The sequence below is a fragment of the Paramisgurnus dabryanus genome, chromosome 7 (genome assembly GCF_030506205.2).
Source record: "Paramisgurnus dabryanus chromosome 7, PD_genome_1.1, whole genome shotgun sequence".
NCBI lineage: Eukaryota > Metazoa > Chordata > Actinopteri > Cypriniformes > Cobitidae > Paramisgurnus > Paramisgurnus dabryanus.
In genome coordinates this window covers 5,618,415-5,762,593 of record NC_133343.1, presented here as the reverse complement: position 1 = coordinate 5,762,593, position 144,179 = coordinate 5,618,415, and the positions used below count along the sequence as shown (strand labels likewise).

Here is a 144,179-nt window from a genome sequence, read left to right as displayed (position 1 = left end):
CTCGTCACCTTTTTGCAAATCTGACTTCATAAACGGGTTGAACTTGCACACAATGGGATTATTCTAGAAAGTCAAAGTATTCAGTAAAGTTCTGAATCAGATTTCTGAAGACATTTTTTTTTACTAAAGCTCTGGAAGGGGATGATAAGGATTTAACCAACAACATGTAAGCACTCATTTGCTGACAGCAGTGAATGGCATAAATTTTTTATGATATGGATTTTGACTAAAGGACATTTCACCTAATCACAAAAACAGTCAGCAACTGTCTTTCTATATATGTCGTTTCTATGCCATTTAATTTCCAAGATAAAAATGGGGAAAAAACATAAGTGCGATTTTCCTTACTTGTATGGAAATACATTGCCAGCAAATTAGTTTTTCATAACCACATGGAAAGGAAACAGCAATGCACAGAAATTTTGGCCACCAAAAATTTTCGTCCGAAAATGGCATTATTGTTTTTTTGTTAGCCTTTTAGTCTGACTGAAGCCATTATCACAGCGCTACATACATGACTGCAAATTTATTGTGTTACTTTCAAAAAAGATGTATTTAATATTATTCTAATTATCTATATATTGGCTGCGTACGAAATCTGCAAATTGCTGCCTTCGGAGGCAGCATTTGAAGGCATCCAACGTTTGGTTTATTTCCTGTCTTCTGAGATACCTTCATTGTCTTGTCCCACAATTCTATGCATGTTTGTACGAGGGGAATGTGATTGGTCGAGCCTGGTTGAGTTCGAAAAAATTTAATGGCTGCCAAGAAAGTGTCTGGAGTACAAATTTAGTGTAAATAAGGTTATTTTTTCAGTTTTATATTGCATTTCTAGCAAGAAATTAGTATTAGTAGGTTTTGAACATGTGATTGGTTATCACAAAGGCGCCCTCTGTGTATAGACGGTTTCAGCAGTAACAACATAAACAAGCAGCTTTCGTTGTCTTCACGTAACTTCCGGTAAACTCTGCTAAGAATAAATAACAACAAAGTCCTTTTAACTCTTTCACCGCCATTGACGAGATATCTCGTCAATTAAGAGAAAACGCTTCCCCGCCAATGACGAGATGTTCCGTCTTTCCGCAATACCGCTATTATCCACCAGGTGGCGCCCTTCCGCAATTTTTTAAACCCAGAAGTATTGCCCTCTGGGATCTCTATGAAAAGTCCGTCACAAAAATGGAATTATCTCTGCTTTTTGCTCAAAATGTGGTGTTTTTGCAGAAACCTACCCATATTCAAAAGCTGATTACAAAAGAACCACTGAAGGTAGCATGAAATTGTTTTTTTTGTTTGAAAGCAGAGGGTCTGTTCTTTCATTTGGTATATTGTATGTTTATATATTTAAAGAAGAACATTTTCTGGAAGGCATTACACTTTGGTGAAAATCATGAAAAAAACGCTGGCGCTGGCTGGCAACTTTTAAAAAAACGCTGGCAGTGAAAGAGTTAAAGTAGTTCATTTATATAATAAGCTAAATAAACAACACATAGATTACCTAGGAAACCAAAACATTTGTTATTTGCGACGAGGTATTTGTTTAAGAGTTCAGTTTAGCAACTAGTCAGACCAATAAACAATCAGAAACCGGAAGTAAAGTTCTGACCAGACACGCAATAACCGCACATGCGTCCGATGAAACCGTCTATATTTCAAACAGAATTCCTTTACGCTGCCTATGAAGGCTGTCCGAATGCGTTTCCCAGAGCTGCCTTTATGCCGCCGAAGTCATCTTCTGATGAGGCAGCACGGCAACAAGTCAGCTGCCTTAGTTTTCAGACACAACCATAGTCTTATCTTACTACAATTAAATAAAAACTTTTTAAAATATTTTTTTTAAGATATTTTTGGTTTTCGGCCAAGTGCATCCAAAATTTCTGTTCATTTTGGTGCATTACTAAAAGAAAAAAAAACATAAGAATGTGCATTAATACAAACTGAATAGTTCAATAGTATGGAGCACATACGCAAAAAGCAGGGACTTATGGGTTAAGCACAATCATCCTAGACCATTCATCATAGTAGGCAACTAGAAGTCTAACTTAAGACTAAGAAGTCTTAGCGGTATGAAAATTTTCTGTCAAAAGCATTTAGTGCTTTAAATGGTTGTAACAGTGGTACTTTAAAGATGATAAATGTAATAGTCAATTTTATTTCTATAACACCCTAGCCGTTTCTCAATATGCGTTCTTGTCTGTCCTTGTGTTCTTGTGGACTTGTGAAACGTCATCAGTCGCGGACCAAGTACTGTTCCAAATCAAAGTTCGCATCAAGCCCAAGTTCACATAAAATCCCCGGATGTGTTCTTGATCCGCCCATTTTATCGAGGATGCATCAGAGGAGACTTGTGTGAACTTATGACAGCAAAGTTTCCCAGGATGCTTTTCGCGTCAGGAGTTCGTTCTTCCGAGTCTGAACTTGCAAGTTCGAACTACGAAGAACACAAGTCCGAGTTTGGCGTACTTGGTATTGAGAAACGGCTCCTGTTTCACAATTCATATTCTTTCAAATCATGTTTTCAAAAAAGTTCTCTACAAATATACTTGGGGCAAGCACAAAAACCATTAACCACCACCTCTGACAAAGAATGTTTTAAATGCACGCATTGATCTCTGTAGCCTCCGCTTATTTTTATCAGACAGTGATGTATCTGAATTGAAGGTAATTATGTTTTGAGTATTAAGAGACTTCGGCCAACACTGGCCACAATGTCAAGACACACTGGCCCCAGGTCAGGCCTCATTTAGAGCCGGAGAGACAGAACAAGCCAAAGAATGGAGCATCAGCAAATTCGATCCACTACTTAACGTACTGCAGTCTCCAGCACACTCAGGATATCGGATTCAATAAGCTAAACAACTTCCTCTATGTTATGCAGAAAATCCATCAAACCCACATAAACAAGCTATAATACAATATGATTAAATGCGTATAAGAAATGTAGCTAAAATTAAATCTCATCGAAATTAATTCATTTGAATTATACCACTCACTATCCTCACTTTTCTATTATCTGTAAACATGTGGCCGCTACAAGCACACACACACACACACACACACACACACACACACACACACACACGCTGGGAGATCATCCAAATGTCTGGGTGGTGTCTCATTTCCCAAATCTGTAGCTGCAGAATGTAGCTAATAATGCAGATAAATAACGCTGTGGCATGTTAAACTGTTGTTACTGCAGTATCAGACAGCTATCAGACAGTAAAGTCCCTCCTTTAAACTTCAGGCATCTCTGCATCTGGCAGAACCAATAAGCACTAGATAAGATAAAACTTTACTAACCCGTCCCCAAAACTGCTGCTGTTACACTGCACTACACTTGAAACATAAGACCGTGGTACTTTATGACAATGTTACATTAAATGTAACTTATAATTAGACTTAAATTGTTACTTGTTTGGGTTTGTTGTCAGTGTTTTGTTTTATATACATATGGTTGTTACATATAAAGTTATAGCAATGAAAAGCTGCCTGTAAACACCCCGCTAGCTCGCTTTGAATTTAACTTGGTTAGACACATCATTATGCATCCTCATAGGACACAAAGGAAATTGCGGAGAAGATTCATCAAATTCTTAACAAGAAGTGAGGTTCGTTAGAATGACAAAACCAATTTACTTCTCACAGGCTTCAAAAAAATCCTTTATGCAGTCGTGTAATGAGACACACGGGTATCTGACTGAGTCCACCTATGAGAACAAAGGATGCCTGAAGATGAAATAGTGCTGAGTGCTTTCCTGTTCTGACAGCAGGAGGTCAGGGCGGTCTGGCATGGAGAGGATTTACAGCTGGGTTGATCTTCAGTCTGGGGTTTCCTCCACCTGGCCCCAGTTTGTTCACTAAAGCCTGGAGTATAGTCTGCTTTTTACATGTACGTGAACATACGCGCACGACAAATGCACATTAGAACATTACAAAACATTAGACGCATGCACAAAGCGACAACATGCAAAGCCTTTTTCCTGTGCTGCATACTACATTCTCCTGTACATACATGCGTGACCTAAGCAAACAAAGGAAACGCAGTTCTAAATCCAGCAGTGCACAGAACCTCGAGTATGCATAAAAATGGGACTATACTTCTACCTTAAGGGTGCACCCACATTATCCAAATCAAACCGTGCCCTGGCCGGCTTGCAGAGATCACAGCCCTACCTCCATGTATAGTTTAAAACTGACAATCAAATAATACACATTCACACTCTGCATGCCTTAATGTATGTATTAACAGGAAAAGGACGTTGGATGGATGAATGATGTCACAAGCAGCGATAGGAAACTGTTCATGGTCAAAAGGGCTCCAAAAACAATGTTTCAGATTAAAAGTTCAAATGTTTCAAGGACAGCAGTTCCCAAGGTCTTTGCTGAAGATTTGCTTAGTTAGCTCTGAAAATCTTGCTTTTTATGGAGAACACCCCGATGTTCATGAGCCTATCTGTATCCGAAGCAGCCAAGGATTGTGAAGAATGGCCTCTGCTATCAGCGCAGCTGCAGAAAGGGGAAGAATATAATCAAGTGACGAGAGGGCTCTTGACTTTTTACTGCATCCTTTGTTTAGGCTTTAAGAACTCTTCTATGACTAATAAAACCCTGATTATTGAGATGCCAGCATTAGCATACAGACATCATTCAAGCACATATAGAGCTCAGAAGATTAGATGGGAGTCAGGAAGAGACAGCAGGACTAATATGTACAATTTATAATTACAGATGTTAAAAGAGATAATTTAAAATATTTGAAAAGTCATTGGTCATTGTTTAAATGGAGTAGAACGTCTAATGAGTCACAACACACACAAGCAAAGCGAGAGAGCTGGCAATGTGATCAAGAACGTCTTTGTTGAGGTTTCACTGACTGACTGAGATTCTTGACTGCTGACCTGCCAATACTGAAGCTTTCTGGGAACGCAGGGCTCAAAATTAACTTTTTTATTTGATAGTACAAATACAGATAGTGGTCCTTTTTTAATTTAAAGTATTTTATGTTTATAAATTTAAAGAAAAACATTTTCTGGAAGGCATCAAACTTTTGTGAAAATCATAAAAAATGCTGCCGCCGGCTGGCAACTTTTTTTTGAAAAAGCTGGCGGGGAAAGAGTTAACTGTCCACTGTGTGGATTTATAGCAGCATCTAGTGGTGAGAATGTGAATTGCAAAAAACAGCTTAGTCCACAGCTCACCCCTCCCTTTCGAAACACATAGAGAAGCTACGGTAGCCACCACACGACAACCATGTCATCGTCTGAAAAAACGTAGTAACAAAACGCACTCTGTAGAGCAGTTTGTCTGTTTAATGCTGCATTTACACCAATCGCGGTAGAGGCGTGAAGCGCGAGTGATTTCAATGTTAAGTCAATGTGCAGACGCGTTGACGCGCGTCAGGAGGTCCCACGGCGCGGAAGAGGCGTTTGGCGCGGAGCGGAAGACGCGTTTCCGCCTCATTCGCGCGTGAAGCTTGCGCGAAAGGCGCGAATTGAGCGTGGTGCGCGGTACGCGCGAATGGTGCTTTTGTGCATTTTGCGGTTCAAGCGAATTTGCGGCTGACGGCCGAGTTGAAAAATTTGAACTTTGGCGGAATTTCGCGCCGCGTTAACCAATCAGGAGCCTGCCTGCTGCTGTGGTGGCAGCCCCGCCCGGAGTCACTCATTCAAGCAGTCACTCGAAGCTATATGACACAAGTTGTTATTTCTATAGAGGAGACAGGAATAAGGACCTCGCTTGGAAGAGTGTCAGTAAGGACTTTGGGCAACCTGGTAAGTTGTAACACACTTCACTTTTGAGTCACGTGACGTTTATCTACCCGCGCCGTTTATTTTCCCCCATAGTAAGGTTACCCAATACAAACTGGTAACTCTCTTGATAAATGCACAAGTAACATCAGTCATCTTGCAAACAGACACTCGCACAGCAGTTGCCCCTCCCCCACAAGAAGCGGATTTTGCTTCGGACGCGGGTTAAATGCTTGCTTTTTCCACGCGTCTACTCCGCTCTACACGCGCGAATGCATCCAAATTGTTCAAGCGGCAAACCACGCGCGGTAGACGCGATTTTGATGCCCAAAACGCGTTTGGTGTAAACTCAGCATAAGGCTACTGTAGAAATATGACGGCGCAAATTTCATGTTAGGGGACCCGCGGTGTATGTAGATAAAAACAGCTCATTCTAAGATAATAAGAACAATACAGTACATTTTGTAAGGTCTTTATACACCACTAATAATATATTTATGTTATATTTGCGCACTTAGGGTTTAGCATCAAAGCTCTTTAAATGTAGTCATTCAAAAACACAGCTTCACATATAAACTTGACAGCACAGTCTTCGTAGTGTCCATACTTACATCCTGACCATCATGAGATTTAATTCAAAGTTCTCCCTCCGCTGGCCCTCACTACCCTTCTACTGGATTAACCTACGACAGGGCACATTCCTGAAATACCAGACCACATCACTGCCAAACACCAGAGAGAAAAGGGTGGAGTTGGATGCAGAGGGAAAACTATACCATATATACCACTATACAGTTTGCCTCAGTAAAATGGGATGAATAAACATTCATTAAAGTTCATGTCTGCGTGCCAGAGCTAGTAAAAATAAACTGTAAGCTGCCAGACACACAATACAAAGAAAACCACTCTCTTCAGAACTTATTACCAACAACAAACAGGATTTATTGAAAAATATAATACAAGCACTAAGTTACATTTAAACTTACAAAAATGTGGCCCTGGACCACAAAATGAGTCTTAAGGGTAAATTTTTTAACAGAGATTTATACATCATCTGAATAAATAAGCTTTCCATTGGTTTATGGTTTGTTAGGAGAGGACAATATTTGGCCGAGAAACAACTATTTGAAAATATGGAATCTAAGGGTGCAAAAATCTAAATATTGAGAAAATGGCCTTTAAATTTGTCCAAATGTCCTCAGCAACACCTATTACTAATGATAAATACATTATTTGTATATTTTTTGTAGGACATTTTTAAAATAATATCTTAGTGGAAAATGATCTTTACGTAATATCCTAATGATTTTTGGCATTAAAAAAATTAATTAGTGATGCAGCGATGTATCGGCCGCCGATATTTATCGGCCGATTTTTGATGAATTTGAAACCATCGGCATATCGGCAATAGCACAAGAATGGTCGATACCGATTGTTTATTAATTAACTGCATAAAGAAATCCATTATATGTAAAAATGAGTTAATGTGGTTAATAAAATAAATGCTGAAAAGCAAAAACCACCTTTGAGGGTTGTCATGCTGTCTTATTATATTTGTTTTAGCTTAATTTGTGCCTCTCTTATTATGTTGGTCAGTTTAATGTTTATCAGATCCAGTCCATGTTCAGTAAAAATAATTAGCTAATAGACCAACTGTATAGTATTGTATACAAGTGTTTAATATCGGTATCGGCATCGGCCAGAAGTTGTCTGTTTAAATCGGTATCGGCCCAAAAAAATCCTATCGGTGCATACCTAAAATTAATCAATACTTTTGACCCATACAATGTATTCTTGGCTATTGCTACAAATTTACCCTGGCAAACTACTGGTTTTGTGGTCCAGAGTCACAATGTTATGCTATTTAGCAATACATGGTAGGAAATACATCCAAAAACACTAAAGTAGTGGTTCTCAAACTGGGGGCCATGAGATGGTGCCAGGGGCCCCCAGTTTTAAGACAATTTATAAAATACATTGATTTATCATAAATTCTGTTTAATTAAACCTAAAATAAGGATACTAACCAACACGACTACATTGTATAATTTAATATGTTTGTTTAATTCACATTTTAAAGTTTTAGAAAGTTTTCTATTATCAATTTTCTTTGGGGGGCCACAAAGGGATGCACCGTATAAAAGTGGGGCCGCATGCCGAAAAAGTTTGAGAACCACTCCACTAAAGACTACAGAACAGATACAAAAAGCAAATAAATTGACAGCTAAATATCTAAATCCATCTGACTTTAAAAGGACATTTTTAGAAGCTCATTGTTGGGTTTTGAAAAAAAACCTCCGTTTGAAATCAAACCTCTTTATAAAGGAAAACTATTTGGTTTACGATCAGAATGAACATTAAAAAGTACACATCCATCTTTCTTCCCTTTGGTTTCCCAACTCTGTTCCTGGAGGTACACCAACAGTACACATTTTGGATGTCTTCCGCATCCGACCCAATTATTTCCCATCTTGGAGTCCTAACTAATAAGCTAAAGAGTGGATTCAGGTGGGTTTGAATCAGAAGAGTTGCAATATGTGTAGTGCTGGTGTGCCTCCAGGAACAGGGTTGGGAAATACTGTTATAGATCACCATAAAAAGAAATAAAACCTTAAGAATTTTCCATGTATTAATAAAACATTTAATATTAAAAGGAGCGGTAAATTAAGGAATCAATTTGAACTTGGGTTTTTGTTATATATGAGGTCATCGTACTTGAACAAACATCCTGTAAGTTTCAGAATTGAAAACAACCTTGTTACTGAAATATCAAATGTTATTGACACCAAGCCCACCAAACGCCAAGTTACGGAAAGTACCTAGTTATGAAGTAGTAGTCGATTTTTTAACTTAACGTCTACTTCGGTAGCCCCGACCACTGGTTATGGAAGAACACAGTCACTGCCTAACCTTCCCTCAAAATCTGATATTAGGAATACAAGGTTGAAGTATATTTTTAAATTAAACGTTTTTAAAGTTCCAGCTCACGTGCGTAAAACGTTGAGCGAACAAGCTACAGGTTGACGCTGGATTTGAACAAAGACTGCGATTAAAAAGCAATGCTGTTCCATCAATATTGGAACTGGACAAAATGGCGCAGCAATCTTATGCGGGTAAAACACTTTGGTGCTACGTCACTATGGCTTTGTTAGAGATCGCCTGATATGTCCTGATTGATAAGGACTTACCATGCGGTCACACGCTGAAGCATTTTTGGTATTACGGTGTCTGTGGTCAAGCCAGCCGCAATTTAGATTCGGATGGGCACTTACCGTGTTGTTTATGGTAATTTTTAGGCATGTCGCGTTTTAAGATTTGTTGTGTGCTACTTCACACATACGCATTGTCATATATGCGTTTCATGTCTTGTGCATAGAACATCTTGCGACTCGAACATATATGGGTAAATCCCTCAAACTACCATTTTTCCACATTAGAAGTTTTCAAAACAATTGCCCACATGTAATGACAGAGGATTGAAAGCTAGTTTGCTACAAAAAACTGTTATCCAATCATAGCAGTGGCCATTTACTTTAAGGTCTTCAATGCGGCCCACCCATCAAAACAGAGCATTTCTCAAGCCAGCCCAAAACTTACTTATTGCTTTGGATGTTTTTGAATAAAAAAAACACGCAAACAACATAATTAGACCTCAGACAACAGTATAAAACAATAAAAACACCTTGCAATGAGCCCTGACAATCAAGTTGGTTAATTCAAAGAGGCAGTGAAATTTCTCAGTGACATAATACTTTGTGTAACCAAAATGAAATATGTTAACATGAAATCAAATGTGACTATAACTCGCGTATTATCACGTAATGGAAAAAGAATATCTTCATAATCTTTCATCAAAACGTAATTTGCTCCACCTCCGGCACTACTTTCCTTTCCTACATCAGCAAGCCATCTTATTATCAACTCCTACTTTCCACCCGCCTGTCATCATATAGAGGGCACTTCAAATTCCTCACCTCACCTTTTTGTTGTGCATGAACATGAGAACATCGACAGGAAAGGCTCAGTGTTGACCTCAGATACAGAATAGAGTAAAGATGTCAGGGGTGTTTACTTAGACCATATAAAGTAATACGGTGATACAGAAAAGGATCAGAAAAATACGTGTCAGAATATTGCGTATGCAAGTCAATAGATAACCGAATGAAGCAACATAGATGCCAAAGTAATCTGACCTGAGTGAATCATTTGTATGTACTGCAGTACAAAAGCACTAAGCAACTAGTGGGCAGCAACAAGCATTCGTAAAAAAACGACCCATCTGCTGCAACTGCTGTCCGCAGGAATTTAGCATGTAGCTGTCTGACGTGACGAGTCAGTCAGTCGCACTAAAAAATGACTCAGAAGAAACTAAATTAAACCAAGCATCATCATGCTTGGATCAAGTCCATCCATATCCAATTAAAAACCAGACAATATACAAAAGCTTGGACATCATTCAGTCAAAACTGCTAAGCTAAAAATAAGCTACATGTGGATTCATTTAAAGATTATTTACTCTTTGATATAAGTTGTAGGAAGTAAATGACAAACTGCATCACAGCATCAGCTGATGTTCAGCAAGCTATGAATATCTCATCTGCTTTGTCAAAGGCTTAGGTCACAGAGACATTATGGGATCTTGTAGCCATGCTGCGTAAGATGCCAGTTGTTCCCCTATCCCTGGAAAGAAGGGGTATTAAGCAGTGTGTGCAGCCGACCTCACAGTACCAAAAAAACAAACACCTCACTCATAAGGTCATTGATATCAGACGAAAAAAGATGTATCTGAAGGTACAAAGAACAACAACTGAGATAACTTCCAACTTCTATTAAAGATACATTTAATGAAAATCTGACTTTTTCCATGTTTAAGTGCTATAATTGGGTCCCCAGTGTTTCTTTCAACCTAGAAAATGTGAAAAAAACCACAGTAACTTAGTTTTTGTAAACCATTCTCTGCAAGCATGGGAAAAAATAAGTCATTAAAATTTGGCTCCCCTTTTGATGTCAGAAGGGGATAACACCGCCCCTTAATCTACACTATCCAACTACGTCACTGCTCATTTGCATTTTAAAGGACACACCCAAAACAGCAAATTTTTGCTCACACCTACAAAGTGGCCACATACGTACTCTGGGGAGACCAAAGATTTTTCTCAAAATGTCCCATTTAATATTTTTTTACACTTCTGGAGTTTATTCAAATTTTCAACGATTTAATTGGGGATCCTGACACAAACCTTTCATGTGAGCGGGCTTTGCATATGAGGTAATGAAAATGGCATTTATCTGTTTGAAACTTTGTTTCGAATAATCGTTAACAGTAATAGTGCATTAAGCCTTTACTGCAGTGGCATATAGCCCATGACATAAAAGTGTGCGTAAAAACGCAACCTACCTCACGTGAAATAAAATATTTTATTTTGTCTAAATAACATGCTAGTGGGATTGTAAAATGTAGTTGGTGTTTTGCTAAAAAAAATCATCAATTTAATCTCGTAATGAAAAATAATGACTAATAGACTCAGTAAACTCCGCCTCATATGGGCACTCTGCACAGTCGCATGAAAGTCCATGCATCCATGACAAAATAAAAGTTTCATTATGATCAAGTGTTATTTTTCACCTCGCTTTCCGAGTCGTTGATACACCGCTTGTTGTAATTATAGGCTATCCAAGAAGCACACGAACGGCACTTGTCCCATTGTCACCTCAGCGGCATTCTTTCAGCTAAGATGCTTATATTATGAAGATTTCAACCTTCCATTAGAAAACCCGCAACAGTGTTTAGCGTGTAGCGCCTCAGCCAGTCAATAATGATGATCAGTGAGTGATATATGTTGCGGGCGTTCGTGATAAACGTCATTTACAGTTTTAGTTTCTTGCCAGAATTTAAGATTACATTTTAATCTGTTCATTAAAAATGGCTTCTGGTCTCCTTCCTTGTGTATAGCAGCGTTGCTATGCTAATCTTGTAGGCTTCCCTGAAGAGGGTCTTTGCTTTCAGTATCCTAACCGTATTTCCATTTTTTGTATCGGAAGCTGATCGGACCCTATCAGATCCACTGCGGATGCCATTTCGTTGCTTTAGCAGCCAGCCTCATCTCGCATGATGTTAAAAAGCCCAGGTGTGTGTGTTTGACATCATTGTGATCATGGCTAGTTTAACTTCTACAGCTTGTTTTCACCGGCTGTATGCGTTTTATCAATTTAATTCTTATCGGCAATTAATCGAAGATCGATTAATTGTTAACATCCCTACTTGTAATAAGTGCCGCTTTGATATTTCCTTGCACTAGAGAGGTTGTTAGGAGTGCAGGGGTTCAAAACAAGTGAGTGAATTGTTCCCGCTCTGGGGCACGCAAGATTGCAGTCGTGACAGTGTTAACAGCTGGCCTTAAAGTAAATCAGCTTCTTTTTGTCCACCATGAAACGGTTAGCAAAACATTTAAGAGCTTGGAAAGCTTCTGTAAGAGTCTCTGGTCACGATTAGCTACATAAGATGAACATCTACACTGTATGTTTTCCTGCAAAGACCTGGACCATGTTCAAAACGTATAAAACCCTTTACTGCTTGCTTATTCCACTTCTATTGGTAACAGGTGGGTCAAAAACATCAATCTTTTCACATAATAAAGCTGTTCCAAAAGGTAGCATAATCTAAAATACTTTCTTCTGGCAAGTATACTTATGCAGTACACAGAAATGTACTATAGCACACTAGAACCTCATTCACAGAGAACGCTGATCCCGGTAAAGTCAATAAAATTGCCAGTGTGTTTTCTGTGTAAACGCAAACACGTCCCATCATATTTTATGGGATTGTTCCCATAAAGGAGACCTGAAAACATTACAGTAACATTTACCGAAAACTAGGGATGCACCGATACTGGTATCGGCCTCGATACCACATTTTCTAAAGTACTCGTACTCGTTAAAAGTCCCCCGATACCAGGGATCGATACCACAGTGTGAGAAATGTCTATGTTTGAGCGGCGTGTAAGGGGTTAATGTCTCGTGTTGTCCAAAGAGGCAGAGTTTACAACAAACTGGAAAACTAGTCCCTTGTTTTTTTGTTAAATTATATGACTAAAGCTGTTACCTGTAAATTTAAATCATGTTTTTTATTAAGTACTCGGTATCGGCAAGTACTGAAATGCAAGTACTCGTACTCGTATTCCAAAAAAGTGGTATCGGTGCATCCCTACCGAAAACGTCCTGTGTGAACAAAAGGCACTAACAATGCCGTTTAGGGCATGTTGTAGTGACGACACATCCGTTATCGCAACAAGAAGTTTTTTTCAGCATTTGGACACTTGGGATTTAAATGCAGATTAACAATCATGATGAGAAATGTCTGCAAACTGGAATGAAAAAGAGATCGGGCAGCTCTTCAACTATTCGCACTGAAGCTGAGATCATTCACCAGCATAACAGAACAGTGCGTCATGCACTTCTTTATGATCCTATCTTAAGCAAAAATGCACGCTTGTGGTTTCTAGAGAGAGAATCAGGAATAATAAGCAAACTTTAGATGCTGCGGAAAAAACTACCAAGTGCAGATCTTTCAATACGTCACGTGTCTTTATGGGATGTGCGTAAATGCACGAATTCCGAAAAATCATTGGCAGTGTGAATGAACCAAAATCAAACGATCCTCAGGCAAATCCCAGATGCATTTTCCATAATCTGTGTGTGAAAAGGTTTAGGTTTGGGAACAGATCCCTTAATTTGCTATTCTAATCAATGTATCAATCGTTTTGCCTTTTAAAGGGAAAACCGCAGAGCAATGACTCATGGAATTGAACTTAGGAATCACTTCATAAATATCTGTCATTCTGGAATATTATCTTGGCAAAGATATCAGGTTATAACAGGCACTAGGTTTAGTTTGGGAGGTTCCTACATATTCACTCAATGGAAAAAATCCTTTAACCAAATAATCCATTCAGCGAATAACTGATAAACTGGAGCTTCATTTTTGCATGATTGAAATTCAAATACGCTTCAACAGAGGGTAAACGCGGCTACGAGACTGCCATTTTAAATGCTATAATTGTATGTTTCAGACATAACTTTCCTTTCAGTGACTGAGTTTGGATTTCATCGCTTCCATATGCTTTGTGAGCACTGACATTCCTGAATTCCAATGGAGTGGGTCTCTGTGGCTTTACTGACGGAGCGATTTCAAAAAAATGTTTTTGTTGAAGTGCACCAACAATGTTCCCAAAGTTGTTATAATTAGCACTTGGAAACAGACTTCAGTCAACAGCCAGAAACTGATAAATGGCTAGTATCTGTCAGATTAATAAAAGACAGATGTGCATTAGTGTGTGGTTGTGCAAGCCTGTGTTATCTGGGAATGTTATAAAATTAACCTTAGCGTGTTATACCTAATTTAACATTTAAAACACATGTCAGACATGCTTATTAAAGAGTTTGCTTTGATTAAACAAGCTACCCCTCAGTAAATGTTAAACGAACTTGCATAAACTACCAGAAAAACATCTGGATGCACCTGACTGACGTGTATATCAGATAACCTTTTCAGTTAAAGGACAAGTTCGGTATTTTAGACTTAAAGCCCTGTTTTCAGATTGTTTATGGTGAAATAGAATGGTTTTGACTGAAATTTCGACATTTGCGGCTGCCCTGAGAATTTTCGCGTGTTTGTGTTTCAGCTCAGACCTCTACAATGGGTTTAATGGTGCACTGGAACAATCCTTCCTAAAATGCATTAAACTTTCGTTTACAAAGACATGAAACTCACCGAGTGGTCAGGGGTGTTCACTGATATGCCCACACAAAAATCGCTCCAAAAGACGCATTCCAACAGCTGTTTTATCGTAGTTTTTACCAACTCCATTGACTTGTATTAGATGTGCTGTGAGGTACGGTATTACTCCGCGCCGGGAACTTTGTTTCTATTCTTGCAATTGGCAATGGCGGATTAGCGCCACCACCTGGGCTGGAGTGTCTATTATTCAAGCTCTAAGCGGAAGAATGTACGGGTGTGAGGCGTTTGGAAAAATAGGTCCACAAGTTAACAACGAATGCTTAAACAGCTGTTGGAAAGCATCTTTTGCAGCGATTTTTGTGTGAGCATATTAGTGAACACCCCTGACCACTCGGTGAGTTTCACGTCTTTGTAAACGAAAGTTTAATGCATTTGAGGAAGGATTGTTCCAGTGCACCATTAAACCCATTGTAGAGGTGTGAGATGAAACACAAACACGCGAAAATTCTCAGGGCAGCCGCAAATGTCGAAATTTCAGTCAAAACCATTCTATTTCACCATAAACAATCTGAAAACAGGGCTTTAAGTCTAAAATACCGAACTTGTCCTTTAACTGAGAGCGCTCACTGTCTCTTCTGGTAAGAGAGTGAGGAGCTGTAGCTCATTTGCATTTAAAAGTACACACACGAAAACAGCACGTTTTTGCTCCCACCCAAATAGGGGCATTTTAGACATGCTATAATAAATGATTTGTGGGATGTTTTGAGCTGAAAAATCACAGACACTCTCTGGGCACACCCGATACTTATATTACATCTTGTAAAAATAGGCATAATAGGTGTCCTTTAAGAAACAGTGCTCTGCTTAAAAAGGACAGAATGGCTTCCAACGACAACTGTCCAACCACAAGTGTGCTTGGACAATAACTGGAATGGAGCCAACATCAAAGGAGACATCCCGGAAGCAAGTAAACAGCTTTATTCCGCTGCCGTAATCCCTGCAGATCTAAGGATGTCGGCACGTGCAACATTGTTGAGGGTGTTTCCTCCAGAGGCAGACACCAGGATCTGTGTGTCTCAGCCACACTTGAACCAGCACGTCACAGATTGAATTCCCCCCACCACCACAGCACAAAGGCGCCATTGTACCCCACAATGCAGGTCAGCCTCTCCTTCCCAGCCTGGGACGGCTCTGGTTCCCCAGCCTCTGACAGATCAGGACAACTGGCCTGTCCTTATTTCATGTGAGAGAGTCAGCTTTGCTAGAGAATGTAACATTAATGCCAAATGCTTGGCCACTCACTAACATACTTGCATCGCTTGTGATATCTGGGTTTAGATGATATGATCAACAACTACTAACCAAGTTCACTTATGAAAGATATCATAAAAAATGCATATCTATTAAATACATTTTCAGTCCATTTTAAAACGGGCATTTGTCTTAATGTAATTATATTATGCTTAATGCTATAATGTAATTTGTTTAAAAATACATTTTATAAGCTCAATAATCTTAATACAACTAAATAAAATTAAAAGAATGACAAAAATTTGAAATTACAAAAACTATATCACAAACGAATCCCCAAGCCATGTTACAGAAGCACCAGCAGAAACCAACTTACAAATACTAACTACATATATCCAATAGGGCTGGGTATCGATTCAGATTTTCCAGATCGATTCGATTTCGATTCACAAGCTACCAAATCGATTCGATTTCGATTCTCGATTCAATTTTCGATTCTGGTTCTCGGACCGGTTTTTATACTCTATTCAACTCAATGAATATAGATTTAATACAAAAACTATATTAATAAAAAGAACAGTGAACAGCAGGTTACAAGTAGGTAATTAATAAAATCGACGAAGCACCTGAAACCGCCATGTTAAGCACTGAATGAATGAATGCTCCTTGGTAACATGCGCTTGACAAAAAAGAGGGTGACATCTAGTGAAGAAGACTAGTAATTCGATTAATGTTAATCTTTCGTTCAATGTTTGCAGAAATAAATATGAAAGAAAAAAATCGATTCTGCTCTTTGAGAATCGATTCTGAATCGACCACGTTTTAAAAAACGATTAATCGAAAGATCGATTTTTTTGCCCAGCCCTAATATCCAACCTAACTAGCAGTAATGTTTGTCCTGAATTTGTTGATACCAATTGCATAAACTTGTTTAATTACCAAAAAATGCTAAATACAGTCAACGTCACATTGAGGATTTAAAGCTTGAGTTAATTCTGATGCAACCAATCATCTACATCCTAATCTGTGACACAGTTAAGTCCAATTTATAGTCGTGCGTAAGGTCTATGGCGTAGGTTATCCGTAGCCTCTGCGTTGCCTGACGTGCACCACCCCAAATTTTTTACAGCGCGTCAATTCTACGCAAACTGCAAGCTCTGTGATTGGTCCACTAAAACCCCACCCGTCAGGTAAAAACTGCGTCATAGGTATTTCCGCTTGCGACAGTGAGAACAAAGATGGACCAAGTTGAGGAGTGATTTAACTAAAACTGCAACATTAGTCGCTGTTTATTTACTTCCATCACTGCTGGTCATCTCAAAACATACACAACAAGTTGCTGTTTTATCCTTCTTTTGTGGGTTAAACTTGCCAAGCTGCTTCTTTATTGACGGTCGCGCTGCTACTGTGGTAACACGCGTGTATACTGCCTACCAGCGGTCTGCATGTGTATTTGCACAATGCGGTCGACGACTCGAAAGTATAAATGAAAACCACCCCGTAACCTGCTATAATGAGCCCTTTACCCACACACAAATATCCAACTGCCCCAGATTTACTAAGAGATGACTTTAAGGTTATGACATCATTGGAAAAGAGGTAAAAGAAGATATGCTTCTTCTTCTCACCTTTTAGATTTACCCATACAGAGTCTGTCGTTTCAAGAAGAAAACCATTAAGAAAACACACAGAGGAAGTGGTCTTAAAAAGCTCCATTTGTCTGGCATAAGGAGCAATGGGGGTTACTTTGTATGATCTCATGCTGTGAAAGACAGAGGCTTAGTATTCACCGCCAATGGGAAGAGAAAAAACAGACCATTATATTTTAAAGCCTCATTTACCAAAACTCACAGCAACTGTAGGTTCATTCCAAAATGACATAGATTCGAATATGATTGATCAAAATGACATTCTCCAACCACAGGCCATTATTCTGCAAAACCCTTGAAATCTTGCTAAGCAAAAACCTTATAGTCTATGCATCTATGCAAACGCATTTGGCATAAATTACGTCAACAGCAGTGCACGAGAGTCTATTTAAATATAAATACAATTTAAAAATGTCTTTCTATTCTTGTTTGAGCTTATTTGTTCATCCCAGATGTTGGGAAGAAGTAAATTTATCTTATGGGATGGAAAAGCAAACTGATAGATGCCCTTGGAAATAGTGATCATTCCATCTCTGCTACGACACAATGATACACAAAGTACAGCCAACTTATATTAAGTTGGCACAAACTGCTAAAAAGAAAGGTGAATGAAATGATGCATCAAAGTTGAAAAAAATCTCAGAAATATTTTCTTGAGATTCAATTACCCTTTCTATTTTTACTTTTTCCTCCTTCTTCCTGGAAATGCAAAATAATTTAGCCCCTGACTTTAGTGGAATGTTTTTTATACCCACGACAATCCAACAAATGTTACATATATATATATATATATATCGTCTTACCTTGAAGCATGCATCTGTAGGCCGATTCAGAAATGGCGTAGATATGAGGTGGCATTTCATGCCTTTTCTTGCCCCTGTACATCTCAATGATGTTCTCTGAGTATATGGGGAGGTTTTTGTAAGGGTTTATTACCACGCAGAAGAGCCCCGAGTATGTCTGCAGACAGAAAGAAGCACAAACAATGCGTTACATTAAATAAAATATTAGCAAAAGGAATTCAGCCAAGAATATCGTAACATCAGGGCAAAGCAGCAAGTAATGATAAAACAAGTGATGCATCAATCATGATTTTTCATTGCTGATTATTTTACAAGCAAATGGGCATATTCAGATTTCCGTTTATTTCTTTAAGCAACAGACAAGAAAGATTGAAAGAGTTCATAAACAAGATGTTTACTTGCTTGTTAACAGGATTAAATGGCCTTAAAACAACAAGAGACAACAACTGCATCTTAAAGGAACAGTATGTAAGAAATTTATATCAATTAATCATAAAATGGCCCTGATATGTCACTAGACATTAAGAAATCATTTTCATTTCAAATACTTATATCACTGACAACAGTGGTCCAGCCAGGATATTGTCATTTAAAAAGTGGAGTTGCAGCCCTCAACTGATGTTTATGTTGTCTTGTTGTGTATTGGCCACCAGTTGTGTGATTGCAGTACCAGTTTTAGCCACAAGTTTGTGATTGCAATACCAGTTTTGGCCACAATCCTACATACTGTTCCTTTAAGCACAATGATCAAATATGCAACATACTGGTGGCATCAGAAGATGCTTTTGTTTTAAATTTAATTCAGATGTACTGCATCCGCCATGCTGATACATCACGTGACTTTGTTGACATAGTTGTTTTCCCTTTGATACAAATCTGACTTTAAAAGTAGAATGTACATTTTCGTCATTAAAAATGTTCAACATCTAAAAGATGGCAAGGGAGTGCACATGGCACTTCACTGTCTCCGGCTGATGCATGGCTGCCCATGCAGGACAACGTGCTTATTGCTAATGATCCCAACATGGCCCAAACAAAATCAGCATCATCAGCCTCAGCTATTGATTATAATGATAAAATTGACATCTGCATCGTATGCAGAACATACTGTACAGAATAAAACAGCACAGGTCATTTATTTGAGCAATGCTGGCATGCTTAAACTGCCAACACAGCAGTCCCGCGGCGAGCATGCAGTACGACAGAGAGAAAATTCACAGAATCCTGTGATGAACTCTGTCCTTCAGGTTGTTTTACACAAACTACAACTTGTTTATTTAATTATGTTTGACCACTGCTGGGTGATCCAGACACTCGGTGAAGATAAACTTCAGGAGAGAGGTAATCCCCGTCTTCCGTAGAGTCTTTCTATTTGCAGAGGTTGTGTTTGTTTATAAAGCCCGGAGTGTAGTCAGTTTTTTTATTTAGTTTGCACAGACTTGCAAAGCAGAGTTTATTTGCCATAAACATGTACACAAACGTTCAACGCATGCGCATTGTGACAAATGCGGTGACAAAATTTGTGACTGAAACCTCCGGCACAAAAAAGGTATACTACACATGACAAACAACTAAAAAGACAAAATATTTTCTAAATATTTATTTTGATTTCACATTAGATTTCACAGATCCTTAAGGCTGCAACAACTAATCAATAAAATCTATAATGTATGGTCTTTAACGTCACATGCTCCCGCACCACTGCACAAACTTAAGGCTTAAAATATTAAAATCAAAAAGATTATTAGTAAAACACTGTAGTAGTATGTAGCTTGTGCACTTTTAAAATTCAATTCAATTCAATTCAATTTTATTTATATAGCGCTTTTCACAATTGGTGATTGTTTCAAAGCAGCTTTACATTAATAGAAGCAGTGGAAAGAACAGAAAAACGACAGATAGCACAACATAATACACGATAGCACAAGCAGCTAAAATCAACATTATAAGCGGGCGTATTGCTAATGTAACGTAAAGAAGAGGGTGATAAGTTAAGCCCAAGAAGGCTGCCTCCCCGGGTTGAAAAACCCCCTAGGAGAAAAAAAACCCCAGGCTTAGCCAGGGAAGTATAAAAAAAGTCCTAGGAGGGAAAAACCCTTGGGAGATATATTTATATATACATTGAACGATTAAGGAGATTAGGCGGAGGTTAAGCGGGTTCTGCCAGTGGTCGAAAAGTACACTTCAACACGTGATTACCCTAATTTAGGGCCTAATTTAGCTATAATAAGTGAACATTTTAAATTAGTGATTTAGGTTTTTATCCGATTAGTTGATTAATCGATCAGGAAAACAATGGGAAGTTGCAGCCCTACAGATCATATCATCCTTCGCTTCTTTTTTTCCTCAAACGTGCTTGTATTATGAGCGAGCAGCTCATCAAAACTACATTGCTTTAGCAAATTATTTTTATCGTAGACGGCACATTGATCACTTTGGCTCAATGGGTCAACAGCATTGCCATATTGACAAAGGCAAAACCTGTAACATACATAAATGAATGGGGGAGCTATGTTTTTTCTGGATAAAAGCACAATAACCAATTTCAATGATTTACGATTTTTCTAGCGATTATTTTAGTTAATCTATTGCAGATGGATTCATTATTTACAACACATTAAGAACTCAAATTAAGAAACGCATAAATGGTGTTGAATATACTTGGGCTGCTGGCCGATGTAAAGTCTGTGTGGGAAGCACTGAGCATGTATATTTGTCAGTGTGGAGGAGAAGTGGGGGTGTGCCGAGGACAAATCTGTCCAAATCCAACTCCCCACTAGACAAAACCATCCGGCCAAGAAGACTTGCGGTTGAAAAATGCTTTAGTTGCAACATCATTCTTTATGTCCGAGTATTAAGAACAACAGCTCATTTCAGCCATTCAAAACTGTAATCATAGTCAGATAAAGACTTTTAATGCATTAAATCATTTATGACCCTTTTTTGAAATCATCCTCAGTACTTAAATATGTTAGTGAAGGGAATGATTACAGCTTCAGGAATGGGTCAGATTCAACTACTCGTCCGACAACCTAGTAGTTTAATGAACTTACTTTGGAAAACTTTTTGGAAAATACTTTTGTCACATTGTTTTGAAGGGGATGAATTGAAAAGCAACTTCCAGAAACGGTTTAATATGTTGTCACAAGCTGCCTGTAAGCATGCTTACAGTAATGATACCTAGTAGAGAAGAAATAAGTCAACTGAGTTTTCTCCACATGGAGTCAATTTAGTGACTCCATTAAGAAACATCATGAAATGGTATAATTCACAAGTCAACCATTATCTCATCTGCACTGCATATTTTAGTTCACCTGTAAGGCTGTAATGAACTGGACAATGTTAAATCAACCCTAAAGCGAAAGTGCTGTAACTTGTCTGTCATCTCCTATCATGCTGTTGAGGAACAGAGGGCCGTGAGGAAGCATAAAGGAACGTGGGATCTCTGCGCCACTGCCCAATCTGCAGATATGAGCACACATACCACACCAGCTTGAGGTACAGTCACCATCTATGCACAAAGAAGCGAATATGTTCAGGGAAAATAAAGCTGTGCATCCATTTCAGTTCATATAAATAGGAATTCATAATTTACCCACTCCCATGCTTCCTTTCTTGATCTAAACACACATTAATCGTTTTATATTAATATGCCACCATGTTATATTCATATATGGTACCATACATCCAAATGACGCCAGTGGGTTAACAAATGTCTTCTGAAGAGAAACGATATGTTTGTGAGAGACAACGATTCACAATTTGAGCGTATTTAACATTCAATATGTCGTATATCCATGGCAACCTACAGATATGTGTGGTAAGTTCAAATATGGGTGCATGTTGGTAACGTTGCATCTCATTGGTTCTTGTGTGACTTGTGACAAAACTTGCCTATGACAACTACTCACAGTGAATTATTCATTTAATACAGGCTGTGTTTCTTATTAAACACAAACATTAGATGCTAACAGCTGGTATGCAGAGGGAACGCAGAATATGGGGGTGTTATCAACAGGCTGTCTGCATCTTGACATCCTGCAGATTTTGGAAGCCAGCTGTAGCTCCTGCTTTGCCAAAGACAAGGGCCCTGTTATAAAACTTCAGCTTTTACTAGGCCAAACGTGGACCTCCACAGCTAATTAACTGTAGTCTATAGGGAGGGTCCACAGCAACCACACAGAACAGAGGCCTAAAAAAATGGTCTCTATGAAGCGGGGAACAAGTCTTATAATCCAGTTTGACCACCATGTTGTACCCAACTAATGGCCCTACCCTCCTTACATTTATGCATTTAACAGACGCTTTAATCTAGGGATGGGCATGATTAATCAACGATCGATAATTGATCGTTAAGAATTTAGTCGATGACGTTAATTTGTTATTGATTAATCGAATACTTTTTTATCTAATGCAGGTTGCATTGCCTAGCGTAGCGTGTGTCTTGAAGCAATTCAATGAATTTCACTGTGTGGCAGCAATTCAATATTTTACCACCAGGGTGCAATATTCGACACCATACTCCGTTATCTGTGACCTTCCGTTTTGATTTCCAAAAAATAATCATGAAGAGGTCATGATTTTTTGGACCAAATGAGGTCTCTGTTTAAGAATGCGGCTCACAGCTGCAGGTTCCGCTGCTTTAGGGCACCGCATATTCAAGCGCATATGTTCCATTTGTCTAACTAAATGTAGTTTAACTGTTTGCCACAAGTTGATCTTGTAATAAAGGTCTCATGGAGGAAAACACGCTGTATTTTTGTATTCAACATTTTTCAATAATAAAAGTTAAATAATTATTTTTTATTATAAAAATATTAATGATTAATCGATAGTCGATCGTTAATTCTTCCAACAATCGACTAAAAAAATTTAATCGAATGCCCATCCCTACTTTAATCCAAAGCGATTTACAGTACATTACAAGGTATACATTTACTCAGAATCATGCGTGTTCCCTATGTTCTAACCCATGACCTTCTGCGGTGCTAACGCATTCCTCTACACCTGAGCTATACAGGAGCCTCTTACATCATATTGTAAAGTGCCTACTATGAAGGGCACTCAATCATGATCACTGTTGCAGGCTACATGAAAAAGCTTATGTAATAATGAAAATGGAAGTTAAACTAAAACAATATCTATTGTAAAGATATTTTGTAAAGGTGCTGAATGAGGGGAAATCAGGGTTTACCATAGAAAATTTGTTAGGGTTGGATGGGGGCGTGGCAATCAAAGGGGCGGGCGTGCGTGTTATGATGAAAATTAAAATATTTTTATTCAAAACACTCAAATAAAACTTTATTTTGAAGCAACTAGGACAGAAAACTATACTAGAACTACACATACAAGATTATTAATGAATTAAATGTTTTCACCTCTAACGGGAATAGCTGCGTGATCAAGTGAAACTAAAGGGTTAATAAACCACAAACTAAAGCAGATGTTGTAGAACGTCTGGCGAACCATGATAGATGGGGCAAAAATTGTAAAAATGGATTATTTCCCACTATTAATTACAATATCTTAAAGGAGTGTAACTACTGTAGCATGTAAATAATACACATAAATAACGTGAGCAAGAGCGCTTAACAATTATATCGAGTCAACAGGCAAGTGAAACCTAGCTAGCAGGTTGCTCAAACAACAAAATCACCTGCTAACTTACTTTAAATTTGCAAGAACTATAGACAAATACAATAACAGGCTTAAATAAACTCAACTCATAAGTCCAATTACAGTTCTCACGGACACGTGTTTTATCAACTGGCCATCCTCCAGACATGACGGACCATATTTTGGACCTCAATTCGGCAGTGTGGCGTGCGTGCACTCTCGCGTTCTGAAGCGCGATCGTGCTATTCTCCAAAATGTTTTATCAACTGGCTAGTTATCCGGTCCCGACCACGTCTTTCTCATTTCGGCCGTGTGGCGCGCGTGCCCGCTTGCGGTGTAAAGAGCGTCCACGCTATTCCCCGAGATGCACTTGACGGCCTTTTTTGTAGCAAATTTTTATATATTTTTTGAATGACCTAGTTAAGGCGGTAGGGTTTCCCAGCTTAGGCGAGCCGCCCGAAGTGAAAAGTGCTGCGGGAAACCCTGGAAATGTTTTAACAAAACCTCTTTAGGAGATACACTTGATGGGCAATGAGAAGACAATCGGCCCCTCTCATTGAGATCCCATAATAACCTTGTTTAACATTTACATACATTTATGCACTTGTCTTGGCAGATGCTTTTATCCAAAGAGACTTACAGTGCATTTAAGCTATGCATTTTTTAACAGTATGTGTGTTTCCTGGGAATCAAACCCACTACCTTTGTGTTGCTAACACAATGCCCTACAAATTGAGCTACAGAAACACTCTTTTCTGGAAAAAAGCATGCCTCACTCCCTCCTTCAACCATTAAAAGCCCCCTAGTTCCCATATCTTGGTAGGTGCTATAAACTGGGTCAAGATCACAACACATCTAGTGCTATTGAACCAGTAGGAATAATGACAGTGGTGTCAGTAAAGCTCATAAAAAAACAGCAAAAGCTTTAGAAAGATTAAATTGTCAACATTTGCACTTACATATATGAGCCCAGAGTAGTATCGATCCTTCAGGTTGTGTAACACAGAGGCTTCGTTCAGGCAGGTAAGCTCCGCCATATCCTCCACTTTGCTGAACTTGGGTGGGTTCATCTTCTGGATGTCGTCCTTGTTCACCATGGCCTTCTTGCCATTTTCTGCCAGCTCGACGACTACCTCCTCTCCCCGTTCTTCACGGATGCTGGCAGCCTCAAACCCATGGCGCTCAGAAGGCACCCACACCAGCTTCTTAGCCGTCCAGTCAGCCTGGGAAGCTGGGTTGTAGACCACGGCCCGGTCCACGAAGAGGTACCGCTCGGGGTCCTCCTGCCCGCTCCGCTGCGCCATCTCCGGCATGAGGAACTAAAAATAGGCCACCTGGAAAAGTTAATGATGGGACAGTAGAGATTTTGAGTAGATCTAATATGACAGCTTTGCCATAGGGATATAAAAGGTCAGACATTTACTAAAGAAACCACTACATCCCATTATAGAAAGAAACATTTTAAGTGCATTACCAATATACATTAATATGATAACACCAAAGTACTTGTCCTGTTTATAACAAAACTGTTTAACTTTGAGATCCTAAGGCATTATAAATCCAAAAACATATATTGCATTACAACCCATCACTGTTTTTCTATTAGGTACTGCATCCCGACAATACAGATAATCTAATACGACATATTGCTTATTGTTTTAACAGAAACAACCCTATAAAAGCAGTAGACAGATGGTCGTTTATCTATTCTGGCTTTCATCTGCACTACTAGTTTTTGTAACTCTCACAGAGACCTAAAAATAAGATAAGCGGGGCAAAAAAATGGGTCATGCCTGCAATTTCACAGACGACTGCCGTTAAATGGGGTGATGATGAATCTCGGGTATATTGAAGCTGGACTTCAGGGCCAGAACAGTCCTTCAAAAATTCATTCACTGATAATCTCCCTCACAGCCATCTTTCTTCACGACCTCGGAATCGCATTTGACGTAAAATTACCGATAAATGTAGTCAACTAGCGAAAACAACAACAACAACAAGACTAGGTGACCGTTAACTGAGGCACTAGTTGAAGTTAGCCGCCTAGCGCGTGCTCATTCCTCGCGCATGCAACCGGGAGTTGCACGCGCCTTCCCCTCACCATCATCATCTCCCGTTATACGGCCTGACGAGCCGTGTTAACATTTAATAAGTTAATAATAAGGCTACACACAGAGCCCAGTGGTAGCTAAAAGCAACAATTCAACCATACAAAAATGCATTTATCCGTTAAAAATTAACCGCAGTACCAAACCCGCTAACGTGGGCTAGCGCGCGTGCTCTCCCCGTTGCTTGAAAAGTATGCGAAAAATAATCCGTTATACGACAGCGGGAAAAATCAAGGGAACAAAATTAGAAGACATACGAACTTACCACGGGCTGTCAGCGATGAGACCTGCGTGCGCAAAGAGATGAATGAGTTGCTATCCAGCGGATCCAGTTCCTATAATCCAGTTATTTTGAAAGTCGGCCAAATATTCCCTTGTTTCGTCCCTGTGTACCGATGCCGCCGTCTGCAGCCCCGCTTCTCTGAACTCCTCAACCGAACTCAGCACCGCACTGTGTCTGTGCCCGCCCCTCAGCCACGCCCACCGCATCCCTTTTGGACCGGCGATTGGATTGTATCGGTCCTTGACCACGAGCTATTGGTTTGTTAGCATTACACCCCCTGACAAAAGTGATTGTTCATCCAAGCTTTCTTACAGCGTGAGCTGGACCCATAGAAATACATTGGTAGAAAAGCAAAAACATGAAATACGTTACAAAAGTGGGCGGGGCATGTCCTGAAATTTATTATAAACTTGATAAATATTACACTTTGAATTATTCGTCTGTTGAAATACATTTTTATCTTTACATTTATGCATTTTATCCAAAGCGACAATACATTCAATCTCTACTTTTTAGCAGTACGTTTATTTTTATAATGCATCAAACATTAAACAGACAGGCAAAGTAAATAGATAGAACACAAAATATACATGTAAAGTTTCACAAATAAAATAAGATAAGGGAAGAGAAAAAATAAATCAAATATTTGATTATATAATAAATCATCATAATATTTAAAAAAAATCTGTCACTTTTTTTGGGATTTGCTTGTTAGATATTTTTTGTTTATGAATAAAACATATCCAAACAAAATAAAAAATAACAATGTAATTCATTAGGATATTATTTGTGCCTTCATAATAAAAAATCTGTCTTTTAACTAAAAGGATTTGAAGGTATCAAGGTGCTTCCTTAAATGAAGATTTAAATGTTTCCAAAAGTTTTGAGTTTGTCACATTGGAAAAATAAATGGATCAGTGTTTCATCTTTATTCCCAGAAAATGAGCAAGAACTGTCAACAGTCATATATTTTGCCAAGGTATCATTCCCAGGATTTTATGTAAGATCTTAAAATGAACTTTTTTGGTCTGGGAATGCAGTACTTATGAGGTAACAGCCAGGCTTCATCCCAGTCTATAAATTCAATAAAGGATGCCCAATAAAATTTACATTTAGGAACGTTATGTGTTTTATTCTGAAGAATTTTGTATATGCTTATTATGACATTTTTTGGTAAATATGCTTATTCCATCTAAAATCAAATCAGGTTCTTTAGTGTTACTCTTTCTAAAACTTAGATGACATTTCACAATGGTAAGGGAAATTATGAACTGACATAAAATTTTCATAAGACACAAAATTGCCAGTTTTGGGAAAACATCTGATAACATGTTTTCACCAGCCTGCGAAATTTAGACAGTGCTACTTTTAATCAGTACATGAGTTTCTCTGGATCTAACCCATGCTAACGCAATGCACTACCAACTAAGCCAAATAAACGCCGTATTAACCATATATATAATAAAATATAACAATAATAAAACTATTCAATAAAAAAGGCAAGTTATTTGATATCTTAATATTTGATACTTCATTTAATCAGACATGAACTTGATGTAAACTCCTGAGGGGGAAAATCTAATATTTTCAGGATATATTTTGTGTCTGTTTGTTTGACCATGCTGTATTATGCTGTCTTTTTAGTATTTATCGATTTTATTATCCTTAACCATATGTTTTAAGGTAAGGTAAGTAAATATCTCCATGATACCATGGTTGGAATTTGATCATCTGACCGCACAGCGCCCTCTGTGGACAGCATCACGGTTAATATTTTATGGTTATGATGTATAAAAACTATTGCACTAAAGACAATAATTCTATTAAATTTACAGATTATTTACATCTTTCTTCATACCTGATTTATAGATTAATTACTAATGTTTAATATACAAATTTACAATGCATGACAAATATCGTAAAAATTGTAGAATAATTATTGACAACAATTATTGACAACAGTAAAGAAAAACTAAGTTGTTTTATTTTGATATATGTAAAATAATCCCACATTTTGGTTTATACTACAAAAACAAGACTTCTTTCTCTCCCACATAAATTGTTCGAAGTTGCAATCCAGGAATTACATAAAATTAGCAAAAATCTGTTCATCCCAATTACCAACATTCCATAGGATTTACTCATGCAACCTCAACTAAACCTAAAGAGCCTTTTCCTATCACATCTCCTGCAATACCTCAACTAAATGTATTGAAATTTCACTTGAAGCCTTTTCAAATTCACTTGAGCTGAATATTCCAGATCAGTTGCTTTATAAAAGTAAAATAAAAGTGATGGTGTTGGCCTTGGCGTAGCAAGTGGGAGTTATGGACCTCTTAGTTCAGTTTAAGCAGGTTAGTGAGTTATACCAGCTTAGTGTAAATCAGACCCATTAATCAAACTTTTATTAAGTCTGACTTTGTAATATTACTTCAGTTAATACATCTTGATATGTATTTTTAAAACCAATTAACCACAATTTCATTAAAAAGTCAGTGTGTAGGGAATGAGCTACAAACATAAGCTAATATTAAGTTGTCTTTAGATTTCATTTTGTTTGAGAAAAACCTGCATTGAATTGGCCTTCAGACTCTAAATGACTAAATCGCATGTAGTCTAATAAAGTTTCAAATTAAACTTTGTGCCAAACACAAGATTTCATGAAGTAAACAATACATTTTGTGAAAAACGCAACTCTACAAAAGAATTGCGAAGTCTTTTTAATTACATTTTGAAAAAGGCATTGCATTCCAGTTGTCAAATGTAAACCGAGTGCTTCAAAAGAGTAAATAGATTTATTATGAAAAGTACAAATTTGTTGCACTCAACCTGGGAGTCCAAATCTAAATGACACATTTCTCCACAACCGGAGGCGGCAGAAACACACACACACACAAGGTTTTAACAAGGACTCTCGAGGAAGAGCTTAAAACAATGGGGCAAGACTGAAATGTTGAGGTTTTTGCTCTTTCAGGGTGTCATGAGTGTTGTGTCGCCTCTTAGTTTGCTGCAACTTCATTTGCAACTGGTTGACCTGTAGCATTCTCTGCTGTTTTGGAGGCCTATAAAACACAATAAATCACAGAGGAAATAAATTACTGACTGATATAATGAAATAACATACAATTTGGGGATGCATCGGCCTATATTCTGTACTGGCAAATAAAAGCAATTTTCTACTATCCGACATCGGCCGGTTGTTTAAAAACAGCCGGTGATCAAGGCAGATTATATCTTGTAATAAATTGAAACAAGTAATAAAAAACAAATTAATTGCTTTCAGCAGATGTCTTTTCAAGTAATCAGATATCTTTATTGGCACAGAAATTTTGTAACAGTGCACCACTAATACATTGGTCCAGTACGTAGATTTTTAGCACCATCTAGCGTGAGACTGTGAATTGCAACCAATGGCTCAGTCCACAACTCACCCCTCCCTTTTTGAAACACATAGTGAAGCTACTAGGGATGGGAAAATTCCCTGTCTAGCACGGTGCATCGGATGCGGTCTAGCACGGTGCATCGGATGCGGTCTAGCACGGTGCATCGGATGCGGTCTAGCACGGTGCATCGGATGCGGTCTAGCACGGTGCATCGGATGCGGTCTAGCACGGTGCATCGGATGCGGTCTAGCACGGTGCATCGGATGCGGTCTAGCACGGTGCATCGGATGCGGTCTAGCACGGTGCATCGGATGCGGTCTAGCACGGTGCATCGGATGCGGTCTAGCACGGTGCATCGGATGCGGTCTAGCACGGTGCATCGGATGCGGTCTAGCACGGTGCATCGGATGCGGTCTAGCACGGTGCATCGGATGCGGTCTAGCACGGTGCATCGGATGCGGTCTAGCACGGTGCATCGGATGCGGTCTAGCACGGTGCATCGGATGCGGTCTAGCACGGTGCATCGGATGCGGTCTAGCACGGTGCATCGGATGCGGTCTAGCACGGTGCATCGGATGCGGTCTAGCACGGTGCATCGGATGCGGTCTAGCACGGTGCATCGGATGCGGTCTAGCACGGTGCATCGGATGCGGTCTAGCACGGTGCATCGGATGCGGTCTAGCACGGTGCATCGGATGCGATCTAGCACGGTGCATCGGATGCGATCTAGCACGGTGCATCGGATGCGATCTAGCACGGTGCATCGGATGCGATCTAGCACGGTGCATCGGATGCGATCTAGCCTGGTGCATCGGATGCGATCTAGCCTGGTGCATCGGATGCGATCTAGCCTGGTGCATCGGATGCGATTTAGCTTGGTGCATCGGATGCGATCTAGCTTGGTGCATCGGATGCGATCTAGCAACTGCATCGGATGCGATCTAGCAACTGCATCGGATGCGATCTAGCAACTGCAATCGGATGCGATCTAGCAACTGCAATCGGATACGATCTAGCATCTGCATTGCAATGCATCGTTCCTAACATACTACATTGGTAAAAAATAAGAGTTTTTTTGGTGATGATGCGGACAAAAATCCTTAATCTTGCAGCACGTTTTCTTAAAAAATGCAATGTAATATATTTATGGATATAAATATATTATTTGGATATTTATGCACTTTTATGCGATGAAATGCGAGAACTTGCAAAAACTGCAGGAACTTGCAAAAACTGTTTCCAGCTTTAAATGCTACATTTTTCAACTTTCTGCTAAGATTTGTGATATTTGCAATGAAATGCGGCGATTGTGAAATCATGCAAGCCCCGCATATTTTGTGCATGGAAATCTGAAATTTATGCTGTGAAAGTGCAGCGTATTTGAAAAAATGCGTCCCCCGCATAAATATGCGCACTTGTGCTAAACTTTTTATTTAGAAACTGACCAATATTTTAAGATTGTTTAAATGTGTTGTGCTTACAAAACTGACACAAAAACTGTTTTAAGTGTTCCTTATTAAATTGCATAGCATTATTTTTTTTTATTGCATCGGGCCGCACTGCATCGTAAAGGGGTGAATCGCATCTGTAGCTGCTTCATATGTATCTTTAATGTATCCTATCGTAGGCTATGCATAGAGATGCTTATCGCATCGGACTCAGTTATGGAGATGCACATCCCTAGCAGCTACGGTAAACATGATGGTACGAAATGGTGACTTCAATTTAGAGCCCCACGTTGTATATAGATAAAAGCGCCTCATTCTAAGGTAACAAATCTTTATAGACCATTGTTAATTTGGTTATGTATATTATATTGCCTTTTTGTCAAGAGAGATCATATTTTTTGTAAACTGTAAGCTTTAATCAATAACCTTTACCTTCTTTTTCTTCTTCTTCTGTGCTTTGCGACTTGCAGAACTTTGTATCAGAGACTGTAATAAAATCCACAAAGACCAAAACATCAGACTGCAGGAAAACATTTAAATGTTCAAATTATACAGAAGAGATGACGGTAACATACCTTGAGTTCGGGATCTTCTACATCATATTCGGACTTGTAGAGGTCGGCTTCAAATGGTCCACTGGTGATTCTCAGAGGCCCGTTGGCCATCAGCAGCACTGTGAACTTAAACTGAGCCACAAACTCGCCTAAAGAGAGAGAAAGATATAGAGGTGGTTTAGCAGGTATAGAAAATTTTAAAAAATAAAACAAAATGGGGGCATCGATAGAGAGACTTACCTTCTTTTTCATGTAGTACACTAAACGGCTGAAGTAGCTCGTGTTTGGCACACTCCACCACTCCCAATCGAGCTTTCGCTTCATCCTCAAACGCCCTGAAAGACAAGTTTCATTCACGTCAAGCTAAATCATTGAAATGTGAATAGTTCCTGAAATAACAAGTGGCCAAATTTTTTAAAATACAAAAGCCAGGTACCTAAGAGTGAAAGGCATGGCATCAAAGCGTCTCTCAACTTCACTGAAGAACATCCTAGAGGTCTTCATCTTTAGTCCATACTGCTTACTGGGGTCCCGTTTGTAGATGGTTGTTCTCTGCCCTCCATCTCTTGCCTGAAGAAGACATCACGTGCATATAAAATATTACAATACTAAACATTTAGTTAACTTATTAGGAGATATAGATATATACAGATTTAATGCAAACCCATGTTTTTACTTGGGCTACATTTACATGACAATTATGTAAAGAAAAGTTTTCCTTTGCGTTTTTTAATCATTTTAATTTTGAATTTTTGGTAAAAAGACACCTGCTTACATGGATGAATCAAAACCCTGTATTATGTGTGCCAGGTCCTCCAACTTCAAAACGTCCGATATTGTTGTTTAACCTTTCATTTATTTATTTTTAAAGAGCGCTTGACTTTGTCTTTGCATGTTCGACTTGTAGAGACACTGGATCTGTACTTTTTTCAACACCAATACGAAATGCGAGAAGTTGTGGACTTGCATTGCAGAGCCAGTGTAAGAAGAGCATGTGTTGTTAAAATGTTTATATATTTTTATTTTTAGAAAATGATTAATGGATTTGTTAGATAAGACTTTTATTTCTACGTAGGCTGCCATTGTCGTTTTGGTTACACATATGCATGTGACTAAATGAACACATGCGCATGATGTCACCATTATCACAGATTCAAATTTTCTTTGAAAACAAAGCGTTGTTTTAAAAAAGCAGCACTTTGTAAGTCGTCTTTAAAAGGTATGTGTTTAAAGAAACTCAAAAATGGAAAATAAGTTCACCAGTTTCACTTGAAAATGTCGCTGTGTAAACGTCCCCTAAAGCCGCATAAGATTGTGATTACCTTTCCTTCTCCTGTGCTGATCAGCACATCCACTGCATACACTTCATGAACCTCAAACTCTGCCTTTTCATGGTCCTTCCTGTTACGAGATGCAAACAAAAACCAGTAAACAAACTGATATAAACATTTATTATTATGCATCCTAAAGAGCACTTTGAACACAATTTAGTATAATTTGGACATTTTAACAATCTATACTTCGAATTGATTATAAAAGTTGTTTAATTCAACTTTTTCTTCAGACACAAGGGGACGGCATTTGGTAAGTGACACGTAACAAGTTGTTTTAAATTCACATACGAGTAATAATTAATAGTGATGCATATCTTAGCATGCACTACTTACCGGTATGCGCCTTATTCAGCCTGCCGCCACAATGATTCCAAAACGAGGCTGTGAGGGATGGACATTCAGAGCGTGCACTTTAAAGGGATAGTTCGGCCAAAAATGATATTAAACCCATGATTTACTCACCCCCAAGCCATTCGAGATGCATGTGTCCATCATTTTTCAGACGAACACAGTTTCAGTTATTTTAGAAATATCCTAAATATCTTTCTGTTGTTAAAATGTAAAGATACAGGGTCCACCTCCTTAAAGTCCAAAAAATGTGCATTCATCCTTCATAAAAGTAATCCAACCGGCTCCAGGGGATAAAGACCTTATCCATGTGGTTTTTTCATAGAAAAATCCATATTTAAAACTTTAGAAACAAAAAAAACTAACTACCAGTAATGCCATCTTAGTCACGTCCGCATTCAGATGAGAGTGTACGCAGTTTGCGGAGGGTTCTCTACTGCTGCGCTGTGCCTTCACATTTGTCATCCTTCACTAAGAAAAGTGCGTACACTACGCTAATACTCTCTCCTAAATGCGGATACTAAGATGGCGCCATGACCGGAAGTTTTTAATAGTGATGCACCGATGTATCGGCTGCCGATATTTATCGGCCGATTTTTGATGAATTTGAAACCATCGGCATATCGGCAATAGCACGAGAAAGGCCGATACCGATTGTTTATTAATTAAACGCATAAAGAAATCAATTATATGTAAAAAATGAGTTAATGTTGTTAATAAAATAAATGCTGAACACCCAAAAACCACCTTTGAAGGTTATATATAATTTTTATCCGAACTTTCCCCTTAAACCCATTGTTTAGTATCAGGATGCTGGTCTTCCAGCCATTAAAACACAGAGAATACATAATTTGACAAATTTCTACACTACATGACAAAGAACCTCAGAAAACATGAATTTTTTTAAAAATAAGAAGGGACACATGACCTAATTTGAGAGGAAAATAGCACATTATGTACATAATATCCGTTTTGTTGGCTAATCACCCATTTCTAATGTTGTAAGCATGCTTATTTTTCTTTGAAACACTAATATAGTATGGAAGGTATTTTTGGACTTTTTAAAATTAATTAATAAAAGAATTCATTAAATTATAAAAAAAATAATTAAATTATAAAATAAAATCGCAAAATAAAATAAAAAGGCAAGCTTGAAAAGGAATTTGTAAAAACAATTTTTAAAAGGCTTTTTATTCATGCCCAAGCAATAATAGGGACAAAATTAAAATGTAAAGTTCAGTTTTAATTTTATGTTCTGTTTTTCTTTTTCATTTTCGTGTTTCATTTTATTTTCAACTTGTATGCAAATTCAATGTTAATCAGTGGGTGGGGCTTACTTGCTTAAAAAAGGGGATTGGCTGAAGCAGTGTTGCCAACTCAGTGACTGTGTTGCTTGCCAACTTAGCGACCTTATTGCTACATCTAGCGACTTTTAGACCCATTTAACCAAACTTAGCGACTGTTTGAATGAATCTTAGCTTCACATCTGTACAGATAAGCTACTGTGTCGATTGTACTGGCCAACGAGTGCCGGGTGGCGCTGTCACGGTGAAATGTGCGTCTACCCTCTGTGCATGGAGCTGGGCAGGAATAAAAAGCCTTTTAAAAAATGTATTTACAGATTCCTTTTCAAGCTTGCCTTTTTATTTTAATATTGTCAGTCTTGACTCAAGATTATATTGAAAATGAAATGTCAAATCATCAAATTAATTTAATTTTTCAATTTGGCCGGAATGATGCTTCATCACGTTAAAAATGAAATAATTTAATATAATGTTTTAATTTTTATTTTAGCATTTCATTTTCAAATTTGGGACATATTTTTTATTTTATTTTTTATTTTATAATTTAATTAATTATTTTATAATTTAATTAATTATTTTATAAAATAGTCCTATAAAAGAGTACATATCTCCAATTTGTATAGATCACAAAAACCCAAGGCATGAATACATTAAAAACTTCCTTCTGTATGTTTTTTAAGCACAATGACTGGAATCAACAGAAGCAGGATTCATTTCTAACTAAATAGCATTAATACACAACTTTGGGGCTTCATATGTGGTTTTTCCTTTAACAATACCTGCACAACGAACTATCACGTAAATAGCTTGTTATCATGTCAATCACGTGTTATTAAGTCAATGTTCAAGTCTAAAAAAAAAAAAACATTATTGAGAAAATACATGGGAAAACCTATTATGATCTATACAAACTGGAGTTGTTGTATAAAATATTGTATAGGATATTGGTGTTTTAAAGAAAGGTAAATAAATCTCATATTAGGTCCCTTGTAAATTTAACAATTCATGGTTTCTGAGGTTCTTTGCCCTGTGGAAATTTGTAAAACGATGTATTTTCTGATGGTTGAATGAGCAGCATCCAGACAAAAAACAATAAGTTTAATGCGCAAGCTCTGGACGTCCATCCTTCACAGCCTCGATTTGGAATCAACATGGCGGCAGACTGAATAAGGCGTATTACAGTCTCACTCGTTTATTACAAATTGTATGTAGCTTCAAGATCAAAATGGAACCAAATCCATAGTAGTTAATTTTTTCTATAAATTTTTTTGGTCGGTCTTGTTCATACCGTTGTTGATCTGAAGGGTTCTGGATTATAGTCTTCTCTCCATCAATAACATGTTGTTTGAGCTGATGGGAAAGCATGCCTGTCAAAGAGGTGAACAAAAAGGTAAATAAAAAGTGGTACCACCAGACCCGGGGATCAGCTGAATGGATTCCAAAATTTTAAGAATCAAATGTTTAACTCTAGGGGAGCTGGAAAATGAGCATGTTTTCAAATAAAGTGGAACGTCCCTTTAATAATGTGATGATACCAAACTCTCTTCATGGATAAAGTTGGTGTTTTTAATAGTAATGAGACCATTCCATTGGAAAAAATAGCAATGACTCACCTTCAATAGGGGTGCACTTGAATGATTGGGCAATCTTGGCCCAGGCCTCGGTGACCTGTGTGTTCTACAAAGATAAACAGAACAAGAAGAGAAGATAAAAGACTTCACACAAGAAAAAAAACAACAATTACTGTGAATGTTAGCCATATGTTCACTGCAGCTGGGTGGGGGTCAAGCTTTTGTTCAAACTCTCGTCCAAGTTTACTACATATACTAACCTGGTTGCCAGGTTTTACAAGACGGAGAGCAGCCTCCGCGCACATGTGTGCTGCTTTGATGACATCAGCTTTCCTTCCTTTCACAGGCGCTTCCTAGAATGTTATAATACCACAACACATAAGATGAGACGATGAGAAGATGGTCAGACTTCATTCATTTCGAGATCCTCTATAAGAGGTAGTGACAACAACCAACAATATGGATTTACATTATTATATTCTATTAAACAAGAAACCATGAAGTGATGCGAGAGACACAACTGTGTAATACACATCAGTTGCTGAGGGAATAGTCATTCATACAGTTTAACCGTCATGAAACAAAATAGCAGCGATTGACCAATGAGAAAGAAGCATTCCAGGCTGCCATATAATAACTTAATAGATAAATGATCTCTTTGAGGTAGGGATGCACCGATACTGGTTTTGGGTATCGGCCTCAATACCACATTTTCTAGAGTACTCGTTAAAAGTCCCCCGATACCTGGAATCGATTCCACGGTCTGAGAAATGATTATGTTTGAGCGGCGTGTAAGGGGTTAATGCCTCTTGTGTTGTCCAAAGGGGCAGAGGTTATAACAAACTGGAAAACTAGTCCTTTGTTTTTTTTTTGTTAAATTATATGACTTAAGCTGTTACCTGTCAATTTAAAACATGTTTTTTAATTAAGTACTCGGTATCGGCAAGTACTGAAATGCAAGTACTCGTACTCCAAAAAAGTGGTATCGGTGCATCCCTACTTTGAAGTGCCATTTTAATTTGTATATGAATATCAAAAACATGCAGGCAAACACACCTTAGTAGCTCCTACAATAAAACTGTGGGCCACGTTGGAGATGAAACCATCAACGTGTACTCCTAGATCACTGTTGAGATTAAGGAAAAATGTACGAGTTAAAATGGAAAAAGAACTGAGTTTTTTACAGAACGACATACGGACACCTAGGTTTATTCAAAATAACAGTCTGGTCAGGACAGAACTTTAGGGAAGATAAACTACAAATTGACAAACTACAAGAAACTTTCATCTTCAAATGAATAAAATACTATTAATGGTGTGCACAGCAAAAGCGGATTTAATTATTTGCACAAAAAGATTACATACAAAGTCAATGCAAACATGCAAAAAGACACAAATTCGCACAGAGAGACATGAATGACGCATAAACGCTTAAACTAGACAATTTATACCTTGCAGGGATGCATAATGATTAATCGCGATTAATCTATAGCAGAATAAAAGTTTTTATATATGTGTGTGTGGGGGTATTGTGTATAATAACTTTGTATAGATAAATGCACACACATGCATGTATATTCAAGAAATGTTTACATGCGTATATACATTTGTATATTTAAGCATAATTTATATTACATATAAATATATTTTTTTTCTTAAAATTTAACATGCATGTGTGCATATTTACATATACATAAATATTATATACAGTTATTATATACATATATGTTGTAAACAAAAAACTTTATTCTGCTATAGATTAATCGCAATTAATCGTTATGCATCCCTAGACGTGACTGAGGCGAACATTGTTCGTTGGCGCAATTAAGTCTTCTGCACAAGCAAAAAAAAAAAATCATTCGAGCAGGTTATTCGCATGATGCATTGTCGCACAAGCCGGTCAGCAAAAAGCTTATTGGTTGTATCAAAAAAATGGAGGAAAGCATTATTGTAGCGGTCTGGGTGCCCACCCCGAAATGTATGACAACTTTTTATTCATACAGAGACAGGACAAAAAAGGAGATAGCTTGGACTACCTGGTAAGTGATGGGAGTCCTTATCACCTTTCGCTGCGCATTGTATTTATTTGCATTACGCAACTAATGACGTGGTGAGGTGCAACTAATACTACAAGTAATCTAGAGCAAGTAAAGCTGGGGGTATAGTTTGTTTATTTGAGAATGCAAATGTACGCAATACGTACAAAGTCGAACGCACAGCCTTGCAAAGTATAGTTTATTTGACTCATACGTATACACACACATTGCGACAAAATGCAGTGCATTTCCTGGGATACATACTATGTTCTCCTGTATGCCATTGAATAAAAAACGTGCACAAAGTGCGCACGGTCACAAAAATTCGGCTGTGAGTATACGGTGCACGCGTACTATTTTGATGATGAAATTTGCATAACATGCACAGTACACATGAGTATGCATAAAAACTATAGTTCTAGCTTTACACAAACCGAATATTCGCATAAGAGTTAGCCAAGTATGGAGTTATTAAAAGTGAGCATCCATACTAGAATTGAGTCAGACCTAAAAGTAAACTTTATTACACTTATATAACTACATAAATTACAGCACTAAAAGAATTTTAAGTCCAAATGCTTATTTAGAAAGCTAATAGGTCCGTTTTCATGTTTTTAACTTAAAAAAACAAGTCACAGCTTCGCACTGCAGAATAAACAAGTACAAATATTAACTGTGACAGTTACATGCACACTTGCATTGGTGATTCACAATAAAACAAGGGAACAAGCAGGAAGACAGTCGGAAAGACACAAAGACTGGGATGTCACTGAGGGACACAGTAGGGAAATACTCCAGACAAGATGGGAAGTACAGATTTCAGGCCAGTAAGAGGAAGAGTAGTGAATTCAACAAGGGAGAAGAACAGGTGGGAAGAGAAATGGTGAGGTTAGACAAAGCACAGACGAACTGGTGAAGGGGGTTGTGCCTACATTTTGACCAAATCTCCGTCTTTCAGCATGTAGTCTGGATCACTCTTCAGGGGAGAGAAGTGGCAGACACAGTTATTGACTGACACACTGGTTGGGAACGCAATGCCTGCAAGAAAGGACAACCACCGATCTTCAACAAAATATAATGCGAATCATATGCAAGGAAAGAGATCATCATCTTTATAAGAACCACAAGCATTTAGCCAAATCTAGATCGTCCAGACTTTAATACAACACCCATCATCTCACCTTTCTTCATATCCTTCTCCTTCTTGAAGACCTTTCCGGTCTCTGCCATGATGAAAGCATCTCCCTTTTCACAAAGGCTGAGAACTGATGCTCCGGGCTTGGCTGCATCGATGACCACCTTTAGTGCCTCTGTAAGAGAGAGAAAATGTAAACAAAATAAGATATGGGCTTGTTGATATTCATTTAACTGTAAGGAATAAATAAAGTTAATTTAAATTGTTGCTGAAATTCTGCATAACCAAGGCGAAACATGGATGATATGCACTGAGCAGGTGCAAACAATAATGCTTACTTTAGAAATCAGCTGAACTAACAAAAAGTTTGGGATGAAACCAACGGTTCCAACCACTGAACCATCAATGAAGCTTTATGAGTACAGGGCTACAGTGCAAAAAACACAACAACCAAGTCCAAAAGCATCCCTCTACCAGCATAAAGTCAACTTAAAATTAGAAATGCACCCTTACCAGTAGATGAGAAAGATTAGTTACATATCTGGACAACTATACAATAGTACTGTATACTATACTATAGTATGCTACTCTAGGCTACTAAACAATGCTCCTGTATGTTCAATACAGAATGGGTTTGATCCCCAGAAAACATATATAATGATTTATAAATGCATAATTTGAATGTAACTTTTGATGAAAACATATGCCAAAAGCTAATGTGCACTATACTAGAGATTTCCAGTAGAATCTCTAGACTACTTTACTAGTTGTTCAGTCTATAGACCAGACTGCAAACTCAGTAACCTATGCCTTTGATGACTAACCCCCTTACAGCTGGCATTGAGACTATCACAAATGCCCAAATGACATACACCTAGGGCTAAAGCTAGCTAGCATTAGCATGATTCTATCTATACCATCTGTAACACACTGCACAGTGTTTACATTTGTATATTTAAAAAAAAGACATGCCTTTAGGCAGGTGTACATAGAGTTCTATAGGGCCTAAGGCCAGAGGGATGGACTAGATCTCTCCACGCGGCTCATCTCGTCAACACATGGCACGAGAGAGCAGCGTGGAGGCCCGACTCCATCACTCAAACGTCAAACTCACGGTTGGCGATGTCACCGCCCATCTTGTACTTGGTCACGACCAGGTCCTCGGCGATGGTCTGCTCTTGCTGCTCGTCGTCGGACATGGTTGCGCCGGCTGCCGAAGTGTCTCTCTGTCAGATGAGCAGAAACCAGGCAGTCACGCTACTACAGAGCGGTTCACGCCACGGACCGTCGCGCTCCGCCCACGACCTCTACACGCACAGCGCGACCCCGCCCACCACGCAGATCGTCAAAGACGTCGTCGACATGGAACCTGGCGCCAAAACTATCTGACAAACGGAAGGCTGCATCCTCCAGAGGTCGCATTTGTAGGCTGCATACGTCAAATTCTTATTTCAGAATATTATTAATGATAAAGTTGACTGATATTCTTAGCTCATCGTATATTGTTATAATATGCTTATGACTTGCGAATGCAATGCTCAGTTAACTGGAATAAACCATGCTTGATGACGTATGCATCCTGCGTATGGGACCTGCGAATGATGTAGCCTTCCGGTTCAGAAGCGGCGCTGCGTAGACTGATCGGTGTGTGATTTCTAGTACCGCGAGAGTGATTCGAGAGTAGGCCACTCCGTATGGTTTAATAATGCTCTCGCGGGACTTTGATGTAATAGATCGTTTGGCCTGCGCAGAGATGCGGGCACTCGAACACGTCTACAAGCTCAATTGTGGCGGTAGTATATTTATATAAAATGTTATGAGTTAGTTCATATTTTTATTGCTATTAAGAGTTATTTTTTTTCTCACTACGGTTTATTTTTTTAATGCGAGTAATGTTGTTATTTCGTTAGAAATTTAAATGTCAACTCACAATGTTCTCATTCTGTCAGACTCTTAAAGGCTGCTAAAGGATTTGCTATATATCATACAAAATAAAGATAAATTTGCTTAATTTATTTCAACTTAATTTTTGTAATTGATAGCAACTCCTCAGTCATCACTAGTGGAAAAGTCAAAAGTAATGTAATTTCAAATTGATTAAACTTAAAAAATTAAGTGCAACAAGGAATTTTTACAATGTTATAGTGTTTAAATAGTAATTTGGATCTACATCAAACTTATTGTTTGATATCAAAATATGATATAAAAATATAAATGATATACAACGTTATAGGAGGCATTAAATATAATGCAATATAAGGTTTAAATAGCACTAAAATCTCGTCATCATAGGGTTACCGTTTTTAGTGCTATATAGCACCTGTAAAGCCCCTATGAAGAACCATCCGGGGGTGATATAGCACCACTTTAGCATTAGGTTTGGTTCTATATAGCACAACATGGTTCTACACAGGTGCTACATAGGAGCTATATATATATAGCACATAAAACGGTTCCTCTATTGACTTAACATTGAAATCACTCGAGCTTGATACCTCTACCGTGGCTGGTGTGAACATAGCATTAGTGCTATTTAGCACCGTTTGTTTTTAGAGTGTACTACAAAATATTTAAACTACTGCTTAAAGTTACTAAGATCTATTAACATGATCCGTATGTAGTATTTTTGCCTTTTTTAATGATCAGGGCTGCGTTTTCTGATAACGTTTTCTCTTAGCACTCTACTAAGACTTAAGGTTAACCTTAACTACTGGTATACCTTTTCTAGGTGTGTTTCACAAACTGTACCTAAATAGCTTTCAAATTAAGGAATACGACGTTACCAGGTGCTGTCCATGGCGGTGGTGCTGAATAGTGTCTTCCTATTCTCCACAACCAGGGTGGATTTACCTACTCTATAAAGGCACAACATGTGAACTAGAGATGCATAACGATTAATCGCGATTAATCTATAGCAGAATAAAAGTTTTTGTTTACATCATATATATATATTTATATATAAATATGCACACATGCATGTATACGTTTAAGAAAAAAATCATAAGTATTTATATTTATATATAATATAAATTATACAAAAATATACAAATGTATATACACATGTAAACATTGCTTAAATATATACATGCATGTGCGTGCATTTATCTAAAGTTATTATACACAGTTCACACACACATATATGATATAAGCAAAAACTTTTATTCTGCTATAGATTAATCGTGATTAATCGTTATGCATCCCTAATGTGAAACATATTTGGGCCATTCTACCGAATTCGTGCAAATTGCTGTCCCGGAACCTAAAAACTAATTTAAAAAGCATTAATGTAGGAAATTTTTTGCTAATAAAAAAATTTAAGCAAATATCAATCAAAACCCAAAGTACTATTTGAGGTTGCTCCAGGCTTTATATATAAAATACCATCATTTATATGGTGCTTTCAATTGAGAGGTGGTTGTCCCAAACCCCAAGGTCTGAATTTCACTATAGAAAAAAAATATGAAATAATTTTTTAATTATTTATTATTTTTTAAAGAAGTATCATTTTGAATACTTTTGTTAATTAAAACCAAAAATATATTTATTGGATATTTTCAGTAAAAATCATGAATAATCATGTAAAAAAACACTCTCCCGCATTTTCACGTCACTACCGAAAGTTTTGAAGTGTCAATTTGCACCAATTCGGTAGAATGGCCCATTTACAACAGCTACTATGTTGAGATAAAGAAAGAAAGAGGAGCCACCATCAGATGAATTTCGGGGCTGCTCAATTGTGATCGACTCGGCAAAGTCAAATCAACAAGATCAAAAATTTGCTGAATTTGCCCCTGTGGTATGAGATTTTTACTTGCAGCTATTTGCAGCTTAAATATTAGCCGGTAGACTAAAAATTATCCACACAAAGTTAATACAACAAGAGAAGAACTAGCAAGCAAAATGTCAAGGATCAAGAAACCAACTAAAACAAACACTGATCACCATAATAGTGACTTGAAACAAAACATCGGCATCTAAATCTAACAATGTGATGCTGGATGCGAAAATAATAACTGCGCCAGGATGAAACTAGCAAAAAAAAAACCACTTGCGTCATAATTGGGCCCTTAGTCTTTTATTAAAAAGTATTTACATATATTTTTCTTAGCGACTTACATTGTTTTTAAACCAGCAGCGAGGATAAGCTCAGATCTCATTGGTTGACCCGGGTGAAAGAGGGGAAATTGACACAGTGGTCGATAAAACAACTATGCTTGTTTTGCACTGCAATAACCAAGGCCATTGTGAAGCCTTTTATAAAAATCTATTGTTTTTGTTCTAGCACGGTATCGCGTCGAAAATTCAGGCCGAATGTCCACAGTCAGTGTGTAAAGACTTTCAGATGCTATGATGATTTCAGGTCAGTTTGTTGTTCAGCATGTTTCTTCTGATGATTCTGAAAACGTCTAGAATGAGTAAATCTCTCTCCACAGATCGAGCAGTGATAAGGTTTTTCTCCAGTATGAACTCTCTGATGGGATTTTAAGTTACCTGAATGAGCAAACGTCTTGTCACACTGAGAGCATTTGTAAGGTTTTTCACCTGTATGAGTTCTCTGGTGTGACACTAAATTGTACTGTAGTCTGAAACTCCTCCCACAAACACAGTGATAAGGTTTCTCTCCAGTATGAATTCTCTCATGGTCTATCATATGATATTTATAAACAAATCTTTTATCACAGTGTGAACATTGAAAGGGTTTCTCTTTAGAGTGAATATTCTGGTGAGATTTTAATGACCATGAATCCTTAAAGGCTTTGTCACATTCACTGCACTGATACGGTCTCTCATCTGTGTGTATAAAAACATGTTTCTCCAAATGATGTTTCCGGTAGAAACTCTTCTTACAGTGAGGACGCTTGTATGGTTTTTCTCCTGTGTGAATTCTCTTATGAGTTTTAAGATTTCTTTTGGAGCTGAAGTAATAGCCACATTCAGTGCAGCAGAAAGGCTTTTCAGTGTGTGTCCTCATGTGAACTTTTAGCTGAAATAAGAAATCAAAATCCATCCCACACTGCTGACAGTGAAACAACTGCTTCTTCTCTCTGTGGCCTTCTGAATGAAGTTTCTTCTGTTGTAAGGTAGTAAAGCTGATCTCAGATCTGGTGCAGGTGAAGGGCTTCTGTTTTCTCTCATGTCTCTGTGAGCTCAATGTCTCTCCACTGGTGATGCAGGAAAGAGTCGAGGACGTTATTTCTTCATCCAGACATAATTCACTCTTCACATCTGAAAGAAACATGAAATAATTAAATTCTCTTTTCTCTTCTCCTATTTACACAATGAAGGAAAAATTGAGATTCAGTATATTTTTCAGTTTCACACATATAGACAAAAGACAGCTGTCAGTCCAGTTATTATAGCTGCTTGGGTGATTATTACATATAAAATACTGTAGAGGTCAACCGATAGTGGATTTTATTGATACCGATAACTAAGTTGGTCCCTGCTTGGCCATAACCAGCTAAACGACCAATAGTTTGATAATGTCAGTCTTGTCTACATCACCAATCCCAAAAAGTAAACTATTGCCTACAATCCGTGTGTTTGTTGTAGTCCAACCCTTTGGACAAATCGTTAACATGTACTAATACACACTTGCACACCAAAGGAAATGTAAAATCGTGAATCAGATCATGGTGCTCTTTAACTTTAAGTAAGGGATAATGTAGAGGCATCCGGTAGTTATCGGGAAATAAGCCCCGACAGTGTGATCAGGACCGGACGCGAAGCGGAGGGTCTTGTATCACACTGAAGGGGCTTATTTCCCGATAACTACCGGATGCCTCTACATTATCCCGCTTATTACACGGCTACTTGTCACATAAGAAAAAAACCGGACATGAATATGAATTTGAAACATTTTATTGGCATATTTGTTTTAAATTAACATGTTTATCCTTCCGCGAAACTTTGCACAGATGCATAAAATGATCGTAATACCTCTGCTTCATACTTGTCTCCATTTTTTCTCTTTTAGCCAATCTTTGAGAAGTTTTAATGCCCATTCGGTATTTTTTTTTTGTGTTGGCTTCGTAGCTGTCATGCTCTATTTTGTCAAGTTCAGTCTCAGTAGCTGTCTGTGTCTTGTCGTGGTTGTCCAGTGTTTGTCACAAGATGGCGTCAAACAGTAATCTTTATTGATCTTTATTGGCGCGGAGCGATTTTACTCGTACAAGTAGTACCGGCTATGCGTTATTACTTTGGAGCGGTTATTATTTGAAAAGAACGAACCTGCAAATGTCTCAACTGACCAATCAGAATCAAGCATTCCAGAGAGCCGTGTAATAAATATGGATAAATCATGGATAAACATAGCTGAATATAAACTAATGCAAATCAATGGTAATAATAATGACATTAAACATTTGGGCTGGATTTATCTGCGTGTATTTTTGGGAAACTTTTTGAGGTACCAATAATATTAGTGTCCTGTCAGCTTTGACAACAAACTTAGGTTCCTGCTGTTGTTTTTCTGCTAATGCAGCATCTATTCGGCAAATGAATTACTTTATAATGATATGAAGCATTGAAGTGGTTTACCTCTAAAATACTTTACATAAAATTTTGGAATCGTATGCAGCAATTTTTGTTTTTATTATTTTTGTCAATAATGTATTAGAATAAAGAAAAGCTAGTGATCAAAAACAAAATATCATATGCAATGCATGAATATCAATTTACTGAGAGAGTAATCCACTATTTGAGATCCTGCCTGTGAAAATCAAATTCTGAAATATTGAGCATCAAAGTTTTTTTTCACCTTAAGATATCAAGGTTAAATTCTCACAAAATGTTTTTTTTTTTTTACATTATGTGGGTTTATTTTATGTAAAAAACCGTAAATCACAAAAAAATTGTCTTTTATGTCTGTTGCTAAATAAGTATTAAAGATATCCCAGATAAACTCCCTTTAAGTAAATTTTTTGGTATTTTTGGTAAGTGACTTAAAACCTTAAAACACACTTTGATAAAACAGGAACTCACATGATAGTAGAAATTGTAAAAATACTACAATGTTTGAGGAGACATACCTGAATGAATAAAATCATGACCATTATTATGACTGTCTTCATATTCATCTTCTGTGGTTTCAGTTTTTATTTCTGTAGGTTCAGTTTTTATTTTATTTCTTTATTTCTGCGAGCTCTTTTATCTTTCTTCTTCTTTGCGTTTTAACAGTAGCTTGCATCCTTAATGTTGCATTACTGCCATCTTCTGGTTCTAGTTATTTCCTTCATATCCTTTCGTCATTATATTCTTGTCATAAGTTCAGTTTTAGGAAAGATGAGGAGAAACGTGCAAAAGATAAAAGTTGGCTTTGTATGCAGCTCACTCATCTCAAAATGAGTGTATAATGAAGTATCTAAAATATCATCAAGTTGCTTGATATGGAGTTACACATAAAGCAGTAATATTATTTTTTACAAAGGTGGTACAAAAAAATCCAAAATACATCGAAGCAGAAAAAAAATTGGTGGCAAAAATGTAGGCTAAAATAGTTCATAAATGTATTCAGGAATTGAATTTGTTAGTTTAGTGCAAGGTTTGAGTAGAAAAAAATAATGTTAAAAAAAGATTTACTTACTGTTATAAAATAATGTAAAAAAGATTAAAAGCACTGTTTATATTATTATAGTATTATATGTAAAATAATAGAATTTAAATGCAGTACATATACAGAAATATTGTGTTTTTATGTTAAGATATGTCAGTGCAAGTTGTTTTTAGTTTGGACAGCTCTTACAATTATTTTAGGAATAGTCTAATCCCTGTCCGGGAAACCGCCCCCTTATGTATTAAAAAAAATAAAAAATGGTCTTCTTGACTAGAAAAGTGCATCTCAGACTTTTTGACTGTAAGGATTAATTTAACTTCATTTAAATGAATGAAATGATTTTATTATTACACTTTGTGCTTTTTATTATTGTTGTTTGGTGTGATGTTAAAGACTGGCATAATATAGTATTTAACAAATCAATAAATAATTTTTACAGTTATAAATAATCTTAGAGTTAGAATAAAAGACCAGAGTAATATATTTTTTTAACAAAAGCGAAGTTTAATAAAAAAAAAATAGTTTTTCAGTTTTAATAGAAAGATTAAATTGCTCTATATGACATAGAACAACAAAAAGTTTCAAATTCACTATTTAATAAATTCTTTATTGAAATTTAAATTGTTTATGTAGTTTTCTAAGATTTTTATTTATGTAAATGCTGCGTGACTGAATGTGTGTGCTGCGCGCGCTGAATGACGAAGGACCGACAGACGAATGACGTCAAAGTAACGCGAGAGGGATTCAAGAAATCACGCGGAGACTTGGCTCTCGCGGTAGTTTTACGTCATGCGCCAATAAGTTCTTGCGGCGCCGCATGAAGTCGAACAAGCCTTGAGTTACAATTTATGCACTACTAAATATTTTTGCGTATAAAACTTGGTTCACCATAAAACTTGATTAGAGCGTAACTCTATGTATAAACTAAATGTATATGAAAGCTTTAACGGTTGGAATAAATAAATAAATATAAAAAAATTAGAGTACCATTAAAATATAAATAAACGTATTTTAACAGTTAACTGCGTGAATCAAATATGTATGAATCAAAGATACATTTTAATTTATGACATTTCAACACAATTTCTGCTCATACATTTAAAGGGTGCTATTGGATAATTCAAATTAAACGTCATATTGTGCGACTATGCATTACTGTATGGAGAGCTTACCACCTACTAGCTACGTTATGCCTAACGAAGAGGTGGTGCAGCTGAATTAATCAGTTACAATTAATCAGTTAATCAGTTATTAATCAGTAGTTAAGCCTCTAGTGCAGACTTTCCGTTCCAGTTCAAGCAAGAACTTACGGATAGCTGGTGCAACCCTACCCTGGAGTGGAGTGGCGGGAGTTACCATGGAAACGAGTTGACAGGAACAAAGTGCGAAAAGTGTCTCTACGGTTTAACGTAAGGATTCATCCCACAAATAACAAAAATAATACACACAACTGTTGTTGGCACATAATTGATACGCTTTTGTTTATATTTAACGTTACCTCATAGAAAGGGCTTGTGTTGTGTGTTCAAAAAAAGAAGTCCATTAGCATCTCGACCGTTTTCTGTAGAGGTAACTTTAACGTTGGACTAAGTTAACTGTATATCTTTTGCTCTTTTTGTTTATGAAAGTTTGTGCGATTGAAAACATGTAATTGTGTAGATGAGAGGTTTAAATGGTAATATTTGAATGGACAATGTTTACTTTTTTTCTTTAGTTAAACTTGTAACTTACTGAGATATTCTCATTTATTTGTCCGCAATACTCTTCCGAATACATATATTACAGACAGTGTAACAATATAAGGTGGGTTGAAAATCTGTAAACTTACTCTATAATAATAATTGTCTGTTTAACTGAGCATGACTTGAAACACATGACTAACACTATCTTAGAGCTATTGCTATATGAACATTGCTTTGTTCCTTAATGAGATAAATGCTTACCCCTTGTTTCACAGACAAGACCTCCTGGACCAAGACACGTGTTTGAGCTGTCTCAAGATACAAACCACCGGTGAGGGCTCGTGACTGCTTTTCCGAGAGGCGCATATTTATACTGTGTTCGAAGTGTCATGTTGCTCGTGTTTTCAAAATATGTGTTTGTTGCGTTATGTGAACCATGTGCATCACGTCTTTTGTCAAAATAAGTGCCTGCTGCGCACGCGTCAAAACAATTTATGTTAAAAGAGAAGGTCACGTTTTAAAAATACACGCAAGACACTCCATTAACAGTAAACTCTGATTATGCATGAGATTATGCGATCTGGCAAACAAGAGAGTCTCTTTTATCATAAACCGTTTAGACGCGTCTACTGCAGGCACTTATTTTGACAGGACACGTGATGCACACAGGTTCACTCAACGCGCCAACACATATTTTGAAATTACGAACCACACACATGACGGGCTACATACATGTTGAGACGAACTTCGCATCATGCGCACTCGAAAAAAGAAGTCACCGGCCGCCACTGCACACTACTAACATCTTTTTCTAAGGCATGTTTATTAAAGATGTTTAAACATATTAATTTAACTAAGGCCTATGTATGTTGCTTAATGAATTAAGGCAGTTGAATTAAAATAGTAAATTCTGTATACCTTGGCTTTTGGGTTGGTTTCCTGAACAGGGAATAGCTTAAACCAGGTTTAGGCCTTAGTTTAATTAGGAAACTAGTTTTAACAAACATCCCTTTACTTAAAACATGACTTCTGTGCATTTTCAGGCAAAACAAAGGGCACTGATGTCTTTGCAAGATGTTTTCCGTTTGGATAGCTTTTAAATTTATTTTAGTCAAGGACTAGTCTAATCCCTATCTGGGAAACCGATAATTTATTATTAAAACTTAAAATGTAAGGGTAAGCAGATTGGCCATGCAAGAAAATAAATGCAATGCTTTAAATAACAGTTTGCTTGCCTATAGTTAAAAATATAATGAATTAGGTGTATACCGAATATTATCTTGTCATATCATTATCTTAATGCATTAAGCTACGTTAAGTGTCTTGTTGATTAACACATCATCTTATTGGCAAATCTGCTTACCGTTACATGATTTATTAATAAATTAATGTTTTAATTCAACTGTTCTGTAAGCAATGTTAAGAAAGTTAGTCCCAGGAAGTCCTGGGTATGGTTGTGTTCTTACCTATAGTTTGAGGATCTTTTCATTTGTTAAATGTACGTAAAATCCTCATAAAGGGTGATCAACAATTTCTGAAATAAAATAATAATGACCCAATGAGAGGTTTCTGTCCAACAGTGATGATATATTGTTTGACAATTATATCATTATGAAGACTTATTAAATATTAATACTATCCAAGTATTACATTTCTTTTGCATTTAGTTGTTGTTGTTTTTTGCATGGTTTCAATTGTTTGTTCATAATATTTATAACTATATCACTGCTATCAAAAGATGTTTTGTCATATTATGTTGCATTAAATTAAATCCTTGTTGTAGTTCTTGGAAATTTGATTACTTTTATATTTCTTGTCTAGTGATTTGTCTGTGTAGCTAAATGTGTTATTAATTATTTTAAAAGTTGTGGTGTGACTTGCTAATTAAGTTATTAAAATGTTTTTACAACGTTGTGAAAATAACGTATTTTTAACGTTAAAAAAGACATTTGTCCTATTAAGTACGTCGGAAAATAACTTTATCACAACCTTTTCATTACTTGAAAAAAAAAGTTTTTATAAAGCTTTTGTGTTTGCTGGGAACTCATTATTTATTCAAATACAATAGCCAATAGCAAGACTCCAAGTGCGCACCCTTAAATGTTTATTTATTTATTTTGTTTTAAAAGTAGCTCTGTTTATTTAAATTTGAATATCCAGTTTGGTTGTAATATGATACATGGTAGATATAAATAATATAAAATGGTTACAGTAAGCATACAGGTTTGTAGGTTTATTCGTGATTGATTCCTTTTGCGCAGCTGCATTGCGCAGTCTTTAAAACAAATTTTGGCGGTTTTGTCATCATAATCTCATACAGCTCGCGTTTGAGAATCTTATGTTTACATGATTGAAGAGATGAAGCTTTAAGGAGATTTCACTCAGAGACCAGTCGCCTTTGGTAAGTACACTTTAATATGCTAACTTTACATATGGACGTACGTTAACTTGTATGTTTATTGCTATTTGGTATGTTTTGATAAATAGCGCAGGTTGTTTTGGTCCCCCACAAATGTTTAAGCTATGGCCTGTGGTTACACACACACACACACACACACACACACACACACACACACATACACTTCAGTAATTTACGGGAGTGACAACCGAATTCTAAAGTTACTACTAAATTAATTAATAACTCCCCCTAAAAATGCCGGAGTGACATTGGTGACCGCTTTTACATAAAATCTGCGTAGTGTAGCCTACATAACCGAACTGAAGTATGTAAATTTGCATCGTGGACTCGTGCCTGCTTAATAGGCAAAAAACACAGCGGACAAGAAAAATCCCATTACAAACCGAAGTAAATCAAATTGTTTTACCTCAAATATATAAAAAAAAAATATCGACACCTTCCCATTTAAATAACACCAAAAACGTGATCGCTTCATGAGCCAAAGCCATGGTCGAGCGCCAAAACGATAACTAACATTAAGCAAAAAATAAATAAATAATAATACAAAATAAAGACGTGAACCTGGCAATACTGACAGACAGCGCTGAAATGTGTACAACACAACGCCAAGTCGGAGGTTTATTGCAAAATAACGCTGTAATATTATTTTGATCAAAGCAGTAGAAATTAGCCACGCGAAAAGGCAGAACGTTTCTATGGTTACCGCTTTGTTTGGTCTAGAGCCAGTTTGATCCGGTTTTTTCCTGCACAGACACGAAACAATCATTTAGCGGATTCACTCGCGCATTTAAATGCGTTTGTCACTCCCGAAAGTTTGCAGTGTGTACGAAAATGGTAAAAAGTAAGAAACTGAGAGCATTCATATCAGCTGTGTATGACAGAAATGCTGCATGCTGTAGCCGCAGTCGTTAAACGTTAATCGTTCAGCAAAGAAGTGAAAAATGCTGTCGAAGGTGAGGGGATCTGAATTAATAATATATTAATAATAATTAATAATATAAGAGTTTAATATTCAGTCAGATTGTTATTTAGCCGATCGTGTCTGCCAACACTGCAAATAATATGCAGCAAGTTAACCCAGTAATGTAAACATATATATATATATATATATATATATATATATATATATATATATATATATATATATATATATATATTGTGTGTGTGTGTGTGTGTGTGTGTGTGTGTGTGTGTGTGTGTGTGTGTGTGTGTGTGTGTGTGTGTGTGTGTGTATGCATTGTGATTTAGTTGACCCGGGGTAAACCTGTACTGCAGCATCATGGTAGGCTACTTGTTAAATAATTATATTATTATTTATTAATAATAATAATAAAGAAAAAATAATACAATCGGTGATAAAGTTTTCTCCTAGACAAACAAAAACCATGTAAATCTAAATGAAAAACCACATATTCAGTATTTTTATTATGCTGAAACGCTTTGAACCAGAATTTTTTTCTTTTTTCTTTTTTTTCTGTCGCTATCGACCAGACATTATATTAGAATGCGTGACGTCACAGAGAACTCTGCTCAGGCTTTATTGAACGCAGTTTGCAGTGTGTGTGGTCATTCTACGGTGAGCCTCAGAACAGTAAGGTTGACAAAACTCAGGGAGACACTGCAAGGGAGGTAGGAAAAAAAACCTTACAAAGCATTACAATAAAAACGTGTTAGACACAAATTGCTTTGGGTAATATAATAATTAGTGATTTCTTTTGTCATTTTTTTGTGTTTATGTAAACTGACCCAAAAAGCAGATGTAAAGGCCAACCATTTAGAAGTGATTGGAAATATTGAGTATTGTACTATATTTTCAAAATGTCACATGCTGTTACTTCACTTTTACATTCATGAAATATCAGTAAGGTATTAAAGGAAACCTTACAAAGCATAACATAATTCATTAAAATTATTTTGTCAAAGTTCATGTAAATTGACCCAAAAAGTAGATTTAAATTTTTTAAAAGGCTAACCAATAACACTGAATACTGTAGTATATACTGTATATAATACATTTCAACATATCATATGATACTTCACTTGCATATCCACAAAATTTGATGTAAATGGACCCAAAAAGCAGATGTAAATGCCAAAAAATTTTAATAACTCTAACACATGTCATTAGAGTACTGTTAGGACATGTTAGGACATGTTGATATATTGATATATATTGTGGAGACTGGTGCTTAATAGTTTTTTTGGGGGGTGGGGGGCAAAAAGTCTCAGAACTGAACACATATTGTACAGAACCGTTGGCAGAGGTTCGGTGTCCTTGTGTAATTCAGCCTGAGGGTGGCGCTCTAATATTGATTGGCAAGTTTTACAGTCATAAATATAAAGTATTATTGTACTTGTATATTTTGTATATTGATTTAAAATGTTACGAATTGTGAAAAAATCCGGAAAGGAAAACAAAGGTGCATACATTCCTAGAACAATTAATCTAGTAACTAAGTGCATTGGGAGCTGGGTTATTCATGTAAAATATGTTTATGAATTTCTTTCATGAATTATTATTTTGCAGTTGTTTCTGTGTATGGTATGTAAGTATCTTTATATTCTCTTCTGTAATGCTTTATTTTACAGTGCCCATGATACAGATAATTTAGCTAATTCTGTTGTGTTCATTTTTGACCCACCTGTGTGTTACTTTCGTCCCAGCTGACAGGGTCGAAAGTAACAATGTGCTACCTATGTTCAAAGTGAAATTATACTGAAGTTGTTTTACATTTGTTCCAAATTCCACCTGGTATTGATAGACAATGTGAGTTATTGGCCAAAGCAAAAATATATCTCTGTCTAAAACATTAAAATTACGTTTTGTGATAAATTGTACTTTCTACACCCCTGCTTCCCCCTATGTGTTATTGTCTTGATACAATGTACCTTTGTAAGAAAGTACTTAGAATGTAATACATGGTACTTAATATGTTACTAAGATATGGAACAGCCTCTGTTTACGCATAAATGTATACATTCAGTGGGCTACTGTTGTAACTACTGTTACATGCTGTTAAGTGTTCAGATTTGTATTATTTATTTATTTATTTTCTTAAAACACTGCTATATCAGAAGAACAAATCTTGTCTGTCTTTGTCATGAACTCTGTCTGTGTCTCCCCTGTCATATGTCTTATTTTGAAGTCTTGTCCATGTCTGCCATGTTTTGTAGTTCTTAGTAGTTCTTTTGTTTCATTGGTCTGGGTGTTGATTGTTCCCCCAGGTGTTTCTCATTCCCCAGTGTATTTAACCCCAGTGTTTGCCTTGTCTGATGTAGGTGATTGTTAATGAAATGCTCTGTTCGATGCCCCGTTCGATGCTTTGTCTAAGGGGCACCCGGGAAGTAATAATACCCACTAGGCCTCAGTCTTTGTCTTAAGAAAGAAAGTTAGAGTTAGAAGCAGGGCCTGCACTGTAAGGCGGGCGCGGTCGGGAAACAGGAAGGGCCCTGCTTTTGAAACGCAGAAGCGTGTAATGGCAAGCACCTTGGTTTACAACATCGGCGCTTTCACTACTACTGTGGTGAAGCGGCATGGGTTTTTCATTAGAGATTGTTATACTTTGTCTAAGGGGCACCCGGGAAGTAATAATACCCACTAGGCCTCAGTCTTTGTCTTAAGAAAGAAACGTTGACACGTTTTTATGATAGGGCGGGTGGGAGGGTGTTTGGGTGGTTTGGCCATACGTGTCTTTGAAATGTTGCCCATCTCTGGACATACCACTGCGTCGTGGTGTCGATCCGTCGACACCATGACGCAGCTCCTCGTTTCTTTCACAGGGAGCCGGCTTACGCGGCTGAGACGCTGCGCGGCGGAGGACCCGTCAAGCGACGACTGCCGCCTGCGGACCCCTCGCCCTGCCAGGACCCAGTGATGACGCCGAAGATGCCACAGCACGCCGTGAGTAGCTCTACTTTTAAGTTGTCGGCGTACGAGGGATGGGCATAGTTTCATAAGAAGCGTGGCCCGTTTTTAAGTATCCTAAAACTGCTTCGGCAGTCTAGCGGGAAGATTAGCCTTTTTTACACTCAGGTTTAGGTCGCTCCCAGGTGCTTCCATTAGATTCGCTTGTTTCCTAGCTCTGGATGCAGCGCCCTGGGCGGGACTAGCGGCTTGGCGCCCCCAGCATCGCGGACCCGGCTTCGTGCCGGCCGTTTGATGCGCACCCGGTGTGCGCTGTTCGTGTTTGCTACGCCCTTCGCCGCACCCGGAATTGTAGTGGGGGGTGGGCGCGGGCCGCAGTCAACCCCAGGGTCTCATTTTAGAGTTAGAAGCAGGGCCTGCACTGTAAGGCGGGCGCGGTCGGGAAACAGGAAGGGCCCTGCTTTTGAAACGCAGAAGCGTGTAATGGCACGCACCTTGGTTTACAACATCGGCGCTTTCACTACTACTGTGGTGAAGCGGCATGGGTTTTTCATTAGAGATTGTTATACTTTGTCTAAGGGGCACCCGGGAAGTAATAATACCCACTAGGCCTCAGTCTTTGTCTTAAGAAAGAAACGTTGACACGTTTTTATGATAGGGCGGGTGGGAGGGTGTTTGGGTGGTTTGGCCATACGTGTCTTTGAAATGTTGCCCATCTCTGGACATACCACTGCGTCGTGGTGTCGATCCGTCGACACCATGACGCAGCTCCTCGTTTCTTTCACAGGGAGCCGGCTTACACGGCTGAGACGCTGCGCGGCGGAGGACCCGACAAGCGACGACTGCCGCCTGCGGACCCCTCGCCTGCCAGGACCCAGTGATGACGCCGAAGACGCCACAGCACGCCGTGAGTAGCTCCACTTTTAAGTCGTCGGCGTACGAGGGATGGGCATAGTTTCATAAGAAGCGTGGCCTGTTTTTAAGTATCCTAAAACTGCTTCGGCAGTCTAGCGGGAAGATTAGCCTTTTTTACACTCAGGTTTAGGTCGCTCCCAGGTGCTTCCATTAGATTCACTTGTTTCCTAGCTCTGGATGCAGCGCCCTGGGCGGGACTAGCGGCTTGGCGCCCCCAGCATCGCGGACCCGGCTTCGTGCCGGCCGTTTGATGCGCACCCGGTGTGCGCTGTTCGTGTTTGCTACGCCCTTCGCCGCACCCGGAATTGTAGTGGGGGGTGGGCGCGGGCCGCAGTCAACCCCAGGGTCTCATTTTAGAGTTAGAAGCAGGGCCTGCACTGTAAGGCGGGCGCGGTCGGGAAACAGGAAGGGCCCTGCTTTTGAAACGCAGAAGCGTGTAATGGCACGCACCTTGGTTTACAACATCGGCGCTTTCACTACTACTGTGGTGAAGCGGCATGGGTTTTTCATTAGAGATTGTTATACTTTGTCTAAGGGGCACCCGGGAAGTAATAATACCCACTAGGCCTCAGTCTTTGTCTTAAGAAAGAAACGTTGACACGTTTTTATGATAGGGCGGGTGGGAGGGTGTTTGGGTGGTTTGGCCATACGTGTCTTTGAAATGTTGCCCATCTCTGGACATACCACTGCGTCGTGGTGTCGATCCGTCGACACCATGACGCAGCTCCTCGTTTCTTTCACAGGGAGCCGGCTTACACGGCTGAGACGCTGCGCGGCGGAGGACCCGACAAGCGACGACTGCCGCCTGTGGATCCCTCGCCTGCCAGGACCCAGTGATGACGCCGAAGACGCCACAGCACGCCGTGAGTAGCTCCACTTTTAAGTCGTCGGCGTACGAGGGATGGGCATAGTTTCATAAGAAGCGTGGCCCGTTTTTAAGTATCCTAAAACTGCTTCGGCAGTCTAGCGGGAAGATTAGCCTTTTTTACACTCAGGTTTAGGTCGCTCCCAGGTGCTTCCATTAGATTCACTTGTTTCCTAGCTCTGGATGCAGCGCCCTGGGCGGGACTAGCGGCTTGGCGCCCCCAGCATCGCGGACCCGGCTTCGTGCCGGCCGTTTGATGCGCACCCGGTGTGCGCTGTTCGTGTTTGCTACGCCCTTCGCCGCACCCGGAATTGTAGTGGGGGGTGGGCGCGGGCCGCAGTCAACCCCAGGGTCTCATTTTAGAGTTAGAAGCAGGGCCTGCACTGTAAGGCGGGCGCGGTCGGGAAACAGGAAGGGCCCTGCTTTTGAAACGCAGAAGCGTGTAATGGCACGCACCTTGGTTTACAACATCGGCGCTTTCACTACTACTGTGGTGAAGCGGCATGGGTTTTTCATTAGAGATTGTTATACTTTGTCTAAGGGGCACCCGGGAAGTAATAATACCCACTAGGCCTCAGTCTTTGTCTTAAGAAAGAAACGTTGACACGTTTTTATGATAGGGCGGGTGGGAGGGTGTTTGGGTGGTTTGGCCATACGTGTCTTTGAAATGTTGCCCATCTCTGGACATACCACTGCGTCGTGGTGTCGATCCGTCGACACCATGACGCAGCTCCTCGTTTCTTTCACAGGGAGCCGGCTTACACGGCTGAGACGCTGCGCGGCGGAGGACCCGACAAGCGACGACTGCCGCCTGCGGACCCCTCGCCTGCCAGGACCCAGTGATGACGCCGAAGACGCCACAGCACGCCGTGAGTAGCTCCACTTTTAAGTCGTCGGCGTACGAGGGATGGGCATAGTTTCATAAGAAGCGTGGCCCGTTTTTAAGTATCCTAAAACTGCTTCGGCAGTCTAGCGGGAAGATTAGCCTTTTTTACACTCAGGTTTAGGTCGCTCCCAGGTGCTTCCATTAGATTCACTTGTTTCCTAGCTCTGGATGCAGCGCCCTGGGCGGGACTAGCGGCTTGGCGCCCCCAGCATCGCGGACCCGGCTTCGTGCCGGCCGTTTGATGCGCACCCGGTGTGCGCTGTTCGTGTTTGCTACGCCCTTCGCCGCACCCGGAATTGTAGTGGGGGGTGGGCGCGGGCCGCAGTCAACCCCAGGGTCTCATTTTAGAGTTAGAAGCAGGGCCTGCACTGTAAGGCGGGCGCGGTCGGGAAACAGGAAGGGCCCTGCTTTTGAAACGCAGAAGCGTGTAATGGCACGCACCTTGGTTTACAACATCGGCGCTTTCACTACTACTGTGGTGAAGCGGCATGGGTTTTTCATTAGAGATTGTTATACTTTGTCTAAGGGGCACCCGGGAAGTAATAATACCCACTAGGCCTCAGTCTTTGTCTTAAGAAAGAAACGTTGACACGTTTTTATGATAGGGCGGGTGGGAGGGTGTTTGGGTGGTTTGGCCATACGTGTCTTTGAAATGTTGCCCATCTCTGGACATACCACTGCGTCGTGGTGTCGATCCGTCGACACCATGACGCAGCTCCTCGTTTCTTTCACAGGGAGCCGGCTTACACGGCTGAGACGCTGCGCGGCGGAGGACCCGACAAGCGACGACTGCCGCCTGCGGACCCCTCGCCTGCCAGGACCCAGTGATGACGCCGAAGACGCCACAGCACGCCGTGAGTAGCTCCACTTTTAAGTCGTCGGCGTACGAGGGATGGGCATAGTTTCATAAGAAGCGTGGCCTGTTTTTAAGTATCCTAAAACTGCTTCGGCAGTCTAGCGGGAAGATTAGCCTTTTTTACACTCAGGTTTAGGTCGCTCCCAGGTGCTTCCATTAGATTCACTTGTTTCCTAGCTCTGGATGCAGCGCCCTGGGCGGGACTAGCGGCTTGGCGCCCCCAGCATCGCGGACCCGGCTTCGTGCCGGCCGTTTGATGCGCACCCGGTGTGCGCTGTTCGTGTTTGCTACGCCCTTCGCCGCACCCGGAATTGTAGTGGGGGGTGGGCGCGGGCCGCAGTCAACCCCAGGGTCTCATTTTAGAGTTAGAAGCAGGGCCTGCACTGTAAGGCGGGCGCGGTCGGGAAACAGGAAGGGCCCTGCTTTTGAAACGCAGAAGCGTGTAATGGCACGCACCTTGGTTTACAACATCGGCGCTTTCACTACTACTGTGGTGAAGCGGCATGGGTTTTTCATTAGAGATTGTTATACTTTGTCTAAGGGGCACCCGGGAAGTAATAATACCCACTAGGCCTCAGTCTTTGTCTTAAGAAAGAAACGTTGACACGTTTTTATGATAGGGCGGGTGGGAGGGTGTTTGGGTGGTTTGGCCATACGTGTCTTTGAAATGTTGCCCATCTCTGGACATACCACTGCGTCGTGGTGTCGATCCGTCGACACCATGACGCAGCTCCTCGTTTCTTTCACAGGGAGCCGGCTTACACGGCTGAGACGCTGCGCGGCGGAGGACCCGACAAGCGACGACTGCCGCCTGCGGACCCCTCGCCTGCCAGGACCCAGTGATGACGCCGAAGACGCCACAGCACGCCGTGAGTAGCTCCACTTTTAAGTCGTCGGCGTACGAGGGATGGGCATAGTTTCATAAGAAGCGTGGCCTGTTTTTAAGTATCCTAAAACTGCTTCGGCAGTCTAGCGGGAAGATTAGCCTTTTTTACACTCAGGTTTAGGTCGCTCCCAGGTGCTTCCATTAGATTCGCTTGTTTCCTAGCTCTGGATGCAGCGCCCTGGGCGGGACTAGCGGCTTGGCGCCCCCAGCATCGCGGACCCGGCTTCGTGCCGGCCGTTTGATGCGCACCCGGTGTGCGCTGTTCGTGTTTGCTACGCCCTTCGCCGCACCCGGAATTGTAGTGGGGGGTGGGCGCGGGCCGCAGTCAACCCCAGGGTCTCATTTTAGAGTTAGAAGCAGGGCCTGCACTGTAAGGCGGGCGCGGTCGGGAAACAGGAAGGGCCCTGCTTTTGAAACGCAGAAGCGTGTAATGGCACGCACCTTGGTTTACAACATCGGCGCTTTCACTACTACTGTGGTGAAGCGGCATGGGTTTTTCATTAGAGATTGTTATACTTTGTCTAAGGGGCACCCGGGAAGTAATAATACCCACTAGGCCTCAGTCTTTGTCTTAAGAAAGAAACGTTGACACGTTTTTATGATAGGGCGGGTGGGAGGGTGTTTGGGTGGTTTGGCCATACGTGTCTTTGAAATGTTGCCCATCTCTGGACATACCACTGCGTCGTGGTGTCGATCCGTCGACACCATGACGCAGCTCCTCGTTTCTTTCACAGGGAGCCGGCTTACACGGCTGAGACGCTGCGCGGCGGAGGACCCGACAAGCGACGACTGCCGCCTGCGGACCCCTCGCCTGCCAGGACCCAGTGATGACGCCGAAGACGCCACAGCACGCCGTGAGTAGCTCCACTTTTAAGTCGTCGGCGTACGAGGGATGGGCATAGTTTCATAAGAAGCGTGGCCTGTTTTTAAGTATCCTAAAACTGCTTCGGCAGTCTAGCGGGAAGATTAGCCTTTTTTACACTCAGGTTTAGGTCGCTCCCAGGTGCTTCCATTAGATTCACTTGTTTCCTAGCTCTGGATGCAGCGCCCTGGGCGGGACTAGCGGCTTGGCGCCCCCAGCATCGCGGACCCGGCTTCGTGCCGGCCGTTTGATGCGCACCCGGTGTGCGCTGTTCGTGTTTGCTACGCCCTTCGCCGCACCCGGAATTGTAGTGGGGGGTGGGCGCGGGCCGCAGTCAACCCCAGGGTCTCATTTTAGAGTTAGAAGCAAGGCCTGCACTGTAAGGCGGGCGCGGTCGGGAAACAGGAAGGGCCCTGCTTTTGAAACGCAGAAGCGTGTAATGGCACGCACCTTGGTTTACAACATCGGCGCTTTCACTACTACTGTGGTGAAGCGGCATGGGTTTTTCATTAGAGATTGTTATACTTTGTCTAAGGGGCACCCGGGAAGTAATAATACCCACTAGGCCTCAGTCTTTGTCTTAAGAAAGAAACGTTGACACGTTTTTATGATAGGGCGGGTGGGAGGGTGTTTGGGTGGTTTGGCCATACGTGTCTTTGAAATGTTGCCCATCTCTGGACATACCACTGCGTCGTGGTGTCGATCCGTCGACACCATGACGCAGCTCCTCGTTTCTTTCACAGGGAGCCGGCTTACGCGGCTGAGACGCTGCGCGGCGGAGGACCCGACAAGCGACGACTGCCGCCTGTGAACCCCTCGCCTGCCAGGACCCAGTGATGACGCCGAAGATGCCACAGCACGCCGTGAGTAGCTCCACTTTTAAGTCGTCGGCTTACGAGGGATGGGCATAGTTTCATAAGAAGCGTGGCCCGTTTTTAAGTATCCTAAAACTGCTTCGGCAGTCTAGCGGGAAGATTAGCCTTTTTTACACTCAGGTTTAGGTCGCTCCCAGGTGCTTCCATTAGATTCGCTTGTTTCCTAGCTCTGGATGCAGCGCCCTGGGCGGGACTAGCGGCTTGGCGCCCCCAGCATCGCGGACCCGGCTTCGTGCCGGCCGTTTGATGCGCACCCGGTGTGCGCTGTTCGTGTTTGCTACGCCCTTCGCCGCACCCGGAATTGTAGTGGGGGGTGGGCGCGGGCCGCAGTCAACCCCAGGGTCTCATTTTAGAGTTAGAAGCAGGGCCTGCACTGTAAGGCGGGCGCGGTCGGGAAACAGGAAGGGCCCTGCTTTTGAAACGCAGAAGCGTGTAATGGCAAGCACCTTGGTTTACAACATCGGCGCTTTCACTACTACTGTGGTGAAGCGGCATGGGTTTTTCATTAGAGATTGTTATACTTTGTCTAAGGGGCACCCGGGAAGTAATAATACCCACTAGGCCTCAGTCTTTGTCTTAAGAAAGAAACGTTGACACGTTTTTATGATAGGGCGGGTGGGAGGGTGTTTGGGTGGTTTGGCCATACGTGTCTTTGAAATGTTGCCCATCTCTGGACATACCACTGCGTCGTGGTGTCGATCCGTCGACACCATGACGCAGCTCCTCGTTTCTTTCACAGGGAGCCGGCTTACGCGGCTGAGACGCTGCGCGGCGGAGGACCCGACAAGCGACGACTGCCGCCTGCGAACCCCTCGCCTGCCAGGACCCAGTGATGACGCCGAAGATGCCACAGCACGCCGTGAGTAGCTCCACTTTTAAGTCGTCGGCTTACGAGGGATGGGCATAGTTTCATAAGAAGCGTGGCCCGTTTTTAAGTATCCTAAAACTGCTTCGGCAGTCTAGCGGGAAGATTAGCCTTTTTTACACTCAGGTTTAGGTCGCTCCCAGGTGCTTCCATTAGATTCGCTTGTTTCCTAGCTCTGGATGCAGCGCCCTGGGCGGGACTAGCGGCTTGGCGCCCCCAGCATCGCGGACCCGGCTTCGTGCCGGCCGTTTGATGCGCACCCGGTGTGCGCTGTTCGTGTTTGCTACGCCCTTCGCCGCACCCGGAATTGTAGTGGGGGGTGGGCGCGGGCCGCAGTCAACCCCAGGGTCTCATTTTAGAGTTAGAAGCAGGGCCTGCACTGTAAGGCGGGCGCGGTCGGGAAACAGGAAGGGCCCTGCTTTTGAAACGCAGAAGCGTGTAATGGCAAGCACCTTGGTTTACAACATCGGCGCTTTCACTACTACTGTGGTGAAGCGGCATGGGTTTTTCATTAGAGATTGTTATACTTTGTCTAAGGGGCACCCGGGAAGTAATAATACCCACTAGGCCTCAGTCTTTGTCTTAAGAAAGAAACGTTGACACGTTTTTATGATAGGGCGGGTGGGAGGGTGTTTGGGTGGTTTGGCCATACGTGTCTTTGAAATGTTGCCCATCTCTGGACATACCACTGCGTCGTGGTGTCGATCCGTCGACACCATGACGCAGCTCCTCGTTTCTTTCACAGGGAGCCGGCTTACGCGGCTGAGACGCTGCGCGGCGGAGGACCCGACAAGCGACGACTGCCGCCTGCGAACCCCTCGCCTGCCAGGACCCAGTGATGACGCCGAAGATGCCACAGCACGCCGTGAGTAGCTCCACTTTTAAGTCGTCGGCTTACGAGGGATGGGCATAGTTTCATAAGAAGCGTGGCCCGTTTTTAAGTATCCTAAAACTGCTTCGGCAGTCTAGCGGGAAGATAAGCCTTTTTTACACTCAGGTTTAGGTCGCTCCCAGGTGCTTCCATTAGATTCGCTTGTTTCCTAGCTCTGGATGCAGCGCCCTGGGCGGGACTAGCGGCTTGGCGCCCCCAGCATCGCGGACCCGGCTTCGTGCCGGCCGTTTGATGCGCACCCAATGTGCGCTGTTCGTGTTTGCTACGCCCTTCGCCGCACCCGGAATTGTAGTGGGGGGTGGGCGCGGGCCGCAGTCAACCCCAGGGTCTCATTTTAGAGTTAGAAGCAGGGCCTGCACTGTAAGGCGGGCGCGGTCGGGAAACAGGAAGGGCCCTGCTTTTGAAACGCAGAAGCGTGTAATGGCAAGCACCTTGGTTTACAACATCGGCGCTTTCACTACTACTGTGGTGAAGCGGCATGGGTTTTTCATTAGAGATTGTTATACTTTGTCTAAGGGGCACCCGGGAAGTAATAATACCCACTAGGCCTCAGTCTTTGTCTTAAGAAAGACACGTTTTTATGATCTGGCGGGTGGGAGGGTGTTTGGGTGGTTTGGCCATACGTGTCTTTGAAATGTTGCCCATCTCTGGACATACCACTGCGTCGTGGTGTCGATCCGTCGACACCATGACGCAGCTCCTCGTTTCTTTCACAGGGAGCCGGCTTACGCGGCTGAGACGCTGCGCGGCGGAGGACCCGACAAGCGACGACTGCCGCCTGCGGACCCCTCGCCTGCCAGGACCCAGTGATGACGCCGAAGATGCCACAGCACGCCGTGAGTAGCTCCACTTTTAAGTCGTCGGCTTACGAGGGATGGGCATAGTTTCATAAGAAGCGTGGCCCGTTTTTAAGTATCCTAAAACTGCTTCGGCAGTCTAGCGGGAAGATTAGCCTTTTTTACACTCAGGTTTAGGTCGCTCCCAGGTGCTTCCATTAGATTCGCTTGTTTCCTAGCTCTGGATGCAGCGCCCTGGGCGGGACTAGCGGCTTGGCGCCCCCAGCATCGCGGACCCGGCTTCGTGCCGGCCGTTTGATGCGCACCCGGTGTGCGCTGTTCGTGTTTGCTACGCCCTTCGCCGCACCCGGAATTGTAGTGGGGGGTGGGCGCGGGCCGCAGTCAACCCCAGGGTCTCATTTTAGAGTTAGAAGCAGGGCCTGCACTGTAAGGCGGGCGCGGTCGGGAAACAGGAAGGGCCCTGCTTTTGAAACGCAGAAGCGTGTAATGGCAAGCACCTTGGTTTACAACATCGGCGCTTTCACTACTACTGTGGTGAAGCGGCATGGGTTTTTCATTAGAGATTGTTATACTTTGTCTAAGGGGCACCCGGGAAGTAATAATACCCACTAGGCCTCAGTCTTTGTCTTAAGAAAGAAACGTTGACACGTTTTTATGATAGGGCGGGTGGGAGGGTGTTTGGGTGGTTTGGCCATACGTGCCTTTGAAATGTTGCCCATCTCTGGACATACCACTGCGTCGTGGTGTCGATCCGTCGACACCATGACGCAGCTCCTCGTTTCTTTCACAGGGAGCCGGCTTACGCGGCTGAGACGCTGCGCGGCTGAGGACCCGACAAGCGACGACTGCCGCCTGCGGACCCCTCGCCTGCCAGGACCCAGTGATGACGCCGAAGATGCCACAGCACGCCGTGAGTAGCTCCACTTTTAAGTCGTCGGCGTACGAGGGATGGGCATAGTTTCATAAGAAGCGTGGCCCGTTTTTAAGTATCCTAAAACTGCTTCGGCAGTCTAGCGGGAAGATTAGCCTTTTTTACACTCAGGTTTAGGTCGCTCCCAGGTGCTTCCATTAGATTCGCTTGTTTCCTAGCTCTGGATGCAGCGCCCTGGGCGGGACTAGCGGCTTGGCACCCCCAGCATCGCGGACCCGGCTTCGTGCCGGCCGTTTGATGCGCACCCGGTGTGCGCTGTTCGTGTGCTGCAGCACCCCCTGGTGGCAGAGATTTAAAACTGCGATGACAGTAAAATTATATCTCATAAATATCTCTTGATTTTGGTTTGTTTCTGTACAAAGACATTTTGTATCCCATGTTGGGTGTGTGATGAAGAGAGGGATAATTTTAGTAATTTTAAAATGATTTAATTTATTTCAGTGTGTATTAGCCAGATTCTATCAGATTCTGTCTTGACGACATGATTGCATTCGGCCGATATGCTGTAATAGGCATAAGCATAACACACAAGCACGCACACTCACAGCCACATACTGAACGCCGAATGAGTTTATCTATCAGCTTCGCAATGTCTCAAAAGAGAATTTTGGATTTTTTTCAATCACACAACGCAAAATTCCCGAGGACTAGTTATTAAGGTATGTATTGCTAATACATTTTTACAATGATTCGCATTGATTTACAATGGTCGCACTATATAAATAGCATTTTAGTTTGCATGCGTAAAAAGTGCATGCAACAATGAAACACATATAAAACGAACAAGAATGAACTGTGGAGTGTGGTTGGCCTATATTAGAAGGTCTACTACTCTTAAAATAATTTAGCATGGTTTTAGAATATATTTTAATCAAAATATGTTGGCCCATTTTGATATTTTAAACATATTCCGATGGAAAATGCCAGGGGCGTTGCTAGACATAAAGCTCTACTGGGGCACAGGCCCCCCATTTTTTGCTGAATTTTTTTTGAAAGCCTGCTGTGTGCAAGAGGTGTGCAACACTTCTATACAATGTCCTTTGCTTAACCCACTATTCTACAGTGCAACAGTTACTGTGAAAGATATATACAAGTGTATTCTTCATCATACCTAACATTATTAACATGTTTAGATGCATAAATGGCATAACATGTTTGGAAATAATGACAGCAGAGAAATATTTTCTACATTATACAATGATAGCAATGATTAATAACTTATTTTTACAAGAATATTTTAAGAAACCAGTCATTTTATGACTGCTATACTATATAATCTCAGTCACAGTTACTGCTAACTGTTTGTGTTATGTCCTAAATATTAGTAAACTAAATATTAATTTCATATCTGAAAATACAGAACAGTATAACAGATACATCTGTTGATTTTCTAAGCAACAATGCAAGACTTGACAAGAGGTTTTCCTGAGATTTTTCCTCTAATGTTTGAGACCTGACAGGGTCAGGATGTAGTTTGTCTAACCTCCCTTAAACGTTTCATCTCTCCTTTCTTCTTCTCTTTCCCTGCTTTGCACAAAACATTTCTGATGTCCATCAACAGAAACCAATAATGATCGAGCGTGCGTGCACGCGTCAATGCGAATGCTTCGTCGCTTTTACAATCCTAAATTGAGTAACTACTTTGCATAAAGATCCGTTTTTGCCGCGATTGTCTTTGTAAAGGATTGCACTAGTTAACTGCTAAAATTTAAACTTGAGATTTACACAGGGGCACAAAAGATCAAAAGATTTACACTGGGGCACGTGCCCCAGTAAAAGGGGTCTAGCGACGCCCCTGGAAAATGCGTCCAAGCTAAGCTAGGTTCAGTAAACGATTTTCTAGTTCGTCATCTTTTCAAAAATATTTAAAAATATAGCCAAATTGTTTTGCGGTGTTTAACGCAATTGTAAATGTTACAGAACATGTGCTTTATTGAATGAAAGTATAAACGGTTGAATTAAATTATTAAAACGACGTAAAAGGAACTAAATTATATATGTACAATGCATAAGGAACATGCATGCGACATTTAAAAGGTATTTCAAAAAAAATTATATAAATTATTCCCATGCATCGATTTTAATGTTAAACGTCTATAAATTCAAATAAATCCATTTGGAATATATTCCGACAATTTAGGACATGATTTTGGAATTTTAAAGTCGAAAAATATCTTATTTTTACACCGCAGGATGCATGGCAAAGTGAAATAAAACGTAAAGACACAAATATTACATTTACGTGTAAAATAGAATTAAATGAAACCCGTGAATTGAAAGGACCACTATAATCGCCTTAACTCGAATAATGTCAATAAAGTTATTATGTTAGAGTTTAGAAATATTAAAAACTTAACCAAAGGACAACAAAAAGGCGTACTGGGACCAGTGAGAATGCGTGTACATAAACTGGTTCCATACCTCCGACTTTCCTCCAAACTTGCTCAAAGTTAATTCTCCTGTTTTTCTTTTGTCTTTACATCTTCAAACGCCATGTTGCACTTAAGCTCCACCATACCGCACAGCATGCCCGGTGCGTGATGCGTGCCAGAGGAGACTCCGCTCCTGACTCGCGTTGCATTTTGTAACTTTTACAAATCATTTTGTAATTTGTAATTTGTGTAACTTTTTGGAGACATTTGTTACTTTGGCCTAAATATAGTCATAATATTTCTGATTATGGCATAGGTTTCTCCCCAATTGGGCTAATAAAGTAATGATTCAAAATATGCTTATATCGGCCCGGCCCGAGGATAGTAGCGGAAAATAACGTCCTGGGCAGAGAATCTCTACTATGTTGCAATAGGCTATATATCTAAATGATCGATTTTGTTAATACCTTTTGGATTAATGTATCTTTAAAGTATGTGTTTACCTTGTCTCTCCCCTAAGCTTCTTAATCTGGTTAAAAATAAAAGATAAGTCTGTAATTTTTTTCTCCTATGTCACTTATTATTGGGGGTATTTCTCTCAGTGATAAAAACAAATGAATTATCTTAATATCACAAACATATTAAACAAAGGAAAAACGTTTTAGCTAAGAAAACATTACACTTCCCTTTCTTTTCAGAATTTATCATCAGATATTAAATATGTAATTCCTAACAAGGCCAAAGTCACTCTAGATATAGCCTAATAATTGCATTACTTTTTTTTGTAGGTTTAAATAAAGGATCTCCCTACTATGCTGTTTCTGTAAAGAGGACTCAGAAACAATCTTTTACTTATTTTTCAATTGCTCTTACAGTAAATTATTTTGGAACAAAGTGTTTTTCCTGGCAGTACCTACCAGTGGACCTCGTTAATATTAAAGGCAGGGTAGCTGATTTGAAACATAAACATTGAAGTTATGCTGGTTAAAAGTTTCCTTGCATCATAACAGCAATTGTTGCCTAAATGTATTTTGATAAATATACCATTATGACCACCTGCCTAATATTGTGTAGGTACTGTTTTACAGTCCAGGTTAAAAACACCTTTAGCCTTGTTATTTATTTAGGTTGGCTTGGATAGTCAAACCTAACAATTTCTGTCTGTAATAAGTAGAATAATCACTATACCCCAATTTATCTGGCAAGCTGGTGATAAATTACACTAACATCAATTGGTCAGGAGTCAGGACTCAGGAGACTTTCTCCTTGGGTCATTCGTTACAGCTAAGGTTCTAGTAGAAGCAAGCAGCCTTTTCTTGTCTTTTATGAGTCTTAGTAATACAATTTAATGATAGTATACAAATTAGTTTTTCCAGTAAAAAATAAAAGTACAAAGTCTACCCTAATTCAAAGTAAAAAGCTTCAGACTGTCAGACACTGGAAAAACTGAGTTTTTCTCGTCAAAACTTTATCCTTTTATAGACAAGTTGCCAAGTCCGAATTTTTCCTCAGTGACGTCACAGTCTTTGGGGAACACCTTCAAAAGTAATGCATAAATACAATCATATTCCTTTGTTTTCTGTCTTAAGGATTGCCTTGGCTGTAGTCTTCTCCGAGCCGGTATCTGCAAGACATCCCATCTGAAGGTATGTTCCTTTGTTTATATTTTACAGGTTAAATGCATTATGTTTTTTTTTTATAATACATGTTATAATAATTTTTTTTAATAAACAGTTAATACAAAAGTGTGTGAATGTCTTTCTTAAAACATGCATCCAGTTAATTTATCATTTTGATAAAGTGAGGTATGTAACTCTCAATACAAAGAACCAAACAGTGGGTTTTGTTTACAAGATTTTATTTAGTTTATTCATTGTTATTTTTTACACATGTGTCAAATGGAAGGTGCACATTCCATTGTGATTAATGTTTGTCAGTCTTAGCCTCTTGTGCCTGTAAATAAGAAAAGGTGAATAAAAATTTGACAAATAATGATTTGTATGTTTATAGTGTTTCTCTTTGTCTTAGACCACAGGGGTTGTTAAATGCTTTATTCTGATTGGATGAGAAGTGTTTCTTGGGTGTTGATTATTTTTCTGTTTACTGCATACCTGACTTGTCAAATGTCTTAAGAATATGCACCAGGGCAATGTTAGAACCATAGGTGTCATTTACACTGGGGACGCTGGGGACATGTCCCCACCACTTTTTGAAATGGCTGATTTTGTCCCCACCACTTTTCGAAAGCATTTGGTTAAAATTTTCTGAAAAATCAATCAATACCTGTGCGACTTACACTGCAAAAATGACTTTCTTACTTAGTATTTTTGTCTTGTTTTCAGTAAAAATATCTAAAAATTCTTAAATCAAGATGCTTTTTCTTGATGAGCAAAATGACATAAAGAAAATAAGTATAGTTTTTAGACAAAAAAAAAAAATACAATTTAAGTGAATTTGTCCTTAAAACTAAAATATCTGCCAATGGGGTGACAAAAAAAATCTAAAAATAAGATTTCTTTTTTCTTAAACACTTAATTTAAGCAAAATTTTCTCACCCCATTGGCAGATATTTTTGCTTGTTTTAAGCACAAATTCACTTAAATTGTATAGTTTTTGTCTAGAAACTAGACTTATTTTCTTAAGTCATTTTGCTCTTATTTTTAAATATTTCTACTGAAAACAAGACAAAATACTAAGTAAGAAAGTCAGATTTTCAAGAAAAAATTTCTTAGTAAAATATCTAAAAATTCTTAAATTAAGATGCTTTTTCTTGATGTGCAAAAATCTAGTTTTTAGACCAAAAATATCAAATTTAAAAAATCTGCCAATTTGCGAATTTAGTGTTTAAGAAAAATTCTCCAATTTTTTTGCTTACCCCATTGGCAGATTTTTTTTGCTTGTTTTATGCACAAAATCACTTAAATTTTGTATTTTCGTTTAAAAACTAGACTTATTTTCTTATTTTCCAAGAAAAAGCATCTTAATTTAAGAATTTTTAGATATTTTTACTGAAAACATGGCAAAAATACTAAGAACATTTTTTCTTGAAAATAATTTTTGCAGTGTACGTTTTGTGGTCCAGGGTCACATATGTTGCGTTGTGTGCTTATAGTGTGTTTTCTTTTACATATGTAATGAATTTCATTGTAATCATTGACTTAACGTGCTGCTGTTTTCTACAGTATGGTGCTTTGGCACCGTTCGGTTGAGCTGGTGTTGCAGGGAGGGACTGTTACATGTGCAGTCGACATTGTTGAGGATTTTATGCTGAGTATTTTTCTGTTGCTGACCAGCCTACACTATGCCCATTTTTGATGCGTTGTTATTCAATATTTTTCCCGTCCTGCTGTAATGTTTTTTCTTCTGATCTTTTGTCCCCACCACTTTTCAACACAAACTGACGCCCCTGGTTTGAACGACAGATGAAGTGTTGAGTGACTCAACCCTGATAGTATTTATATATATATATAAATATATATGTATCTCTCTCAGGGGTTTTTCTCCTCCTAGGAGTTTTCCCCATGGACTAGCAAGGAGGGTTTTTCTCCTGGGGGTAGGGGTTTTTTCATCCCCTGGAGAGTCCGCCACCATTGGCTTAACTTAATACTTTACTGTGTATGTTACATTATTACTATGCACGCTTTTCTATGCTTTTTCCTACATCTATTATTGTAAAGCTGCTTTGAAATAATTAACAATTGTGAGAAGCGCTATATAAATAAAATTGAATTGAATTGAATTGAAAGGTATACAAACGGCAGTTAATGAAGTGGAGAGTTGGGCCAATAAGTGGAGTTTTCGGTTGTCAATATCCAAGACTCAAATAATATGTTATACATATTATACATAAATCTTCACAAAAATTCCATGATTTTAACTCTTTAATTGCCAAGTTTATAAGTGTTGTCAATGATTTGGGGAAAAAACACACACAAAATGAGAGATTTTCAATATAAAAAGTGATTGTAACCTGGATTTTTTTTTACCTTTTTCACAGTCTTGGGCATGTCAAAGATTGGTAAAAACATTGGCTTTGAAGCCTTTTTAGTTTTTGTGTAGCATCAGTTTTAATTTTTTTTTTCTCCCTCATTTTTTGTTAGTGTCTGTTTTTCCCCATTGACTACCATTTATAACCACATTTTTTGATTGCAGAGCTATGACACCTTTTTATCATGCATTTTTGAATGTTGGTGTTTTTTCCTTTTGGTGAGAGGTCAAATTTGTCATTTTTACTGTTGATCACCATGTGGCACAAAAAATATTCATCTGATAAATTTTTATAGCCGTTGAATTTACTATGAAAGGGTAGTAAAGTTGCCCACGTTATATTGTTGAGTTTTTGAAAAATTTCAAAGCATTTTCTTAAAATATATGTAAATATAAGATTTGTCACCAAAAATCATTCAATTTGATAAAACTGAGAGAAAGTTATGGCCAAATTAAGAGTAAACAAAATCTTGCTGTGGATGAAAACATTCCCAACAACACATAAGGGTAAAATGACTTGTTAAACTATATATTATACCGTATTAAATTAGTACTCACTTTTAATGTGAACCTTGATCTTGTATTGAACACAAAGATGATATCCTGGCTGGAATTGATAACACATGCAGCTGTGACCAACTCTGCAACCTGGCTTTAAGAGCTTTTTCAAACACTGTGGCAGTGTTATTTTCCCATGGCACACCAAACAAGAAGTCACGGCAGGCACTATAGTGTGCCACGGCACAGTGGTTGAGAAACACTGGCTTAAATCAATCATTACATAGAAAAGAGCAACATCAAACAGGGTTATGTGAATTTTGTGATGAAGCCGAGACTGTTGAGCATGTAATAGTGCAATGTAGGAAATATAATAGAGAAAGAGAGGAATTACTAAATAAAATGAGAAACTTGAGTAAAACCAATGTCATTCTTTCAGTTTTGCTAACTTGTACAGTAGGACAATCCGTAGTACAAAGGGAATTGCTTAGTTATCTCAAAAACACAAGATTGGACGGTAGATAATAATTACAATAATTATTATTATTTATTTAATTATTTATTATTATTTAGTAATACTGTACTCCTTTCTTTTAACGCTTCACACTCCAGTCCAGTTGGTGGCGGTAATATACCATAAGTTGGCTTGTCAATTAAACCATAGACATGTATAAAGGCTAGATGGCTTACCGGCGCTGAGACCCGACGACGTCACACGGCGGCCATCTTAGGACAGGACCGCTCGTCCAGTTATAACATTAAAGTCTATTGTGCATGTAGTGCTGAAATAACTATATTTTGCTCAATTTTCTACCGATTTTCAAACGGCTTGGTGTGTCATAAACGTCAGGGATGCGGCTATTTAACTGCATACTTGTGAAAAATTACAATTTAAACATCGGCATCAGCACAAATCATAGCCACGTTAATAAGGTTTGTAATACACCAAACCGTTTGTAAATCCGTCAAGAATTCAGCAAGTTACGAGCATTTTAGTTGGCGTATGTCACTCACCTTCCGTCCACAGCAGCAGGGAGCAGCACTATGGCACCATAATGGCAGCACTGACCTAAGATGGCCGCCAAGTGACGACACAGCTGACTCCGCCTTGAGCCATCATATCTATGAATTAAACACTACAAGAAGAAGAAGAAGAAGAAGAAGAAGAAGAAGAAGAAGAAGAAGAAGAAGAAGAAGAAGAAGAAGAAGAAGAAGAAGAAGTGTTGAGCGTCTTCTACCTCCAGTACAGTAGGAGGCGCTCTGCAGCTCTTCAGTCCGCCGATAAACCCACTAAAGAAAGCATTAAAGCAAGCGATCCGTCGCGTGTGTTTGTTTGTGTTGTTTTCTCTTCTGTGTTTCATTAAATGTAAAGATAGTCTTATCGCTGTGTATTTAAGTGTTAACAAGTTAATGTTGAAATGGATGTGGATTGTTGTGAATCGTCAGTCTATGTGACTCTCGGGGGCTCCACAGAATGTCTGGATTCAGTGTGGATGAGCAGAGATCAGAGCCGCACACCGCAGTCACTGCTGGACTCCAAACTCTCTGAAGAGAAATCCAGACACACACAGGACTCAGAGCTCAGTCTGACTTTACTCTGTTATACTGAGTCAAAGCCCACAGACTCTCAGGACACCACAGTGTGTGACAGTAAACAGAGCTCACAGGATGATCAAACCTCCACAGAGTCTCTGGATTCAGCCTGTAACGCTGGAGAACAACAACAGATCCTGAAGATGTGTTCAGTCAAACTAATCGACCCCAGGAACTTGATGATGGAGATTAAAACTGAACCCTCAGAAATAAAATCGGAACCCACGGAAATAAAAACTGAACCCACAGAAATAAAAACTGAACCCACGGAAGAGGAAGATTGCAGTGAGGAAGATTATGCTTTTATTTTGTCAGGTATGTCTCATTAATGGTTGTATTTAAAAAAAATAAATGTCACTCAATCAGTAAATATTTATTATTTACATTTAATATTTGTCAACTAGTTATGTTGTATTTATTCTAATAAAATATTAACAAAATTATAAAAAAAAAAAAATGTAAGGACTACTCTAATATGCTGATATATACTATATAAAGCTGATATATGTGTGAATATAGAAAAAGATTCATCCTTCATTGTGTAAATAAGAATGTAATGCTGATTTAATTATTTCATGTTATTTCAGATGTAAAGAGTGAATCATGTTTGGGTGGAGAAATAACGTCCTCGACTCTTTCCTGCATCACCGGTGGAGAGACACTGAGCTCACAGAGACATGAGAGAGAAAACAGAGAACAGAAACTCTTCACCTGCACCAGATCTGAGATCAGCTTTACTACCTTACAAGAGAAGAAACTTCATTCAGAAGGGCACGGAGAGAAGAAGAAGAAGCAGTTTCAATGTGAGCATTGTGGGAAGATTTCTGGCTCTTCCTTTAATCTAAAAGTTCACATGAGGACACACACTGGTGAAAAGCCTTTCTGCTGCACTGAATGTGGAAAATACTTCAGCACCAAAGAAAATCTTAATACTCATAAGAGAATTCACACAGGAGAAAAACCATACAAGTGTCCTCACTGTGAGAAGAGATTTACCCATAACCAATGTCTTAAGACGCACGTGTTTATACACACCAATGAGAGACCGTATCCGTGCAGTGAATGTGACAAAGCCTTTAGGGATTCAGGTTCGTTAAAATCACACCTTAATATTCATTTTAAAGAGAAACCCTATCAATGTTCACACTGTGATACACGTTTCTGTCATGAATATCAGCTGATAGTCCATGAGAGAGTTCACACTGGAGAAACATCTCATCACTGTAGTGTTTGTGGGAAGAGTTTTGATAATCATGAACATTTAGTGGCACACCAGAGAATTCATAGAGGTGAAAAACCTTACAAATGCTTTCAGTGTGACAAGACGTTTACCCATTTAGGTAACTTAAAAGCCCATCAGAGAGTTCATACAGGAGAGAGACCTTATCATTGTAGTGTTTGTGGAAAGAGTTTTAGTCAGCAGTCAAACTTTATAAAGCACCAGAGACTTCATACAGGTGAAAAACCATTTAAATGCTCTCAATGTGACAGGACGTTTGCTCACTCAGATTACTTAAAAGTCCATCAGAGAGTTCATACTGGAGAGAAACCTTATCACTGTAGTGTTTGTGGAAAGAGTTTTAGTCAACCGTCAAACTTTCTAAAGCACCAGAGAACTCATACAAGTGAAAAGCCTTTGAAAATCGTCACAGTTTAATAAAGCAATAAGTCCCAAAAAGCAGTGGGTTACCAGTGCATTTTATAATGTTTTGCAGTAAATGATAAAAAAGAATTGATTTCAGATGTTTATCATTTGAATATGTTAACATGGCCGACAGCTGCATATAGTTTGCTTTCTCTCATTATTAACTTAAAATATGGATAAATTATGGATAAGCGTACCCAGCTGAATATAAACCAGTGCTAATCTGTGGTAATAATCATGACATGGCATCTATTGCGCAAATTAATTACTTATAATGATTAGTGCTTGGTAAAGATTAATCGCGATTAATCGCATACAAAATAAAAGGGATTTTTGGCATAATATATGAGTGTGCTGTGTGTAATTATTGGGTCTCATTCATGAAACACGAGCAGAACGAATTTTTGTGTAAATCGTTCGTAAAGTCCTTTTGGCGTACATTTTCGGATTCATGAAAATGTTCGTATTTTCCAAATGTTAGTTGGTACGAAAGAAATCTACACCTGCTCCAAGCCACGCGTAAATTGTGTGTTTAACATCCGAACGTTTTGCTCATCAATTAGGCTGTATTTTAATTCACCGTAATCATGTACATATTACACAGCATTTTGTAAAAAATATTATACAGTAATTATATACGTTTTATCTTTTAACTTTTATGATAAGCTCCAGTAATAGCATCTGCAAACGGAACACTTTAATCAAATAAATTATTGATTTCAATAGGCCTGGGCAAACGAAATTGTTAAGGAAATTGTTTCCTATAAAATGGCCAAAATCAGGCATAACACATTTACGATGGCTAATATATAGATTTGGCAGAGCGCTGCGCAAAAGGCGTATTTTTAGAGACCGCGCAGACTTACTTGCCGAGAATGAAGACTGGTTAATTAGTCGTTTCATGCTACCCAGACCAGTTCTTTTTTGAAAAGTTAAATCTGCTCAAATGTAAACTGCTTGTGTTTTTTCTCTAAAATTATATATTTTTTATTTTTGAATAAGATTTTTTCGAAGTTAACTAATTCATAGTTAACTAATATGGAACTGTTTGATTAACAGATGAAATTTCATTAACAGCATCTGTAGTGCTGCCAAGCTTCCTTTTTTTAGGACCTGAGACGCCACTATGTATGCTTGAAAATAAAATTTGGCTTTTTGAATTAACTTCTTATAATAAAACTTTAATTTCTGCATCTGATACATTTTTCTTTTTCATTTGCTTTTAAGAAGACATGCTGAAATCCTTCGTTTGGTGTCATAATATGATGCCCATATATAGTTGTCAGTCAGATTTAATGGGCGGGATTTATGGTAATTGAGAATAAGCGTGCACGCGCGTCCCATGTACGACTGATTGGAATTCATTAACAAATACACACATTTAACTATCAAATCTGACGTTTACGAAGTATTTGTGAATCAGGAGGAGAGTTTTCGGGAAGGTCTGTTTACGTGCAAATCACTCACATATTTACTCATATATTTACGAATGTTTCATGAATGAGACCCATTATGTATAAATAAATACACACACATTCATGTATGTTTTTAAGAAACATGTACATGTTTATATATATATATTTATTTATATTTTTATATATTCTATATTAAATATTTAAAAAATTTCTATATAAGTAAAACAATTCTGAAATGAATATATGAATGTGTGTGTGGTTAAATATACATAATAATTAGACACAGTACACGAACATTTATTATGCAAAAAACCACTTTTATTTTGTATGCGATTAATCGCGATTAATCTTTGCCCAGCACTAATAATGATATGATGCAACATACGCAACTCGGAAAAACTATGGGTATGCATTTTTTGCAGAAAAATTTGCCAATTGTTCCACCAATGAACTATCTGTGCCGATAAATCAGTTTGGTCTACCTCTAAAATACTGTAAACAAAATTTTGTAATCATATGCAGCAATTTTTCTTTTTATTATTATTGTTAATATTGTATTAGTATAAAGACAAGCTAGTGATCAAAAACAAAATGTATTAAATGCAATGCATGAATATCAATTTACTGAGTGAGTAATCCACTATTTGTGATCCTGCCTGTGAAATCCAGACTGAAGTCTCAAAATCAAATTCTGAGATAACGAGCATTAAAGGACAAGTTCGGTATTTTACACTTAAAGCCCTGTTTTCAGATTGTTTATGATTAAATAGAACGGTTTTGACAGAAATTTTGACATATGCAGCTGGCCCGAGAATTTTCGGGTGTTTCTTGTATCACCTCCCACCTCTATAATGGCTTTATAGGTGCACTGGAACAACCCTTCCTAAAATGCATTAAACTTTCGTTTACAAAGACGTGAAACTCACCGAGTGGTCAGGGGTGTTCACTGATATGCTCACACAAAAATCGCTGCAAAAGATGCTTTCCAACAGGCATTTTAACATTCGTTGTAAACTTTTGGACCTATTTTTCCAAATGCCTCACACCCGTACATTCTTCCGCTTAGAGCTTGAATAATAGACACTCCAGGCCAGTTGGTGGCGATAATCCACCTTTGACAATAGCAAGAATACAAACAACGTTCCCGGCGCGGAGTAATACAAAACTACGATAAAACCTGTTGGAAAACATCTTTTGCAGCGATTTTTGTGTGAGCATACCAGTGAACACCGCTGACCACTCGGTGAGTTTCACGTCTTTGTAAACGAAAGTTTAATGCATTTTAGGAAAAATTGTTCCAGTGCACCTATATAGCCACTATAGAGGTGGGAGGTGATACATGAAACACCCGAAATCAGTCAAAACCGTTCTATTTCATCATAAACAATCTGAAAACAGGGCTTTAAGTGTAAAATACCGAACTTGTCTTTTAAAGTTTTATTTCACCCTAAGATGTCAAGGTTAAAGGAATAGTCTACTCTTTTGCCATATTAAACTATGTTATCACCTCAACCTAGACGAATGAATACATACCTATCTTTTTTCAATGCGTGCACTGTACAGCGCGTTATGAATGTGTTAGCATTTAGCCTAGCCCCATTCATTCCTATGGTACCAAAAAAAGTTTTATTTTGTGGCACCATACTTACTGGTATAACTCCTCATGTAACAGTCTTTAAATAGGGAAAACACGGAAGTGTTTGGTGGCTTCCCTGTTTGGTATAGGAATGAATGGGTCTAGGCTAAATGCTAACACATTCACGACGCGCTGTACAGTGCACGCATTGAAAAAAGATAGATATGTATTAATTTGTCTAAGTTGAGGTAATAACATAGTTTAATATGGCAAAAGGGTAGACTATTCCTTTAAATAAAAAAAATGTTTTTTACATTATGTGTGTTTATTTTATGAAGAAATCAGTAAGTCACAAAAAAAATGACTTTAGCTGGGTTTACACAGGCAGGGTCACATTTTGTAGAGAGAGATATTTTTATTTGTACAAAGACTTTCACAATTTGATGCCCTGATGAAAACTGTTTAGTTGAAACGCATTGGCATGTAGCCCTTTTTTGATTAAAGGCTTTTAAACATTTATCAGGAGAGCCTCATTTTTCTATTTTCTTTCACAATCCTTGTTGCATTATGGTGACACTTCTAGAATGAGAAAATTCCTCGATATATCGAGATATGCTAAATAAACTCCTTTTAGATTTTAGTCCTTACTTTTTTTCTGGTCTTTTATAACACCCTTTTTGGGAATGTACACTCTTGGTGTTTATATGGGTACCACCAGACCTTTAGAGTAGATTTAACAAATAAAAAACAAAAAATTTAGACTTCATAACGTAAAATTAAGTTGTGTTCATCTGTAAAGATTATCTTGTTGGACAAAACTTCTCGGGTTGGCCTACAAAAATCCTCTAATCCCTGCGGTGCATCCCTAATATTTATACATAGCAAAATAGAGAGAAATATAGGTGGTACAAATTTTTTGACATTTCAAAAAGTCAGGTTTATTCATATCATTTTATTAAAATCTTAAAAGTAGTAAATCCTACAAAAATTGTAAAAGTTCATTATGACATATCATATATCAACGTATCAAAACATGTAATTAAGTAAATACTTGAGTTGATGATATGTTGTTGTAAAGCTTGTTTACTGGCCATTTCATTTGAAACACAATACAGGTACTTCATTATTATTTGTTCACGAGGCTTGCAAATACACAAAAATGGTCAAACTTACCACAAATTCAATCAATCTGCTATAAAACTGTCCATATCTGATAAACTGGCCAGACTGAATAGTCTCACATTTCCCATTTATAAAATTACACTAAAGTTAGAAAAAACATGAGTACAATCTGAATAGATGCGTGGTGGTATGGCAGCAACAGCCATTGACTGAATTTGGCACTGCATGAGAACACTACAATAAAACAACACTAATTTACAAAACATTTGGCTTCTTCTGAACATAACAATGGCATTTACTGGAGAACATTTTAACTACACAAAACATATGCATATAGATGTCAATATCAGTGCATAACACGTGTCGCTTATGAATCTGGTTATTCTGGTACCTCCACCGTGTCAGAAAGTAAAGCAAAAGTTTCTCTGGTCGACCTGCATGCTTCATGACCTTCATGAGGTGTTACTGGAATGGAACTAAACCACTTAATGCCACGTTTTACATTTAAAAAAAAATGCATTTATTTTGATTAACTTTCCTGGATATATCCCAGTGCATTGTTGAATATTTTAAACATTGATCGCTGAAGAAAGTTCAGTCTATATTTGTTCGAAATATTCCAACTTCCCACATTTCCTTCAACCCATTCTCCATTCCTACGTGCGAACAGCATTCGTTTTCTGAAACGACCTGCTGTGCCAGTAGTCAGGATTATCGAACGATATATGGTCCATCCCCGCGTGCATTTTAACGTACGGCCCTGGGCTCTGAGGTCCCCCGGACCCCACTTCTCCATCTTCGCTGTCTTCGTCTAAGTTCTGATATTCAACTGCAGAGGCTCCACCCGTAGCCAACGAGTCCATTTCCTCATATTCACATGCTTCACCCTGGCCCTCCTTTAATCCTTGCACCCTTAGAGTATTCCTCAACCGTGGCTGCCTGTTAGTATACTGATAATCTTCCTCCACATACTCGTCTTCATCGTCTTGCGGCAACTTCCTGCGGGGAGGATGGGAAACGGGTCTCGGGAGTTGGAGTTTGAGTAGCGTCTTAGTCGCCGGTCCTCCACTACCACGGATATCCATGTACTCGTATTGAACCTCCTGGGGATCCAAATCGGCGTCCGTGTACTCTGCTTCACTGGAGAGGAAATCGCCGTCACTGTGGCTCCTTTGTTCGGTTGAGGACAGGGAGAAACCTCCGCTGCTCACCGAGCCCTCGATCGACGATCGCTTGCTGGGTCTGTTGAAGCCTGGAGATTTGTGAGTGCTGTAAGATCCTGCAGGGTTGAAGGATGAACTGCGGATTCGTGACGGTCGCTGATTGTAATCTTTAAGCTGCCCTGGTATATGCCCGAGGGAGAGGGTCTGGTTGTTCATGTACTCGTATTCTTCATTCAATCCATTGTGGGCTTCTAAAAAGTCACCGGAATTACCTCTCGACAGTCTCTTTTGAGAAAGCATCACACGAGAGGGCATAAACAGAAGTGCTTCTGAAGAAAGAAAGAAAGATGCGTAAGATTAGTTAACACATTTCAATCATCGCAAAGTCTTTAATGTTAGTTTTTCTTATGCTTGCCTTTCTCTGGACTGTCACCAAATCCAGGCAACACGTAACCATTTTGGTCCTCTTCTCCTTGAGTCCCTGGATAGGGCGTGTCTGGTGGCCCTATTAGGCTGTCTCGCTGTGACATGTAAGCGCTGTCCTCGCGTTGCGTGACCCTCCTCATGCTGCCGACCGATGAGAAGTCGTCATTCTTCTCCAGGTCAACTGCAGTGCAGTGATCCTCAGAGCTCATGGTGCACGCAGAGTCAAGTCGGGAACGAGATACACACGCCATCTACAGCACAATAAAGTGGACAAGATGTTGATCTATTGAATTATACATCAAATGTTGATAACATTTACTGACTTTATGTCTGCCTATAGTTATGGTTGGGTTTTTTGTAATGAAGGAAGCAATTCATTTCTATAGCACACTTTTGTTTTGTAACAAAAATGTCTTGCATAGCTAGACCTTCAAAGTAAAGGTCTGGGAACCATGGCCGCTTTGAATGGACACGGACCCCCAAAGAGGCCATATGATTGACACGTAAATCAACCAATCATGTTTATACTTGTGCCGTGTCAAAGTTTAGGGGTCGAGGAAACATCTTCACAATAGTGGAATGGTGTGCACCCAGTACATCATTCATTCACGCACGTCTCTGAAGGTCTTCACGGGTCCACTTAGAACCGAAAAGCCGAGGTCTGACCCGAGCGGGTTCGGATCTAAATGTTTCACGTATGCCTCGAACCCTGGTCGGGTATAATATTAGCGTCCTCGGGTAATTTAAAATGAAAGTGTTTTTGGCGGACGCACTTGAGACGTCCCAAACTATCTCACATGTGTGCATCTGTTCCTTTTTCCACCCCCTATTTGTTTGTCAAGAGAGCTTGAAACATCGTGTGGCCGGCGGTAGGTTAATTCAGACCTGTCAATCAATTTCAAATACATACTGTAAGTGGTTACCTTGGTATCATGATTAGATAACAAATGAAATTAAATAGAGGAGCAGACCAAATTGGACCAAATTTCTGACTCGTGCGTGCGGGACGCTGACTGCACACACATCCATGCCGTTTACATTCAGGTCCAGTCGGGTTAAAAAAAATGGCACTTGGTCGTGTCGGATTCGGTTCAATTTTTGTCAGGTTTTTCTCGTGTCAAGTCTTTCTTTAAAAAATAAATATTTATGCATGTCGGGTTCAGGTAAAAAATGATTCGGGTCTTTTCGGGACCTTCAGGTACATTTACATTATAAGAGATTTTTCCGAAGACTATTACGTGAACTTCGCATACTTTTCGGCTTTGTGTTAAAGGGACACTTCACTTTTTTGAAAATATGCTTATTTTCCAGCTCCCTTAGAGTTAAACATTTGATTTTTACCGTTTTGAAATCCATTCAGCTGATCTCCGGGTCTGGCGCTACCACTTTTAGCATAGCTTAGCATAATCATTGAATCTGATTAGACCATTAGCCGCGCACTAAAAAATAACCAAAGAGGTAACCAAAGGGACTATTTTTGGGCAGTGCGTAATATCACTACGCCTGCTGCAGCCATGTTACGCCAGCAAAGTCCTTGATTATTACGCCAGAATGGAAGTATAGTTCCTAGCCATATCGGCCTAGAAAATCGCAACTTTTAATTTTCCGTCTGTCTTCGTACACGATGTAACTACAGAAGAGTAAAGTTTTAAATAGGAAAAATATCAAAACTCTTTGGTTATTTTTTAGCGTGATGCTAATTCAATAAAATTATGCTAAGCTATGCTAAAAGAGGTACCACCAGACCCGGAGATCAGCTGAATGGATTCCAAAACGGTAAAAATCAGATGTTGAACTCTAGGGGAGCTGGAAAATGAGCACATTTAAGGAACGCAACACACACTTCTCCCAGAAATCCTGTATAATTCAACCAATCAGAGGACGACTTTCGAAGTGTTTGCCGAAAAATGTGTCATATGCATCAGACGTTCAGCAAACGGTGGGCGTGACATGTAAGACTATGTGGCAAAGCAGCTTTACAGTAAATACAAACAAATACAGGCAAATATATAAAAGAAGGAAATATATTATAGATTAAATAAATCAGGGTTATTATTATGGGATGTATTATTACAAAATACAAGTACACTGGCAGTATCACAACTGCATATAAAAAACAAATATTATTTATATTTGTATATATTATATATAAAAAAAAAAAATTATATATACATTTAAAAATATATATAAATGAAAAATGTCTGAAATTAATATATGTGTTAACATAATAATTACACACACTACACATACATATATATTGAGCAAAAAAACACTTTTATTTTGTATGCGATTAATCGCAATTAATCTTTGACGGCACTATTTAGCAGTACTAGCACATAGTCACAGCACTTGTTTATAGAATTTAGTAGCATGTAAACCAACTATTTTTTTCTGCTTACAGTATGTCTGTAAAATAATCTGTACTTGTCTCTTTAGGGTGAATCGAAAGTGAGACTACCAAATTAAAAACGGAAATGAGCTTTGATCATGAGTACCGTGTGAAACACTCACCTGCAAAGAGTTTTCCAGTCCAGGGGTCATGGGCAGATATCCAGCCATATTGGATGGAGTCAAACTTGTCTGTGGTGACAATACAATAAAAATATGTCATTTACACAGCCTTCATAAAATTAAACTAAATATAATAATCTACCATAACGCACCCGATGAGAATCTATCCGCAATCTAGACAAACTTCTAGCTGGCGTTACGTAAGGTGGAGTGTCAATTGCATCTTGCAATACTTCATCTTCATGATCCGCCCCTAATATGTCCATCTCTGTCCCCCTCTGATGTGACTCATCTGGGGTGGATTCAGTAGTTCTGTGTTCCTCCTAATATTGGACAGTAAAAAAAAAGTTACAGTTTGTTTTGTTTTTATGATAAGTCAGATTTAAAATAGGAACAGTACTCGATTTGCCTTACTTTAATGACAAGATACCGGGAAGGGTCTCTGGCCATTCGTGTGAACTCGTTGGCAAGCTCCTTGAAAGTCGGCCGAACGTTTTCATCAATCATCCAACCTATTGAAATACACATTCACATTTACAATCTCGGCTGAACTCACGTGAAATAGTATACAATAAACAATGTCTATGCCATCATTAAAGCCAAAATAATCTTGATGTCGTTTGTACCAAAACTTGTGATATTCAAACGTGTAAGCAAGACAAAAAAGTGATGACAAGCTGTTTGTTTTCATTAATTTATTTTCACTGAAAGCTGAAATTTTGCCTTGTCTGGGTTGTGTTTGGATGGTTTGTCTTTGATTGCAGGGTATAGCGTATTTGAGATTTCTATTGACTCACATTTGACCATAACCATGTAGACATCTATGGTGCAGATTTGAGGTTGACAGAGGCGTTCCCCTTTCTCTAACAGATCAGGTATTTCCTGCGGCCTCATAGTCGAATAAGGCTCGGCCCCGTATGACATCATTTCCCAAACTGTCACACCTATAAAGAGAGTGATTTGATATTGTACATTCAATTTCAAAATACAGTCATTCATAGTTTCCAACATACACACACTCACCGTAGCTCCATACATCACTCTGGTGCGTGTATCTTCGAAACAAAATGCTTTCGAGGGCCATCCACTTAATTGGCGTCTAAGAAGATTTACAAACATTAGAAAGATGAAGTTAGAGGCGTACTTTTCACTTAAACAACTAAAGTCTTATTGAAGGTGAGGAAAGCAGACCAGTAGCTCTACAGGTCATCCTCAGTAACCACTATCAAAATAAATGAAGCTTTGGTTTACCTTGATTTCATTAAAGAAGTATTTCTTGTCGTCTGGGTAGAGGAGGTCAGCAATCCCATAATCAGCTATTTGAACTATAAAGTCACTCTTTAGCAGAATGTTCCGGGCAGCCAGATTCCTATGGACCATCCTTTGCTCCTCTAGGTAGTACATACCCTAAGAGAAAGTAAGCAAGAAAAGACAAAAAAACATAAGCGCTAGCTATTTAAAGTGCACTTCATTCACAAAACAAGACTTTTACTTTTCATGCTGGTTAAGTTTTAAGTCGGTTGATTGTAAAATGATTTAGAAGATGAGAGTTATAAATGCACACAGACAGTAGGTGCCGGTATGTGGTCTGCATGCCATTAAAAATACAAAACATCAACGCCTTCTGTTCAGGCCTTTTTTGTGTACGCGAACATGCGCGCACAGTCGAATCCACAGCCTTGCAAAGTATAGTTTACGCATATATAGGCGCATGCGCAACCTACATGTATAGTGTATGTGCACTCTTAGAACGAATGTGTTAAAAACAACACATTAGTGTTGATTCTGGGACAACACACTAACTGCGTTGTCCCAGAATTCACCCATCTATGTGTTATTATTGAAACAACACATTTTGTGTTACTTTTAACACAACATGTGTTATATTTTAACACAAAATCAACACAAAATGACACATTATGTGTTAAAATTACACATAATGTGTTAAAAGCTTACCACACAATGATGTGTAAAAAATTAACACATCCTTTCTAAGAGTGTGCGGTGTGCGCCGTACAGTATGCGTTCATTTTTCTGATGATGAAAATTGTGTCACGCGTACTGTAGGTGGACACCCGCCGATCCGTAAAAAATGAACCATACTTCGGCATGAAGAGTGCGTGCATACTGTATGTGTAGGTCGCGCATATGCATACAAGAGCATGTAGGCAAGAAAGTTATTGCAACACTTTTTATGTGTAAAAAAACAGACTATACCCAGGGCTTAACCCTTGCCCCGGCATTGATGAATCCTGCCAATTACATGTTTTTACGAAAATCCATATTTCCACTATTATCCACAAGATGGCGCTCTTACTCAACTTATAAAACACTTAAGCATCCACTGATCCAAAAACAGTAAGAAACCTACCCATATTTGAGAGGCAATAAATCAGAGGGTCTGTTTATTTATTATATTGTATGTTTATATAATAATAATAATAATAATTATATATATAATGTATGTTTATATATTTAAAAGAAGAACATTTTCTGAAAGGCATTAAACTTTTGTGAAAATCATAAAAAATGGTGGGTAATTTGGCTGGCTGGCAACTTTTTTTTAAAAAGCTGGCGGGGAAAGAGTTAATGGTTAGAGAAATGGGCTTGCAACTCGAAAGTCTGCAATCATTACTTCACTTCGCATCTGGAGGTCTCGCGGCGCAAATGAGGCATTTAGCGCGTTGCGGTAGACGCGAATCCACCTCATTCACGCGGCTAGTAATTAAGCGTTGCCGTGGGGAAACACGCAAGTTGAAAAATCTGAACTTTGGGAAAAAATTGCGCCGCATTAACCAATCAGGAGTTACTCTACTAGTGACGTGATTACAGGAAGCGAGCGGAGTCGCAGAAGCCCCTCCCATGACGCAAATTACCATGTGAATGTCTCGAATGACTAGAATTTCATGCAAGACTTTCACACGCGAATGAAGTAAGTAAACTCAAAATGTTCAAGCGTCCAACTATGTGTGAATAGCATGTTTTTGCTGCCTCTACCGCGTTTGGTGTGGATCCAGCAAGTGCTCTTGTACAAAGATTAAGTGCACAAATTGAATAAAGATAGGTATGTATTAATTTGTCTTAAGTTGAGGTAAGAACATAGTAAAATATTAAAAAACGGTGGTGTTTTCCTTTAAATAAACAACAAAATAAAAATCTAAAAATGTTCTTCAGATTCTAAAAAGATAAGAAAGAAAACAAAAATGGTTCTATGTCATCCTGTGAACTTTTGACTTTTTCCCATGCATAATAAGTGCATCGGGTCCCCAGTACTTCTATCAACCTAGAAAACGTGACAAAGAACAAGCCAATAACTTAGTTTTGGTAAACCATTCTCTGCAAACGTGTCAAAATTAGGTAATTTTAGATTTCGCTCCTGTTGTGGCGTAAAAAGGGATCTTATTACTATAAAATTTATTATAATAAATTGTCTAAATGTTTTTTTTTTTTAGGCTAAAACTTGACATACATACTCTGGAGACACCAAAGATTTATTTTACATCTTAAAAATGTCTAGTGAAATGTCCCCTTTAAAGAGTTTAAGACGAATAGCCATAGCCACACACGTTCTTTACCTTGGCAATCTGCACACACCAGTTGAGCAGTCTCTGAGGGTTCAGACTCTCTTTGCGCTTTCGGATGTATTCCAGCAAAGACCCCTGTGGGCTGAGCTGAGTGACCAGCTGTAGGTTTGTCCCGGTACAGATGCCCAAGAGTCGTACAATATACGAGTGGTCCAGACTTCCCAAAGCCAACATATGCTGAAGGATGGGAATAATTCAAATTAAATATATACAAAGTCCTTACTAATTTAGCATCTGAGGTCTTTATGCGTTTAGCTTACATCTGTAACCTCGTTGAAGCTTTGTCGACCCGTACGGTCTTGAATTGTCTTGATGGCCACTGGGATCTTCACAGTTTCTCCCTCTGGTATCCACACTCCCTATGATTAAGGTGAAATAGTCAAAAAATGCATCTGTATTTGTGTTGTGGTATTGTTAGGTGTTTGCATATGTGGATTTTAGTACCTTATGCACTGTGCCAAACACTCCAGAACCCAGAAGTTTGGTCTTTCGTAGTTCAGACACTCTCAGAAGACGAGCATGAACTTTCACACCCTTTTCTCCAGGATCCAGTGGTTCGAAACTCTACAATTGTTCATATCAAAACTTTGTTACACTCGTAAACCTTGTCAACACTAGTTAAATTTTACCAGTTTAGTTGATTGGAAACTAGCTCCATTTTTGCGCACACCTCTCCACTCTGCAGATATCTCCTCATGGCACGTTTACGACGGATGGCAAGACTCCTCCGATACAGAACGCTGAGCACAAACACTGAAAATGCAACAATCACTCCGAATATAACACTTAGCACTATTGCTGTCACCGGCAACCTGCAATACAAAACAAATTTGTATGCAATTACACGCTGAGAGTCAACCGCATGCGCTGCAGCATTAAACTAGTAGGGGGAGACACTTACCCAGCAAGTGTCCTGGAGGTATTCACACAATCGTTCAGATTTGGACCTGTACATCTGAGAAAGAAAATCCACAGAATACCTTTAACACCGATTTCAGAAATAGCTCAGAAACCTTCACTTCATGCATGTGGTGCAAGTTAAGTTATCTTAAGTTTCCTCACCCTTGGGTGCAGTTGGGATGGCACGGTTGGCATTTGCGCGTGGAATTGGGAAACTTATAAATGATGAGTCCGTTTCCAACCTGAAACCCCTGTGGACACTCAAGCACACAATAGGGCCCATCCTGAAAATTCTTGCATGCCTTACATTCGTGATCACCCTGGAAAAAGTAAGAGACAGAAAGATGATTAAATGTATTTAACAATCGGCACCAATTGATGCTCTATCGAAGAACAACAGATTACCGGTCCTGAGCAGGTTTGTTTGTTTTCCTGCATCGCACACTCTTTGTGACACGGCATGCACTCTCCATTCGGTTTGGCAAACTCGCGTGTATCACTGTGTAGAGAAAGCCGGCCGATGACAATCGTCACAAAGACCACTCACATGTGCCCAATAAAGTACATGGTGTGTATAATGCTTATTAAAAAATGAAGAATAATGTCTATACTGACCCTGTCATAAAGTTGCATTGTGGTACGCATGTTCCTTCTCTGCTGTAGTTCTTGCAAGACAGACACTGATTGGGTCCAGGACCCCAGCAGCCCTCAGATGAACACAGGGGATCACACACATTTCCCTCTGCGACTATATTAATACACACACAGCAATGATAAATTATCACACAAGAGTCTTTTTATTCTTTTTCGATAAACTTTCATTTGAAACAAAAAGTTCAGTAAATTTAGGACTCAAACATATCAATGTTTGAAAATAACTTAAAGGGGACATATCATGAAAATCTGTCTTTTCCATGTTTATGTGCTATAATTGGGTCCCCAGTGCTTCTATCAACATAGAAAATGTAAGAAAGATCAATCCAGTTACTTAGTTTTGGTAAACCATTCTCTGAAAGCATGTGAAAAAGTAGATCATTGAAATTTGGCTCCCCTGTGATGTCAGAAGGAGATAATACCACTGCCATTTAGTGCAGAGATCAGCTCATTTGCATTTTAAAAGACACACCCAAAATGGCACATTTTTGCTCACACCTACTAAGTGGCAATTTTAACATGTTATAATTAATTATCTATATGGTATTTTGAGCTATAACTTCACATATGTAATCTGGGTACACCGAAGATTTATTTTACTTCTTAAAAAAAATCTCATAATATGACCCCTTTAATAAAAAAATTATGATCCCTGCAATTTCGCGCTATACACCACTAGTGGTCAGCGTACCTCTATATGAGAAACACTGTGATAGACTATTGTGCTACACATAAACATGCACTCACTGCATTCCTCTTGCGGGTGGTTTTCTTTAATGTCAAGGGTCTTCTGGCGGCGCTGGGCCCGAGGGCCATTACCGAACAGACGTGTCCAGTTAACTGTGTGATGATAACAGAGCTGGGTGTTTCCTGTGATGTAGATGCCACCGTCGCCAATACGCCTGAGAGAGCGAAGACCCAGTGACTTCAGGGTAGGAATTCTCATCACTAAAAGGGAGTAACCCCTAAAAAAAAAAAAAGAAAAGATATTTATCAAAATGAAGGAGCTTATGAACACAGGCCTCTTAAAGGAATAGTCTACCCTTTTGCCATATTAAACTATGTTATTACCTCAACCTAGACAAATTAATACATATCTATCTTTTTTCAATGCGTGCACTGTATAGCGCATTGTGAATGTGTTAGCATTTAGCCTAGCCCCATTCATTCCTATGGTACCAAAAAAAAGTTTTATTTTGTGGCACGATACTTACTGGTATAACTCCTCATGTAACAGTCTTTAAATAGGGAAAACACGGAAGTGTTTGGTGGCTTCCCTGTTTGGTACCATAGGAATGAATGCGTCTAGGCTAAATGCTAACACATTCACGACGCGCTGTAAAGTTTACGCATTGAAAAAAGATAGATATGTATTAATTCGTCTAAGTTGAGGTAATACCTAGCCTGGGTGCCAGCCGATCTTAGCCCCGCCCACAACATTTTGAGGAACGGGAAGATCGGTCTGGAGTTTCACCGTTGAGTTGCTACTATGCTCGACCCAAAGCTGGTCGAACCAATCAAATTGTCAGGGCGGGCTTTATATGATGATGGACAGATGATCAGTAACGTAAATCAACCACGTCACCAAAGAGCGCGTGTGTTGAATCTGTTGTTTACAACGAAATGGCTGCCGCGGTAGAAATCAGATGTGTGGACTCTGACATTGAGTCTGTTCTAAAAGATATCGACAGAGCATTGATTTTAAAAGAGGAACAGAGAAACGCGAGCAAGGCATTTGTTGATGTTTTTGCCGTCCTACGGGATTCGACAAAAGTTGTCGCACTTATGAAAGATCAAGTTAAAGAAGCAACTAAAATGGGTATCACGGCGATGCAACTCGGTGTGCACGACGAGATGGATATAACAAGCAAACGTAATGGGTATCGTCGTGGATGAAGTTCAACTAATGTACAAATGGTAAGAGATAGTCTTACTGTATGACTTAATGTGATATAAATGAAATGTTGTAAACATAGTAGGTGTTGATGTACGTTCGCAAACTCAGACTTGTAGTGTGTGTCGTAGCGAAATAACTAGCAGTTCGGTCAAGCTGCAAATACGTCATTTCAACATACGTCTCACACCCCGTTGCTCTGATTGGTCGTAGGTCTATCCAATTGAGTGCAGAGGCATTTTTCGGTTGAGACACGCCTCATAATTATAGCTCAATGGAGCGGTATCAGACTCAAATTCTGACTAGAATTGAGTATGACAACGTCAGGCTAGGTAATACCATAGTTTAATATGGAAAAAGACTATTCCTTTAATTGACTTTAACATTGCTCTTCAGAGCTACAGTAGCTTTGCTGATTCGATTTAACGTATCCAGTAATTTACGTGTGGCTTTATTCGAGTATAGAGGCCTACTTCAATCTAGACAATTAACATTATAAGCAGATATCATGCTTGCTCTCACACTGTAAAAAGTTTAATTAACTTAAAAACAAATTCCATTAAAACCTAAAATGTACGTTTTTTCCAACTTAAAGTCCAACTTTTTACACTGCAGACCCTTTAACTCCCATTTAAGGAATTCTTCAAACCATCAGCCTTCAAAAAATAACCTTGCCCACATTGCTACTGTATTAAGAGCTTTTAAACAGAAGTCCAGCCCCCATATTCCCCATGCATGATTTCCATCCACCAATCAGAAGCTTGGAAACACCACACCACTGAGATTTGAAAGGATTTCTCACCCATGCAAATAAAGTCAGGGATGACGTATTTTTCTAGGCAAAACCGGTAAGCGAGATAGCATTTTAGCTTTTACAGATCCAACTAATGTCCGGAAGTCAATAGTTAAACTCCTTAAAGGAACACTCCACTTTTTTTGAAAATATTCTAATTTTAAGCTCCCCTAGAGTTAAACATTTGATTTTTACCGTTTTGGAATCCATTCAGCTGATCTCCGGTTCTGGCGCTAGCACTTTTAGCATAGCTTAGCATAATCCATTGAATCTGATTAGACCATTAGCATCGCGCTAAAAAATAACAAAAGAGTTTTGATATTTTTCCTATTTAAAACTTGACTCTTCTGTAGTTACATCGTGTACTTAGACCGATGGGAAATTAAAAGTTGCAATTTTCTAGGCAGATTGAATGAATTATGCTAAGCTATGCTAAAAGTGCTAGCGCCAGACCCGGAGATCAGCAAAACGGTAAGAATCAAATGTTTATCTCTAGGGGAGCTGGAAAATTACTATATTTTCAAAAAAAGTGGAGTGTACCTTTAAATTAGATCTTGGGTTAACATAAACCCAAGATATTTTCACGTTTTATTCTACGATTCTTTATTCACGAAGATTTCAAAAACAATGCAAAAATCCCCAACAAACATTCATCCTCAGAGTATTTTCTTTATCAGCGAACATGTTTTTAATATGTTTGAAATACAAAAATACGTCATCCCAGCGGGACTCTTTAAGATTTATTGTTTTATTTATGAATATATAGCACAATCACGCAAAAAGATTAAAGATGACTACAAGCTTAAGTCGAATTACACAATCCTACCTCTTTGTACTCTGTCCTCTGAAGAAAAAGCAAAAGATGAGGAAGAAAATAAATGTATAAAGTAACAAATACTCCTTGAAATCTTGACACAATGGCTCCAATAACAAAAGCTATTTGTGGACAATGATGTGACAGATCGATTATGTCCTTGTACAAACTAAAAAAGTGCAATATTTTACCTGTACAGTGTTCTTCCCTGTATGGTTGCCAGGTTTGAAAAAACAGAGAGATCTTCCATCTCTTCAGGCCAAGACTGAATACTCAAAATGTCTAGCAAAGGGAAAACAGCCTGAGTTAGATGGTTCAATAGAAAGCGCAGAAGAAATATGCGTAAATATGTTCACGCACCTGTTATTTCTTTGACTGTATTGAAGATTTTCAGTTTCTTCGGATCGAGAGCACTGATATTATTGTATGCATCTCTAAAGAGGAGAGAAAGACACGATAGCTAGTCTGATCATCTGTACAATGCCAAAACATTTCCCTACAGTCTGGCGCATCTTGGCATAAAACCAAAGATATTATGATCCGAAATGTGATCACAATGCAACAAAATCTCAACTCTAAAATAAATAAACTCATCTGCTTAAGGATTTCCCCGTACTCACCCTTTAATTCCTGTAACCAGGAAATGCAGGCTGCCTTGGATCTTAGTGCAGTTTATAAAGCTGTCAATATTCGACGAGTCTACGGTCTGTCTGAAGTCCGTACCAGTGCCAACACACACTGGATAAATAAAGAACGAGAATTTTAGGAGATTTACATACATCAGATAACTAAATTAAGCATGTTCCACTTAGAAAGAGAGCATAGGCACACCTTTCAACCAAAACATTTGACAAAAAGTTACTAAAACATAAACCAGAATTAATTTAAACTTTCTAGTTGTCAAACTAGGTGAAACATATATGCCGAACTATACTTTTTTGTTGCAACAATACATATAAGTGTTACCTTTCGGACAGACACCCACGCACGGCTCGCATCTTTTCCCCCCCACTTTTTTGTCCACCTCCATCTTCTGTGCCGGACAGCTGCTTACGCATGAACTGCCATCTAACAAAAAGTTAGCTAAAGAAAACAGAACGAAGTGAGTCAGAATAGACAATGGTACAAACTATTCAATTACACCAATCATTTGTTAGTTCCAATCTGGAATGATTCTCAGTACTGACAGAATTACCCATAATACAATGCTCTAACTGCTATTGAAACAGTGTAGTAACGTGTAACCACTGACGTCGTGAACCAAGGAATCAGGTTATCACTTACTTGGACACTGGGACACACAGATTGAGCCGTACTGGTATTTCACATTAGGGTTGGGTTCCATTTTATATGCCACTTTGTTATAGATCAGAGCCTGTGGACATTGCGGCACGCAAGAGCCCGAGTTGTTGAAGTGTCTGCAGGCCTGTGAACAAAAAAAACATATATAAATAGGATTTAACATCATAAATTAATGATTTTTTGTTTGATATAAGTGCAGTATCACAGAAGCAAGACATCGGTACAAGTGTAACTAATGTAAACGTTCAATAGCTGGCATGTGTTTGTTTGAACGTACAAAGCAGTGCGTGTCGAGAGGTCCGGTGCAGCCTCCAGCGCACTCACTGTGACAGCACTCGGCGGGACTACGTCCAAAACAGCGACCGTTGCACTGCGGTGCACACACCGTTTTAGTTACTGAAACAAAGAAAGAGAAGAAGTCGTTATATATTCATGATGAACTCAGACATTAAAGTTGCAATCTGTAACTTTTTTTAGTTATAAATTGACAAAAATTTGTATGCATAAAAAATCTGTCTCTTCTTACATTACCACGATTTGCAATGGTAAGCTAATAATAATGATTTATATCTAGCTTGATCAGGTCGGATTTTGCAGGAAATTGAACATGAGCGCTTTAAACAACTCATTGTGGGATGATTACATCACGTCCGTAAACAGGAAGAAGAGGACACGACTATACTATCAAGTGTGTGCTGCTGCAGATGGTGAAGAGTTTGTAGTCACAATTGCTTAAAGGGGACAGAGAATAAAAAAAACATTTTTACCTTGTTTTTGTTGAATAATGGTAGTCTACCCGCATTCACAAACATACAAAAAGTGCTAGACATGCTAAACATCTCAGTCTCATAGAAATTCCTCTTTTAGAAATGTCAGCCAGAAAACGGCCCAATCTGAAAAACTGATGCTTATGACATCACAGGCATCTAACTGCCCCTCCACTTTAAAATAATTGGCTACATTTTTTGAGTGGCAGCAAAGTCAGCCAATCAGTAATGAGATTGCAAGTTAAGCCAGTAGGAGGAGCCAAATAGGTGCAAAACCACTTGTTTAAAATCCCCCACCCTAATAGAGCTATCTGAGAGAGGTTTTTAGGAAGCTTCTAAGGCATTACAGACCCAAACAAAAACATTTTTGTCTACATGTCACATCACAGAACAAGGATACGTACCCTGTTCAATCATTCTATGTCACCTTTAAAGGAAAACACCACCATTTTTCAATATTTTACCATGTTCTTACCTCAACTTAGACGAAGTAATACATACCTATCTTTATTCAATGCGTGCACTTAATCTTTGTACAGCGCATTGTGAATGTGTTAGCATTTAGCCTAGCCCCATTCATTCCTTAGGATCCAAACAGAGATGAATTTAGAAGCCACCAAACGCTTCCATGTTTTCCCTATTTAAAGACTATTATGTGAGTAATTACACGAGAAAGTATGGTGGCACAAAATGAAACATGGATACTAAGTGCTCTTGCGCCATACAATATAGTTCTCATTTTTATCCACTTAAAAAATTGCCACGTTTTATTTTGTGCCACTTTACTTACTCGTATAACTACTCATGTAACAGTCTTTAAATAGGGAAAACATGGAAGTGTTTGGTGGCTTTTAAATTCATCCCTGTTTGGATCCTAAGAAATGAATTGAGCTAGGCTAAATGCTAACACATTCATGACGTGCTGTATAAAGATTAAGTGCACGCATTGAAAAAAGCTAGGTCTGTATTAATTCGTCTAAGTTGAGGGAAGAATATAGTAAAATATTGAAAAACAGTCGTGTTTTCCTTTAAAATTTAAACACTCGTTTAACTGTAAAGTTTTAAGCAATGATCATCTGGGGATATCATGTAAACATGTCAATTTATTAAGTCATTACATCTAGGGAATTATCCATTGTTAAAACAACTAAAGCTTATGTGGAGTGCTTGTGCTAAAACAAAAGTTAATATCAGCAGGGCTTTTTTAAAGAGATTAAATACTTGTGCAGAGATGAACTTATCCTCTGAACAGACCAGATATCAGCAACATAATATATGTTCAAATATTGACGTTTTCATATAGTCAGAACAAACACAGAAGATTACTTTAGGATGATCTTCTAGCTATTTTGTCGATGTATAATGAATGATCCATTCGCTTTGAAGTGGTGACCACAGACATCAGATTAAGAGGGCGAAGCGCAACGGACTTACAGAAAATTACTTTGCACATAATTGCAATTTTATGTTTCAAACAAAGATGGCGATGTAGAGGCAAAAGTTACAGACTGCAGCTTTATGTTCGGTATTGAATCAATGACACTATCTATGCTGAGTATGAAATACAAAATGACAGTAGGTGCTTAAAACTTACAGATTTGGCAACTGTCCTTTCCTGGACCCCAACAGCGACCACCACAAGACTCGTGACAAGGAACTAAAAAAAAAAAAGATTACTTAAAACTTTTTGAGAGCATCAACCAATTTAAGTCTGTCCGCCTTATAACATCCCCCGTGTAGGGTACGCTTTTCCGGCCCCCCAAAGAAAATTCATTGAATTAAACATATGATACAATTTAGTGCTGTTGGTTAGTGGCCTTATTTTTTGGGGGGTAAATAAGACAGAATTTATTATAAAAAAAATGTATTTTATAAAATTAGATAAAACTGGGGCCCTCCTGGCACCATCTCCCGTCCCCCAATTTAAGAACCACTGCAGATAGCAATGTCCTCAAAATCATAATTTTAACAGTATTTACTTTTTTACAGTACTAATAGGACCTATGTAATACGGTTATGTCTCCTTACGTTCTGGTCCGTTGTCCTTAATGATAATTTCTGCGGTGGTGTCCCTCACAATATCCACCCAATTAATCTGTGGCGCATAGCTCAAGAATTTATTCTGGATGATCTGAACTCCACCTTCCAGGATTTCTGTGAACACACATTTACAATAAATATGAAAAATATCAATATATTGTATATTTACATGCAGGACCTAAAACGTTTTAAGGTACGAAGGGGTACTTTTTGAAAGAGTACATTATGATCCACTATGGAATTAGGGGCATAATAAAGATTAGACACTTGGCAGATTACAAAAATGTGAATTGATTGACAGAGCGTATCATACACAAAACATAGACAATAGAAAGAATGTTAGATTGTATTTCTCACTAGATGTCTCATGTTTGCTTAAACAGGTTGAAACATGTTCGACCTTAACCGTAACCGTCATACTGGAATTTACCAGTAAGTGCAATACAATTCACAAACTGAGGTGCTCATGAAAAGGTGGAGTGGACACCAGTATAACATTACTTACACGCTCTTAGGAAAAAACTGTACAAACGCTGTCACTAGAGTAGTAGCCTACTCTTTAAAAAGGTCCTGGTACAAATATATATATATGTTGTTTTGGACCCATATGCCTTTCTTATTTTCCATATGATACAAAATGTTAGGGATTGACAAATTTAGTCCATATTCACCTTAATAGGATGAGGAAAAAAATGAATTAATATTTTCTTCTCAGCATAAATGCATACATACAGGTTTGAAATTATATTTGGTACAAAAATATATCTTCTTACTGCGTTAATGTGTTTCTCTAAATAATAAAATTTAATTCTCTCTTAAAGGAAAACACCACAGTTTTTCAATATTTTACTATGTTCTTACCTCAACTTCGACAAATGAATACATACCCATCTGTTTTCAATGCGTGCACTTAATCTTTGTACAGCGTGTCGTGAATGTGTTAGCATTTAGCCTAGCCCCATTCATTCCTTAGGATCCAAACAGGGATGAATTTAGAAGCTATCAAACACTTCCATGTTTTCCCTATTTCAAGACTGTTACATGAGTAGTTACACAAGTGAGTATGGTGGCACAAAATAAAACGTGGGAATTTTTTTAAGCGGATAAAAAATGACAACTATATTGTACGCTGGAAACTAAGTGCTCTTCCGCCATACAATATATTTCATATTTTTTATACATTTAGAAAATCACCACATTTTATTTTGTACCACCATACTTACTCGTGTAACTACTCATGTAACAGTCTTTAAATAAAGAAAACATGGAAGTGTTTGGTCGCTTCTAAATTCTTCCTGTTTGGATCCTAAGGAATGAATGGGGCTAGGCTAAATGCTAACACATTGACGACGCGCTGTACAACGATTAAGTGCACGCATTGAAAAAAGATAGGTATGTATTTATTCGTTTAAGTTGAGGTACGAACATAGTAAAATATTGAAAAACTGTGGTGTTTTCCTTTAATCTCAAAATTCTGGCTTTCTTAATCTAGATATTTTTATTTTTATTGTTTAGTTTTATTTGCACTGCCTATGTACTCTCAAAAAAAAAGGTACAAAAGATGTCACTGCACTGAAAACCCTAATCAGTTGACTAAACTCATTTGATTGAATAAAACATTCCCTCAATTAAATTAAGTAATGGGTCTCCCAAAAAATTTAAGTTTTCTTAACTTGGTGGCCACATAGACTAAACTTAAATGGTAAAGTTCACCAAACTTGGAGTTTGTACAGTGCACTTAAACAATTAACTTCACTTGGTGTTCATAAAGACTGAACATAAATTGTCATTTAACTTTATATAACTTTGGGGCGGTTTCCCGGACAGGGATTAGACAAGTCCTAGACTAAAATAAATTTAAGAGCAGTCCAAACTAAAAACAACTTGCACTGACATATCTTTAACTCTTTCACTTTATGATATCTCGTCAATTAAGAGAAAACGCTTCCCCGCCAATGACGAGATTTTCCGTCTTTCCGCAATACCGCTATACTCTTCCACAACTTTTTAAACCCGGAAGTATTGCCCTATGGCAAGCGGCTGCATGTCCGTGTCTGTTTTAAAGATCGCTCTGAATGGGATCTCTATGAAAAGTCCGTCACAAAATTGAATTATTTTTGCTTTTTGCTCAAAATATGGTGTTTTTGCAGAAATCTACCCATATTCAAAAGCTGATTACAAAAGAACTACTGAAGGTAGGATGAAAGGTTTTTTTTTTTTTTTTTTGAAAGCAGAGGGTCTGTTCTTTCATTTGGTATATTGTATGTTTATATATTTAAAGAAGAACATTTTCTGGAAGGCATTAAACTTTGGTGAAAATCATGAAAAATGCTGGTGCTGGCTGGCAACTTTTTTTTTTAAACGCTGGCGGTGAAAGAGTTAAATACATCAGTGCCCTTTGTTTTGTCTCAAAATGCACACAAGTAATGTTTTTAGTAAGGCAAGTTTATTGAAACTAGTTATATTTCCTATTTTAAACTAAGGCCTAGTCCTGGCTTTAGCTAATCCCTTTCTGGGAAACCACCCAAGGTGTAATATATAACACTAGTGACAACATTTGTATTTTCATGTACCTTTCTTCAATGATACATATTAGGAATTTTGACATCTTGGGACCATTTCATGACCACTTTTTCTGACAGTGAACAACCCAAAACACACACGTGCACATTCATTGAAAAGCATTTTTCTATCCGTTGACTCACTCCTCTTCTATACCACACCCCCCTGAGTGTCTTGTTACCATGGAAACTGCGGGGGTGCTTTGGCACGCCGTGTCTCTGTGGGTGTGTATGTGTCACCTCTCACATATGCATTATCGCACCTGTCAGGTGTGTGAGGCCCAGCTCCGTCAGTCCGTACACGCCGTCTCTCTGATAGTTGACAAGAATGGCGAGGGCGAATTTCTTCTCATATAGGGTCGTTCCTCGGATGACTCGAAGCTGTTCCAGAGGTAAACGTCTGAACTGGTTGATGCCGATGAGGACGTAGCCCGTTACCTCACGGATAGACTGGAGACACAATGGTGGGTTAATAAAGGAAGACTTTCAAACAAGAGTCGTCACAAATATGATTCGTTTTTTGGCTTAGCAGCCACAGCATGCCTCACACACACGGCCACACACAATTAAATCTGGTTTGACTGCTGCGCGCTCGCACATTTGCTTTGTTCAGAAGTGGCTTGTCAAAGCAGATCTATAATTATCTTCTTTAAGTCATACAGTGGGAAAACACAGACTATTGTTGGAGATAGGGCTTTACACTATACTTAAAAATGAAGTATAGTGTTGAGGAACCATACACTCTAAAAATGCTTGGTTATTTTTTTTATCATGCATTGGGTCAAAAATGGGTGAACCCAACCCACTGGGTTGTATTTTAACATACGCTGGGTTGTTTCAACATATTGTTAGGGCAAATATATACATTTTCTGGGTTAATTTACCCTAAAGGCTGGGATTATCCCTTTTGGAAAATACCCCAGCATTTTTTTAGAGTGTACAGTCCGACAAATTTTGTAAGCTTTCGGACATTTTGGACATTTTTAGAATCAGCTTTATTCGCTTTATTCAAATTTGTATTGTTTACATTAGCTCTAAACATGATATATAACAAAAAATAACATAACAACAAATATAGAATTTAAATATGTAGACTAAGGGGCGGATCACACAGAATGTGTTTATGGCAGTGGGAGGAGCCTTTGGCAATGGGTTTCTAGGGCAGTGTGCATTATGCGCACTGTTTATGCACACCGAACGCCTCACGTTTTTGCACGAACGTTGAGCGGCTAAAGTTGAAAATAGTCCACTTTGAGCGGAAAAGCTCCCGACGACATTTGCGTTTTTTATTGTTCAATCGAATGTGGGGAGAGGCGGGCCTTCCATTGTGGTGACAGAAGTTTACAGTGGCTTGGATCAATCGGAGACTGCACTCACTTATGGTACATTCACCCGGGGCGTAACGCGTTAAAGAGCACCTATTGTCCGATTCACATTTTTTTATTTCCTTTGATGTGTAAGTGTGTATTAGTACATGTAAACGATATGCAAAAGGTACAAACCCAAAGTAAACGATGACGCCAACGTAAATCTCTTTTCTTGGACTACAACATACACACGGATTGTATGCAACAGTTTACTTCCTGGGATTGGTAATGTATACAAGACCGACATTATCATAATTCCTACCACTTCGGACTCAGCCTGTAAGTTAACTCCTGTTAGCAACATTTCACATTTCCGACTGATGTCAGAGGTATTTTAGGCCAATCACAACGTACATATTAGCTGGCCAATCAGGGACACAGAGCTTTTCAAATCAGTGCGTTTCAGGAAGAGAGTGAAATCTGGAGCTACAAAAATGCACAATATGTGGAAAATAATGTTTTTTTTAACCATAAACCAAACCAAAACATTGTATTATACTAAAAAAATTTTGTTTTTTAGTAATGATATTGGTGCTCTTTAACACTTGATGGAAGGCGTGTCTGAAACGTGGCCAACAGCCAATCACTATGACCCCAACACATGCTCCTCTGTTCTAAAACGCAATTGGCTGGCTCTGCACTAGGTTATTTGCATAAGGCGATCTGATTGGCTGACGCAAATGTTCAATTTCTGCCTCGAGCAACGGCAGTGACGCGGCACCGACGGATCCGCAATTCAGTTCGTCAACCCAGTCTCCTGCGTGTTTGTGCACCTCTCATCTTCGAACAAGGTCCACCCTCTTTTTAAAGTTAATGTAATATGAAAGTTAAAAGCAAACCAAAGTTAAAAGAGCGCTCATGCTTTAATTTTGATTGACAGGACAGTTGCCTCGTTAGTTGCCTAGCATATAAAACACAGCGCACTGCTCTTTTCTATATTCAATTAAATAATGGCAGTGTGGTTAACTGTGATCGTTCTGTGTGATCGGCCCCCTAAATGTGTAGTGGGAAATATTTTACTATCATACTATAGAAAAGAGTGTAAAGGGGGTCGCAGCAGCGCGCCATTCTAATAAAATCTAACACATTGTTTTCTATGAGTATACGCACACTGGCGCCGACAGGTGGCGCCCGTCCGCGGCGCCCAGCTACGACTCAGGAAGTTGCTCAAATCCCTGTCGCGCCACAGAGTGCCACTCACATAGTTTAACATTAAATAACATAATATTTGTCCCAAATCATTAACGATTAACATTGGCTGCTAACGTATATTTTGCATTTTGAAGTAGACGCTATCTGACTATTTAATGTGCACTTCCGGTTTGCAAGAGCTGCGCGTCCGGTGTGCAACCCCCTTTAGACAACATGACATTTAAGGAAGATAAGACCAGAAAAGATTTCCGGGTGATTTGTACTCACCTTTAGGAAGGAGAAATCGCGATTGTGTTCCATCTGAGTGATCTCCAGGTTTCCTAAGACAATCTGGCAACCCGTGTACATATCCTTCATGAGCTTATACTGAACGTCATAACTTCCCGTCACACTTAACTTGTTCTGAGTGCCTGTACACACCGTCACTGCAGAGAGAAAATAGAGTTAATTTATGATGAGAATTTATGCAACATAACGACGCAAAAGTATAGCGTAGCCTATAGCAGCGGGCCAAGGCCGTAGGACCTACGCACAACTATAAGTTTATTAAATAAGACACAACTAATAACACAATCAAATCTCCAGTGCTATAAAAGAGCAACATCTGAACAATACAACTGTCCTTTTGGGAACACTTCAGAAAATCTTCATTTTACATGGCTCTTTAAGATTCACTTGATTGTACATCAGTACAGCTGTGGCCATGATAGTTTGCTTGCATTGTTCTCAAGTTAAGCAACTGTAGACAGATGTGAAATGAGAATGATGGAGTTTGATGTGAAGCTACTTTGCATTTCAAATTTTGTCCTTGGTTCCAATCTGCCACGGCACAAACAAGCCATTAAAGGGGGGGGGGGGGGGAGTCAGTCTAGAAAAACATATTCCCACTATACTATAGAAAGCTACTCAGAATTGGCCTAAGGACCTTTAACTGATTAAAAGTCAAAGAAACAGAGGACTGCTGGGCAAATGCTTTTATGTATTAACCACCGGGATCAGCACACAGGTGAAATAGAGCGTGCTGAATTACTAAATCACATATCACTGCTAAGAGGTGTATTTATGTGGATATTTAAATATGTCCTCCTATCCAAGCTAGCAGTAAAAAGCCACTGGTAAATTATTTGTTTCAAAATTGTAAATACTGTCGCTGTTATTAAAACATTCACTCTGTCTGAAATTGACGACTTCAATACTATATAGTAAGCGATAAATAAGTATGCGAGGCTAGCAGGAGGTCAGAATTCTAAGTATTCGAGAAACAGTCGGCAAAAAGTAACCAGACAGCCTACTATTGTACTTCAAGCTAAGACCACATGAGCTGAGTAAACGCCAAAAAAAAAAAAAAAAAAAAAATGAAAATACCTGGCGGCTAAGTACCGAAGAATGTATATGTGCTTTCGGGTCGTGGAAAGCGAATGTGTGCTACGTTTCGGGGCACTGCGTACTACACCAGCGGCTCTGACGTAAATATATTTTTAAAATTGTTTTATGTGCTTTTAAAAGATAATTTTTAGTGTATTATAGACGGTTTCATCGGATGCACATGCCGTGACGCAATTCACACCTGGTCTGAACTTTACTTCCGTTTTCGGTTTTTTAAATGGTCTTACTAGTTGCTAAACTGAACTCTTGAACAAATGCCCCGTTGAAGATAACAAATGTTTTGGTTTTCTAGGTAATGTGTTGTTTATTTTGCTTGATATATAAATAAACTACGTTTAAAGTACTTTGTTGTTATTTATTTTTAGCTGAGTTTACCGGAAGTTACGTGTTGACCACGACAGCCGTTTCTTTATGTTGTTACTGCTGAAACCATCTATATTCTGTCATTATCACCTTTTCTTAATTTAATTAATGTATGGATTTTGTAAAGCATGTTTGGGTTTTAAAAAGTTGCTAAAACTAAAACTTAGTCAATATCAAATTGGCCAAGTAGAGTCAAACTAATCAGGTTGTGAAATACAAACGTGTTCACACTCAATCAATGCAAACTCCAATGCTGGGTAAATATTGGACCGAACACATGTTGGGTTTATTAATTAACCTGGGTTGTTTTAATGCAATGCTGGGTTGTTTCAACTCATGGTTGAGTTAGCAACAATCCAATAGTGATGCACCGATGTATCGGCCGCCGATATTTCTCGGCCGATTTTTGAGGAGTTTGAAACCATCGGCATCTCGTCAATAGCACAAGAAAGGCCGATACCGATTGAAAACAGGGCTTTAAGTCTAAAATACCGAACTTGTCCTTTAATAAAAGAAATGCTGAATAGCAAAAACCACCTTTGAAGGTTGTCATGCTGTCTTATTATATTTGTTTTAGCTTAATTTGTGCATCTCTTATTATGTAGGTCAGTTGAATGTTAATTAGATCCAATCCATGTTCAGTAAAAATAATTTGATGCAGAAATAAACTAGCAACTAGACCAATTGTATAGTATTGTACAAGTGTTTAATATCGGTATCGGTATCGGCCAGAAGTTGTCTGTTTAAATCGGTATCGGCCCAAAAAAATCCTATCGGTGCATCCCTACCATGCAGCGTAAGTTTATTTACAACCCAACATGTGATTTGTCCAATATTTTCCCAGCATTGGGTTAAAAAAATAAACCAGCAGAATTCATGTGTGACTACACTGAATACACTGAATTGGTTAGACGTATATTGATATATGCTTGAGACTTGAATGTTTTTATCTATAAAGCAGTAAATTCTTAACCCAGTCGTGTACCCAAAAAACAAAGGAATACACACCACTACACGCAGTGCAAATATACATTTTATCTTGAGAAGCATTCCTTCACATCATCCATTTTCTTAAACTCCCCTTCCTCTAAATCCAATGAACTACACATACTAAAACAAACATGTTCTTGCCTTTAACACACCTGCACTTCTCAGATACGTGCGTTTAGTGAGATAAGATTGTGACTGGGACTTCAGGGTACAAGGGCCAACTATGAGACAGGTAAGACAGGTAACATCGGTACAGACTACAAACCCTAAACCGGAAGATTGCATACAAGTCAATCCTCTTTTTATACTTGGGGGTTAAACAAAACAAGCAACGACATTTCTGTAATATCTTAACTGAACTTTCTTTAAAAATCGGAGACATTTGCAAAAAGCTTATCTCCTAAAAAACAACCAACATTTCGCTGGCCAAAAAATATATAATATATGCTAAATAAATTTGTAAACTTAATTACTGTAAATATATTTATAAATTTGAAAAAATAGTTAGTTTTTACCTTCATATATTAGCATATGTTTCAAAATGTATTCAGGGGCAACAAATACATTTCTAATTTTACAACCCATATGGCAATAAAATATTTTACTGGCCAAAATATAAAAGTTTGTAAGTATATTTTGCAATTTAATTTGAACCTTTTCAAATCTATTATGGTTACAGGTTTGTAACATACCAAGTTCCCTTTCAGTCTGTCACTTCCAGGGAACGAGGGTTACATACGTAACAACATTTTTCTTACAATACGGGGATGCTTTAAAATATATTTATTTTTAAAATTCCCAAAAATGTATTGGTGAAAAATATTTTTTATTTCAAAATATATTAACGCAAATATATTTTTGACCATTTTTGTATAGTTTGAAATATATTTAAAAATATATATTTTTTGCCACATGGGATGCTCCAGTGAAGCCATTGCCCCAAAGTCAAAAATCTCAATGTGACAACATTTCTCATAAAAAAAAATTTAAACAGTCTGTTGAGCAATCACAGTTCAATCTCAATTTCTTCTGCATTTTGCACAAACAAGTCATTAACAAAAGTGGCAACTCTACATTCCTCCTTGTTGACAGCACTGAATGTTTACGATAGAAAAGCTACAGCTCAAGAATAATGTTATACAGGCTCCTGATCACAACAATTTTATGACAATCAACCGAGAAAATCTAAGGACAGGGCAGATAAATAGACAATGGCACTATTCACTAAAGGCGCGAAAACAGGTGTACATACCCGCCAAAACCTTAAACAAACGCTTCATGTGTTATGTTGAACTATCAGGTTTACATAACAGGAATAGAGTGCACTGGTGTGTGTCTCTTTGTGTGCTAGAGAGAGAGAAAGAGAGAAAAACAGGTAAAAGAAACAAAAGCCAGGGGAGGTCTAAAATTGCACACAACAGAGACAACTTTACAACTACAGTAAACAGAAACTTGGCCAAGGCCACAAAGAGATTAAGGCAAACCTGACAGATCAGTTCTCATGCCCACAAACACACATCAACACATCAATGCCAGACTCAGAGTTATTTGTTGTTATTATTGGTTCTTAATACACACATACAGTACATATGTACCATAGGCATGTACATGCATAGAAATCATGTCGTTCTTAATTACTTTGTTTTCAACATTTATGCCATTTTAAGTTACAGGTTACTCCTGTTTCGCAGGCAAGCGAAGGTGCAGCCAAATTACACTTATTTATCATGCATGTGTTTGGGTACGAAAATATGCAACCGTCCAGTCCTCCTTAATGTTTTAGCATTACACACACAAACACACGTTGATGATGACTTTCTTAAACACAACAACCACATAGAAATACCATAAAGATCTACACTGTAAAAAATTTATTTCTGCACAATTATTTTTTTTTAAGTTGAATCAAATTTCACTTTCTTGACTACACTCTAAAAATGTCTGGGTTATTTTTGACCCATCCTAAAAAATAAAAAATGTAGGTAAATTTTGGAATAAACACATGCTTTGTTAAAAATGACCCAATGTTGGGTTGTTGTTATGCAAATATGCAACCCAATATCACGAAGCGTGACATTGACACGGTTTTCCGCCTTTTTGCGTAAACATGTCACTCATTTCTGTTTACATGTCACTGTCACGTATTTGTTACTCAACTGTTTTGTCCTATTTTCTTAACATTATCGCTTCGGTTTGGGGTTAGATTTGCATACAATGACATTCTTACCCAAACCCAACTCTAACCCTAATGCCAGGAGACAATGGTTCAAAAATCATAAAATATAAAAAATAAATCATGAAAAAAGGTATAAACCAATACTTAAAGTGACATCCTAACGAAACACCAAATCTAACCCTAAACCGAAGCGTCAATGGTTGAAAATAGGACAGTTGAGTAACAAATACGTGACAGTGACACGTAAACAGAAATGCGTGACATCGCGCAAAAAGGTGGAAAACAGCGTCAGTGTCACCCTTAAGACTCACAAATTTACGTGACTATAGGTACATAATTTCGTGATACAGGGTTGAACCAATGGGTATTATAACCCAACAGTTGGGGTAAAACAACCCAGCATTGGGTCAATTTTAACCCAGCGGTGTGTTCTGTCTAATATTTACCCATAAAAATATGGGTAAAAAATAACCCAGCCAAACTTGTACTTAAACTTATATATTTAAGTGAAAAATACTGAAAAGTTTCATTTTTAGGTGTTACCAATTTAAATAATTAAAAGTGTAGTCCACTTTATAGATGGGGCCCATTGACTAACCATAGTATTTTTTTCCTACTATAAAAAGTCAATGGACCCCATCTTCAAAGTGGACTACACCTTTAAGTAAATAAGAAGATTTAAGTTGATCCAGCTCTGTAGTGAGGAGTTGCTATAAAATATTTAAAAAAAGTTGAATTAGCTTTATTTAAACTTTGTTTTTTTTTATAATTTATAGCAATGGGATAAACTGAAAAAAAAATCGCCTGAAAAACTGGATTTGTTAGAAAAAGCATAATTCTAATTAAACCAGTTTAGCACTAAACCAAGTTTTACACCTAACACCAGTATCAAATGGTTTGTGTGTGAAGATTATTCTTTAACAATGACTGAATTTCATTTTAAAAGTATTTGTCGACAGTTTGACGTAAAGTAATACATACATACAGTGTTTGCCATTGTTCAAAATAGTAAATTTCCATAAATGAATATTTAATTCGCTATAAAGGGCAGAGGCAGAGACAAAGACGTTACACATACTGCAATCTATTCAACATTCATAGAGGAGCAGTATTCAGCCTGTATGTGTGGGAGCATCTTATTGACGTGTCAAATACGACAATGGAAAGGTCCGCAACTGCCCTTATCTTCTCCTGACGTTGGAAATACGTACTGTTGTACAGTCAAAATGTACAGGTCAACTAAAAAGTCCTGTATTATTCAGACAAGCCAGGATCACAGGACTGTATCGGATGTCAAAAGATTGTGTCTACATTTTACAGCAAACAGACCGTGGCTGTGCTTTTTTAATAAAATTGCGACTGGCTGCGATTCTTGAATTGAATAATCCAGACAACAAAGTCCTGTTTGCATCTGTGACATAACATGATGACAATGGCAATCTGTCACCATGTGCAAAACTATTCTGTACATTCTGTACACCTCGACAGCATTTAACATTTTAACAAACCTCCTTAGCTACAACACAAACAGTAAAATATAGTTAAATATAACATTTCTTAATACAACAACATACTTTAGTGTTAAAACAAACACAACACATTTTTTTAACAATTAAAAGTGTTTATCTTTGTTAACTTAGTTTTAGTTTAGGTGATGAAAAATGTCTCATATTTTTTAAAGGAGAGACTTAAAATCCTATACTTCAATAAATGCTGGTTTTTTTTTAACCCAGCATTGGGTCAAAAAGAGACGAGCCCAACCTGTTGGGTTGTAATTTAACCTATGCTGGGTTGTTTCAACCCAACATGCTGGGTTGTTTAACCCATTTTTGGTCAATTACACTCAGTTACAAAATAAAGGTGCTTCTCGATGCCACAGAAGAACCTTTTCTGTCTAAATGGTTCTTTAAAGCAATGGTTCTTTCTGTTTCATACAAAGGTTCTTTAAGGTGAAAAAAGATTATATAAATGTATAAAAGATGGTTTCAAAAGGTTTTTTGAGGAACCAAAAACGATTCTTCTATGGCACCTTTATTTTTAAGCTTGATAAACATTTTTCTCGTCCATTTGTCCCCTTTTGACTCAACGCGCTGACATGGAGAGACCCTCTTTGTTTTTTGAACATAATGAATGAATCTTTCAGGGGGTTACAGTTTAAAATAATGTGATTACGTGACTGTCCAGTACTTTTTCTGATGCCTTGAGATTACTTGGACTACACACCTGTTGTTGTTGATGGTGCCATTGTGCTCCACCCTTCTTAGTCAACACTTACTGCACAGGCCAAAGATCAATCAATGCAGTTCAAATCTCTCTCTCTCTCTCCCTCCCTCTCTCTCTCTGTGTGTCATATTGTGTTGTGTATTGTAATTCTTGGATATTTGCTGTACCGGATCATTCTTTAAATTAGCAAATAGATTATGCACACACACACACACACACACACACACAAATACACTAAACCTTATTTACATTTATGCATTCAGCAAAAGCAAACTTAAATTGCATCAAGGTATACATTGCAATTTTGAGCAGTATTTCAGTATTTAGTGTATTCCCTAGGAATTTAATCTACAGGGTTTGCATTGCTAATGCTCTATTAAAACACACACACACACACATGAGATATGATACAGTAGTTGAATAGTATAATAGTACGGTAGGCGTCACAAGTTCAAACCCCTCTGACATTTTCAGTAGACAGCCGTTGAGAAACAGGTTTAACAAAATCTACTGGTTTATGTACTTGGTTATTTGGGTACTAGGTTATTTGAACTCAGCACTGATTTAGGAACAAATCCTGTCACTTACACTTATAATCTAAGATAAACAAACATAATCTTGCTTAGAAAGTGTATGCACTAACAATGTGCAGAATCAGGTTTTTCTAAATGCATTACTGACAGCAACAAAAATTCTGAGTTGTTTCAACCCAAAGTCAAGGACAAACCCAATCGTTGGGTTAAATGAACCTTTAAAGGCTTTTTTATTCATATTTGACCCAACCATGGGTTGAGACAACCCAGCGCGTTTATAGTGCAGGATATTTAAATAAGAATGGAATGTGTACGCACATAAACCTAAATATGTATAATTTGTCCTAAATCATTGCACATTTTAAAAATGAATATGTGCATTTAAGCAATAATATAACGTTAAGTAAATTCTGAGAAATACAGATGTGCAATGTTATTTTTGCATTTTGTTAAACTGTATAGACTTAATTAGTACGCTAGTATTAGCCTACTAATGCACGTGCAATTACGTATAACACAAAAATATATTATATAAGTTTCAAATGGAAAATGTGCTCATGGTTCATGTTCTGCAAAACGTTTCTTTTTCGTGTATAGTCACAGTATATCACAGTAAAAGAGTTTTACCTTCATGTTTACCCTCCTGCGTCTGAGCATGCGCACATGAGCGAAGCACCGAGAGCGCGAGACACAGCGCGAGCATCCGCATCTTCATTCTCACTCAGTATTCCCAACGTGAAGACAGTCCGTCAGTTTGGACACATTAATCAAATATCCATGATGAAAGAGATGTTGAAAATGCTGTTTCCTTCGAATTTGTGTCTTTCTTATTTCTCTTCTATTCGTCTTGACAAAATGATTTCCAGAATTTAATTCCCCCCTTTCAGTCAGTTTCTCTTTTCAGTTTGTTTTTCAATCCAAAATATTCCAAGTGTTATGTACAGGAAAACAATTAAGATATGTAGCCAAGTCCCCCAGTCCGTCTGTCCCGAAAAAGTTTAAAGAGTACAAAAATCCTTCAATGTAAGACAAAACAACAAATATTGATTAAATAATGAAAATACAATCAAAGTTTCTAGACAAAAGCGAACGAAATTATCAATATGTTGTAAACGCCAAGAGGCTCGCGCATGCAGGAATGTTGTTATGAGGTTTGTTACCTGTTTTCGAGGACAGGTGAAAAATGCTTCCGCGCGCTGATTGGCTGAAGGTGTGACGTCGGTCTCGTAATTCCAAAGGCCGTGCACTGATTTATATCAAGTAAACAAGTAAGCTTGCTAGTGAACAATGTAAACATATAGAGTGTATTTTCTTCTGTGTATTCATCTTGTACGGAAGTAAAAGTGATATTAAATGCTAAGATTGCTTGCTCTCTCTCTCTCTCTCTCTCTCTCTCTCTCTCTCTCTCTCTCTCTCTCTCTCTATCAATCTGAACAAACACACACATACATACACATACATCCGGGCTTCACTGTATTGATAATAATGTCATCTGGGAGTGAGGGGACTCATTGTGTAAAAGTCAAGGATGGCATTGTGTCCCAGTATCGTCCACTAGTTTATCACTGTTTCTTTGATGGCTCTGGACTCACAGACTTACAAAGGCCACTTTGTGCCTCAGTTCAGATGTTTTCGGACCACTGAGACAAGAAACCGTTGGGAAACATGTGAGCTCGGAGTACGGATAACACATCATCATTTAAATCAATTCAGTCAGTGCCAAAATAAAACATTTCATTACTGTGTCTTTAAATTTTGTTTTTGTTGTTCATGTGATTTCCCAAATTACAAAACGCCCCAACCGTTTATTGACTGTTCACAGCACGCACAATGCATTATTATTGGTACACTCTGAACAATTCTTTCTTCCCCCTTGATCTCCATTCAGACAGCATGCGAGTGTGTCAGTGTAGTAGTCACAGTTGGAAAACAGGTTTTGCAGACCAGCTCATCCTGCATCACCGGTCTGTGTGAGGCACTGATTGAACAAACATTACAGACAGACAGACATGGCAACAGATGCATTCTTACACAGCAACTATTACAATGAAATAAAATGTTTATTATTCCATGTATCATAAAAAGACTTTTTTTCAGACGTAAACGGCATAAACAGTCTTTTATGGTTTTGGGGCAAGTTACCTGTTAATATCTCACTAGAAAACAGTGCTATGGGCCAGAACACACCCTGTTGAGAGAGACACACACACACACAGAGAGAGAGAGAGAGAGAGGCTGTACATTATGCGTCTAATCTGAACAAGTGGGTTTGGTGAAACTAGCAGATTACCCATTTCTACCCTGTTTGTAATATTTATTGACCAAAGTCACTAAAGGACTTGTACATGTGGGTAATTCTCGAGAAATAGACTTATGAGGTGTCATGAAACATCTTGATAAAAAAGTAAATGCAAAGAAAGAGTATCAAAATAATAAGCATACAGTCAGTTACAAACATCTCTTCATGTACTATTTTGCACATGATTTCAAATGACATCATAAAAAACAATTTTGTTGTTTTTTCCACATTTAAGGGGAAAATCTTCATTACCGCAACGTGTCCATGACTTGATTTGGGTTGTTTGACATGGAAATATTTATAATTTAAAAAGCTTCAGAGCATGTTATACTATAAGCATTTACATTAAAGAAACATGTGGTATTTGGTGAACATTGGTAAAAGACAATAATAAGGAATATAAATGTGTCCAAGACCAAATCTCATCCTCCGCAACAGTTTTCAGTTATTGATTAAACCCCCAAGGAACTAACATTTAAAAAAATACTACGAGGTAAGCAGTTCTTATTTTTTCTCTCCAGATAAAAGTTGAAATTTTGTTTGTCATAGTACCTATACAACTTTTTAGTTCTCATTACTGAAACATGAGTTTGTAAATGCATATATTTAATATAATATCATGTTGCGGTAATGATAATTTTTGATAATTATATAAAACATGTAAATAATTCTATAGGAAATATTTTATAAATCCTCTACAAATAATGGTTATAATAAGTTCAGACCTTAATCTTATATTTGCAAAAGAAAATTTTTTTTTTAAAAATGTTGATGCTGGACACCTTCTAAATATGGATTTCGTGAGAATCACCCATGTTTATACATCGGTACATTTGCTTATCAATTAAACCTTTTGTTTTTGTTTTCAAGTTACTGAACTGAAAATGATTAGTGTGGGATTTGATTCCAGTAGTGCTGCCCTCTTCTGGTTAATACTGAAACTGCAGGGGAGAAAGAGATCATGTTTAGTTCAGGGAATCCAGCTGACAAGTTTCAATATGCAGATTGTCTTATAATAATGCAATGAATTTAATCAGGAAACCAGACAAGTCAAAATATTATAAAATATTTAAATTTTATTAGATTACAACATGTAGGAAAGAGGGGGGCACAACCATTTTGGTTTTGGCACACACATTTAAAACTAGATGAATCATATTTTTACGTAAGTAACACGCATCTCCGTTACAAATGAACACTTACTTTAAAGGTGCCAAAGAGCGCATTGAAATAATATGTTAAAGGGGCCATGGCATGAAAATCTGACTTGGTTCATGTTTAAGTGCTATAATTGGGTTCCCAGTGCTTCTATCAACCTAAAAAATGTGAAAAAGATCAACCCAGTAACTTAGTTTTGGTAAACCATTCCCTGCAAGCACGTGAAAATTAGGTTATTGAAATTTTGCTCTCCTTATGATGTCATAAGGAGCTCTTATTATAATAATACCACCCCTTAATCTGCACTTTCCAACCACGGCACAGCCATTTAGTGCAAGAGAGAGAAAAATTATTGACAGCACAATTGAGTTTCAATTGCAACAAACCACCATCATTGTATTCAGTGTTTGAATTTCATCAGCTCATTTGCATTTTAAAGGACACACCCAAAACGCCACATTTTTGCTCACGCCTACAAAGTGGCAATTTTAACATGTTATAATAAATTATCTATATGGTACTTTGAACTAAAACTTCACATGTGTCATCTGGGGACACCAAAGATTTTTTTTTACATCTTAAAAAAGTTTGTGACATGGGCCCTTTAAAGTATGCTTTAATATTTACATAGAAGGTATGTAATATTATTAAGAAAACCACCCCTATATGATAGTCTTTGTTTAGCTTTACTAAACCATTTTTTTATCCTATAGGCTATATCTGTCATCAAAGTGTGCATTCTTTTAATAAGATCGATGTACACTTGAAATAAAGAATTAACAGACTCTATTTTATTTTTGAAACAAATATTGCTTCTGAGATTGGATAAAAATAACATTAAAGACCAGCAAAAAAGATCATTTTCATATTTTTTATTGTAGTGTAGTGTTACAGTTAAAGAATTGTATGGAGAGAAAGATTTTGGTGTCTACAGTATAATAATCAACAATAATCTTTCTTTATCTACTGTAACAGATAGTTACGCACTTCATTCATGATTTCTAAGACTTCTATTAATTTAATTCATAATTCAACAAGAAATTGATCATTGTTATCCCTTCATTAATTATGTTCACAGACACTGTATAATGATTCACCCAAAAGATAAAAAACAACAAGGAAAAGCATATACACACAAAAGTATATTCATCAAAACAGTCACTAAAATAAATAAATAAATAAAAATATAATATAGAAGCAAAAAAAAATACCATATCTGTAAACCATCTTTAATCACACAAACTATTTAAAGCAAACAATAAATATATTTCTCCCCTAAAAATCAACAAAAGTCATGTATTTGAGCTTGTAACCCCTTTTGATCTTGGATTTACTAAAAACTAGGTAACTCATTGACTCAATAACTTAGTTAATAAATAACCGTGACAAAATGTACATTTGTAAGATAAGGCCACAAAACTTAACAGACTGGACAATTCACACTGTGAAAGTTTCTGTATAAATGACCTTGTTTGGATTAGACGCTAAACTGTCATGCGTCACTCTTATTGGTAGATAAACTGCATGGTAAGTTAAGCCACAGCAAAACTAAATAATTAATGATTAAGTGTATACGGTAAGTAAGAAATAATTGACGACTGGCCGTAAAATTATTTGACGACGCGAAGCGTTACAACATGCGTGTGCATTATTTTCAAATCATTCAAAGGACCCGAGTCAATTATTCCATTTATACCACAGTTTCCACAAACATTGCTCTGGTGGTAATTTTAAGACATTTGACAGGTCAGGTCAGGTGTATGTTTTACAGAAAAATAATCAACACCCATCTCAACCAATCAGAACAAAGCATTCAACAGCCCCATAGTATAATTGTTTTTCTAACCTGTCTAATTCACACTTGACAGAACTAAACTTACAAACTGATCTGCAATGTCACGTACATATCATGCACGTATTGTTAGCTTGAAAACTAAATGCAAAGCAATGCAAGAACCCACAAACCAAATTAATACAAGTAGAAACACGCTCTTAGTATTTACACACACATTTGGTACAACAAATGCTTTATCACTTGCTCATTTATGACGTATATTAGTCTGTTATATAGTTTGTGTGTTGTTAATACAAATAATACATCAGACGTTTCATCTGAAGCGTATATCAAACATTAAATAAACAAATAGCATAAATATATCATTAATATAATCGTCTGGACTGAAAAACAACACAAATAAAGTCAAAATGACAAAATTCACATTCATTAGGTTTTTAAATTGAGATTTTACGTAAAACAAGAGCACACAGAAACAGATGAATTATGAAGCAGTTTGCCTTAAACCACTGACATACCTGGGATTTGTTTACACGTGTTTGTGCTGTTCGTTTGTTTATATGATTGAAAGCAACAATACAATCAACAGTTTAGTGCAATAATCTAATAATCCTATCTATCTATCTATCTATCTATCTATCTATCTATCTATCTATCTATCTATCTATCTATCTATCTATCTATCTATCTATCTATCTATCTATCTATCTATCTATCTATCTATCTATCTATCTATCTATCTATCTATCTATCTATCTATCCATCCATCCATCCATCCATCCATCCATCTATCTATCTACAATATATAACTGCCTACTAATCCATCTATGGGACTTCTTGCACAGCATGCACGCCATGCAGACGATATGGATGCAATTCCTAGGGACAAAACACTTTCGCCCATGCAACAGTTAGCCAAGTCAAATACAAAACTAAAAAAGCTTTATTTACAGATACACTGAACAGACAACAACACTACATAAGGGTATTAGCACAAACACAGATGCGGGACAAGCTCAAGACTCTATGTTCTTTCTACGATGTCCAATAAAAGCATTCGATATATTACGTCGCAGCCACATAGCGGCATGCATGCAACACCGATCATCTCTGTCTGTTTAAACACGCGCATGCATTTCTACTTCCTACTGCATCACAACACTGAGCGACAGGAGCCATGCACTACAATCACAGACCGCATCTAAAGATTGTGAAATACTGTGTGTGCATGAGGAGGCAAACTGCATCGTAATTACATCTACAGATATGGAGAAATATTTGAGCATTTTACATAATACACGAGGACGGTCAATCTAAAACAAAAAAACATCTCTTTCAAAAACAACACTGTTGAAGACAATGTACTGACAGGCTTACTGTAAAAACGGAAAAGTCAACAGAGGAAATAAGACGCACATTGATCTTTGACTGCTTGAGTGTGTGTGTTTGTGTAACAGTGTGTGTATACATACAAATGACGTGCTCATTTACACAGAACATAAAAGGCTTTACAAACCAAAACACAAATTTGCTAAAACAACAAATGTAAAAAAACAAAAACCAAACAAACATATCCAAAGGCCAAATTAGTCCCACCCCATTCCCAAAGTGAGAGACGCCCCATAATGAAAATCCCGCCCTCTCACTTTTTATTCTTGAGCTGATTGGCGAGCCAGTCGAGGCCTTCATACAGACCGTCGCCGCTGGTCGCACAGGTGGCTTGTATATACCAGTTGCGATGACGGAGCGAGTGGAGGCCGAGTTTATCTGTGATCTCAGCTGCATTCATAGCGTTTGGCAGATCCTATGGTCAAAGCAGACAAGATGGATTTAAAGATCATAGTTTTTATATTCACTTACGCTTTGTAAATGTGCTTTTATAAAGGACTACCCATTTTTGGGTGAACTATCCCTTTAAGAAAACCTGGAATACCTGTTTGTTAGCAAAAACAAGAAGTACGGCATCACGCAGTTCGTCCTCGGCAAGCATCCTCATCAACTCCTCCCGAGCTTCATTAACCCTTTCTCGATCATTACTGTCAACGACGAAGATGAGTCCTAGAGATGCCATAGATAACAGAAACAAAAAGAGGATATCAATATTATGTAAACATTTATGCACACTATAACACAAAACATTTACATCCTGTTTGAAAATGTTGCGTGTACACTCGAAGCACATACCTGGAAACCCACATCTTAATGCTTCAGACAGCACGCTAAGTTTATGTTATCCAAAATGCCATAATTATTCTTGTTAACACAGTCTATGTCTTAGTTGAATGTAACTGGTTGAGAAATGAAATGCATAGTGGCCTATTGGATCCGTGCACTTCCTCTCAAAGTGAAAGTATGCCAATGGCCAAAGAAAAAAATTATTCATTTGTCTTGACTCATTAACTTTTATAACTGCAAAAATGTTTCATCTATACTTTATTTAAACTATATACTAGTATAAGACTATGCATGCAGTATTATTTTAAATTTGATTACGTTTCTACAGACCAACCTGAAAAAAATAAAAGCACTGTTTATTTGTATGCTTGTTGTATTGTAATTGTATTGTAATTAGGGATGCTAAACAATTAATCGCAATTAATCGTTAGCAGAATAAAAGTTTTTGTTTACATCACATATGTGTGTAAACTGTGTATAATAAATATGTATATATATAAATATGAACACATTCATGTATAATTTTAAGAAAAAAAATGTATATATTAAGTATTTATATTTTTATATATAATATAAATTATACATAAATATACAAATTTATATACGCATGTAAACATTTCTAAAACATATACATGCATGTGTGTACATTTATTTAAACAAAGTTATTATACACAGTTCACACACATATATGATGTAAACAAAAACTTTTATTCTGCTAACGATTAATCGCGATTAATCGTTAAGCATCCCTAATTGTAATGTAATTATTTGTACAATTGCTCATAATTTGTTATATTGTTTATTATCTGTTTTCTATTAATGACTATTTACTTGTCTTTAAATAAAAAAACAACTTCAACATTTCAAACATTTTCACAGTTCATTTTTTTAACAAATTCATCTTGAATTAAAGAAAAAACACTTGGAAAAAATACATGGTCAGGTCAAAGTGTCTGAATAATTTTTGGTCCTAAATTTTTGTCAATTTTACTGGTAGACCACTGTAGGAAGAATTAGTTGGGTCTAATATGTCACTATTTACTTTATTTTGCTTTGCTACACTCTAAGAAAGGATGTGTTATTTTTTTACACATCATTTTGGGTTATCCTATTTAACACATTATGGGCCCTATCTTGCACCCAGCGCAATTGACTTTGTCAGTGACGCATGTATCATTCGTATTTTGGGCCGGCGCACAGCGGGGTTTTTCCCTCCACAGATGCACTTCAGCAAACTAGGGAATGAACTTGCGCTCCCTGGGCGGTTCAGCGCAAAAAGGAGGCGTGTTGCGGCGCAAACCATCTCTTATGCTATTTTGCAGTTTCAAAAAACAATTGCGCTACTAACCAAAAAAAACTAGTCTAAAGTCAGTGGCGCGTTGCGCGTGGTTCATTATGCTATTTTAAGGGCGCATGCTTGACCATAATGTATAGCGTGCACAACGCGCACACACTTTGCTTATCTAATCTACACAGATGCAACAGTTATTTTTGCAAATCATAAATTGTTACACTTAAAAATATTAATACACGAGATAAGGGAAATCATAGTGGTGAGCATTGTGGTGATAGTTTTTATTTATTCTCATGCAAATAACGATTAAAATATTTTCATAACTTTGTTGTGTGGCTGTATTACGTTTATTTTATGTAAATAATAGTTAAAATGTTTTCATAAGAAACCTTAATGTATATGAACTTGATTTGTAAGAGTACTTTGGGGTTGGACCTTGCTTGCGTTTCTTGGGTCCGATTTCAAAGCCCCCAAACCCTTTCAGCGGTGAAGGTGGACGCAGCGATGTCCTCTGCTGGCGTCAAGTCCTGAGGCAGATCCACCTCCCGTTACACGGCGTGCCCGATTTATGCTGGCAAGCGTGGGATTCCCCCGTACAAGGACGTCGGTCTCCTCGGCTGTGAACCGCTCCTGGCGTGCGCCTGGTAAATCCGTCATAATAATAGCAACCCGCCATGGAACTTGCGCCCTTGCGTTTAAAGGGAATGTTGGCTAGCGTTCTGATTGGTTTATTTGACGTTACGCCCAAACCACACCTATGAATAATGAACCTACTTCAGACCAACCCCTTATTGATTTGCGCCCGGCGCAAGAGTTATTTCTCACGCCGGGAAAATAGCAACAGCGCCCAAGATCCGCCCACAAACTCACTTGCGCGTTGCGCTTCGCACTTGCGTTTCAGATCGTTAAAATAGAGCCCTATGTGTCATTTCGTGTCGATTCTGTGTTCAAATAAATAAAAGGGAGTTTAACATTCGTCTTAACATATGTCTTGTCCTTAACTAAAGAAAAATTTGTTAGTTAAGGTGGTAGAATTGGGCGGGTTGGCGGGACCGGGGGGGGGGGTGTCAATCAAAGGGGCGGGGGCTTACGTGTCATGATGAAAATGAAAATATTTTTATTTAAAACACTCAAATAAAACTTATTTTTGAAGAAACTATGACAGAAAATTAACACATACTAGATTATTAATGAATTAAATGTTATTACCTCTAACGGGAATAGCTGCGTGATAAAGTGAAACTTAAGGGTTAACTCTTTCCCCGCCATTGACGAGATATCTCGTCAATTAAGAGAAAACGCTTCCCCGCCAATGACGAGATTTTCCGTCTTTCCGCAATACCGCTATTATCCACCAGGTGGCGCCCTTCCGCAACTTTTTAAAACCGGAAGTATTGCCCTATGGCAAGCTGCTGCATGTCCGTGTCTGTTTTAAAGATCGCTCTGAATGGGATCTCTATGAAAAGTCCGTCATAAAAATGGAATTATCTCTGCTTTTTGCTCAAAATATGGTGTTTTTGCAAAAACCTACCCATATTCAAAAGCTGATTGCAAAAGAACCACTAAAGGTAGGATGAAACGTTTTTTTTGTTTGAAAGCAGAGGGTCTGTTCTTTCATTTGGTATATTGTATGTTTATATATTTAAAGAAGAACATTTTCTGGAAGGCATTAAACTTTGGTGAAAATCATGAAAAACGCTGGCGCTGGCTGGCAACTTTTTTTTTAAATGCTGGCGGTGAAAGAGTTAATAAACACAAACTGAAGCAGATGATAGATAGCGCGAAGATTGTAAAAACTGATTATTTCCCACTATTAATTACATTATCTTAAAGGAGTGTTAACTACTGTAACATGTAAATAATGCACATAAATAACGTGAGCAAGAAAGCTCAACTTACTTTAAATATACAAGAACTATAGGCTAATACAATAACAGGCTTAAATAAACCCAAAACCGCTATTCTCCAAGATGCACTTGATGGCCTTTTTTTTTAACATCCAGGTTAAGGTGGTAGGGTTTCACAGCTTAGGTGGGCCACCCGGACTGCAAAGTGCTGTGGGAAACCCTGCAATAACGTCGGAACGCTCCTCTTTCTTCACACTGTAAACACTGGGGCGTAGTTTCGCATACGTCATCCGTGACCTCTTGACGTAATGACGTATTACGTGAGGTTGCGCTGGCGCATCACACAACCGGAGGAAGATGAGAAGTTGTGGTGCATATTTTTCTTGCCAAAAATTACAATCGTTTCGCTAGATAAGACCATTATGCCTCGTTTGGAATCGTTTAGACTTTAAACTTTATTAAAACTGTTAAGTATTGGGGTCCATTAAAGTCCATTAAAATGAGAAAATGCTGAAATGTTTTCCTCAAAAAACCCAATTTCTTCTCGACTGAACAAAGACATCAACATTTATAAATAAATAAATAAATAAATATAAGCTACACAGCTTGTATTTAAGGGAGAGCAGGTGACACTGTATGTGTATCTCACCCTGTGTATTTTGAAAGTAGTGTCTCCAAAGCGGTCTGATCTTATCTTGACCACCCACGTCCCACACAGTGAAGCTGATGTTCTTATACTCCACCGTCTCCACATTAAAGCCTGGAACAAACACAATAAATGACAAAACTACCACACGTCGACTCAAAAACCCACTCATTTATTTTCTATAAATATATGATGTCATAAAATTATGATATGTTGAGTAGAGGATGTGTATATAGGGGTGGAGCCATGTAAGACACAGCCCCTTCAGTGTTCTTGATATTATTGCATCTGGATCTACACATTGCAGTTGATCATTTTACCGTGGAAACACAGGCTTCTTTGGATATGTACAGGGTGTTAAGATGCCAACAATAGCAACAATGACACCAGGAGAAACATTTTACCAATAGTTGGGATGGTGGTTACGATCTCTCCCAGCTTCAGTTTGTACAGGATCGTGGTTTTACCAGCAGCATCTAATCCAACCATCAGGATCCTCATCTCCTTCTTCCCTATCAGGCTCTTCAGCAGATTGCCAAAAATATTCCCCATGATTCAATGCTGTGCAATCACAATCCAGAAATCCGTGAATCTGTTTGTGTTGAACGACCCAGTAAGGTACAAGATCGAAAACTGTGTAAAACAAGGTAATGTAGTCAAGAAAAGGACTCTTGAATCCTGAAAATTGACAAAAATGTGTTATTCTCTCTTTTCTTATTCTCACTATTATGCTTTATGAACTAAAGCTACAAGTTGGTTAGCATACAAACACATTTAACTGAAAGATTATGGCATCATCTTGCCATGTCTTTAGGCTGTAGTACAATCTGTTCCCCTTTTTCATAAACCTCCTTTACATGAACCCCACCAGTCATCTCCCATCATTTCCAGATGGAGATGTAGCACACATTCCCCCATAACCCTTCTGTCCCATTTTGTGGAAGTCAAACTATAAACCCCATATTATGTTAAATTGAAACATATCGTAACTACAGGGTAATGTTCATTTTTTATATTTGGTTTCCACCATATTGTCTGAAACTATCCTTCAAACTATAACATGCAATCAGACACATTAAAGGCAATAGTCTGAATATTAACCAGTTGCCATTTACATTTTTGCTTTTTTATATTAAAGAATGTACATTTAATGACTGTTTAATCATCTTTATCATATACTCCATAAAAATGCTGGGTTAACCCAGCGTTGAGTCAAAAAGGGACAAACCCATTGGGCTGTAATTTACCTATGCTGGGTTCTTTCAACCCAAAATGCTGGTTTGCTGGTTTAACATTGAGTCAAATAAAAATATTTTTGGGTAGGTTGAACACAACAGCTGAGTTGTCCCTTCTAGACCCAATGCTGGATTGTAAATATCAATTTGTACAAATGCATCAATGTAAATAAAGGTTCCAGATTTGGAAACAAAATGTGACAAGCCAAGACTATAACCCTGCTAAATAAAACACCTAAAACCAGCCAATTAGCTGGTCACGCAGGGTGGTTTCAGCTGGTTTAGCAGGCTGCTCCGACAACATTTTAGGTGGTCAATCTGGTTTTAACAGGTCAGGATTAGAAGACCACCTAAAACCAGCTTAACACCAGCTTGGCCACGCTGTAAGACCAGACCACTGGGAGGACCTAAAATGCTACACCCAGGATAAACCAGCTAAGACCAGCCAACCCTCTTAATCTGGTTTTGATGATTAATAATGTGATGATGTATGGTCTGACTCTATCAGCGCTGTCCATGGTGCTGACTCCCATTCAGTAACCCCACTACCACTAAAACACATCACATTACCTGCCATATGTGTATATACTAATACTAATAATATACTATAATATTTATAGACTGTTGTTTCAATAAATTTCATCCAATCCAGGCTTTCCCAAACCCCGGCAACGACTTATTATCACGAGGCGTCGAAAATACTCCATCGGGTGTCCTCATTTAATATAACACGATTGTACTCGTCATTAAACTATTAAAACTGATAGAATTGTGATCATTTACTGCCAGTAATTCTGCCCGAAGGGCCTTAGAAGATCCTTTCATAATGTCGGCGTAGGACACAATGATCTTCAGTTAGAAGGGAGACGTTCGGCACGAAGCAGAAATATTGTTCATTTATACAAGATTTTCGTTATGATTCAAAAGCAAATCAGCATCGATCAAAACCAAGCGTAACAGGAGAGTTATAACGCCTGAAAGGATGTAATGAGGCCACATCATCCGTGATAACAGATCCTCATTCATTCATTTGGAGAAATAGGGACGCTACGTGCCCTATTTCCTCGCGGAAGGCCTGTCGCTTATCCCTTTTCAAAAGCAATAAATAAAACTCGATTCAGTTTTACTAAACGCAAATGCAACATTTCTATCAGTCAAGACCGCCGCGAAGCGGTTTCATATGAAGCATTAAAACAATTTAACATATTGGTTTACCTTTCGAGATGACACCAGCCGATCTTGGACACGGAGAGACGCAGAGGAGATCTCGCGAGAACATCCCAGGGTGAAGTACTTGTGCCGGTATTCTCGCGATGATTGGCTTTCGCATCTTAGCTGCCTTTAGTCAGGTCAGGTAGTGAAATTGGTGTCAGATATCTGTCCTTATCTCCTCTAGCTTAAAACATATACACGCATTACATAATATTTGTCACTACAAACATTAGGCAGAAATTAGACTCATATTTTTAACCTTAGAATGACGTTTCCCATGGCATTTCCGTCTCATTTTAGGTTGTTAGTAATATTAGCTTCTTATAGCTAATATAATAATGCAAAAATATTATAGTATGTACTACTGTAGTATATACTGTAGTGAAGTGTAGTAAAATTCCTAGAAAATAATGCTAACCTAAAGTATAATATAGTAAAATAATCTAGTAAATACTTGTAGCCTATACATTAATAAAGTGATTATTACTATAGCATCAATTATAGTGAATTGAAGTACTGTAGTAAACACTATAGTTCTAAGGATTTTACTACAGCTCATTATAGTAAATACCAAAGTACACTACAGATGTGTTTTATGTGGGTAAAGGTAAGTGAGTTCGAGGAAGTAAGTTAACAAAAGGTCGCAGTTTTTCTCAGCGTGTCGAGCGCACTCTAGCGGCGAGGCTCTCAAACAACACAGGGAGAGACTTCTGGGATGCTGGCGGAATGTGAGGCGGGGATAGAATTGAGCCAGGTATTGGTCCACTGTTCGAGGGTCATCTAACCCCGTCGTTATCTCTTTACTATAATAACACATCAGCTTTAACTGGCGTCTCGTGTCGAGTCACATTTTTGCTCCGATAATCCGGTCGCGGTATTTATTGCCTTTCTGAGCGCTACTGGGGACGCTCTCTAAACGGAAGCGAGCTAGTCGGAGTAGTTTTTGCCATAGTGCTGGTTTACTCATATAACAATGGGGATTCGGACAGGGATCGCCTTAATATGTCTCGCTGTATTTGGATTGGTTGCAGCTGAGGACGCAGAAAACAACGAAAGCGTGATCGATGAATTGGTTGTGGAGACATTGGTAAGTTGAGTCAAGTTTTTATGAATGACTGGAGTGGCACGAGTCCACGTAGCTGCTTGTTGCATGCACGCATTTGTCAAATATGCAGACACGATGTAATGTAAAAGTGGAATATTTATTTAAAATTATATTGCCTCTAATTATGTTTTGATTATTTGAATAGCTGATGCCGGAGACATGCACGGTTACATCGAATATGGGAGACACGCTTCAAATCCACTACACGGTAACAAACACATTCCGCCTTAAAGTCCAATTCTTTATTTTGTCTAAATCTTGTGTTATACAGCAAAAGTATGCAAATATACAGTGTACGTTTATTTTTGGTGTGTATGCATTCGTCGTGCAGTGATGTGGCAGACCGGGTCGGGAGCGAACATCTGGATTCGCCATACTTCAGGCGGCGCTGCGCAGACCGATCATCGTATGACATCAAAGTAGCGCGAGAAAGATTAGAAAGCACAGCTTTTAAATCGCCATCGCGGTACTTGGCGTTACACGCCGATCGGTCTGCGCAACACCACCTCGAACACAGCAGTTTCATTTTGCACATTGGGTGTAAACGGTGTAAACAATGTTTTCTAAATTCGAACACGTTATTTTCTTTATGCGACATAAACGCACGGTTAGATGTGCAGTTCAATCCATACAGTGTTTTTCAGTGTAACGAAAACGAATGTTCTGCTGTCACACACGCTGGAGGAGGCGGAGCAACACGTCAGCATTCGAGGGCGCGCGGCAGTGTGCACGAGGAGGAAATGCGTGGGAGTCGCGCGCGTGTGTATGGGAATAGCACAGCTTGGGAAAGCAGCATGTTGGGGATACCGGGGGACTAGTTCTCCATTTAATATTTTAAAGAACATTTATTTTGTAATAACAGACATATTTGGGGTCTGAGCCAAATGTCCATGACATTTGCTTATAAAAAAAACAAAATATTAATTAACATAAATAAACATTGTGACTTTAATGTTTAAAGTCCACAAAACCCTTGTTGGTTATTCAGAATAAAGTATGCAGCAAGTTATTTATGTATCAAGAAGACTTTTGTATCTACAGCAACTTTTTGGATTTTTTAAAATTATGCTGATGCATCCAAACAACTGCATAGGCTTTAGTTAAATCCTCATTTATAACTCATTTCAAATTTATTTATTAGGGTGCTTTTCATAATTTCACAAAGTAGAGTTCTGGGAATATTAGAAACTTTCCATGGAAAATACACAGGATTATATGGAAATTGTGGGACACATATGAAGATAAGTCAGATGTCAAGGAAGCTAATGCTTGTATATGATGCAGTTTGTATAAATTACCCAAACATTTTAAAATAATTTTCTTTAATTCCTTAAGTTTCAAACTTGGAATATTTTCAAAATTCCCAAGCTTTGTAACCTTATTACAAAGCAGCTTTATAGAAACATACCTTTCTTGAACAAGTATACAGTTTAATGTAATGGAGTGTTCAGCGATCGGGACATTTTTGGGTTGTTCTATAATACATTTTTTTTACTTTCTTAACAATAAGTCCAGCTGACATGTGACAAACAATTGGATTTAAAATGTATGTGCAGGGTCGACTGATGGACGGGAAGGTGATTGACACATCTCTGTCTCGTGAGCCTCTGCTGGTGGAGTTGGGGAAGAGATCGGTCATCACAGGTACAAGAAATGGGGCTTGTGATCATAGTTAGGCTACAGTTGCTTATCTTTTCTAGTGAGATTTGAAAAACAGCAGCAGTATGGATACTGTAGTCGTGTTATAGTATGACTTCTCATTATATGACAAACCTCTTTCCATATGGAAACACCTCAGAGCAGCATCTGGGCCATGTGGTTTTTACCATAACCTATAATAACATTTGGTTGATTTATTTTTTCAGGACTTGAGCAAGCTCTGGTTGGCGTATGTGAAGGGTAAGTCATAGTGAACTATATTGAATATTATTGTTCAACAACATTTATGGTCTTTACTCTGTTTTCACTTAGACAAAAAATCAAGGCCACGATTCCAGCGCATCTTGCATATGGAAAGAGAGGATACCCTCCAACCATACCAGGTACCATGGCAACACTCTTAAAGTGAAACTTGGGTTCTGTAAATGACTTAGAAATAAGAAAATACATTATAATAGAAATCGTCATGTTATAATCAATATCTGCTTTGCCTGGGAATCAAACCCATGATCTCACTGTTGCTAGCACCATGCAACAACACAGTAATAATCACATTACATTGTTTTCTCTTCACAGGAGACAGTGCCCTTGAGTTTGATGTGGAGGTGATCTCGCTCTCTCAGCAAACACCCTGGCAGAAGCTAGTGAATGATGTTTTACCTCTGGTGTGTCTGGCACTGGTTCCCACCCTGCTGGGTTTAGTGGGCATCTACCTCTATAAAAAAGCTAATGCGCAAGCTCACGGCAAGAAGAAGAGCAAAGACAAGAAGAGCAAGAAGAAATAAGATCAAAGCCAAATAAAGAAACTATTTAAATAAAAAAAGAAAGAATAAAAATAGGGTTGTGTGGAGTTTGTTAGCTTTTTAAAGGAGACATTTTTTTAAGATGTCAAATAAATCTTTAGTGTCCCCGCCCGGAGTATGTATATGAAGTTCTAGCTCAAAATACCCTACAGATAATTTATTATAGAATGTTTAAATTGCCACTTTGTAGGTGTGAGCAAAAATTTGGCATTTTGGGTGTGTCCTTTAAAATGCAAATGAGCTGATCTCTGCACTAAATGGCAGTGCTGTGGTTGGATAGTGCAAATTTTTATTTTATTTTTTTGGATAGTGCAAATTAAGAGGCGGTAATATCCCCTTCTGACATCACAGGGGGAGCCAAATTTCAATGACCTATTTTTTTAACATGCTTCCACAGAATGGTTTATAAAAACTAAGTTACTGGGTTGATCTTTTTCACATTTTCTAGGTTGATAGAAGCACTTGGGGACCCAATTATGGCACTTAAACATGGAAAAAGTCAGATTTTCATGATACGTACCCTTTAAATGAACAATAAATAATTCATTTTTTCCTGTACAAAAATAACCATGATTTTTTGCTGTATTCATTACCACTGGCAAAACCATGGTTTTATTACAGTAACCACGTTTTTAACATAGTAAAACCATGGTAAACTTCATTCAGAATCTGTGAAATGGTTGTATTTATTATCTTCTAAAAGTTTGCACATAGCCCTAACAAAAAATTAACCATGGTTTTACTGCAGTTAAACCAAACAAAAAACATGGTTAGTGTCGTTAAACCATGGTTTTGCTAATAGTAATTAAATACACAAAAAAACATGGTTACTACACTTTTACAACAAGAAAAACATGGTTAATTTTCGTAAGGGAGATTACACAAGGGGTTCAAAAGATTGCCAGCTTAAGACTGAATCATCAAATACTCATCATGTAATACATGAAAAGATCTGCAATAATTTTTTATTGTTTATTAAATTATGTCAACAGTGTATAAAAGGAGGCCTTTTGGTTAAAAAAGTTTCAACTTCACTGCCGTATAGTTAATTTGCGATAACGTCTAAAGTCAATATTAAATAAAAATCAGCAATACAATGTGCTGTGCAGGTGAAACTACGAACTATAACTGGATCAAAATACTGATGATTCAGCTAAACCTTCAGATAACCGTGTCCCCAAATACATATCTGACCTGAATGTTTACACTTTCCTCCAGGTAAATACTCTGTCAGAAAGAGTTAAAGGTCAAAGGTGAAGTTTTAATGAGTCGCCGGTTTAGAAATCAACACGACCACCCGCTTCAAAACACTTCATAGAAACAATTCTGGGGTGAACTGATCTTTAAACATATACATTTTTTTATATAATATAATAATATAAGTTTACACAGTTGAATACTTCACAAGAAAACCAAAGACAATCCCTTCAAATGCACTGGATTTGTTGTCTTGATCAATATTTATTTTTTTACCCATTTACTGTGTATATGTGCAATGTAGTATTTTGGTTGTAATTTGAATAGGCTGTCAGATTCACACCCAGATATGGATTCCCTAGAACCTCTGCTGTGCAATATTTGCAGCTTCTTGGACCACATAGCGTTTCTGATCGCGTCTCTCCGTATAATCCGGGGTCTGTAGAGGAGGAGACGACACCATCAGCAGTGGGTTCCTGTGGTTCTCATCAGAAACACAAATCCCATCCAGGTAGCGCTTCAGATAGATTCTCAGCTGCTCGTTCTCTCGATCTAACAGCTGCTTCTCACGCCTCAGACACAAACGCTCAAGCTGCACTTTGTTGTAACGCTGCCAGAACATCGCGAGAGGAGAACAGTCCTGCATCAGCTGGAAACATCAGAGAGAGAAAATAGACTAATGATACACTGCACTAAATAATATTTTAGACTATATTTAGGCTAAGGTTTGCTGTTTTGATATACAGTATAATAAACCAAGTAGACATATACGTTACAAACTCAAACTTCAAACAAAACTTTATGAACATATTATCAAATTTGTCTGTATAGCAAAGTTGTACAGTAGATCATTGCAAACCCCTTTTCCCCCTGTTTGTAAATTAGGTTAATATAGCTTTGACTACAATCTTAAAGACGCCACTGTTTCAATTGTGTGGGCGTGTGGTGCACCTAAAGGGATAGTTTACCCTAAAAATTTGTTCACCCAAAAAATAAAATTGTGTAATTTCCTCATCCTCATGTTTGTAATCTGTATGATTTTCATATTTTGATAAATGATGGTAAGCACACAGCTGATTGTAACCATTGACCTCCATAGTATTTGTTTTTCCTACTATGGAAGTCAATGGTTACATTTAGCTGCTTGCTAAGTAATATCTTCATTTGTGTTCATCAGAAAAAAAGAAATTTATACAGGTTTAAAACAACATGAGGATGAGAAATTATGAAAGAATTGAAATTTTGGGTAAATTATCGCTTTATAAATATATAATTATAAATATGAATAATGCTGCTACAATTTCTTTATGCTTAATGGTATTATATCAAATTAGATTTTTTTGTAATGCTCTAATATTATATAATTCTTTCCATATAGACGGTTTCATCGGACGCAGGTGATACACGTCTGGATCCGAACCTTACTTCCGGTTTCGTTTTTTTAATGGTCTTACTAGTTGCTAAACTGATCTCTTGAACAAATGCCTCGTCGAAAATAACAAATGTTTTGGTTTCCTAGGTAATCTATGTGTTGTTTTGTTTGCTTGTTATATAAATAAACTTTGTTTAAAGAACTTTGTTGTTATTTATTATTAGCGGAGTTTATCGGAAGTTACGTGCGGACCGCGACAGCGGCTTGTTTATGTTGTTACTGCTGAAACGGTCTATAGGATGGAAAGGCATGTTTAGATTGATATGACACCTGTTATTTATCATATTAACTCTTTCCCCATAATTGACAAGTTATCTGAAGAATTTTTATGTAATCTGCAATACTACAATTATCCAATTTATGAAAAAAAAAAAACTAAAGGCAAAACATTATTTACTAATTTTAAACTCTATCTATGTTTGATAATCGTATTGAATATGATCTTAAACAAAATTCCTTCATTTCTTATTTCAGCTTTTTGCTAAAAATTTGAGAAAAAAATATAGATAGGATAAAAAAACTGTTTGTTTGTTGTTTGTTTGAAAGAATAGGGTCTGTTCTGTCATTTGATATTTGTATGTTTATATAAAGAAAATTTTCCTGGAAGGCATTTTGTGAAAATCACAAAAAATGCTGGCGAGCAACGTTTCAAAAAATGGCTGGCAGGGAATGAGTTAACTGACTACATGTTTGATAGTGGAAGAAAACGTACTGTATATACTGTTTTATTAATTTATAATGTATTTATAAGGACAAGAAAATCTGCAAAAATACTATATATTCTATTATATAGATAAATTGTTACATCATTATAAAAGTGTATTTTGATGAATCATGCAACGTAAAACCATAAATGTGTCTTAATAAGACAATTCCTTACGTGAGCGAATTTCTCAGGTGGAGACTCCACAGCTGTGTCTCTCTCCTGTCTCAGTTCTTCAGGGCTTAATGAAGACGAGTAGAAGGGCACAACCTTCTCATTTTCAGTCTCTAGCTTACGACACATCTCAGAGAGACGCAACAGCTTCTCACCCTGTGGATAAGACAGAAAAAAAATGATTAGATGTTGACAGTATTACTAAAATAAATTTGAGACTTAAAGGAATATTCCATTTTCTTAAAAGAAAAATCCAGATAATTTTCTCACCACCATGTCATCCAAAATGTTGATGTCTTTCTTTGATCAGTCGAGAAGAAATTATGTTTTTTGAGGAAAACATTGCAGGATTTTTCTCATTTTAATGGACTTTAATAGAGCCCAACATTTAACACTTAACTCAACACTTTACAGTTTTTTTCAACGGAGTTTCAAAGGACTATAAACGATCCCAAACGAGGCATTAGGGTCTTATCTAGCAAAACGATTGTCATTTTTGACAATAAAAATAAAAAATATTTTTTATCTATATTAGGTTTTTGTCACCACCGTCAGGTTTTCTGTCTTTTCTGTCAGGTTTTATGTATTTTAGGAAGTTATGATTTGATATTTGTTCATCATAGTGCTCAGGATTGTTATTTGGACCAAATATTTACATAAAGTTTAAGAAAGATGCCATTTTTTGAAAAAAATACGAACAGAGGAGGTTGACAAGTAAATTGCTGAACAGCCAAGACCTTGGTCTATAATGATATACCTTCAGATTTTGTAATTTAAATAAATTTTTATTTTTCAAAATTTAAACATGTTTTATCCAAATTCCCAAGAATCACTGCTACACTATAAAAATACTTTTTTATTAACTTTAAAAAGTAAGTTACCTGGTTGCCTTAAAATTTTAGTTTTTCAACTCAACTTAAACAATTGTTTTTATAGCCTAAATGCTTTGTTTACCTTGTTCTGTCGGAAGTCCAGCAAGTCCAGAAAACACGAAATGGAGTTTAATTTATATTGGGATTTGATGAAAAAGCAGCGTGGAAGTCAAGGCTGTAGCCAAAACGTGGAGTTTAATGTATTAGGGCAAGTGGAAGGGATTTGACTGATGGCACTTCACATATGCGCTAAATTAAAGAAAAAGTGAGTGGGTTCAATATCATTGGTCATAAAAAGTGGGTGGGTCTTGTCCCACCCACATGTAATGGTTCTGACACCCATGTTAAACATGTTAATATTAGTTAACCAAAAAATGTAGTAAAAATGTTGAGTCAACTAATAATTTTAGGTAAAATTAACTAAAAATTTAAGGCAACCAGGTTTATTATTGAACCAACTTTTTATTTTTTGCAGTGTACAAAATGCGTAACCTAAAGGTGTAAAATGTTTGTAATTATTTTTGTAATTGGGTCAACAATTTTTTTTTTTAAACTAAAATATTTTTTCCTAATTTTTTTTTAATGTGCGACTTAGACTAAATGATGAAAAAAGCAGCCAATAAAAGTCTAGAACTGATGTAAACTTCAATACTGTTAAAAAATCATCTTAAGAAGAAACTCCTGGAAAAAATTAAATTTTTACAAGGGTGACGGAAGACATTTGTGTATTTGGTATAATACAATGTTATTGTGTGGTTTATGGTTAAAAAACTCATTATTTTCCACATACAGTACATTTTTGTAGCTCCAGATTTCCCTGTCTTCCTGAAACACACAGATTTTGTAAAACCTCATCGATTTGAAAAGCTCAGTGTCCCTGATTGGCCAGATAATCTGTACGTTGTAATTGGGCTGAATACCTCTGACGTCAACCATAAATGTGACGCTCCTTATCATGTTTGAAAGATTTGCTCACAATGCAATGCTAACAGGAGTTAACTTTCAGGGGGGAGTTTGCCAAAAGCATCGTTAGCTAACTATGGTCGTTGTTATCATTGAACTCTATTGGTAAAGACAGAACTTGCGACCATAGTTGCTTTCGGGAAAGCACCCCAGGCTAAGTCCGAAGCGGGAGGGATTATGATAATGTCGGTCTTGTCCACGTCAACTGTTGCCTACAATCCGTGTATTATATGTTTATAATATCATAAACGTACCACAGCTATGATCTCCTTTAGTTTTTTAGCAGCATCGCTGCTATAAACTGAAAGCATTGTGAGCTGCTGTCTGCGAACGGTCTGGGCTTCACCGAGCTGAACTCTGAAACGTTGGATTTTCTCTGCAAACTCATCACAGGTCGATCGGAGGCATTGAGATGTTTCTTCAGTTTGACCTGGGCCAGGCTGAGATCGCAGAGCTGTGATCGAGTCCTGCGCACAGTCACACACACACACATAAGAACACTCGCAAAAATGCATTGGGTCAAAATGGGACAAACCCAGCTGTTGGTTTAAATTTACCCAGAAAATGTTTATATTTGTTAAAACAACCCAGCATTTTGGGTTAAAACAACAAAGCATAGGTTAAATTACAACCCAAAATCGTTCCTTTTTGAACCAACGATGGGTTGAAGGTAACTTAACCCAGTATTTTTTGTGTGTGTGTGTGTAATGATCATGTATATGTATTAAAAAAGAATATTGTGTTTAATTATACAAAACTTGGCAAAAATGCTCACCTGCAATTTCTGAATTTGCTTTTTATGAGTGTTGATCTCTTTGGTGCTTTGCTCGTCGTTGATGCGTAGAGACTCTGTTTCGATGATTTTATCTTCAGTGGCTTTATTGTAGTCATGTAAAGCTTGCTGCATGTCTCGGGATAGTTTATCCATAACCCCCTCCATCTGAGCCTGCACTGTGTGTTTATCTTCATTGCTCTACAGAAATTAAACCAAAAGCATTCTATCAACACCACCAAATAAAACCTAGAGATCTATTTGTACTGTGCTTGTTATACGTCATTGCAAGAACATGTGTTGACTTATTTTAAAGGTCCACTGTGTAGATTTTTAGCGGCATCTAGTGGTGAGATTGTGAATTGCAACCAAAGGCTCAGTCCACAGCTCACCCCTCTCTTACGAAATGCATAGAGGAACTACAGTAGCCCCACAGGACAAGCACGTCATCGTCTGAGATAACGTAGTGACAATTCGCCATCTATGGAGCAGTTTGTCTCATAAGGGCTACTGTAGAAAGCGACTTCCATGTAAAGGGACCCGCGGTGTATGTAGATAAAAGCGGCTCATTGTAAGGTAATAAAAACAATACAGCTCATTGGTCTTTATACACCACTGATAATATAGTTATGGATAAAATATTGCATTTCTGTCAACAGATCCTCCTAAAAGTTACAAAATGCACTTTTAAATATGGAGATTTTTGTAAACATTGTGAGGACAGTACCTGATTTTTTATTTGATTGCGAGTGCTGTTGTAGTCGTGTTTAGCCTCACTGTCAACATCCGCATATTGCTTTTCCATAGAAAACATCAGGTTGCCTAAACACGCATCTGCCTGCTGATGCTGGGAAAGGATTTGCTCTCTGAAATACACAGATCATTAACATCCAGATTACACTGAACTGCATCAATCCAATGCTATACACTTCTATATAACCATTATCATACAGTATCTTCATAAAACATTTTCCCACCATGTTCTTATTTTACATTCATTCAAAAAATAAGTAAAGCCTGGCTGTCACTGGGGTTGTACCCTTTTAAAAAGTACACCTTTGCACCTAAAGAGTTCATATTAGTATCACAAAGGTACATATTGGTACCAAACATATACATTTCTGTATCTAAATGGGGTTATTATTAGGACCTTTTCTAAGTTTGGGACCACTTTATGGCCATTGTTTCTGACAATCTTTTCTTCATTGTAATGAAGTTACACTTAAAGGGTTGACAGTCCTTATAGAAAAACTTCATTAAATTACAACAAAAACCTGAAAAATGGATGTGCTTAAATAGATGAGTTAAAAAGCAATATTAGGATTAACAGCCCTGAGAGTGTTATATCAATGAAAAATAATTAACAACCACTAGGTGGCGTCACTGAATCCCAAACTAATTAAACAGAAAATAAAAAATCCTGTCATCATTTAGACACCCTCAGGTTGTTTCAAACTTTTATAATTTTTTTTGTTCTGCTGTATACAAAACAAAAAAAAAGATATTTTGAAGAATGTTTGTTGCAGATCTGGGTCACCATTGACTTCCACAGTAAAAGAAAATAATACTATGGAAGTTAATGCTGCCTCAGATCTGTTTTTCTAAACATCTTCATTTTTGATCACCAGAACAAAGAAATGTATACAGTTTTGGAACAACGTGAGGGTAAGAAAATAGACAGATGTTTAATTTCCCATATCCCTTTAAGACATGCTAACAAACATCCATATGTATCCCATAAGGCAAAAATAAATTTCTCTGGCCAAAAATATGTTTTAAATATATGCTAAATACAATTTGTAGGAAAGTGAAGCTTAATTAAATTTATTTTTGAATTTAAAAAAATATATTTAGTTTTGACCATAATATACAGATATTTCAAAATGTATTTCAGGGCAACAAATACATTTTACTTAACAACCCATACTGCAAAAAATATATTTTTCCTGGCCAAAATAAAAAAGTTTATAAAGTATATTTTTGCAGTAGAATATATATTTAAGCTTTTTTAACCTGTGTTGGGGCAGTATCCTGGACAGGGATTAGACTAGTCCTAGATTAAAATAAACCTCAGAGCTGTCCAAACTCAAAACAACTTGCACCGACATATTTAAAATACATCAGTGCCCTTTGTTTTGCCCAAAAATGCACAGAATTTTTTGTTTGTTAAAACTATTTGTATTTCCTAATTAAACTAAGGCCTAGTCCTGGTTTAAGATAATCCCTGTCCGGGAAACCACCCCGTTATGTATACAGGTTATAACAAAAACAAAGTTTTCTTCCAATGCGATGTGAATACAAATGCTTTAAAATAGAATTTTTAAAAAAAATATATTTAAAAATGTACTTAATATTACCAATTGATTTTTAAAATATATTTTTAGAAAATATATTTTTTGTGGGGCTGTCAAAAGATTAATCGCGATTAATCACATACAAAATAAAAGTTTGTGTTTGCATAATATGTGTGTCTACTGTGTGTATTTATTTTAGAAAAAATTTATTTAGGTATATAAAAATATATATAAATTTCTTAAATACAAACATTAACATGTGAGTACTCATATATATAAAATAATTACACACAGTGCACACAAATTTGGCAAAAAATTAAAAAAACATGTTATTTCATCTAAAGCGATTTAAAGTGCATTCAACCTATACATCTATTTATTAGTATGTGTGTTCCCTTGGGATTGAACCCATGACCTTTTCTTAACACAATGCTCTGCCCATTGAGCTATATGGTGTCTCTGTATAAGCGGTATACCTCTCAGTATTATATTCAGAGCTGAGTTCTTCTAAACCGCTGTTGAAGTACGACTCCAGTTCAACCAGCCGACTTCCATGCAGCTCTAACAGAAAGTCCATGTTGCGGAGATGAGAGCTTCTGGCTAACTCCGACTGTTGTTCCCTCTCGCTCAAATCAACCACCAAACTCTGAAAACACACATTTGAGTGTTACGTCAAGAAAAGATTATATAAACATAAACAGTAATCTATTTATATGTTTCTATCAAATGAAGATATAATGTCACCTGAATGATGCTGTCCTTGCAGTCGAGGACTCTCTCAAAGGTCTGAGACAGCACCGTCATGTCATTACGCAACTCAACAGTCTTGCTCTCCGTCAAAACGGCCCGCCACTGCTGCTTAAGTTTGTCAAGGTTCAATACGGTGTTCCTCTCTTCCTTCTCCAATTTATCCTTGAAACAAAACACAGGTTATTTTACCTGAAAGTCATTCTCAGTATAACACACACTCCCAGAAAACATGGTCAAATAATGGTCCCAAACTGTCACTGGGGCAGTACCCTTTTTAAAGGTAGTAATAGGTACAGATATGTGTATACCTTTGGTACCAATATGCACCTTTGAAGTTATCTCGTCAATTAAGAGAAACCACTTCCCTGCCAATGACGAGTTTTATGGCAATCCATATTTCTGCTATTATCCACTAGGTGGCACTCTTACCCAACTTATAAAACTCCAACTTATAAAACAATAAAAACTGTATGTATGTTTTGATCATCATTCTTAATTTAATCTCTAACAAAAGTCTTCACAAAAATTGTTGTCCTGCCAAAAAAGTCCTACCGATATTTGAGAGATGATATAGAGAGAACAAATAAGGATATAATGAAACGGTTTCTTTTGTTTAAAAGCAGAGGGTCTTTTCCCCATCAAATTTAAAGTAAGTCATAGGAATTTTTCTGAAATCCTTTTAAAGTGAGGAAGAAGGATTTTTACCCCAAATAATTTAGTGATTTAATTTTTTTTACATTTTCTGGAATGCATTAAACTTTTGTGAAAATCATAAAAAATGCTGGTGCTAGATATAAGTTAGAGGCTCATACTTTGAGGAACTGTGTAAGCATATCTTCTTTTTTCTTGGTCATCTCCTCCTCCGCTTGGGCTTTCTGCTGCACATACAGAAGTCTCTCCTCCTCTGTCATGCCAGCATGTTTCCCACCTCCTCCCTTTCGTCCTCCTTTTTTAGGCATGATATCTACGATCGCTGATTCAAAAGACCTAAAAAAGATAATGTATGTCATTACTACAAATACGACTTGCCAATAGTCTGATATCTCTTACATATTGTCAATTAGGGATGGGGAAGCTTTATCTTATGTCTTATAAATGTGGACATCTCAGTTGATGATTTTCCTCTTAAAGGGATAGTTCACCCAAATATGAAAATTCTGTCATGGTAAACATTTCTTTGTTCTGGTGATGAACACAAAGATATTTTTAAAAACTTTTTATAACCAAGCAAATCCAGGGCACCACTAACTTCCATAATATTATAAATCCAATTGAAGTCTATAGTGCCCCAGATCTGCTTGGTTACAAACATTTTCATTTGTGTTCAGCAAAACAAAAACATGTATACAAGTTTGGAACAATGGCAGATTTTTTATTTTTGGGTGAACTATCCCTTCAAGAGAAAAATAATTGTATAGTTCTTAAATAACAACATTGACTGAGATGTCCACATTTATAAGACATCTTTGCCATACAAATAAATGTATCATTGGTTCATTCTGGTTGCCATTATTAGGTTAAAATGAAGGCAAATTCAGCTCACATCAGAGGTTATACTGTTAAATAATATCACACAACTGCAAGGCATGATTATAAGCACATTCAAACAAAATAGTGTTCAGTTTAATTGTTAATTTTCGTAGTAAGGGCAGTTCTAGGGGGGCTTCAGCCACCCTGTCTGTTTAGCCACACTTAAATTAGTAAGTCCAACTATCAAAGATATTTTTCAGAAGTTTTATTTCAAAAATAATAATTAAAACAATGCAGAATGCGATGAAAAACATTTGAGCTATTTAATTTGTTTTGCTGCGCATGCGTGGTAACAGCCACTGGAGTACAGTGGACACTGGACCATATCTATGCACTGGACAGTGGAGTAGGGCGCGTGCTGATGCTGCAGGTCTCCCAGAGGCAGCAGCAAAATCAAAATTGTTTTTAAAAATATACAGCATAGAAGATTTTTTCGATGATGTTTTAATTTGTTTGCTAGCCTGTATGCATTTATGTCTGCAAAATATAAGAAAACGTGCCGTCTTAAATGACCTAATATTAGTTAATAATTTTACGAACGTGCCATTGCGAAATTTGCCATTAGTATACTTTCTAGTTTACTATAGTAAATATAGTAATATTCCTAGATGCTAGTATGTAACGTTAGTAAAAAAGTATTAGACTAGTATTAACAACAGTTTTTCATTTAACTATGCTACTATGGTTTAGTAATTGTACTTTAAATTTAAATACAACATTACACTGTACTTCAGTTTACTATAGTAAATGCTAAAGTATACTTCAATATTTTTCATGTGGTAACTATTAGATTTTCTATTTTTTCGCGCAGTATGATGCAGACACACGAACACAAAATGTAAGACTCATAAAGGCGCATGCGCATCTAATTGTTTGCTTCCAACTTTAACTAACAGTAATCTTTTCCATATTTTGAATGTAACGTTATATATTTAGAATATTCTTATATACGGTACATGAAATAATAACCTCCTACCCTCTGATGTGAGGCCACTTCTGTTAATCGTTTCCTAGCAACCACCAATATGGCGACTGCACTGTCACGTGTGTCCAGTAGACGCGTATCGACGTCGTGTGACATCAGTGACGCAAGGAGCGACACGAAACCGCTGCTTTTTATTGTGGTTATCAGATTTTATTTTTAATGTAGCCTGCATTTCTACATAATAATGAGTATGCTTTTTTAGAATGACACCTTTTCCAAATGCGTGAAGGTAAATCTGCCTACTTGTCTTTGATTGGGTAAAATAAATTGTTTAGGGAGAACGACACTGTTAAAATAATTGATTACATCATTGGGGTCTCTAGGATCCTAAACATAAAATAATAATCTTATATAAACTTTTCTGTTATTAAAATTTACTTTTAAAGTAATACTGAATGCTACCAGCAGAGGGAGCTGTGACTGCAAAGTGAAGGTAATGATCTGGAAAAGATCCCAAACATGCTTGTAGTGTGCATAAATCACTTAATTCTTTGGGGTTAAAATTCTTCATCATCTTCATTACTTTAAAAGGATTTCAGGAAAATTCCTATAACTTACTTTTATTTTGTTTTTAACGTTTTTAAAAGGGAAAGTTAAACTTATTTAACATATTAATTCAGACTGAGCAGCCTTTGACTTTATAAATGTTTTATAAATATAAAAGAAACATTGTTTATATAATTCAGTGTAGCAGTTGGAGCCTGGTAAGACTTAAAATTAATAATCTTTCTGTTATTAATAATTTGTTATCTTTCTGATATAAAGCACAATCTGTAGATAATTACTAAGGATCTTTGTAACCTTTTATCCCTGCTGATTATAGATGACAATATAAAGGCTGTTATCAGTAAATTGACAATAAAATTGTACACTTGACATTGTTTTTAGATGACTTATTGATGTTAGATGGAGATGGTCTTATGGTGATTCTTATGTAAAATATACTTTTAAATACCTTCAACATTTTATCACATTCATTTTTATGAAAAGCCTTGAAGTACAATATTTTGATACTAGCTCTCTATTTCTAGTGAATTATTTCCCATATCTCTCTAAAGCAACCACCCAGATTCAAAAAATGCTGTTGCAAATCTCAGACGACTTTCAACATACTGTACCGACCACAACATTTTAGCATAAATCATATCTTATTCTTCAGGCAGCGACACTAGTTAAATACCCAGTCTTTCATGTGATATCTAAATGCCTACCACCAAAGGAACACAATCCCAATGTCCTGCAAGTTTTGATTAAATGTGACCCTGGACCACAAATCATAAGTCGCATGGGTAGCAACAATACATTGGATGGTTCAAAATTGCCAAAAATCATTAGGATATTAAATAAAGATCATGTTCCATGAAGATACTTTGTAATTTTTCTACCTTAGATATATCAATTATGTATTTATCATTTGTAATGTGTGTTGCTAAGGACTTCATTTGGACAACTTTAAAGGCGATTTTCTCAATATTTAGATTTTTTGCACCCTCAGATTCCAGATTTTTAAATAGCTGTCTCTTCATATTATAACAAAACAAAACTATAATCCAAAACAAACCAAAGCTAACTTATTCAGCTTTCAGATGATGTATAAATCTCAATTTGAATATATTGACCCTTAAGGTCCAAGGTCACAAATAATTTAGAAGTGAAAATATGATGAATAGAGGCAGAGGTATCACAATTCCAAAAATATTCCCTTCATTTGTTTACTTGTAGTTAAAGTAAAATAAAAACACATTTTATTGATTGATTGCGTGTTATAAACAGGATATTGCCTGAAATATTGCCAGGCTATTGAAAAATCATTTACCGTATGCAGTTTCAGGATTAGGACTCTAACCAGAATGTTTTGGTTGTGTTTGTTATATACAATACAAAAACAAAAGTTTTGTTCACACTCATGACATCTTCTTCACATTTAGCAGATTTAACATTTTGGACATCCCTTTGGCTTATTGATCTCTTTGACTTTTTCCACATCTTTAATATCTGTAGGCCTACTATCTGTTTTCCTTCCTGTCTTATTCGTAGCTTTTCAAAGAGCCATTATCTGTTTAAGCTTTTAAATAAGCTGATGTCATTATTTGAGATGATGTTGTTGTGCGGTTTCCTCTTTTATACTCTTAACAGATTGTTTCTTCTATGGCGACCCCTCATCGTTTGCATTTTATTTCCGATTTATCTGTCTTATAATCTGCTATATGCATGATGACTATATGCATCACGGGTTGCTGAGCTCTTTAGCAGCTAAGCTGTTTTGTAGACATTTGTCTAATGTGTATGGGTTTGATCTCCACTATCAGGACGGTGTGAATCTTTTAAAAATCTTTACTGTTTTTCCAGATTTTTATCAGAGCAATTATTTTAACTTTAACTTTACACATGCTAAGTGACTATAACAACAGAAGGCAAATCTATTATTTAGTATCTATTTCCATTATCTCTTAAAAATGACAAACATAGGCCTACACATTTGTGACATTGTCTGTGAAATTCATTTTTGCCATTTATTTTTTTTTAACATAAAATCATACTACATAATGTAAAGAATATAACCATCTTTAATAGTTACTTGAGTAAGGTCATGTCACAGATTGAAATCAATGTGAAATTAATTTGATGCTCCTTGTTATCATTGGATTATGAGACTTTAGCCTGAACTTCACAGATAGGGTCACAAATATGCATGCAATAAAGACTCAGGGTTCCACTTATAAAGATGAAAATCATTTTCCTTTAAACAAGTAATAGTTGACATTTTATTTATTTTTTACAAATGCAAAGCTTCTAAACAAGTGCACGTGACCTCAGCCCACAATATCAGTTTAGTCCTGTAGATTCATGGGACTCATATGGCCGCAGCGTACGCCAGGTAAGGTTCATGCTGGGCTTTGGTCATTCCTGGTAAAAGTACGTAAGTCGAAGGAACACCAGGTCCAGAACCCGGCCAGCCCGTGGAGTTGTAGGGCATCATGTGGCCCTGGTTACCCGGGTGAGCGTGCGGCGCGCCGGCCAAAATCCCCATCCCGGGAAACGCGGAGAACCCGGCGGGATACCCGAGCACTGAATAATGTGGAAACGGCGCAGGTGGTAATTCCGACATTTTAGACGCCAGGTCGATATACGGATAGGGGTTGGCGGGCAGGTGGTGTCCGAAAAACACCCGAGTAGCTGCAGAAACAGCACTTTTCTCCGCGCTGCCCATCATGGAGTCCGTGAGCGCGTCGCCGGGCAACCGCGCACTTTTCAACGTGTCGCTGTCACCCAGATTGTAGGCCACGTTAAAGTGATACCGGTCTTTTTTGATCAAGTTTTTGGGCTTTCGCCGGGGTCTGTATTTGTAATCCGGGTGTTCTTTCATGTGGACGGCTCGGAGGCGCTTGGCCTCGTCTATAAAAGGTCGCTTTTCAGAGTCCGACAGAAGTTTCCACTCTCCTCCGAGGCGCTTGCTGATCTCAGAGTTGTGCATCTTCGGGTTATCCAGTGCCATCTTTCGTCTCTGAGCTCTCGACCACACCATAAAAGCGTTCATAGGACGTTTGACATGATCCATAGGTTTCGACATTTCCTCAAGTTCTCCTTTATTAATTCAGTCCAACGAAGTCTCCAAAAAAATGAGGTTTTACGCACAGTTCAATCAGACCTGAAAGCGTTATCTCTGTGACATGGCATCAAAACCCGAATCTGAGTAAAGAAAAATATATGTCTACACGTGTCTTATAAAAATGCCATTGCATATTTTAATGTCTTCTGTAGAAGTCCCGATGGTGCACGTTTTTATCCATAGACGCATATGAAGCAGTTGTGAAGTGACAGAAGTTATGTCGATGTTTAGTACACGCGCACTGGTTATATCTTAGCACCTGCGCTGAGTTTTGAATGGAGTGGGCGTGTCACTTCTTGCTGACATAAATTACGTCATTGTGTGTGCGCGTGTATGTGTGTGTACTGTGAAGACTCGAAGTTTTGAGTTTCATCCATTAGTAACTTACTAGAATAATCTTTATTTATATGAACAAACATTATCATATTATATAATGCAAGAATATATAATATACATTAAAAAATTAAAAAAAATCCTATACCAAATTCATGTTCATACACTGCATTCATATGTGAATGTTAATGAAGTATTGATGCATTATTCCAGCATGGCTAAGGGTAATTCCAAAAATCAAGAATTTGTTATCAGATTGATATGTTTTAATGGTTTACTAAGTTTTATCTGTTTATTTCTATGTTATAAAATATATGATTGTTATGCCTAATTTGATATGGGGGGAATGCGGGAGGGTTATTGTTTATGGTCACCTTGGGTGGGATGGTATTTAAAATGATAAACTGATAAAATGATATTTCTATACAAAAAATCTTTTAATAATATCAATTTGATCACAAAAAGAAAGTATTGGTAAAAATAGTATTGTCTCATGAAAAAAACGTTCCCATTTACATTGAAGATTTTCCCACACGATTTTAAAGATTTTTAACATACTGTTTAAATGCTGGAGAGACAGGGGGGGGGCGATTTTGTTTTGATTTAAACTTTGAAACACATATTACAAGCAGTAATTTTTAGAAAACTAAAGAACTAACTAACTATTACAGGCTGTCATTCTTATAAAGGAAATAACTAACTAACTAACTAACTAACTAACTAACTAACTAACTATATTAGAAGCAGACATTTTTAGAAAATAAGGAATGAACTAACTAACTAACTAACTAACTAACTATATTAGAAGCAGACATTTTTAGAAAATAAGGAATGAACTAACTAACCAACCAACCAACTACATTACAAGCAATAATTTTTAGAAAAGAAAGAAGTATTGAACAAACCCACAAACCAACCAACTAACTAACTTTATTACAAGCAATCATTTTTTAGAAACTAACCAACCAACCAACTATATTAAAAACAGTCATTTTTAGACAAGAACAAACTAACTACGGTAATTATATTAGAAGCAGTCATTTTTAGAAAAGTAAGAAGATTTGAACAAACCCACAAACCAACCAACTAACTATATTACAAGCAATCATTTTTTTTTTAGAAAATAACTAACCAACCAACCAACCAATTATATTAGAAACAGTAATTTTTACACAAGAACTAACTAACTAATTAACTAACTAACTAACTAACTTACTAACTTACTAACTAACCAGTCATTTTAGAAAAATAAGAACTGGCCCTCTTTGGATGAATCTCTCTCTTACTATACTTTTCTAAAAATGACTGTAATATAGTTAGTTAGTTCTTGGGTAAAAATTACTCCTTGTAATATAGTTTGTTAGTTCGTTATTTCTAGTCTAATAGTGACCGCTTGTAATATAGTTAGTTAGTTAGTTAGTTCTTGGGTAAAAATGACTCCTTGTAATATAGTTTGTTAGTTAGTTATTTCAAGTCTACTGCTTGTAATATAGTTTGTTAGTTAGTTATTTCTAGTCTAATAATGACTGCTTGTAATATAGTTAGTTAGTTAGTTCTTGGGTAAAAATTACTCCTTGTAATATAGTTTGTTAGTTAGTTATTTCTAGTCTAATAGTGACCGCTTGTAATATAGTTAGTTAGTTAGTTAGTTAGTTAGTTAGTTCTTGGGTAAAAATGACTCCTTGTAATATAGTTTGTTGGTTAGTTATTTCAAGTCTACTGCTTGTAATATAGTTTGTTAGTTAGTTATTAATAATGACTGCTTGTAATATAGTTAGTTAGCAGTCATTTAAAGAAATGTAAGAACTAACTTTATTACAAGCAGTCATTTTTAGAAAAATAATACATGCGTATTTTTAGAAAAGAAAGAACTAACTAATTAACTATATTACAAGCATGAATTTTACCAACTAGCTATATTACAATCAGTCATTTTTAGAAACTCACTCACTAACTAACTAACTAACTAACTAACTATAGTACATTCACAGCAACTTTGAGCTGGCATCTCTGTTCTTAACAAGCAGGCCGTCATTCTCTGTGAGACATTCAGGCATTGAAATGTCATTAAAAGAGAACCAGATGGGTTCATCTAACATTGTGTCCATGTCATATATAGATGTGTCTGTCTCTATGGGATTATAATGCATTCTTTCTTTATTGAATGGTTTACAATATTACACTATTGTTTAAGGCACATTTCAGACATGTGCTTATTAATTTCAAGACAAGTGGAAACTCTATCACGCTGTTCCTTATATCTTTACCTACACTTCATTGTTCATAATCTTGTTGTAACCATGGATGTCCTGTCCATAGTCAACATTATCAGTTACTGTTTAGCTGACAGCAATGATTTTTACCAGGCCTATGTCTTTGAAATATAAGCTACTTAAACCCAAAATTACAATAGGCATAATAATTATGGATATTGTGGCCCTGTTTCTTTCTATTCTCGTTTTCATTAAATCTATTTTTGCACATCAAGCCAATGCATTTCGATTGTTTTCAATCATGGCAAATGCACATAAACCGTGTTTTTTATAGTCAGGAAGTGATAAGATCCCTTTGTAATTGTTCCTATAGAGCAGTCACACCCTGGGAACTCAGAGGTGCCTGTTATAAGTCAGGACCACACCAGAACAATACGCTCAAGAGTCATTATGGGAACAAATAACTCCTAAAACCTGCTCGGTATTTAGCCTCCCTTTATTCTCCTCAAAACATCTCTGAACGCATCTTGGAAATGCATGAGTGCCCTCAGTTATCTCTGAAAGAGCAGCTTATGTAGCAGAAAGAGGGAAAAGTCCTTTGGGAAGAACGGAAGAAAAGCACAATGCGTTTAAAGAAATCCCTTAAATTCAGCTAGAAGAGGAGCCATTGTACGTACGGCTCTCTCCGGACCTTCTGGGCTTTGTCTTCACAGCTCCGACAGAGCTTTCGGCACTTAAACATTTGTGTTTTGGACAACAAGAGAGTGTTTTACACTGATTAATATCAGTTAACTTGTTTTTACATAGCAACTAACAAGTCAAAATGTACAATATAATAAGCTAAACTTAAAAATTTAA

At 38.0% G+C, this 144,179-nt stretch overlaps 9 protein-coding genes across 13 annotated transcripts in view; 2 read left to right on the top strand and 7 right to left on the bottom strand.

Moving 5' to 3' along the window:
* The window catches only part of myh10 (myosin, heavy chain 10, non-muscle), a 76,957-nt gene extending 50,607 nt beyond the window's left edge, over nucleotides 1–26,350 (bottom strand). For 2 of the 3 annotated variants that reach the window (XM_073815335.1, XM_065293731.2), the window contains exons 1-3: nucleotides 26,177–26,349; nucleotides 24,763–25,137; nucleotides 18,188–18,344 (exon numbers count right to left, since the gene is read on the bottom strand). In XM_073815335.1, coding sequence (XP_073671436.1) covers nucleotides 18,188–18,344; nucleotides 24,763–25,116 — 511 coding nt within the window. In that variant the 5' untranslated portion in view covers nucleotides 25,117–25,137; nucleotides 26,177–26,349. Of the gene's footprint in view, nucleotides 1–18,187; nucleotides 18,345–24,762; nucleotides 25,138–26,176 lie in introns of all 3 variants that reach the window. The other variant, XM_065293729.2, reaches the window with a different exon arrangement.
* A 1,806-nt stretch (nucleotides 26,351–28,156) lies between these two features.
* On the bottom strand, nucleotides 28,157–40,625 carry pa2g4a (proliferation-associated 2G4, a). The gene is made up of 13 exons (XM_065293732.2): nucleotides 40,422–40,625; nucleotides 39,354–39,482; nucleotides 39,105–39,210; nucleotides 37,193–37,262; nucleotides 36,397–36,489; nucleotides 36,179–36,242; nucleotides 35,854–35,932; nucleotides 32,902–32,980; nucleotides 32,016–32,149; nucleotides 31,820–31,914; nucleotides 31,601–31,728; nucleotides 31,458–31,511; nucleotides 28,157–29,256 (listed from the first exon to the last, which is right to left on the bottom strand). Exons 1-13 carry the CDS (start codon nucleotides 40,504–40,506, stop codon nucleotides 29,194–29,196), a joined length of 1,179 nt encoding a protein of 392 aa, XP_065149804.1. The 5' UTR covers nucleotides 40,507–40,625; the 3' UTR covers nucleotides 28,157–29,193.
* A 2,554-nt stretch (nucleotides 40,626–43,179) lies between these two features.
* LOC141282395 (uncharacterized) lies at nucleotides 43,180–46,470 on the bottom strand. Its single transcript, XM_073815277.1, has 2 exons — nucleotides 46,339–46,470; nucleotides 43,180–44,533 (listed from the first exon to the last, which is right to left on the bottom strand). Exon 2 carries the CDS (start codon nucleotides 44,313–44,315, stop codon nucleotides 43,653–43,655), a length of 663 nt encoding a protein of 220 aa, XP_073671378.1. The 5' UTR covers nucleotides 44,316–44,533; nucleotides 46,339–46,470; the 3' UTR covers nucleotides 43,180–43,652.
* Nucleotides 46,471–72,598: 26,128 nt separating this feature from the next.
* On the top strand, nucleotides 72,599–76,843 carry LOC135741637 (uncharacterized). Its single transcript, XM_065260363.2, has 2 exons — nucleotides 72,599–73,223; nucleotides 73,496–76,843. Exons 1-2 carry the CDS (start codon nucleotides 72,734–72,736, stop codon nucleotides 74,563–74,565), a joined length of 1,560 nt encoding a protein of 519 aa, XP_065116435.2. The 5' UTR covers nucleotides 72,599–72,733; the 3' UTR covers nucleotides 74,566–76,843.
* Nucleotides 76,844–78,482: 1,639 nt separating this feature from the next.
* erbb3a (erb-b2 receptor tyrosine kinase 3a) lies at nucleotides 78,483–109,619 on the bottom strand. 2 transcript variants are annotated; one of them, XM_065293735.2, is made up of 30 exons: nucleotides 109,426–109,619; nucleotides 108,893–109,281; nucleotides 100,862–101,019; nucleotides 98,339–98,525; nucleotides 95,503–95,628; nucleotides 95,069–95,131; nucleotides 92,985–93,103; nucleotides 92,690–92,831; nucleotides 92,372–92,488; nucleotides 92,026–92,143; nucleotides 91,766–91,839; nucleotides 91,597–91,687; nucleotides 91,418–91,435; nucleotides 88,652–88,869; nucleotides 87,866–87,998; nucleotides 87,656–87,749; nucleotides 87,413–87,570; nucleotides 87,252–87,305; nucleotides 87,021–87,162; nucleotides 86,795–86,914; nucleotides 86,611–86,709; nucleotides 86,342–86,527; nucleotides 84,018–84,173; nucleotides 83,790–83,865; nucleotides 83,564–83,710; nucleotides 83,181–83,278; nucleotides 82,919–83,089; nucleotides 82,767–82,835; nucleotides 80,245–80,506; nucleotides 78,483–80,158 (listed from the first exon to the last, which is right to left on the bottom strand). In XM_065293735.2, the coding sequence occupies exons 2-30, from the start codon at nucleotides 108,978–108,980 to the stop codon at nucleotides 79,323–79,325; spliced, it is 4,320 nt and encodes a 1,439-aa protein (XP_065149807.1). In that variant the 5' UTR covers nucleotides 108,981–109,281; nucleotides 109,426–109,619; the 3' UTR covers nucleotides 78,483–79,322. The 2 variants fall into 2 exon arrangements, with proteins under 2 accessions (XP_065149807.1, XP_065149806.1); XM_065293734.2 differs by lacking the exon at nucleotides 109,426–109,619 and having other exon boundaries at nucleotides 108,893–109,403.
* A 2,960-nt stretch (nucleotides 109,620–112,579) lies between these two features.
* arf3b (ADP-ribosylation factor 3b) lies at nucleotides 112,580–122,029 on the bottom strand. Of its 2 annotated transcripts, none has more exons than XM_065293736.2 (5): nucleotides 121,930–122,029; nucleotides 119,884–120,112; nucleotides 119,483–119,593; nucleotides 115,451–115,575; nucleotides 112,580–115,321 (listed from the first exon to the last, which is right to left on the bottom strand). In XM_065293736.2, the coding sequence occupies exons 2-5, from the start codon at nucleotides 120,029–120,031 to the stop codon at nucleotides 115,160–115,162; spliced, it is 546 nt and encodes a 181-aa protein (XP_065149808.1). In that variant the 5' UTR covers nucleotides 120,032–120,112; nucleotides 121,930–122,029; the 3' UTR covers nucleotides 112,580–115,159. The 2 variants fall into 2 exon arrangements, with proteins under 2 accessions (XP_065149808.1, XP_065149809.1); XM_065293737.2 differs by having other exon boundaries at nucleotides 119,884–120,157; nucleotides 121,930–121,997.
* Nucleotides 122,030–122,628: 599 nt separating this feature from the next.
* fkbp11 (FKBP prolyl isomerase 11) lies at nucleotides 122,629–125,783 on the top strand. The gene is made up of 6 exons (XM_065294015.2): nucleotides 122,629–123,013; nucleotides 123,177–123,239; nucleotides 124,588–124,675; nucleotides 124,897–124,930; nucleotides 125,003–125,073; nucleotides 125,267–125,783. Exons 1-6 carry the CDS (start codon nucleotides 122,900–122,902, stop codon nucleotides 125,473–125,475), a joined length of 579 nt encoding a protein of 192 aa, XP_065150087.1. The 5' UTR covers nucleotides 122,629–122,899; the 3' UTR covers nucleotides 125,476–125,783.
* Nucleotides 125,784–126,485: 702 nt separating this feature from the next.
* Nucleotides 126,486–137,237, bottom strand: drc2 (dynein regulatory complex subunit 2). The gene is made up of 9 exons (XM_065294016.2): nucleotides 137,157–137,237; nucleotides 135,463–135,637; nucleotides 134,645–134,812; nucleotides 134,377–134,546; nucleotides 132,334–132,472; nucleotides 131,610–131,807; nucleotides 131,089–131,301; nucleotides 129,003–129,155; nucleotides 126,486–127,339 (listed from the first exon to the last, which is right to left on the bottom strand). Exons 2-9 carry the CDS (start codon nucleotides 135,607–135,609, stop codon nucleotides 127,049–127,051), a joined length of 1,479 nt encoding a protein of 492 aa, XP_065150088.1. The 5' UTR covers nucleotides 135,610–135,637; nucleotides 137,157–137,237; the 3' UTR covers nucleotides 126,486–127,048.
* Nucleotides 137,238–139,851: 2,614 nt separating this feature from the next.
* Nucleotides 139,852–141,025, bottom strand: sox21a (SRY-box transcription factor 21a). The gene has a single exon (XM_065294018.2). The coding sequence runs from the start codon at nucleotides 140,734–140,736 to the stop codon at nucleotides 140,020–140,022; it is 717 nt and encodes a 238-aa protein (XP_065150090.1). The 5' UTR covers nucleotides 140,737–141,025; the 3' UTR covers nucleotides 139,852–140,019.
* Nucleotides 141,026–144,179: the final 3,154 nt, after the last annotated feature.

Coding starts and splice junctions, on each gene's coding strand:
- pa2g4a (XM_065293732.2), bottom strand. CDS start 40,506: ATGTCCGACGACGAGCAGCAAGAGCAGACCATCGCCGAGGACCTGGTC. Junction 32,981..35,853: donor AACCCTTCAGATCAACAACG/GTATGAACAAGA, acceptor ATCTCGTAACAG/GAAGGACCATGAAAAGGCAG. Junction 29,257..31,457: donor AGAAGAAGAAGAAAAAGAAG/GTAAAGGTTATT, acceptor TGTGTTTTATAG/GCCTCCAAAACAGCAGAGAA.
- LOC141282395 (XM_073815277.1), bottom strand. CDS start 44,315: ATGGATTTTGATTTCTTATTTCAGCTAAAAGTTCACATGAGGACACAC.
- LOC135741637 (XM_065260363.2), top strand. CDS start 72,734: ATGGATGTGGATTGTTGTGAATCGTCAGTCTATGTGACTCTCGGGGGC. Junction 73,224..73,495: donor TTATGCTTTTATTTTGTCAG/GTATGTCTCATT, acceptor ATGTTATTTCAG/ATGTAAAGAGTGAATCATGT.
- erbb3a (XM_065293735.2), bottom strand. CDS start 108,980: ATGAAGATGCGGATGCTCGCGCTGTGTCTCGCGCTCTCGGTGCTTCGC. Junction 92,144..92,371: donor CGTGGGTGTCTGTCCGAAAG/GTAACACTTATA, acceptor TTATTTATCCAG/TGTGTGTTGGCACTGGTACG. Junction 82,836..82,918: donor TGCGGATAGATTCTCATCGG/GTGCGTTATGGT, acceptor TTGTCACCACAG/ACAAGTTTGACTCCATCCAA.
- arf3b (XM_065293736.2), bottom strand. CDS start 120,031: ATGGGGAATATTTTTGGCAATCTGCTGAAGAGCCTGATAGGGAAGAAG. Junction 119,594..119,883: donor AACCACCATCCCAACTATTG/GTAAAATGTTTC, acceptor TGTTTGTTCCAG/GCTTTAATGTGGAGACGGTG. Junction 115,576..119,482: donor CTACTTTCAAAATACACAGG/GTGAGATACACA, acceptor TGGCATCTCTAG/GACTCATCTTCGTCGTTGAC.
- fkbp11 (XM_065294015.2), top strand. CDS start 122,900: ATGGGGATTCGGACAGGGATCGCCTTAATATGTCTCGCTGTATTTGGA. Junction 123,014..123,176: donor AATTGGTTGTGGAGACATTG/GTAAGTTGAGTC, acceptor TTATTTGAATAG/CTGATGCCGGAGACATGCAC. Junction 124,931..125,002: donor CTGGTTGGCGTATGTGAAGG/GTAAGTCATAGT, acceptor GTTTTCACTTAG/ACAAAAAATCAAGGCCACGA.
- drc2 (XM_065294016.2), bottom strand. CDS start 135,609: ATGCCTAAAAAAGGAGGACGAAAGGGAGGAGGTGGGAAACATGCTGGC. Junction 134,547..134,644: donor GCAAGGACAGCATCATTCAG/GTGACATTATAT, acceptor GTGTGTTTTCAG/AGTTTGGTGGTTGATTTGAG. Junction 127,340..129,002: donor CACCTGAGAAATTCGCTCAC/GTAAGGAATTGT, acceptor TGATGTTTCCAG/CTGATGCAGGACTGTTCTCC.
- sox21a (XM_065294018.2), bottom strand. CDS start 140,736: ATGTCGAAACCTATGGATCATGTCAAACGTCCTATGAACGCTTTTATG.